The following is a 144,179-nucleotide window of genomic DNA, read 5'->3' on the forward strand; positions in this document are numbered from 1 at the left end:
ATTACAGCTAATTAAAGTAGGGATCAGGATTAAATACGTTTTACATGTACATGGGAATAAAAAAAATATACAGCTTAAGGTAATCTAAACGTTGGTAATACAACAGAGGTGTCTACAATCTAAACACTTACCGAAAATATTCCTATAGAAAGATTAATACTATTAAAAGCATGACTTAATATGTTTTGACAAAACTAGTATTTATTTAAATAGTTTATTTGGCAATGAAACTAAATTATGATGCAGATCTGCATGACAAACAGATCTTGACAAATTTGCACCATGGAAAACCACTTGGAAAAAGGCATTCCACCCAGATAAATGCTATACTATTTCAGTCGCCAGTTTTCGAAAATAATATAAGTAAAATAAAATCACAAACAATCGCATTAACGTACACGTTAAACAACCACTATTATATAACATGTAACAAAAGAAAAATATCTGAGGTTAACAATCAGCTCAAACCTTGAACGGGATGTACTGTGACAATAACTACATATGCAAGAAAGCTAATAGCACCCTATGCTTTCCAAGGAGGAACCTAAACATAGCATGTTCAACATCCATTTAAGAACAAGCATACAACTCCATCACTAGAGTATGCTTGCTCTGTTTTTGACCCCTACTTACAACAAGAAATAAATAGCAGTGAAAGCGTTCAAAGGAGGGCTGCTCGTTTTGTAACGAACAAATACAGAAACCCCTCAACCGTTGGTAACATGTTACAACACCTTGAATGGTGCAGCCTCTCTGAAAGAAGAAAAGATTCGCGATTGGTAATACCATAGATACAATGATAGGTAATGCTATATAAAATAGAACACGAAAAAAGTTGAAATACCTAAACACACAAAAAAAATTCCAAAAATAAAAAGACAAACAAGACATTCAATATCAAACAGCTTCCAAATTCCATCCTGCAAAACACAGTACAGAAAATAAAACCTCGAGAACAATAACCGACTGAAATAAACTACCCGGTCACATCCTAAATTGGACATCTATAGAATCTTTCAAATCTTCAATTTTAACGCATCAATATTAAACTCAACAGTATTTACATCATAATTATTGTAAATTTGTACTTCTAATGTTAAAATTTCCACTTTTTTTAATTTGTAAGTATATATAAACCTATGTCTTGTTGTAATGTCTGTAATATAATCGTTTAATTTGTTGAAGGCTGTCACTATGCAGTAGAAATAAAAGTAAAAGTAGGAGAAACCTGTAGTTTTAGTTGTTGAAGTTTTTTATGTTGATTCTCATTTTACCATATACCACGAATCTCTTAATTTGTTAAATAATTAATATACACTACCAAATGCTTGAATTTACTATTTGATTACCATTGCAATAGTTTATACGTTAAACCTATGTTTAATGAACCTTATTCGGATTAAATAAATAATATATAAAATATAGGTACATGGAATTGTCATGTCCGGTTGTAAACATTAAGCTGAGAGGAGGTGTCCATTTGGCTGTTGCAGGATGAATAAATGCAACGTCCAGTCGAATACGGACGATAAATCCGAAGAATCGCAAAGGGAAACAAGTATTTGAAACTAAAACATGAAGCAGTGTCAGGTGAAAAGATAGACGAAAGAAACCATATAGACACCTAAACTCATAAGTAAAAAACAAAAATGCCATTGCAAACAAAAAATACACAAAGATAAACAACAGTATACAAAACACAGCATAGAAAAATAAATATGGGCAACACGAAACACATCAAAAACTGGGGGTCATTTCAGGTGCTCCGGAGAAGTAAGCAGATCCTACTCAACATTTGAAAACCGTCGTATTGCTAATGAAAGTACTTACCCACTGATAAGTCTAATTCGATAGATGACATTCGAGGAAAAGGGGGAGGGATTGTGGTGTAGAAAATTGGAACATATCTTGCGTCATCTTTTAAACAGATTTTACGTATCAGTCAATTAACTGGTGATAACGTACGTAAACTTTTTGAAGGGATGATTTTGACTTCACAACTTGGGACTCTTAATGTAATCACTTCCTTGTGAGCAGTAACCCCTTCCAATGAAACACAAGCGTAGGAATATCATTAAAACGTGCAGATATATCCTCTATATGCAGGCACTGCTGGAACATTGCTTCATAGAAACGGAAGGTTAACAATTGGTAAGCTGAACTCATCTATTTTTGTCAATAAGTTTTGTTCTTAATCGACCTTCTTTGACAATTTCTAGATGTAAGTCAAGATATGAGGTAGACCTAACTGCATCCGTAAATCCTTTATTTTAAGTTCACTTGAAGATGCTTTCACCAAACTTTGAATTATTTAGTGAGAGGGCATCATCTATTTGGCGGAAAACTCCTGTGTGTATTCAGACTCATTCGAAAAAAGGAAAAAGTCGTCAAGGAGAACAGTTGGTTCCCATTAGAATGTCTATTGTTTAAAGTTACACACATCCTCCAAACGTAACAAATATGTTGGTAATCAAGAAATCAAGCATCTTAATAATGTCAATTTGAGCCAATTTTTTGTTTGAATAAGATTTTTTTTAAAGATCGATTAATCCCTCTCTAAGACAAGGTACATGTACTTGTATCTAAGTTGACCATCTCTTTTTATCACGAAAAAAACAGGACTAACTCTTTCAATTTATCTATAGTTTTGAATGGAGAAATGGTGAAAATTTTTAGGACTAAAAACAATATAATTATGTACATTGTCTGAAATATAAAATTTGTTTGTACTGTTTAGAAGGCAGGAGAAAAGCTTGCTTTTTGTTCTTATTTTGAAATCTCTTTCACATAAATTATTTTCTGACAATGTACATACACTAAATCGATTACAAAAGGAATGTCCTGCATAATCGGGACTCGTATGGTTGCATATAACATATTAGGTTCGCGTAAGATGTTGGTTTTTTTTTCTTTCTCAAAATTATATATACCATTGAGAGAAGGTCTTTTAAAAGTTAGAGCAACACATTTAAGCAAAAGATATAGATGAGCAATAAATGCACTTTTGAGCCTATAGATTACATATTAATCGAACCAAACTTTAAAAAAGTAAAACTTATCCCCAAACAATTGTGTTTACAAACTTAAGAACTGTCTAGAATGGCATATTAAAAAAGACATAGAAAGCTATATCTTAAAAGCATGCTTTCATTCAACGACCGGTAATAAAGAATATGAATTGAACTACAAGAACCTTTTTAAGCAACACGAGAGTGCCACATGTGGAGCAGGATCTGCTTACCCTTTCGGAGCACCCGAGATCACCCCCAGTTTTGGTTGGGTTCGTGTGGCTACGTCTTTAGTTTTCTATACATGTTACATGTCTTCTGTACCTTGATTTGTCTGTTTTACTTTTTATTTTTAGCCATGGCGTTTTCAGTTTATTTTCGATCTATGAGTTTGACTATCTCTTTGGTATCTTTCGTCCCTCCTCTTTCAAATTGGACATTAAACAAACAAATATTCGTTTTGCAAGTTTGACTGCATCAGTAGAAAACTTTTTTCGGAATAACACATCCTAAATTTTACGATGATGTTGTTATTCGAGCCCGGAAACTTAGATACGACCGGGTAAAACTCATGTTATCAATTTTTTTAATAAACTTATTCTTAAAGGTTACATAATGTTCATCACTGTAAATACATCTTATTGGTAAAAACAATGATTTTGTTATCAGTAAATTAAAACCTTACTAAACTTAAATGACGTCTTTGCATTGTATCCATTGAATGTTGGAGGTGTACTGATTGATATTTTAGGCTTAAATACTATAGTCCAGCAGCTAAGTCCAATATTTTGGGACAATTGATCACTTTATGGTAAAAGCATGAAACTTTGCACAGTGTTAGTTATGATGCTTATAAACATTTTTGGATATGGAGCCATCAAAAAAAATTCCACAATGGCCGCCAATTTCAAAATGGCCACCAACAGTTATGAAGCAGAGTCCAATAATATAGTATAATTTATCATTTGAAAACAAACGCACAAAACTATGCATATTGCTAGTTATGATAATTATTAATCTTTTCTGAATATGAAACAATATAAAAAAATCCATAATGGCCGCAAATTTTCAAAATGGCCGCCAACAGTCATGAGGCAGAGTCCCAAAATATGGTATAATTTATCATTTGAAAATAAAAGCATAACACTTTGCATAATGCTAGTTATGGTGCTTATTGATCTTTAATGAATATGGCACAATCAAAAATAATTCCATAATGGCCGACAAATTCAAAATGGCCGCCAACAGTCATAAGGCAGAGTAAAAAAAATGGTACAATTGATCATTTGAAAATAAAAGCACAAAACTTTGCATATTGCTAGTAATGATGCTTATTAATCTTTTCTGAATATTGAACAATCAAAAATAATTCCTTAATGGCTGACAAATTCAAAATGGGCGCCAAAAGTCTTATTATCAGAAACTATGTCGGGTATATCGAGAAAGCTATTAGCGTCACTGATACGTCATTTGTAGACGAAACACGCATCTGGCATACAGAAGTTATCCACAAGGAATATATAAACCAATTTACGATCATAGTTTTTACAACATGGATACTGAAAAGACATTCAGGTTATCAAGCGTAGAATATGACAAACTGACTAAATCAAATAATATTGATTGGGCAAATTGCATCCTATGCCAAGAAATTTTAGATGAAAAACTTATATGCCTATTTGATTCTAAACGTCTACATGATGGTGCTGGTTATCAATCTTTAGCTTACAATATTAAGAAGTTTCATGAATTTCGATTGATGCCTGAAGGCATTAATGTGTGCATTGAAAACTTAGATGAGGGATCTGGAAATTAGCATAATCTTTCATTGACCAAAAGGCATGTTGGCACAAATCTTGCAATTAAAACTGAACAGGACAAAGTTGAATAGAGCAGAAAAACGAACCTGACATGAGAGGATAGATCATAAAGCAACCACATCTAAATGAAAACTATACATAGCTTTTCCTTTCAGTCCACCAGAAACCCGTCTGTGTGCTTTTTCCATAATGAAAATAGCCATGAAGCCCTTCATGAGTCCTCAACGTTTGGATAAGATACACGTGTGAGAGAATGTGCAGTAAAATTAAATGACACATTGTTACTTGCAAAGTTAAGAACTGTTGGTCTAATTGCACAGGAAGCAAAGTACCACTCTGAATGTTTAGTTTCCTTATATAATCGTACATCTCGAATTGAAATGAAAAATGATAATGTTCAATCTAACAAGGAAAGTCAAAACCATGGTATTGTGTTTTCAGAACTAGTCTCTTAAATAAATGAAACAAGATCATGCGATGAAACCATAAGTGTTTACAAGTTGTCAGATCTATGTAAACTTTATACGGAAGGAATAACATGTCTAGGTGCAGATGTTTCATCTCGAGTTAATAGTACACGACTAAAACACAGAATTGTATCTAATTTCCTAACTTAGATGCTTACAAACAAGCCCTTGCAAACATTCTTGCTTTCAAAGATGACATTGATCCTGCATTGAAGAGAGTCTGATTACAAGACTTTGATAATGAGTTTGTCAACATATCAAAAGCAGCTAGGTTCGTAAAGATATTTTAGCATCAAATTCAGAATTTAAAGGAACCTTCCCAAATGGATGTCAGGAAGTTTCTGTATCCCAGTCATTGCTTTCTCTGGTCAGTATGATTCAGTTGGACTTCACATTCATGATCGTTCATATTCTCAGTCGACATTAACAATAGCACAGCTTCTGATGTATAGTTGCACAAAGAAACTATCCAACCGTCACATGAAAGATCATGAACATCCAGTTTGTGCTTATTTGGGAATCATGATCCACTGTCATTACTGTAAGACTAGAAAACGTGATCTAGTTGATACTTTCTTCAAACTTGGACTGTCTGTCTCCTACGACCAAGTGTTAGAAATTTCTACTTCCATGGCCAATGATGCTTGTCGTCGTTATGTCCAAGAAGGTATTGTTTGCCCTACCAATCTACTACGAAATGTGTGTACTTCATCTGCTGTAGGCAACATTGATCACAATCCAAGCAGTATATCGTTAAAAGATTCATTCCATGGTACAGGCATATCTTTATTTCAACATATTTCAGAGGATGTTCAAGGCGTTGTTCAAACATTTGACCAATCTGAACCTATGTTGAAATGCCAGTAAAAGAGAGTGCCTCTTTTACCAGAGAGTTATTCAAATCTTCCACCAGCTGTACTAAGATTCGGCGAACCAGATATCCCATTAGTTGAAGGAGAACTTTCAATTGACATGTTCTTAGTTCCAGCTGCATTAAAAGGGGAATTCAAATGGCTGAACAGATGTGGATAGGAATTAGCACTGGAAAGAACTTCTGATATATTTCAATCCATGGATTGTGTCTTGCTCTATAACCATTGAAATTGAAAGTCTTTCTACTGTTTCATTCATTTATCAGGTGTGACACAGTCTCAGCTTTTTCTAGAAAAGGTAAGAAATCAGCTTGGGACACATGGTCCGTATATGAGGAGTTGTCAGAAGCATTTCTGCAGGTAATCGAGAATCCAAATGAAGTGGAAATTTTAAAAGTGTTAAAAGTTATAGAACGATACATTGTGCTTTTGTATGATCGGTCTAGTACAGCTAATATGGTGAAAGAGTTAAGAAAATAGTTATTCACGCAGAAGACAAGGACAATTGACAATATTACTCTAACACAAGATGCACTTCTTCATTGAACATACGAAAAGTGCAGCTCACCAAGGTAGTGTTATTTGGGGCTATTGTTTAGTGGCAAATAAGTATGCCTTCACCAGATTTATTTGGTTGGCAAAAACTATATGGTATCATTCTGATCTGTGCTTGCTGAAGCTTCAATGTCATGCATGTAAATTCTTGAAAGCAGCATTCATTATGAAACTGCTCACCGGACTGCGAAAGACAAACTGATAAAGACTGTGCTTTCTTTTGATTTTCCTGCATTTGTATCATATTTTGATTAAAATTTTGATCTGTTGTTATGCTAAATAGTTACTTGTGAGGTTTTTTTCTTATCTCATTTCTTAAAAAAGAAATACTCTTAGCACTGATTCAATACTGCATATGTTGGATTTCTTTCATTTCAGGAAAATTGTGAAACCTGTAGCTGTGAAAAGTAAGAACTCGTCAAAGACGCCATTTTGAGTTGTATTGGCCATTTTTATTTCATAGTTAATGTCACCTGTTACATTAAATAATAATATGTTTGTATATACGTGCTTGTAAATAAATAATTGATCCATTATTTTTTAATTATTTTTATACCATATTTAAAAACAAACGTCAAATTTTCACATGTTAAACGGCGCCATTTTGAATATTGTCGCCATTTTGAAAATTTTATCTATGCACCCGGGTATTAATGATATATTGTAGGCCTTTGTTGATATCAAATTATCCAGTTTCACGGATTTGGTAACTTTCTAACACAAAATGATGGTGTATACATACAAATACTGTCAAACTTAGACATTTTGACGCGCCATTTTGAATTTGGACGCCATTTTTATGATTTCTGTATTATAGGGTTTAAAAAAATTATAATTTACATATCTTAATTGTATTTCCTAATGTTTGTGACATCTTCTGAACTCATTAGAATTGGAAGACTCCATCAAATGAATATGTTGTACTTATGTCGGCCATCTTGAATTTGGCGGCCATATTGGATTTTTTTGTCGTGGCTCCATATCTGAATTTTGTCTATACCCCTTAATCTTTCAGTATGCCAAGTTTCATGCTTTTACCATAAAGTGATCAATTATTCTGATATCCGCTGGACTATAGTAAATGATTTTGTTATCAGTTGTCATTGGTTTTTTTTTTTAATTAGCTGTCACTACGAGTTCTCTTATAGCTGTAATGTTTAAAAAAAAAATGAAAACGAGGGACTGATATATACCCTGCTACGTCCTGTCTTTGTTTCTGTTTGTAACGATCTGATGAGTTTATCCTATTTCAAATGATTTAATAGATTGTTCTGATGTTCTGATGTTACGCCACTGCCCTAGATAAGGTGGTGGTTGCACGCTTTCGAACATGGTAACTCCACCATATTCTTTAATTGCCTGTCCGAAGTCAGGAGCATGTAGTTCATTGGTTATCGTTAATTCATGTCTGTCATAATTATTTTTCGAAATTTGGTTTGTTGTAAGTTAGGCTGTTAGATTTCAATTGAATTGTTTCATGTTTTACATGTCGGTGCCTTTTATAGCCGACTAGATGGTATAGGTATTTCTCATTGTTGAAGGCCGTACGGTTGCATTTTAGTATTGCTTATATCCATTTCATTTAAACTTTGGTGGATAGTTGCCTCATTGGCAATTATACCAAATCTACTTAATATTTTTTATGATAAAGAAAAGTTTTTTAAAAATGACATTGTTGGTGAATTGTCGCTGTCTCATTTTTTTTTTTATTATCAAGAACCATTCTACAATCAGAAAACAAATTTGTTCTTTTTTATTCGCACCATTGTATATAAAATTTTAACATCCTTTAACCTAAATTTCAGTGGGAACAAAAGCATTTCAATAGGTGAACTCCTAGAGAATTGCAATCCAACCCTCCAACCACGGAAAGCTGATCATACGTACAGTATACATAAAGCCACTTTCCCCCAACAATGATAAGAAACTTTACTATGTTTATACAATCAACGATCAATATTATCAAAGCTGGTATGCTAATATTAATGCCTGTGAAAAACTGTCTATCTATAAATGTTTCAAACTAGATTTTTGTATGGAAAATTATTTACAATATGATTTTAATACCAATATACTTACAAAACTACGTAGTGGAAGCTTAAAATTATATTTAGAAACGGGTCGCTATGACAATATTCCTAGAGACAATCGTATTTGTAAATGTTCTAAAATGAATAATATTGAAGATGAATATCATTTTGTGTTGATTTGTCCTGCATATAGAACACTAAAATGTAATTTTTTGCCAAAGTATTATTGTTCATGGCCAAATACACGAAAGCTAATTTTTCTGTTACAAGCTGGGTCAAAAAGCTTAACAAAAAATCTTTGTAATTATCTTAAAGCTGCATGGAAACTAAGATTGCAAATTATCAGTTAATATATAATTATTCATATTATTATAAGTTATCTATGCATTATTTAATTTATTTAATTGTTCTCTGTATTCTGTCATATTTGTCATATTTGTATATACCTTGTTTTATGCTAAAGCAATGTTGTTGCTAATGCAATAAAGATTCATTCATTCAATAAACTGTTGAAATTTGTCTTAAAATTGACTATTTTATACTTTTTATAATTTGGATTTTTATAAACGTTTAAGTATGTTTTATAGATCAAAAATGAGAATTTGAGTCAAATCAGGGAACATGAATTTGACAGCCAATGTCCTTTTAAAAAAAAAGATGTTTTTTATTTGCCTTTATTTTGTGTTTCTTCTATGTATGTTCATGTTTTCAATCAAATTTGAATGGGAAAAATTCACAAATATGGAATGAAAATAACTGACATATTTTAGTTAGTATTGTATAAACCTTTATTATGTTGCTCTATACTGGAATGTGAATCTGATGTTACTAAAAACAAAAATACAATAGAATTCTGTAAACTTTACAAGCTTTTATGCGACTGTCATACAAGTGAAAATTTCAGCTAGCTTTGAAACAAGGTTTAATCCACCATTATGCCTGTACCAAGTCAGGAATATGACAATTGTTATCCATTCTTTTGATTTGTTAAAGCCTTTGAATTTGCAATTTGATAAGGGACTTTTCTTTTTGAGTTTTCCTAGGAGTTCAGTATTTTTGTAATTTTACTTTTTAAGAGGATGTAGAGAACAGCAGATAGCGGTTAAATGGATAGAAAGAGAATATTTTTTTAGCTTACAAAATCAATGATGGCACTCTACTACTGGACAGCGTTGTCAAATATTTCCAGGATAAGAAGAGATTGACTAACAGGTACTGGTATTGTATTTTTTAGCCATATTCATGTTATGTTCTTCTTAAATTTTTGTATAGATAACACATGGTTTGATACAATCAAGGGTTCGTCTAGCTACACGGCTGATGTCCATGTAGGCCGTAAGATTTTTTTCTGCTAACTATGTTGTAGAAACTTGAGAGCATATTCATTTTTGTAAAAGTGAGAGGTCAATGCAACATCTGCTGGACAGGAATTAAATATCTTTCTAGAATATGCAACCAGCGGCGTGTTTCCTGCAAACATTCTTACATGACTTGCTTCCAAATTTGTCACGAAAGGTCTATAACGATGTTTCGTGACATTTATTAGTAACAGATAAGAAGAAATCACAAATATACAACCTCAGTATCAGTTTATTGGCAGTGGATACGTGGAAACAAATAAAATAACAGAGTGTACATGTAACACAGTAATACTCACAATCACAGAAATGTCAGTAATTGGAGTATATACTACCTTTTGACAAAGATCTACTTTTAGACTTTCCAAGTAAATGTACAGCCATATTTAGTTTTGCCATTCGTCTGCGTCTTCTCCTAAAACACCTATCGTCTTCTCCTTGAACTGCAGGTTTCCGATAAGATTTAGTCATTTGAGGTTCCCATAGTTCAAAAAGTCTATGAATCATTCCCAGTCCAACAGCTGGTTTAATGTTCTGTTTGATTTCCTTTGGTTCTATAGCAGATGTTGGCCTCACTATTTTCGTTGGTTCTCGCGATATCGAGCGGTAAGTTCCAGCTGTTTGTGGACGACTTAAAGATGTTGTCGTCTGTGCTCTACTGGCAATTGATGATATTGACCGCGCACTTGGAAATCTGTCATCTGAATCTCTCCTCAGATTATTTGTTGGGGTACTCGTAAGAATACGTCCAACTAAACTCGTTCTTTTGATTAAATCCTGCAAGTGTTTGTTTTGCCATTTTGTTTTTGGTGGTGGCGGAATAAATTGTATTTCCGATGGATACTGCTCCTCTACGGTTATTATAATTTTGGGTCCTATATTAGTCATGGTTAATCCACAGTCAATACTATACACTTAAGGTCAGATATTCATGATTTTTGCTTAAAAGAGCTAACAATGTTCCAAAAGAAAATACTTTCCTTTCACAGAATCTGTTGCTATTTTGTGAAACAGAAAAAAGCGTTGTGTCGTCTCTTGACAGAACAGAACCTTTAAAACATCCAATTAGTAAAGTTTTGAACCAATTTAACCGCAAAGCATTAATCCATATGTAAATATCAATATTTATATCAAATGTACACAATTTACATATTTTAAATTATGATTCAATACCGGTTATTGTTTCAGATAAAAAGCTATTTGTCATGATTTTAATTCATTGTCTGATATCGGATAACGCTTAAACTTAAAACAGTGTCGGGTTGCTGATAAGACAAAACTGGTAGCTGCTTCAGAAATATCTATTGTACTGCAGCAATAGCATATCAGTCGGTAATCTTAAAAGTCGTCTGTTATCCGTTCAGTCCACCTCGTTGTTAATCGATGCGGCACGCACCATCTGGGTTACGCACGATCACACCTAAAGACAAAACTTAAGAGAACATTTATTTAAACTAAAATTTAAATGCCGTTTTGAATACAAGTATCAATGCAAGATTTATCCATTTATTTAGTGAAGATTATACGAAGTGCTGATTACTTCACAAGCTGCAAAAATACGAAACAACTTGACAAATTAAAATCGGTCCAGATTTAAACTTCTTTTGAATTAACTTGACGCGCTTATAAAAGTTCATTGATATTTATACTTTATTCGAATTCATGTGAATTATGGACATTTGACCGAAGTTAATTAATACTGAAATAAACGGGTGTCTAGGTTTTAATCCTGTAATTCCACGTTAAATAAATAAGCTTCGTACTGACAATTCAAACTATAATAATCCTAATTGAAAAGGCACAAGTTCAAATTTTGAAATGACACCACTGCACAATGGTGTACAATGTTTCAGTTTTATTAAAACACTTGCGTCATTTATGACCTCCATGGACACTTTTAATTGTGTCGCCATTTAAAATACAGATCATTGTTCTATATATAAAAAAGGCACACATGCTGAAATGTCTCGCCTGCTTTACTTATGATTGAATTTCTGTTACTCTGTAATTTGAAGGAATCCTGTATGTAATACCAATATCGGATACCAGATATTTTTGTTCTATAAAAATGGGGTTACGCTCTCAGATGGACTACTATAGACAAACATGTACACCTTACGATCATTCCATACACCACACAAAGTGGTTATATCGCTTAGACTACCAGAGTAACAGGCCAAACCACAAAATCGTAACATTGAACATTAAACCATGAAAGCGAGGTCAATATAAAAGAACACTTCCTTACAATCATTCAATACACCATAACTATATAGTTGACATATTGCTTATAGTATCTGATAAACAGATAAAACCACGACAGTTTATCATTGACTAAATTAATGAACCATGAAAATAAGAAGTGGTTATATATATAATGAGGGTACTTTTTATATGGCCTTCCAATAACCGTTTCGATCCCTAACATCACTGAAGAGACTTTAATTGTCGAAATCCGGATCTGGTGTACTAAAAAAAAATACTGACACCGTATGTTTGTGGCATAACATCGTGGCCACAAGTTAAAATTGTTTTCTGTTAAGTATTAAATTTATATTAAGATCCATTTTGTTACATCTTGTGATCAATTTTATTTGGCAATCGCCAATGGCAGTCAGCAGGGTTAAAGAAAATCAGCGGTTCGACCTGTTAGTCAAATGAGTTTTGTTTAAATATACTTTTTCACTTTTTTGGTCTTTTGGAAAATGTTGTGTGTGCTGTTTTTATACCCTTCTACAACGAAATTTGTTTTACATGCACACGTATAAAAATTGCGGTTTTTATCCAACGCAATCATAGGTTTGAACGTAGTTTCCAATTTAGACTCGTATATATATATATAAGCGGGACGGCTGCAGTGCAGGCGATTTGGTGTCACGATATCACAGTAGCATGGGTTCGAATCCCGGCGAGGGAAGAACCAAAAATTTGCGAAAGCAAATTTACAGATCTAACATTGTTGGGTTGATGTTTAGACGAGTTGTATATACATTATGTACACAGCCATGTATCACCATCATTGATGGCGATCCGATGGATACATCTGTTGTAGGGTTGTCACTGACTCAGACGTACTTATGAATATAATTATTTTCTGTGACTGTATCTTACATTAATTTGTAGGATCCTTTACTATAGATAATTTAGCTGATCTGTAACAATAACATCTTCATGCCTTATATATCATGTACTGTAGTACGCCGCTAGATTAAAACTGACGAGGAAAGGTAACATATGGCCACCGAAAGCTCTTTTTTTGAGAGCCCAGGTGGTCGTGTGGTCTAGCGGGACGGCTGCAGTGCAGGCGATTTGGTGTCACGATATCACAGTAGCATGGGTTCGAATCCCAGCGAGGGAAGAACCAAAAATTTGCGAAAGCAAATTTACAGATCTAACATTGTTGGGTTGATGTTTAGACGAGTTGTATATACATTATGTACACAGCCATGTATCACCATCATTGATGGCGATCCGATGGATACATCTGTTGTAGGGTTGTCACTGACTCAGACGTACTTATGAATATAATTATTTTCTGTGACTGTATCTTACATTAATTTGTAGGATCCTTTACTATAGATAATTTAGCTGATCTGTAACAATAACATCTTCATGCCTTATATATCATGTACTGTAGTACGCCGCTAGATTAAAACTGACGAGGAAAGGTAACATATGGCCACCGAAAGCTCTTTTTTTGAGAGCCCAGGTGGTCGTGTGGTCTAGCGGGACGGCTGCAGTGCAGGCGATTTGGTGTCACGATATCACAGTAGCATGGGTTCGAATCCCGGCGAGGGAAGAACCAAAAATTTGCGAAAGCAAATTTACAGATCTAACATTGTTGGGTTGATGTTTAGACGAGTTGTATATACATTATGTACACAGCCATGTATCACCATCATTGATGGCGATCCGATGGATACATCTGTTGTAGGGTTGTCACTGACTCAGACGTACTTATGAATATAATTATTTTCTGTGACTGTATCTTACATTAATTTGTAGGATCCTTTACTATAGATTATTTAGCTGATCTGTAACAATAACATCTTCATGCCTTATATATCATGTACTGTAGTACGCCGCTAGATTAAAACTGACGAGGAAAGGTAACATATGGCCACCGAAAGCTCTTTTTTTGAGAGCCCAGGTGGTCGTGTGGTCTAGCGGGACGGCTGCAGTGCAGGCGATTTGGTGTCACGATATCACAGTAGCATGGGTTCGAATCCCGGCGAGGGAAGAACCAAAAATTTGCGAAAGCAAATTTACAGATCTAACATTGTTGGGTTGATGTTTAGACGAGTTGTATATACATTATGTACACAGCCATGTATCACCATCATTGATGGCGATCCGATGGATACATCTGTTGTAGGGTTGTCACTGACTCAGACGTACTTATGAATATAATTATTTTCTGTGACTGTATCTTACATTAATTTGTAGGATCCTTTACTATAGATAATTTAGCTGATCTGTAACAATAACATCTTCATGCCTTATATATCATGTACTGTAGTACGCCGCTAGATTAAAACTGACGAGGAAAGGTAACATATGGCCACCGAAAGCTCTTTTTTTGAGAGCCCAGGTGGTCGTGTGGTCTAGCGGGACGGCTGCAGTGCAGGCGATTTGGTGTCACGATATCACAGTAGCATGGGTTCGAATCCCGGCGAGGGAAGAACCAAAAATTTGCGAAAGCAAATTTACAGATCTAACATTGTTGGGTTGATGTTTAGACGAGTTGTATATACATTATGTACACAGCCATGTATCACCATCATTGATGGCGATCCGATGGATACATCTGTTGTAGGGTTGTCACTGACTCAGACGTACTTATGAATATAATTATTTTCTGTGACTGTATCTTACATTAATTTGTAGGATCCTTTACTATAGATTATTTAGCTGATCTGTAACAATAACATCTTCATGCCTTATATATCATGTACTGTAGTACGCCGCTAGATTAAAACTGACGAGGAAAGGTAACATATGGCCACCGAAAGCTCTTTTTTTGAGAGCCCAGGTGGTCGTGTGGTCTAGCGGGACGGCTGCAGTGCAGGCGATTTGGTGTCACGATATCACAGTAGCATGGGTTCGAATCCCGGCGAGGGAAGAACCAAAAATTTGCGAAAGCAAATTTACAGATCTAACATTGTTGGGTTGATGTTTAGACGAGTTGTATATACATTATGTACACAGCCATGTATCACCATCATTGATGGCGATCCGATGGATACATCTGTTGTAGGGTTGTCACTGACTCAGACGTACTTATGAATATAATTATTTTCTGTGACTGTATCTTACATTAATTTGTAGGATCCTTTACTATAGATAATTTAGCTGATCTGTAACAATAACATCTTCATGCCTTATATATCATGTACTGTAGTACGCCGCTAGATTAAAACTGACGAGGAAAGGTAACATATGGCCACAGAAAGCTCTTTTTTTGAGAGCCCAGGTGGTCGTGTGGTCTAGCGGGACGGCTGCAGTGCAGGCGATTTGGTGTCACGATATCACAGTAGCATGGGTTCGAATCCCGGCGAGGGAAGAACCAAAAATTTGCGAAAGCAAATTTACAGATCTAACATTGTTGGGTTGATGTTTAGACGAGTTGTATATACATTATGTACACAGCCATGTATCACCATCATTGATGGCGATCCGATGGATACATCTGTTGTAGGGTTGTCACTGACTCAGACGTACTTATGAATATAATTATTTTCTGTGACTGTATCTTACATTAATTTGTAGGATCCTTTACTATAGATAATTTAGCTGATCTGTAACAATAACATCTTCATGCCTTATATATCATGTACTGTAGTACGCCGCTAGATTAAAACTGACGAGGAAAGGTAACATATGGCCACCGAAAGCTCTTTTTTTTAGAGCCCAGGTGGTCGTGTGGTCTAGCGGGACGGCTGCAGTGCAGGCGATTTGGTGTCACGATATCACAGTAGCATGGGTTCGAATCCCGGCGAGGGAAGAACCAAAAATTTGCGAAAGCAAATTTACAGATCTAACATTGTTGGGTTGATGTTTAGACGAGTTGTATATACATTATGTACACAGCCATGTATCACCATCATTGATGGCGATCCGATGGATACATCTGTTGTAGGGTTGTCACTGACTCAGACGTACTTATGAATATAATTATTTTCTGTGACTGTATCTTACATTAATTTGTAGGATCCTTTACTATAGATAATTTAGCTGATCTGTAACAATAACATCTTCATGCCTTATATATCATGTACTGTAGTACGCCGCTAGATTAAAACTGACGAGGAAAGGTAACATATGGCCACCGAAAGCTCTTTTTTTGAGAGCCCAGGTGGTCGTGTGGTCTAGCGGGACGGCTGCAGTGCAGGCGATTTGGTGTCACGATATCACAGTAGCATGGGTTCGAATCCCGGCGAGGGAAGAACCAAAAATTTGCGAAAGCAAATTTACAGATCTAACATTGTTGGGTTGATGTTTAGACGAGTTGTATATACATTATGTACACAGCCATGTATCACCATCATTGATGGCGATCCGATGGATACATCTGTTGTAGGGTTGTCACTGACTCAGACGTACTTATGAATATAATTATTTTCTGTGACTGTATCTTACATTAATTTGTAGGATCCTTTACTATAGATAATTTAGCTGATCTGTAACAATAACATCTTCATGCCTTATATATCATGTACTGTAGTACGCCGCTAGATTAAAACTGACGAGGAAAGGTAACATATGGCCACCGAAAGCTCTTTTTTTGAGAGCCCAGGTGGTCGTGTGGTCTAGCGGGACGGCTGCAGTGCAGGCGATTTGGTGTCACGATATCACAGTAGCATGGGTTCGAATCCCGGCGAGGGAAGAACCAAAAATTTGCGAAAGCAAATTTACAGATCTAACATTGTTGGGTTGATGTTTAGACGAGTTGTATATACATTATGTACACAGCCATGTATCACCATCATTGATGGCGATCCGATGGATACATCTGTTGTAGGGTTGTCACTGACTCAGACGTACTTATGAATATAATTATTTTCTGTGACTGTATCTTACATTAATTTGTAGGATCCTTTACTATAGATAATTTAGCTGATCTGTAACAATAACATCTTCATGCCTTATATATCATGTACTGTAGTACGCCGCTAGATTAAAACTGACGAGGAAAGGTAACATATGGCCACCGAAAGCTCTTTTTTTGAGAGCCCAGGTGGTCGTGTGGTCTAGCGGGACGGCTGCAGTGCAGGCGATTTGGTGTCACGATATCACAGTAGCATGGGTTCGAATCCCGGCGAGGGAAGAACCAAAAATTTGCGAAAGCAAATTTACAGATCTAACATTGTTGGGTTGATGTTTAGACGAGTTGTATATACATTATGTACACAGCCATGTATCACCATCATTGATGGCGATCCGATGGATACATCTGTTGTAGGGTTGTCACTGACTCAGACGTACTTATGAATATAATTATTTTCTGTGACTGTATCTTACATTAATTTGTAGGATCCTTTACTATAGATTATTTAGCTGATCTGTAACAATAACATCTTCATGCCTTATATATCATGTACTGTAGTACGCCGCTAGATTAAAACTGACGAGGAAAGGTAACATATGGCCACCGAAAGCTCTTTTTTTGAGAGCCCAGGTGGTCGTGTGGTCTAGCGGGACGGCTGCAGTGCAGGCGATTTGGTGTCACGATATCACAGTAGCATGGGTTCGAATCCCGGCGAGGGAAGAACCAAAAATTTGCGAAAGCAAATTTACAGATCTAACATTGTTGGGTTGATGTTTAGACGAGTTGTATATACATTATGTACACAGCCATGTATCACCATCATTGATGGCGATCCGATGGATACATCTGTTGTAGGGTTGTCACTGACTCAGACGTACTTATGAATATAATTATTTTCTGTGACTGTATCTTACATTAATTTGTAGGATCCTTTACTATAGATAATTTAGCTGATCTGTAACAATAACATCTTCATGCCTTATATATCATGTACTGTAGTACGCCGCTAGATTAAAACTGACGAGGAAAGGTAACATATGGCCACCGAAAGCTCTTTTTTTGAGAGCCCAGGTGGTCGTGTGGTCTAGCGGGACGGCTGCAGTGCAGGCGATTTGGTGTCACGATATCACAGTAGCATGGGTTCGAATCCCGGCGAGGGAAGAACCAAAAATTTGCGAAAGCAAATTTACAGATCTAACATTGTTGGGTTGATGTTTAGACGAGTTGTATATACATTATGTACACAGCCATGTATCACCATCATTGATGGCGATCCGATGGATACATCTGTTGTAGGGTTGTCACTGACTCAGACGTACTTATGAATATAATTATTTTCTGTGACTGTATCTTACATTAATTTGTAGGATCCTTTACTATAGATAATTTAGCTGATCTGTAACAATAACATCTTCATGCCTTATATATCATGTACTGTAGTACGCCGCTAGATTAAAACTGACGAGGAAAGGTAACATATGGCCACCGAAAGCTCTTTTTTTGAGAGCCCAGGTGGTCGTGTGGTCTAGCGGGACGGCTGCAGTGCAGGCGATTTGGTGTCACGATATCACAGTAGCATGGGTTCGAATCCCGGCGAGGGAAGAACCAAAAATTTGCGAAAGCAAATTTACAGATCTAACATTGTTGGGTTGATGTTTAGACGAGTTGTATATACATTATGTACACAGCCATGTATCACCATCATTGATGGCGATCCGATGGATACATCTGTTGTAGGGTTGTCACTGACTCAGACGTACTTATGAATATAATTATTTTCTGTGACTGTATCTTACATTAATTTGTAGGATCCTTTACTATAGATAATTTAGCTGATCTGTAACAATAACATCTTCATGCCTTATATATCATGTACTGTAGTACGCCGCTAGATTAAAACTGACGAGGAAAGGTAACATATGGCCACCGAAAGCTCTTTTTTTGAGAGCCCAGGTGGTCGTGTGGTCTAGCGGGACGGCTGCAGTGCAGGCGATTTGGTGTCACGATATCACAGTAGCATGGGTTCGAATCCCGGCGAGGGAAGAACCAAAAATTTGCGAAAGCAAATTTACAGATCTAACATTGTTGGGTTGATGTTTAGACGAGTTGTATATACATTATGTACACAGCCATGTATCACCATCATTGATGGCGATCCGATGGATACATCTGTTGTAGGGTTGTCACTGACTCAGACGTACTTATGAATATAATTATTTTCTGTGACTGTATCTTACATTAATTTGTAGGATCCTTTACTATAGATAATTTAGCTGATCTGTAACAATAACATCTTCATGCCTTATATATCATGTACTGTAGTACGCCGCTAGATTAAAACTGACGAGGAAAGGTAACATATGGCCACCGAAAGCTCTTTTTTTGAGAGCCCAGGTGGTCGTGTGGTCTAGCGGGACGGCTGCAGTGCAGGCGATTTGGTGTCACGATATCACAGTAGCATGGGTTCGAATCCCGGCGAGGGAAGAACCAAAAATTTGCGAAAGCAAATTTACAGATCTAACATTGTTGGGTTGATGTTTAGACGAGTTGTATATACATTATGTACACAGCCATGTATCACCATCATTGATGGCGATCCGATGGATACATCTGTTGTAGGGTTGTCACTGACTCAGACGTACTTATGAATATAATTATTTTCTGTGACTGTATCTTACATTAATTTGTAGGATCCTTTACTATAGATAATTTAGCTGATCTGTAACAATAACATCTTCATGCCTTATATATCATGTACTGTAGTACGCCGCTAGATTAAAACTGACGAGGAAAGGTAACATATGGCCACCGAAAGCTCTTTTTTTTAGAGCCCAGGTGGTCGTGTGGTCTAGCGGGACGGCTGCAGTGCAGGCGATTTGGTGTCACGATATCACAGTAGCATGGGTTCGAATCCCGGCGAGGGAAGAACCAAAAATTTGCGAAAGCAAATTTACAGATCTAACATTGTTGGGTTGATGTTTAGACGAGTTGTATATACATTATGTACACAGCCATGTATCACCATCATTGATGGCGATCCGATGGATACATCTGTTGTAGGGTTGTCACTGACTCAGACGTACTTATGAATATAATTATTTTCTGTGACTGTATCTTACATTAATTTGTAGGATCCTTTACTATAGATAATTTAGCTGATCTGTAACAATAACATCTTCATGCCTTATATATCATGTACTGTAGTACGCCGCTAGATTAAAACTGACGAGGAAAGGTAACATATGGCCACCGAAAGCTCTTTTTTTGAGAGCCCAGGTGGTCGTGTGGTCTAGCGGGACGGCTGCAGTGCAGGCGATTTGGTGTCACGATATCACAGTAGCATGGGTTCGAATCCCGGCGAGGGAAGAACCAAAAATTTGCGAAAGCAAATTTACAGATCTAACATTGTTGGGTTGATGTTTAGACGAGTTGTATATACATTATGTACACAGCCATGTATCACCATCATTGATGGCGATCCGATGGATACATCTGTTGTAGGGTTGTCACTGACTCAGACGTACTTATGAATATAATTATTTTCTGTGACTGTATCTTACATTAATTTGTAGGATCCTTTACTATAGATAATTTAGCTGATCTGTAACAATAACATCTTCATGCCTTATATATCATGTACTGTAGTACGCCGCTAGATTAAAACTGACGAGGAAAGGTAACATATGGCCACCGAAAGCTCTTTTTTTGAGAGCCCAGGTGGTCGTGTGGTCTAGCGGGACGGCTGCAGTGCAGGCGATTTGGTGTCACGATATCACAGTAGCATGGGTTCGAATCCCGGCGAGGGAAGAACCAAAAATTTGCGAAAGCAAATTTACAGATCTAACATTGTTGGGTTGATGTTTAGACGAGTTGTATATATATATATATATATATATATATAAACGAGTCTAACCTATGACTGCGTTGGATATATATATATATATATGAACCTTCCATACAGACATGTACAACTTACAACCATTCCATACACCAAATATAATTGACATATTGCTTACAGAACCGGAGTGCGAAATAGACAACAATAACTATGAGAAAATGAGGTGAAGGTCAGATGAAACCTTACAGTCGGACTTTCACTATACTGCCATTCCATACACTAAATACAACAAATGGAAGTTTTTAACGACCGACGTAGTGGCCCTCTTGCTTAAATAGTATCCGAGAAATCATACACCAAACCCCAAACATAAAATTGAGGTCAAGGTCAAGTGAAACCTGTTTCTCGGAATTATCTCAGATAATTTTATGTATAATGCATACATTACAATCATTTTATAACTTTAACCTTGATCACTGATCCATGAAATGATGTTTAGATCTGGTGAACACTACCTGACGTACATGTTAACTTTGCAAGGATCCCTTATACAAAATATAGTCATCCTAATACTCATGCCTAATGCAGAGTTCTTCACTTGCCATTTTTCTTAAGTAGTCTCTGAACCAAATGATAAAATTTAGGTCAAGGACAATAGACATATAACAGGGGGATGCTTTGTAACATAAGGTATCTGCATATCAGGTATGAAGCATTACGACCCATGTCTCCGGTATTGTAGGACTTTTGTCGCATGCATACGCAAGGCTCTAAAAACCACATGACCCTCGTCTAAGTATAAATGTGCATGTTCAACATTGGACATCCTCGAACCTTGTAGCCAGAATACAATGCATAACAAAAGTCTTCCTGTTTAGAGAAAGTATGAACAAAAGTTTTGTCTATTCAATAGAACATATTGAAACAAATTAGAAGTTTCAACAATGATGATGTTGGTGTCTTAAGATCGGAAAAATTCTCACACATTTCAACTCACTACTGCAAAGGTGCTATAAACCAAATATGCAGCCATTCAATATTCATTAGTACCGTAGATGATGTGACCGTTGCTGTACGACGTGTGAAGTGTCCTCATTAGTTTTAGCAGAAACATAAATAAACATAACATTATTGTCTCTGTTTTAGCTATTCTACGCTCTTTACCATACAAAAACAATACATAACTATGCTTAATCAGAACGTACTCAAAATATGGAATTATCAATCTAAGTTTTTACAAAATGTAATTTCTGCTTTGAAGAAGATATGAATTTTTTGATTTAATTAAATAATGATTCTTAAAAAAAAGGCAATATGTTCCAGAAATATGTCCATCTATCCTCTGTAAGCTGAAGAAACGTACGACAAAGAAGAAAAATTCAAATGGTCTTGCTATATCATGAAGTTAAAGTGTAAGCTGCTGTTATTGACTTAATTTATTGTACATTAGTTTCAAATACTTGTCATAAGGCTGCAGGAAAACAAAACTATTGGATACACATTTAAACAGATTTATAAACTAACCATATATTATTCCTTTATTGTGCAAACATTTATAGTTGTTGTCTTCACACCTGGTATATAAGTGGTAAAAATAATACCAACATTAAAACAAAATACTTCAAGAGCTTGACTGCTCACCTGGCAAAATGACATTTGAGTGTAAGCAGGTAAACAGCTTATTTTAGACCCAAGCAGATTATTATGCGAACGTGACCGTAGATGCAAATGTACGAACAACTGCTTCGAAGTTAAGTAAATAAATAGAAAACTGTGCTCTGCCTTACATACCAAAAGAAATGCATGCTGTTAAGCAAACTAAAGGGCCATTGAATGTAGCCAACATTCACCCCGTCACGGGCGTAACTTTTTGCATTTTAGTATATCAAAGACCCCTGAGAAGTTTGGGGGGGGGGGGGGGGGGATTTTTCGGTAAGTCGGGATAGGGTGTTTTTAAGCTTGGGACTCAGAATTGATGATTTCGGGGTTCGGAAATTCTTTTTCCAAGTTTCGGGATTTTGAGATTTAACTTCTTTTCTTTAAATTCGGGACCTCGGAATTTCATATTTTTAAGCTAGGGATTTCGGGACCTCGGGATTTCATATTTTTAAACAAGGGATTTCGGGATCAGGACCCCTCCAACCCCCTCATATTAGGCTAAATAAATTGTTTATTTCTTCAGTTTATTTATTTGCTTAAAAATTAAAATCACAAGAATATTTTTTCTCACAAAATCTGTGAATTGAAGATTTCAGTTATTTTGGCATTTGTATAGATCTTGCAAAGGTGATTTTTTTTTGCTGGACCCAGTTTTCAACTATCAAGAATTGTAGCATTTTGAGCATTTTTTCAACTTTCCAATTTTTTTTAAGGGTTGGTGAGCAAAACATGCTAGATTGTTTCTGACAAAACTCAAAGAATAAATGAACTTCCATCCAAAAGACCCTCAAGATAATAGATGAAGTCTCAGTTTATTTAAACATTATTCGTTTATGATAAACAATTCTTAATTTTCAGATAGGTAGACCACCTGTACTTTTGTATCCAGACATAAAATGTTAATTTATGGTACACATTGTTGAGGTATAAACATTAAAAGTATGGAACTCAATTTTTTTGACAAATTTTATTATCATATCTGTAATTAGTGTGGGAACAAAATGGTTTGTGTGTAGCTAATGATCAATACACCAAGCACTGTCAAACAGATGAACATGTTTTAACATGCAAAGCTGTTTAGACCTTATGGTTTTCTCATTAATGAAGGCCATACCATACAATTGCCTTGTAATTGCTTACATCCACTTCATTTGAACTCTGCTGGATAGTTTCATTGGCAATCAGAATCATACCAAACCTCCTTGTTTTTTTCAATACAACTAAGCTTTAATTAGATGCTTTAGCATCTATCCCTGTATTTTATGTCATGGAGCTGTATTAAGCTTACATGTTTTACTATTACTTTCTGGCTTTATATTTCTTATGTATGCATGATTTAAGTCCATCTAATGTCTGTGTTTTATATGTAAAATTCAGTTGTAAGAGCGCCTTAGAGTGCATGCTGTTTTTCTTTAAAATAAAGACCTAAACTTAGATATAACCACTTATTTACTTACTTTAGTGTTAGATCACTGTTATGTACAAAATATTAACTTTAATTGCCATAGTAAAAAATATGCAGAAATATGCAACATAGATGAAAACTTTTTGACTACCGGTACAAATAGGTCAAAATTAAGTTAGGTAGATAGATGGTTCTATACAAACTCTATAACTATTCATTATTATGGAAAACATCAGCTCAATATATCTGCAAGGAGCAACTAAATAAAAAAGCTGACTGGATTTAAAAAATAAAAATGACTGAATTAGAAGTTAAACAATAAATTCCCTTCAAATATATTTTCGTTCTAGTGAGAAATTAATATGATTTTTTTTAATGGCAATAGTGTACAACAGTTAGGAGATTCTGTTAACAATGGTTCTTTCATCTAAATAAGGCTAGGTTAGCAAAATCGTTCAATTTACTCAAATTACATGTAAAAAAATCAACAAAAATGTAATTGTTACTTTTTTGTGTAAAGATATATAAGTAACACTTACACATAGTTGGTATTCTGATTACAAAGTTTGATTAGAAAATATATACAAAAATAAATGTACTACCATATGCTGATTACTTTCATCTTGATTCAAACAAATAATACACATGGATTTATCATGGAATATGATATGCATATCAACAATTCAAGAATTGAAAAAATAAATCTAAAATAAAAAAACAATCTAAAAAGTAATGAAGAATTTGTGTTGTAAACAAATATTGATGTATGTATATATATAACAATGAATAAAATCTATAATACATCTGCAAAAGAAAATATAGATAGACATAAAAAATAATGTTATAATTAAATATTGAAAAACATTAAAGTCGCCATATATTTAAAATTGTGAAAGTTACATATTTATCTTCAATATTCAGCAAATACCAATTTGAATTTTAGTACTTTGGAATTTTGAAGAGTTATTATAAAAGTGCAACTTTTTTTATTCAACTGCCCCACTTAAAAAAAAAACATTTCAAAAGGAGTGAATATGGAATCATATAATTTATATATTTCATCCAATATAAATCTTATCATGCCTAGAGACTCAGGGTACAAAAATAATCAGCAAAAACTGAAACATTTGTTTTCCATTACAATTTTTTTTTATTACACTATTAGTTGTAACTTTATGATATGGTACAAAAAACAACCAACAAAATATATTTGTTTTGGCCCCAGATGACTTTTCAAAAAAGGTTTTATCATTGAAAAAGCTCCAAATTATCTCACTTTCATGAAAAAATGCCAATTTTTTGCATAAAAATTGAAATAACTTTTTTAACTCATCTGTGACCTATGTTTTTTATTAAATTTTTTTCAAATGAACTGAAATTAAACTTAACTATTATACAGTTTAAGCAATTTCTGTTATTAAGTTCTCTTTTTATTTTTATTTTTTACCTTTTTTTCTCCTATTAGTTCAACAGATAAAAAGTATCTGAACAAGAATGCATGCTTCTTTCAAAGGCAGATTAATTTGTGTGCTTAAATGAACGATGAGCCCATATTTTTATTTAATTTTTGCATTAAGTATAGTATAAAGTTTATTTATAGAAATATCTCTTTGGCAATCTTTCCACATCTCCTTATTTTACCTGGTAATGTAAACAACTTTAGTAAAGAATTTAAAACATAATTACTTGTCATCGATTGACTAAAAATTGTCATCTATTGACTAAAAATTAAAAATATTTTTTAAAACCCCTCTGCTTAAAAACAAAAGAAAAAATTGTGTGGTTGCCAGAGCTCTCCTATCAGTTCCATTTTCTATTTGAAACATGATTAACATTTCTAAAACAACAAAAGAACCAGGTATTCACAAATAAAACTTTGGGATTTCCATTTCAAGAGAAAGTTGACAGCTTCTTATTTGCAAATGACATATTTCTTAAGATGTGAGTCAAAGATAATGATCTAAAAGTCAATATGAATATACAAATTTAACTCCACGTAATTGTAAAGTCAAATCGTAAAGGTAAATTTAACATTGTAATGTTAAGCAGTTTGTATTTTTCTCTGTAGAAAAGTTTTATTCCACCAAATCCATTATCAATTTGACTATAATCCACATCATTTATCAATAAAGTAGTTGGTTTCTTCTCCAGACCATAAACAACAACATGATCAAAAGACAGTTCGTTGATAACACTTGTACCATTGTGTCTAACATTGAATGAAAGTACTTTATTTTTTACTGTTGCATCAGATGTGAAGTATTCACCGTTTTCATAAGCATCGATAGATTCCCCATCATCCCAATACTGCTTGCCTGTAGCAGTTCCATTCTCATTCAAAGCCACGAGCAATCCCATTCCTAGCTTCCTGCTAAAAACAGTTGTGTTAGCCGGGGTCTGAGTATGGATTATGGAACCTCCTCTTATAAATATTGGAATGATGTGTTTTGGTGCAAATATAACATGTTTCATTTTAACAGGAGTAATCTCTTTACCATTGTAATAGTCATACCATCTACTTTCAGGGAAGTACACCTCAACATATACTTGTTTAGGTCGCAAAACAGGAGCAAACATAAGAGACGTCCCCCACATAAATTGTGTGTCAATATCCCATGTAAGTTTGTCAGAGGGGAAATTATGAACTATTGACCTGATAACAGTGCCACCTTGTGAATGGGCTTCAAAGAATAAATGATACAAATATGGAAGTAGATAATATCTTATCTCCAAAACCTTTCTGGAAGACGCAGCAACAGCCTTGCCAAAGTAGGCTGGATCTTGTGGTTTTGTGTTGATAGTATTGTGATTTCTTGAAAATGTATAAAATGCTCCAAGCTGCATCCATCTCTGACATAAATCTGCATTTGAATCTCCAAAGAAGCCACAAATATCTGCTCCAATGTAGGGAATGCCAAACAGGTTGAATTCCATAATTCCTATAATGGAGTAATGAAGATCTGGCCATTCACTGTTGTTATCTCCTAACCAGTGACCAGTATATTTACCACTGGACGGGTAGGTAGAACGACTTATCACCATTCCCCTTTTATTCCCACCTACAGCTTGACGAAGCCCATCTAATGTTGGTTTCGTTTGACTCCACCCATACAAGCTATGAACATTGTAATGACGATACTTGCCATCATTTTGAAGAGCTACCATGCATAATGTTTTATCCGATAATCTTGCTCCATAAATCCCTCTTGGTTTGTAAGGTGGATCATCTAACTTAGATTCAGGACATTTCAAACTCCAGTAAGGTTTAGCACTTTCAGGCCAGTTGAAAGGTCTCTCTTTATCTGTGTCAAAGTTAGCTGGTTCATTCATATCAATCCATAATCCATCAAATGATATGTTTTTATGATGGTTGATAATTAGCTGTTTCCAATATTCATGAGTTTTGTTATTGAGAAAATCTGGGAAGACTACTTTACCTTTAGGCCAAACATAGCCTAACATATTGGTATTATTGTATTCACTAAAATCTGGATGTGTATTGTCAGGCCATTTTATAAATATGTCATATTGCAGACCTTTTTCATAAGGTTTATATCCAGTATTGTTTGTAATAAGTGCTGGATCCAGAATAATAATAAAATGCATTCCTCTACCTTGTAACTCTTTCACATAATCTGGAAGACCACCAAAATTGACAGAGTCTATTGTGAAATCTTTCCTTTCATCCATATGATCAATGTCAGCATACTGAACATCAAATGGAATTCCTGCATCAATTGTTCTCTCTGTAGCTTCTTTCAAAGTTTCAATATTATTGTAGCCATATTTACACAGTTGAAAACCTAGTGCCCAGTATGGAGGCATGTATGGCTTCCCAATCAGAACTGATGTATAATCCCTAACTACATCTTCAGGAGTCGGACCCAGAAACAAATAGAAGTCCAGAATTCCACCAGTAGTTCGATAGGCCAGAGTAGGATGTGGCTGTAATACTATTTCCATGGCATTGCTGTTCAACAGTAATACACCATGTGCATTCCCATCATCTTCTACGCACATATAAAATGGATGTACTCCATATAAGTTGGCATGGTCACCCCCATTTACTCCATTATCTCTTGAAAACATTGGCCATCTGTCATAGTCAAAATTATGGCGGAACTTTTTATGACGATTTTCTCCAAATCCGTAAACATTCTTTGAAGGTAGTTTGGTAACAAACTGTAAAAATTGGTCTGCAAATGTTAACCCTCCTACAGAGGTATCCCAGATCACAGCTCCATTACTTTTTCTTGTAACATTAAAGGAAAATATGCCATGATCATCATTACCATACTGTATGTTGTAATCTGTTCCCTCCCTATTAGGTGCTGGAATTTTATTAAAGTTTACTGGAACCTCATATCTCTCATCTGAAGGATCTATAATCTTTACTTGTAGAAGTTTATTTGAATGCTTAGTTACAATCATTCGAATACTTTCAATATCGTCCTGAAACATTTGAGATTTATTTTGCCATTTCAAATCAATTGCAGTTGAAATACCATGACTAGATTCAGAGGTCTGTGTGTAGCCATATATAGAGGTATTGATGTAGCAAAAGGGAACTGACAGTGACTCCACTACAGGAGCCCAAATACACCCACGCCTTTTACATTCTTGAGTGTTAATATCCAATGATTTGCTTTTATCAATGTCGGGAAAACAATCTATTCTCAATGATACATCCTCCTCTGGAATCTTTTCATTTTTCCACTGTACATAAAAACTGTTATGCATTGGTAGCTTTAAGTTTGTTATTCTTACTATGTGAGATTCCTTAGTATAATTAACATACTGTTGTGAGTGCTCTTTACCATTCACATAAATATATACTTTATCCCAATTCTTATCAATGCCAAGAATTTCTATATGATCTATATCCACATCATGAGTTCCAGTGGTTTGGTTTTGAAAAACATCCATATTCAACATGCCATTTCTACATGCAAAAACACCATAAAAATAGTTCCCACTTTCGTAATTATCTTTTCCTTCTCCATCATCCCAGTATAAATTTCCTGAGGCATATGTAAAGTACTGATCACTTGTCAGAGCTACTTTCAACGTTATAGGATTTTTACGACTAAAGTGTGTATTATTAGCTGGTTCCTGTAAGGGTAGAACAAATCCTCCTCTGATGTGCAAAGGAATAGGGGAATCTGGCAGTACATTCATTTCATAATAATTAGAATCAGTATAATTTACTTCTATACCTGTGTACCAATCATACCAAGTCGACTGAGGCAGGTAGTACCTCAAGTTGGTCTGTCCTTCTCTTAAGATTGGTGATATCATCAATGCTGGTCCCCACATAAACTGCTCATCAATATCAAAAGTCTCTTTATCTTCAAATTCATTATGCAATGAGCGAATAACCGTTGATCCAAAGTTAGCAAATCCTGTATGTGCAGCGTAGAAGAGAGAATGTAGATATGGAAGTAGCCAGTATCTTGTTTCTATAGCCTGTCTAGCAGCTCTAGCTACGTCTTCTCCCAGAGCTCCTGGGTCTTGCTCTATATTACCTAATCCATTATGATTCCTACTGAACGTATAAAAAGCTCCAAGTTGCATCCATCTCTTACAAAGTTCAGGTGTTGTATTTCCAAAGAATCCACATATGTCAGCCCCAATGTAAGGTATACCAAACATATTGAATTCTAATATTCCTATAATAGATAACTTCATGTCCTGCCATACTGCAGAATTATCACCAAGCCAATGGCCAGAATATTTCCCGCTACCTGGGAATGTTGAACGTGAGATCACTATTCCTTGTTTTCCTGTAGCTGCCTGAAGAGCATCTAATGTCGGTGGTGTCTGACTCAAACCGTATAAATTATGAACATCATAATGACGAAACCTGTCTTTTTCTCCTTGAGTGGCTACCATACATATTGTCTTATCAGATATACGATTTTTGAAATTACTTTTACGATCATCATATAGATAAGCTGCCATAGTTCTGTAGGGTGGATCTTCATATTTGTCCCCTTTATTACATTTGAGACTCCAATATGGTTTATCATCGACTGGCCAGTTCCAAATTCTGTCTTTATCAGTATCAAAGTTAGCAGGTTCATTCATATCTATCCACAGGCCATCATAACTAAGTGTGTTGTTGTGATGTTTAACAATCAATTGTTTCCAAACATCCTTAGTTACATTTTTGAAGAAATCAGGAAAAACTACCTTGCCTTTGGGCCATACCTGTAAAAGAAAGAAAACATATAGCCATGTAATAAATTTAATTTATTTTTAGTTTCAGATAATTATTTTGGACATCTGATGATGCCAACAAAGAAATAGATGTCTTTTCATTTCTTTTTTTAAAGGTTGCTGTCTCTCTGATATGTACTCCAAAAAACTATAGGATTTTTGCTCATGGCAAACTTAAGGGCATACGATACAGTTACAGGGAAGGTAATGACGTTGCTAACGTAAAATGTTATTTTCGCGACGTCAAACTGTGACATATCGGGAAAAGATGCACTTTTCGACTGATTTTTATCATTCAAACTGATTTAATTTGAAAACGAGTTCATGGAGCCCTATTTTCAAAACAGCAATTTGTTTCATTTTGGAGGGAGATTATGTGACCCAAATTTTATAAAACTGTAAATAGAGAATTATTTTTAATTTTGATAAACATGCAGCAAAAAGTGACGTATTTTCCTCAATTCATGAACATTTAATAAATATGAGTTATTTCTGAATAAAAAATGCATAATTTTTTAGGATACTTATAAAAAACAGAAGTTACCGATTATTTAACAAAAAACAATTTGTATTTATCTTTTATAACAAAAAAGTTATGTATTTCTTTCGAAAAAGAAATTACAGACACAAATCTGAATTTTGAGCAAATCTACAAAATTTCTACCTCAATTTACTCAAAAAGTAGCACATGAAGGTATATTTTTTATTACATATTTGATTTAATCAGGTAAAAAATAGTCTATATGCAAAATTTCACAAACTTTTAAATACAGGATCAAAACTGTATCGGATTCCCTTAATGTTATTATCTAAGCCTTTTTTACACAGTTAATGAACATAACTCCATATTCATCTTGGCAATATTAGGGAAACATCAAACTTAATTAAGTTGTTTTTAATTGCAGGCAGTTAAAAATGTTGCAATCACATAATGTCTAACTCTTAAGAGAACTTGGCAACCATGCCACATTTCCTTATTTAATAATAAGGTATCATTCAAAAAGCATTCTTCATTTTTCTAAACAAATTGAATAATGCATTCTAGAACAATTGTGGGGCTACAGTGAAAATTTCAAATTGAACTGAAATTCACAGTAGGAATGTGAGCCATTTATTCATAACTTGCCAACTACCTCAAAGGTCAATACATACATTAACATATATGGAAACTGTTTGTTTCACAAAAATAAGCAGACATCAAGTTTATAATATGAGTTTTTATCAATTTATCTTCTTAAAATGACGTTGGAAAAAAGATTGAAGTATACCAAGCGCTTTTGGACAAGATTACAGCAGAAAACAACATATTTAAAGTGATTCTAACATTATGAGTGGAACGTTTAAAATTTCATAAATAAACATATCTACATCAACTCACATATCCTAGTAGTGCTCCCTTTTCATTTGAACTGTTCGCTGGAATGTTATAATTCTCTGGCCATTTTATATTAGCATCATTCTGATTCATAAGATCATAGGGCTCGTATCCAGTCACATTGGTGATCAGTGCAGGATCCTGAAAATACCGACAAAATATGTAATACTTTAGTTAATACTAAAATAATTTGGATTTTTTTCCCACCTTTCAAATATAAAATATATGCTCATAATATGTTTTCCTGATAAAATAGTATATAAATATTAAACTTACCTTGTGTTTAAACTCATTATGCTTTTCTCTTACTACCTCTATCAAAAATTGGTAAAAATAGTATTTTAACTCATCTATTTTGATTCTGGTGTTCATAATATCAACCATCAAACTTCAAATGTATACCATAATGCTACATGTTATTAGTGAATTTAAAACAAGATTGTGTCCAAAGTACTTGGATGCCCCACCCGCACTATCATTTTCTATGTTCAATGGACCATGAAGTTGGATAAAAAATGTAATAAGGCATTAAAATTAGAACAATAATATCATAGGGAACATGTGTACTAAGTTTTATGTTGATTGGACTTCAACTTCCTCAAAAACCACCTTGACCAAAAACTTTAACCTGAAACATGCACTTTCATTTTCTATGTTCAGTGGACCGTGAAATTGGGGTCAAAAGTTTAATTTGGCTTTAAAATTAGAAAGATCATATCACAAGGAACATGTGTACTAAGAGTTTCAAGTTGATTGGACTTCAACTTCAACAAAAACTACCTTGACCAAAAACTTTAACCTGAAGAGGGACAGACGGACACACAGACGGACGAACAGACGGACAGTCATACGGACGAACAGACAGACAGTCAGACGGACAGACGAACGAACAGACAGACGGACGAACAGACGCACAGACCAGAAAACATAATGCCCCTCTACTATTGTAGGTGGGGCATAAAAATATAAAGCTTAATAGAAAATATAATAAATAATGTTTTACCAAAATAGTAATAGTTCTCATTCCAGCAGCTTGTAAACTTTTGAAGTAGTTATTCAGACCACTGAAATTGACATCATCAACAGTGAAATCTTTCCTTTCGTCCATATGATCAATGTCAGCATACTGTATGTCCTAGAAATTCACAAAAAAAAATAAAAAATAACATTATAAAATGATTTATTTGTAAAGATTTACAAAATGTATGAAATTTTTAAAAAATTTACTATTAAGACCGTTTTGGTCATGTTGACTTCCCATATGTATAGGTCTTACTTTGCTGTACATTTTGGCTGTTTACAATTTATCTTTGTCTATAATAATATTCAAGATAAAATACCAAAAAGTGCAAAATTGTCTTAAAATTCCCAATATAGGGGCAGCAACTAAACAATGGGTTGTCTGAATGGTCTAAAAATTTCAGGGCAGATAGATGTTAGCCTAATGAACAATTTTATGCTGTCAGATTTGATCTAAATGCTTTGGTTTCAGATATATAATCAAAATAAATGCATTTTACCCCATGTACTATTTTTAGCCATGTCAGCCATCTTGGTTCGCTTAAGGGGGGGAGGGGACAACTAGATTCCCTAATGATGATTGTGGACAAGGTTTGTTAAATATATTTTTTGTAAATAGTAGTTTCATAGGAGAAGATTTTTGTAGAAGATTACAAATATTCAAGACAAGAGTGCACACACTGAAATGTCTCGCCTTCTTTACTAATCCTTGATACTATCTTCATAGACCTAAATATAAAGCTTTATTACAACTGTCACATAAACTCAACATTAACCAATAAAATGATACATTGATCAATGAACCATGAAAATGAGGTCAAGGTCAGATGAACCATGCCAGGCAGACATGTACAGCTAACAATTCTTCAAAACAACAAATATAGTTATATACTTATTGCTTAAAAATAAAGAAAAACAGACCAAAACACAAACACTTAAAACTAAGCAATGGACCGTGAAAATGAGGTAAAGGTCAAATAAAACCTGCGTAACCGACATATAGATCATAAAATATTTCCATACACCAAATATAGTTGACCTAATGCATAAAGTATTAGAAAAATAGACCAAAAGTAAAAAACTTAACTTTGACCACTGAACCATGAAAATGAGGTCAAGGTCAGATGATACCTGTCAACTAATCATGTACACCTTACAATCATTCCATACACCAATTATAGTAGACCTATTGCATATAGTATAAGAAAAACAGACCAAAACACAAAAACTTAACTATAACCACTGAACCATGAAAATGAGGTCAAGGTCACATGACACCTGCCAGTTGGACATGTACACCTTACAGTCCTTCCATACACCAAATATACTAGACCTATTGCTTATAGTATCTGAGATATGGACTTGACCACGAAAACTTAACCTTGTTCACTGATCCATGAAATGAGGTCGAGGTCAAGTGAAAACAGCCTGACAGGCATTAGGACCTTGCAAGGTACGCACATACCAAATATAGTTATCCAATTACTTATAATAAGAGAGAATTTAACATTACAAAAAATCTGAACTTTTTTTTCAAGTAGTCACTGAACCATGAAAATTAGGTCAAGGACATTGGACATGTGACTGACGGAAAGTTCGTAACATGAGGCATCTATATACAAAGTATGAAGCATCCAGGTCTTCTACCTTCTAAAATATAAAGCTTTTAAGAAGTGAGCTAACACCGCCGCCGCCGTAGCCGCCGCCAGATCACTATCCCTATGTCGAGCTTTCTGCAACAAAAGTTGCAGGCTCGACAAAAAATTGATAAAGTTGACTATAAAGGGCCATAACTCCTTTTAAGGGGTCAACTGACCATTTTGGTCATGCTGACTTATTTGTAGATTTTTTTTTTTTTTTTTTTTTTTTTTTATGTTTTTATTACCCCATATAATTTCTTTGCGTATTTCTCTAAAGTTAGTGGTTGATTTAGTTTGACCTCCACCTTTCCGTATCCAACATTTTACAATATCCAGATAAAATTCTGGTAGTTCAGTTGTTATTTTAAGTGGTTTTAAATTTTTAAGTTCTAAATTCATTTTGAAGATAAGGAAGTTTTTCCCGTATTTATCAAAAAAGAATCTCGGAATAATTGACCAATTTTCATGTTTTGACTCCATTAGTCTTGATACCCATTTAATTTTAAGTGTGTTGAAGTAGCTGTCAATATCTATCATATTAAGTCCTCCCGTACTGTAATCTGCTATGAGAGTTGACCTTTTTAATTTATCTTGTTTACCGTTCCAGATGAAATTAAAAATTTCTTTTTCTAGATTGTCGCTATACATTTTATTTATGACTGTCATACTTGCTAAGTATATAAATTGTGGGATGATAAGTGATTTGATAATAAGAATTTTACCGATGATCGTAAGATGTCTTTTTTCCCAAGATTTCATGAGTTTTTTTGCTTTTTCAAACTTATTTTCCCAATTTAGTTTTGCGCATTCTGCTTTATTTGTGCCGGAATACAATCCCAACACTTTAACGGGTTTATCTGTGAATTTCATATTATCTACCTTATCTTTACAATTTTTTAGTTTTCCTATCCAAATTCCTTCTGTTTTGTTTTTATTTAATTTAAGACCAGAAAATGTGCCAAATATTTCAATAACGTTTAATGCTGCTATAATTTCATTTTTTGATTTAAGAAAAAGAGTGGTATCATCTGCTAACTGGGAAATTTTTAAATTATGTTTTGAATGGTCAAGTTTGATTTCAAAACCTTTAATGTTATAATCATTCCTTAATTTACATGCCATAATTTCAACTGCGATCACGAAGATCATGGAAGAGCAGGGGCATCCTTGACGCACCCCCCTTTTTAGACTAATTGGTGCAGAAATCCATCCATTATTGAACACTGAGCTATTTATATCAGAATATAACGTCTTGATCCAGTTAATAAATGAACTATTAAAGTCGAAATGTTCGAGAGTTTGGTACATAAAGGTCCATTTTAAAGTATCAAATGCTTTTGAAAAGTCTAGAAACAAAATTGCACCTTCAACATTAAATTTGTCGGCGTAATCTATGATGTCTTGTATTTGTCTGAGATTGAAGCCAATATATCGTTTTTTTATATATCCTGTTTGGTCTGCATTTATTATTAAATTTAGTACATTTCTTATTCTTTGAGCTAATGTGTAAGATAGTATTTTATAGTCCGAGTTTAATAAGGAGATTGGCCTATAATTTGAAAGATCTAGTGGATCATTCTTTTTGTATATAAGATTAAGAATACTTTGTCTTTGAGAAAATGGTAGCTTTTGCCTGTCGTAACTTGTATTAAAGATGTTAACAAGGATTGGACCTAATGATTGCCAAAACTTTTTATAGAAATTTGTTGAGATACCATCTTTACCTGGGCTTTTTATTGGGTTTTAAATTGTTTACTGCTAGTGTTAGTTCATCTATTGTAACATATCCATCGCACGTCTGACTTTCATTTTTGATAATTTATTTTTTACTTCAGTACTGTTAATATATTCCCATGATTGGGCTATGTTTTCTTTTTCTTTTGAATACAGTTTTTCGTAAAATTTCTTTTCAATTTGAAGTATTTCACTTTGATCTGTAACAATATTTCCTTGGTCGTCTTTTAGTTTTATTATTGTTTTTTTTGTTTGTTTATTTTTTTCTAGGCCTAAAAAGTAAGCTGTATTTTTTTCGCCTTTTTCTACCCAATCTTGTTTAGACCATAATTGGGCGCCCTTAGCTTTATATTCATAATGTGTTTCTAGCTGATTTTCAATTTGATTTATTTTTTGCAAAATATCATTATTTTCATTTTTTTGGTATTTTTCAGTTAAGAGTGTTAATTTTTTTTCCATTTGCTTTATTTCGTTATTTTTATTGTAAGCTCTACTTTTGCAATAATTTATTGTAAATAATTTAATATCAAGTTTAATCGCGTCCCAAAGAAGATGCACATCCGTAATTGTGTCTTGCATGATATATATTTTGCAATTATTGTTTCTATTTCTTTACAATATTCATTTTCTTTTTCTTCTAAAATAGAATTATTTAATTTCCAGTATCCTGGACCTTTACTTTCGGCCGTTACGCTTTGTAATTTAAGAGATACACCTTGGTGGTCTGTGCTTTTTATTAATGCGGGTCTTATATCGCTTGATTTTGTATTGAGCACAAAATCTTTATTAATTAAAAAGTAATCAATTCGACTGGCTTGACTGAAGTTTTGTCTTTTCCAGGTAAACTGTACTTTTTTCGGATTTAAATATCTCCATATATCGATTAGATTGTGTGTTTTAATTAAAGATTTTAAACTGTTTACTGGTTTTATATTTTTTCGTTTTCCATTAGTAAGTTTTCTATCTAAGTTTGACAATGCATTGTTCATGTCGCCGCCTAGTATTACTGTTCCAATTGCATAATTACTTATGAAATCAGACAGATTTTTAAAGAACTTGTTTCTTTCCGTTTCTATGTTTGGTGCATATATGTTAATGAGCGAATAAATTATGTTTTCTATTTCTATATTTAACATTAGTATTCTACCGTCTTTGTCTTTGTTTTCATTAATTACTTTACATTCTAACTTATTATCAATTATAATGGCTACCCCTCTACTTTGGGTTGTACCATGACTAAAATAGATAACGTTACTAGTTTCAGTATATAATTTTTTTTCAAGATTTTCATCAAAGTGACTCTCTTGTATAAAAGTTATAAGACTTTTTTGATTTTTTATCCATTGATAAAATCTTGTCCTTTTCTCTTTATCTCTGAGTCCTTTAACATTTAGCGTATATATATGGATGTCTTTTATCATATTGATTGATTTTAAATTTGTTATTTATTTTATTCAAAGTACGCTTGACTGACTCGTAACTACTTTCTTTGTTGGTAAATTCTAAGGGTGTAACACGTGACAGCCTGGTGGTAAAGTTGTTTAAAACTGTTGGGTTACTTTTAGTACCATTCATTAAAATTTCAAAGTTGTTTATTATTTTGATTCTAATCATAGGTGGTTTGTGCATTCTTTCTTTTTTAAGTGCACTTTTAATTTTAAAAAGTGAAGATAAAAATAGGCATTGTTTTGTCTTCACACATAAACATTTGTTGTTTATATAAATATATTTTTCTGGGACTTTCAATTTTTTATTTTTTATTATATTAGCTTTTTTCCCAAAAGTGCCTAGTTTAGTTAAAGTTTCCGCTAGCCGTATGTGATCGTTTGGCATGTTTGTTCTAGCTTTAAATATAAGCTTTAAGATGTTTTCTGATCTTATGCATGTTATAAGGTGTTTACATATTATACAATGAATACAATAAAGAAATACGAGTACATGACAGTAGCGCAAGCATGCAAACCATGCGCGCACAATGATGGTAACATACAAACTGTAACACATGTATGATAAAAACAGAGAATACCTATACGTTGTTAGACAGTCTTTTGGTATCTCTGTTGTGTTCTCGTAACAAATAGTATAATACAACAAATTACATATTAACCAATGTATATATAGCTGTAAGTCTTTACATTGCGTTATTGTAATATAACAAGTTCTATAACACAAAGTCATTCGTTTACTACATGATTTCCTTGCTGTATTACGTAACTTGTGTTTGTGTATCTGAAAACATCTATTTACAAACAGTATCATCATGTACGAATAATATGAAATTTTATTTATGTAAATATGTATTACTTTATTTAATTTTATTGATTTATTTTTAGGTTTATTAGATAAGATTTGACAGTCGGTACTTGTCAGAACAGATAATGTAAGTATTACTGTTGTTATCTTTTCTTTTAATATTTTTTGATGCGATCTTGTTGCATTATATCTGTTGTTAATAAAGTTTGAATTGTTACTAAAAATAGAAATGGGAAAGCCCATTTTTGAAAATGTATTTGATTTTATACATTTCTTACAAGTAAGTTTGTTGATAAAATACAAATGTACTAGCATCATCATCACTGTTGAATACTTCAGATAGCATTTGACTTTATGTTGATACTGAATGTATGACATATAGATTTCATTTGTTATATCACTCTTTTGTAATAAAGGAAAACTAAGTATGGAAAAGATTATATACATTATATACAATGACATCATTTTTAAAAAAAAAAATTTGTATTAAGATAAAAGATATAATTAAAGTTTTCGATTAAGTCTTTGCAGCCTTGTTTTCTTTGTCTTGGCTTGGTGGAGTTGGTGGTGTTCTTCCTTTTAGATTTTCTTGTCTTCTATTTGGAGTGGTAAATCTGTTTATGTCCAATTGTTTCTGACTTGTTTGTTTACCTGAATTGTTGGTTTTTGAGACTGCACTATGCGAAAGGCTTTCATTTTTTTCTGGTATGTTTTTCTTTTTCCTTTCTTTTTTCTTCTCTGGGGTAAGATTTTGTTTGTCATCTGTGGTAACTGTTATGTTCTGTTCCAAATTAGCACTTAATTGAATTGAAAGATCTGTACATCCATCTGTTTTGTCCACTTCTTGATTGTGTTGATGTGTGATATCTTCTATGTGTTCTTTTTGTGTTGTTTCTTGCATTATATTGTCAGGTTCTGTTATTTTATTTTCCTTCTCTTGTTGGTCTTTTGTTTCTTTTTGTCTCATATTTTCAAAAAATGTTGGACAGTTTATTAATTTGTGACCTGACTTGTTGCAGCCTCTACACATCCATTCATTGGGACAGTCACTTGTAAAGTGGCCATGTTGGAGGCATTTACTGCAGATGAAATGAGTGTTTATGTCTATTTGACCAAAGTGTGAGACTCTAGCAAGATATTTTCCAAATTGCATAGTTTTTGGCAGTTGTTCCTCAAATTTCTCACAGAAAACCACTCTGTCTCCTGTTTCACAATCTGTCATTTGATTATCTACTCTTAATCTGTCTCTGTTTATGGATATAACTTTGATATTTCTCTTCTCTAATTCTCTTTGTATCTGTCCATCATCTGCAGATAATGGCACATTCTTTACTCTAACTTTTTTTAAATTGCTTTTATAGTTGGGGTTGTTTGGGTTATGTGGAAGGAGAGGGATGGTCTTTCCTCTGAGGACTACTCCTTCACTTAGGAGTTTAAGCCTGTCTTCTTCTGCGTCTAAATATAACCTCCACATTCTTCCTATTCTCTGAATTCCTTTTATATGTTCTCTTTTTATTGACATTGACATTCCTTTGAATATTTCTAAGTGGGTGAGCCAAAGTTCTTTGGGTGGGTTTGAGGCTCCAAAAACGTCTGTTTCTTTGATAAATATAGGTTTGACACCGTTTGTATCATTTGTTTTTGTTCCGTTTGTATCTGTATTGATTGTAAGGTTACCAGCAGTTACTTTTGCATATGTTGGCGCCATATTGTTTACGTTTTCTGTAGAGTCAGATACATTTCGACTCGGTTTTCAGTGTTTATCATCGTAATATGGGTTGGTTTGCATTGATTGTCTGCTGCCTATGTCACTTTCCCATTCATTTTCCCAGTCTTTAGACATTTTGTTGTTTTTTTTAGCATAAAAATTCAATATTTATATGAGAGTTCTCACCACGAGAGACCTTGGTATCAGGGGCGATAATTCTTCCTTATTTGTAGATTTTACTTTGCTGAACCTTATTGCTGTTTACATTCAAGATAATAACCAAAAACAGCAAAATTTCCTTAAAATTACCAATTAAGGGGAAGCAACCAAACAACCAGTTGTCCGATTCATCGGAAAATTTCAGGGCAGATAGATCTTGACTTGATAAACAATTTTACCCAATGTCAGATTTGGTCTAAATGCTTTGGTTTCAGAGTTATCATCCAAAGTTTTGGTTGGCTGGACAGGTCACCAGACACATTTTTAAAACTACATAATCCCAATGATGATTACCAATGACTTGGTAAAATTTGACCCAGTAGTTTTCGAGGAGAAGAATTTTTTTTTAAAGTTAACAGACAGCGCCAGACAACGGACACCAAGTGATGAGAAAAGCTCACTTGGCCTTTCGGGCAGGTGAGCTAAAAAAGAAAAATTAATAAATATTCTGTCATTAAATAATGAATAACTAGTAACTTAAACTTACCAGGGGTATTTTGGCAGCAATTGTCCTATCCACAGCAGTCTTTAAATTAGTTATGTTGTTATAACCATAGCGACACAATTGAAATCCTAAACTCCAGTAAGGTGGCATGAATGGAAGACCAATTGCCTGAAAATATGCATGTTGTACATAAACATATTTGGATAACAAAGAACTTTCAAGTATCAGCAAAAAGTTTTTATATTCCATCAGCCGATATCATCAGCTATGGTTTTTTTCCACATCAGCTTATATCATAAATAAACTCATCTAAAATACTAGGGTTGCAATTTTATATTTGTGCCAAACACATGTACAAAAGACTCATCAGTGTTGCTTGAATAAAAAAAGTTACAAAGGCATAAAAAGTATGAAGCTGAAGAGCATTGTTTTTAACTTCATCTAGCCTATAGCTTGCTAAAGAATTAAATTGTTTCAAATTTTATACGACTTTACTACTTATTTTCAATATTAAGTAAAATTTCATAATAATTTTATGAATTTCAATTCTCTACATGAACATGTTAGAGCTATTTGTAATCTGTACATATAAAAGACCTACAATATTCCCAGTGTAAGTGTTAGAATGAAATGAAAACATTAAACAAAATTACAAAATAAAACAATGCTAGTTTAGTAGAAGAATGAAACTCAAAAATAGATACATTTAGCCTGGTAAATGCACATACTGCTTCACCCCATCTAACTGTAAGAATATTTGTCTTTATCACAGGATCCCTAAAAGAAACTCTCACATTTCCATATTCAGTAAACCACAAATGCTAGATTGAAACCTTGTTTTTGTATATATTTTGAAAAGTTTACATCATATGAACCATTGTACTAAGGTTCATTTAATGTGATCACAAATGCATGTTAAACTACCTTGAAATGTGAAAATCTGGATCAAAATCTTAATTTTTCCTACATTTAAAAGTTCATATCATTATCAGAATGAGTACTAAAGCAATTCAAGTATATGTGTCAATAATACCAGATACAGGATGGTGGACAGATGGTAGGTTGGGTATAAAACGAAGTATTTGAATGATCATCCTTTATTAATATTCAGTGGTTTCTATGTATCATTAGGTTGCTGGTTTGTTGACAGTTACAGACTCATAATATTATTCATTTCATACAGACATACCTTTGTGTAGTCATATACAACTCCCTCTGGTGTCAGTCCTATAAACAGATAGAAGTCTAATACTCCACCAATAGTTCTGTATATCAACATAGGCAGGGGTGTAAAAGAATATTCTGCAATATGCACAGTATATATTATTGATTGTCATTTATTCAATTCAAAACTAACTGCTGCAAAAAGTAAATTCACAAAAATACTGAACTCTGAGGAAAATTCAAAACAGAAAGTCTCTATCTAATCAAATGGCAAAACCAAAAACTCAAACACATCAAACAAATGGATAACAACTGTCATAAACCTGAATTGCTACAGGGATTTTCTTATGTAGAAAAATGGTGGATTGAACCTGGTTTTATAGATAGCTTAACCTATCACTTGTATGACAATCACATTTCATTATATTGACAACAATGTGTGAACAAAACAGATAGACATAATCGATTAAAATGTCAATGAAAGCAGTCTATATTGTGCTAGAATACTAATCACTCAAAAAAACTGTATAAACATGTTCCAATTTTTTTTCTCCAGAAAAGGGCAGCCCAGGTCCCCTGGGCCTTCCCCCTAAATTGGCCTCAGCTATTGGACGTGGTTTAGATGTGATAAATATATTGCCAAATTCAAACTGATTTCAAGTGCTAAATCAAATATGTATGTAGGTGTATTCTAGTCTGGATAAACAAAGCCCTTGCAACTGCTCTTGTCAAACACAGTTTCTGTTGTACAGTTGTGTGTGTGATAAAATAACATTTAGTTATGAGGACAAGCACATTAATCATAGAGGCCAAAAAATTATTTCTATCATACCTCCTCCTAAACATATGTTAAAACCTTTATATATTTGATATATACATATAATACCATACCTTGTGAGTTACTGTTGACAATCAGTATACCATATGCAGTCCCTTCATCATCATAATAGGTATAAAACGGATGTACTCCATAGTGGTTTTGGAAGTTCTGGGTAAAAAATATACAAATTTAATAAAGTTACTGTACATTCTTATATTATAGTTCCTCTAAATCATTATCTTCTATAAAACAAAAACAAGAATGTGTTCACAGTACACAGATGAACATGTGTACTAAGTTTGAAGTTGATTGGACTTCCAACTTCATCATAAACTACCTTGACCAAAAACTTTAACTTCAAACGTGACAGAGGGACGGACGGACAGACAAACAAACGAACGGACGCACAGACCGGAAAACATTATGCCCCTCTACTATTGTAGGTGGGGCATAAAAAAATAGGTGCCCAAAGGACTGTTAACAACTTGTCACTTTTAATCCTCAAATAACAAACTCTAATAAACTCACCACGATTAAAACAACAAATTTACTAGACATATTGCGTAATACAATCCTATCAAAAGTCATGTTGGACAATGATAATCTGAATAAGTGTATTTTCCTTGAGTTGACTATAAGTATCAAATATAGATCTAAACAAATCTTAATCATAACCTTTTTCCCCAGTTTTTGATGAAACATCCTTGTCTCATGGATTTATAAATTCATAGATTACAAGCAGCCTAGGCAATAAATTATATACATTATTTTGGGTGTGAATATGATTTTGACTAGAAATAAATCCATGATTTCCCCTCCATCATTCTTTTAACTGATTACCAACATCATGAAGTTACTTTGCCAAAACTATGTACCCATTTTTTTAAGAAATATTTTCAAATTCTAAAAACATTGTTTAAAGTCATAAGAAACATTGAACACTTTTGGAGATAGACTTGTCTAAAAGGGCCTCATATATATGTCACAATGATACAGGTATAATGCTATCAATTTATATTAAAAATATTTTATAATATATTCTACCTGATCGCCTGTTGGTTGATCTCTGGCAAACATTGGCCATGTTTTCCAGTTTAAATCATGTCTTAAAGACCCATGCACATTTTCTCCAAATCCATACACCTTATCTGAAGGTAGCTTTGTAGCTATTTGAAGGAACTGGTCCTCAAATATCAAACCTCCAACTGTTGTGTCATATCTATATATAGAAAGATCAAGTAAACAAACTCAATGATGTTCATAGGTGGAGGTAAGTCAGGAGATACAATCTGAATAATGACAAGAAATAATATCTGATTTGATTTTTGTAAAGTTATGAATCTTCTATGATCTAATAAATAATATGGTCAACAATTTTTCCATTCTGTTTGTTTTTAATGTCATAATTCACTTTTAATATATTATTCATATCTTCACTTTATATTTTTTTTTCCAGTAAAATATGTTTTTTTCACAGGCGCTGTTTAGTTTTTTTCCTATTCCATTTAAAGTCCTTATGAAATGTTTTTTTTTTTCCAACCGGAAAATTGAAGACATGCTTGGAGACCTATATTAAAATTTTTATTTTTTCAAATAGCATAATAATTTTGCAAAAATATGAAACCATTTTGTAATTGGTTTTAAAAAAACCCTCATAGATTTTTTGAATATAGAAAGACTTGATGCTAATAAACTATCTTCTGATAAAAGCAGAAAAAAAATGTAGTTTCATTCTTTTTTTAAAAATCACCAAGTTATAGTGCATTTAACCAAACAAATGATGCGAGGAGATCTACAATTAGCCAGACTTATTTTCTTTTCATACTTACATGACTTTCTTTGGAGGCATATCTATTCTTAACACCTGGAAATGGAATGGATCCTCACTGACAACCTTTAGTTCATACCATGGATGCATTGTTCTGTCATTGGAAACATCAAGTTTGATAGGTACTTCATAACGTTCTTTTTCTGCATCAAATAGCTACAAGAGAGGGAAATTTAATTAGCATGATATTGTCAATTCAACTTAACAAGACACTTCATCTTGCATCTTCAAAAAAAATCTTTTCAATAAATCAATACATATCTAAAAGAAATTAAAACCTACCTTAAATCTCAAAACATTATTTTCTCTCATCTCCACTCTAAAAATAGCATTCCTGATAGGATTACCAAAGGGAGATAACCCTTCCCATGTCAAGTTGTAATCCATTCCTAGTTCTGTTTCATATGATCCTGCCAGTTTATACCCCATGTTACTTGGAAAGTAACAATCTGGACTCAATGAGTTTGTGGGATCATAAATGCAATGGCGACTTTCACATTTCTCCTTAGTTACTAAATCAACATTGCCAAGACGTTCAGGATAGCAGTCAATTCTTGTATTTTCTACATCTGTACTCTCTCTAAAATCACAATTAAAACTAGGGTTAGTATTCTTTCAAGAAAATGTCCCAAATGATACAAATTTTAATTTTTGTTTCAAATTTTAGAAGAGAAAGGGCAATTATTTTTTCAACCTAAAAATCTTTTCCCTGAACTTTGATATGGTCTTCACTGGAACTTTTTCTTTCAGTTAATGCATATTTTTTCTTCTTAAATCTTTTAATGCAAAATGCATCATTCTTTAGGGAGTATATTATGCTGGGAAGAACTATCAAAAGTTTACACATACCTTGTCCAAGAAATACTAAACCAATCTTTCAACTTTCTGTTAAAACCTGTAACTGTCAACACCTGAAACATGTTGAAATCTTAAAATAAGTAATTTTTCCTATATATTAAATCATAAAAACATTTTAATGTGTAATAAATCGTAAAATAAAAAGTCTGCCATGCAATACAATTTGTCATCTCTTTGCAAACATTGCATCTTTTCTTCTTTTTATTTGTATAAACATTAATGATTTTATTAAGCTAAGAGTAAATGTATTTAGATTATTGATTGATTGATTGTTGGTGTTTTAACACAACTTTTAAGCACCACTTTTGGGCTATTTCATGAAGACCAGTTTTTATTGGTGAGAAAACCACAAACCTTCGATAAGAAAATCCTAGTCTATCAAGATTAGAGTCATTTCCACCTGCATGAGCAGGGTACGAACTCACAGCCTAGATGTTGACCGGCTAGTGATTACAGTAGGAGAACTACATAGACTACTGGGCCACTGAGGCTCCTTTAAATTAATGAAGTTTACCTTTATTTATTTTAACAATATAACATCAGTACTTACCTTTTTATGACTATCATATGTAAAGGTATTGATTGGTTTCAAATTGTCAAGGTCAGTAACTATGGAAACGTTTGTCTGCACACCATAAACCTTGATGGTATCAACAATCAAATTTTCTACTTCATCATCTGAACCACTCAATTTTTCAGACCACACTTTATTCTACAATAAGAAAAATAATAGCAAAACTTATTGTTATGAATTGGCAGCAAGCTACTTTTATATTCCTGAAAATGTCAAAAAGGGTTTCATTGAGGGGTACATCTTCACCAAGTAATTAACAGAATATTAGAATTGCAAATGTATTCACAAAAGGATATTCCACATCCTATAAATTCTGATCCTATATATTCCCTCCCCAAAGTCCAAAATCAATGACACAATCTTCTCATTTATTTATCCATTTTAGTCAAGATCAGTGTCAAACACATTATGACTATGCAATTATAATTTTTAATTCTGATTATTGTACATAACACGAAATGGTACACTCATATAACTGGTCAAATATTTAATATATGATCAAAAATGTTGATTCCTTGAAATTACTGTTATTTTTAATGTCTTTTTTTGTTATATAGGAATTATGAACAAATGCAAAGGAGATTAGGTTCAATAAGATCTCTTTTTGGCCCCAAAATATAGCAGTTTTAGAAAATTGTGAAAATGTAACCTTTAAGCTATATTTTGGAAAGTAAAATGCTTCTGCTACATAAATATGAGCTGTTTTTGACATTACAATGCACAAATATCGCGTACTAGCATCATAAAGTCATGCTAAATTACTGAAATCTTAAAAATTTTAGCATTTTGGTTAATTTTTAGACAGTTTCCGTCTAAAATAAAAGTGGCCTTTTTCGTGTTCATTCATAATATTGAAATGTAAATTGTATTTGATGATACTACAAAACATATATAAAGGTTGAGGATGAACACGGACGTGGCCACTTTCATTTTTGACAAATAACATCTGAAAAGTGACGTTTTTTTAGCATATTTGATAGATTTTTCATATTTAAGCTTGAATCAGAGCGTTTTTAATGACTTAATCAGATAAAGTCTTTCACATCAACTTATCGAATCAATTGAAATAGACATTTAAGTGTTTAAAAAGTGTCTAAAAACTTTTGTTAGATGAACCTGAAATTTGAGGCCAAAATCGACCCTTACCGGACCTTTCTATATTATAAGAAAACAGTTGCATACAGTAACTAATGAAAGTTATGTTATGATACTATCACTTACCCCTACTGCTTTAAATCTCGCTAAGTAATAATTTCCATTTTCATAGGTATCTGAAAATATATGTTTATGTCTTATCTTATTTAAATATTTCCTGTGGAATCAGTTATGCACAAATTCAGTCAACCAACATTGTAAAATACTGCCAAACAGATAATTATGCATATTATCAAAACATTTTTTTAAGCACAGTTCTTTGAAACTTTTTATATTTTTTTCCATCAAAGCAATTTTATTTGACAAGAAAGATCACTAAATAATATAATATTGAAATAAAATATGGCACATTAGCTCCAGAAAAAATAAATGATAGAATACAGAAAAAAAACATGGGATGTTAGCTCTAGAAAAATGCTGTCATAATATGAAAGATAAATAAGGTGACTGTCTTCAATTTCTTTACTACAAGGTCCATTAAAACATAACTTTTTACAGAATATTCCTAAAAAAGAAAATTATCAGAGTTATCTCCACTTATAAAAACAAAGTTGTTAAAAGTTTGAACAAACATAAAAAAATGTTTAAAAGCTTTAACCTAGAACAAAATTTTATAAATGCATTTAAATGAAAGGTAATTGCATTTGTTTGTCAAAATTTGCTAGTTTCTGCTGCCCAATTTGTAACCTTAAGTTTGTGGAGGACTCTCATACCATTTTAAACATAATTTTGTAAGTTTACAAAAACTGTATCCAAGTACAACTTTTAAAACTTAATGTCTCATTTAGTCTCCTGGTATAAAGATAGGATTGTAAGTTTTACTGTTTAAACAATTCTAAGAATATTATTATTAAAATTTGGTAAACTGTTCACTTTTCCATCCAGGAAAATAAAAAAAAAGATAACAATACCAATTGAGTCTCCATCATCCCAGAAAAGCTCTCCTTCTGCCTGGCCACCTTTATCATCATCATTGTCTAAGGCTACTGAAATATGTAGTGGATTCTTACGACTAAAAAATAAAACCAGTAAACATTAATATCTTAAAGATTTACTGTTGATAAATGGTTCTAAAACTATTTCCCTATCTCACCACATTCTGAAATTCAGAATTTTAAGGAAATACACTTTTATAATGGGATAAATTGTAAGGTGTAATACCACCAAATCATAGTACATCACATCCAGTATCCTACAAAAAGGATTGAATCAAATATTCCCTTGAAATTTGGAAATTTGTTCTCAAATTTTAATTCTAGGGGGAGATAATCCTAGTTTTTTTTTAATCCAATTACTGAAGTATTACCAATTGATAGTTTGTAGGTTGTGACCCTGCATTGAAGTGGAGAAAAAAAAATGAACTGCCTCCTGAGGTTATATTGGATAGGGACAGAAACTTTGCCTTGCAACAGGCCACCTACGGACCCCTCAAAAGTTTATGCAAGCACTCTCAAGAGGCATTGGATTTAACGTCACCATTCTGACTCGACCTTGCTGCATACTTGATACATCCCGCACAGCCAAATGGATGCCCAACTTTGGCAAGCATTTTACTAATGGTCGGAAGAAGACCTGTGATGACCATATCTCTATTTCCCAGTCACCCCTAGGGGCCTTATAAACAGAACAAAGGGGTGAAAATTTAATTGGTTAACTCCCAGAGATGGTTATTACCTTATATGCAATGAAATGTTATGTGAAATTTTGTCTGTACTAATGAACAGGATAAAGCATGCCGAGTGATTCTTTATTTGAAACAAAGATTATTTTTAAAGTGCCATTTAAAGAAAAACTTATAAGTTAAATACAATGGTGGTGTTACTTCTTAACAAGATCCCTTTCAAATTACATATTATATTTTGTTATATTGCTTTGATCATTATTTGTTATGTTTAAATAAAAAAAAAGAAAATCAAAAGGCATCTCTGTAATTGAAATGAATAAAGCTTGTACTGACCTGTATGTAGTGTTTCTGGCTGGTTCTTGCATGGGAAGTATACTGCCACCACGTACATCTAACTGAATATTGGTATCTGGACCAACTGGCATCTTTACAGGTGTTGGACCGTCTGTATACCAACCCTGTAAATCATGCAATAAATAAAATAATTTCATTTTTCCTTGCTGGAAGTCACTTACATGGATAAAAGATGGACCATAAAGGTTCCTTAGCATGGAATTTCAAATGTTCTCTCCTCATATAATAAGAACCCAGCTATGTTGTGTTTGTAACTCAAAAAATGTTTAATGAACTTATTAAAATAAAATGTTGATGAAGATTTGCCAATTGCATTTTAGTTTGAATGGATAAGTAGAGAAATATTACTGCAGACACAGTTCCTCCACAATTTTTCTCTACCCTGGCTTCATCATAAGGGGATTACAATGTAAAGGTCAAACAATGAATTTACCTACAGCAACAAAATGTAATTCGTGGAGGCCTTATGCGTGTGGAGGCCTTATGCGCGTGGAGGCCTTATGCGACTTCTGGCGCGGAGAGAATTAAGGTTAAGGTAAGGAATAAAATTTAATTGTTTGAATATCATAATTCTATTTACTCATAATTCTACTGTGAAAGTACTATTGTAGTGCTCAATTTTCATGGTTTTTGTGGTTCAATTAAACAACAAATTTAAATTCCACATGATATGTGAAATTTCCATTTAGAACTCAGATGCTCTTAGTAAATCCATGAATTAAATACCCCATGAACTAATTTAATTTTGACAAACCACAAAATTAATACCCAAGAATAAAAGTACCTTCACAGTATATGTCAGTACATACCGTGTGTAAATCATACCATCTTCCTGCTGGATAATAATAACTTAGTTCTGTTTGATTCTGAAAATCATAAAAAAAAAAAGCATTTACTTTTCAGTCTATATGGTATTCTTTATTACTATACATAAATCGTTTTGTTATGAAAAAATACCAACTGCTTCCTGCACATCAGATAAATTTTTTCCCCCCTGTTTTCCTTAGCAAAATGATGAAGTCCGTACTGTATATGAGTCTCCCTTATGACTGTGGTAATAAAAAAAAGCAATAATACAAATGGATAAAATTGAAAAAAAATCCTGAAGATTTTCTGAAATAAACAAAATCTCAAATATTACAGGATATTTATAAAGATAGACAATAAAAGCATATGATTTATAGGTGAACCTACCTGATGTACAAACTATTCAAAATGTACATGGCTTTATAGTTATGGTTTTACATTAATTGGTTTCAGTATGGCATACCTGTCAACTCATCCGTTTTTTTGCGGGTGACACCCGTTATTTTCACCTCTCACCCGGGAGTTTTTCTTTACCCGGCGGGTCCCGGGAATTTCTAACATTACCCGTATCACCCGGATTTCTGACCGGAATTGTTTCCGGTATTTAGAAGTAATACGACCTTCGGTTTTATCGGTCTTTTTCAATGTAACCAAAAGTCAAAATGTAGGACTGTTTACCTGAGCTACGTAACGAATGATGAAGAGACAACACAGCTACAAGATGAGTTCAGTGACTATCAGTTGACCCCATTAGATGAACTTCCACTTTGCACTTCCCCTGACACTGACATTGGTACATTTTGGGGAGAAATGTCCAAGTTGCATGACATTTTTCTTAACAAGCCAAGATTTTTTGTTTTGTCAAAACTTGCTAAAACATTACTGGTTTTGCCAAACAGCAATGCAGACAGTGAGAGGGCATTTTCTTTAGTAAAGAAAATAGCTACAGAGTTTAGGGCTGATCTTAATAAGGATACACTGTGTGCTCTTCTTTCTTGTAAAATGAATACACATTTGCATTGCTATGAACTGAAACCAAGTGCAGTTCTTTAAAAGAATGCCAAGTCTGCTACTATGGAATATAACAATAGTCTGAAATAAACTTGTATACATGTTCTAACTGTTTCATATACATATTGACTATATAAATTATATGTCAACATATTTTTGTTCTTCAATTGAGCCCGCAAAATGTCGTACGCGTTATGACCTGAGATTTTTTTTCTCAATGCAGGTCATGACCTGACTTTTCATTTTCAGAGGTTGACAGGTATGGTATGGCCTTGGTGTTCTCTGTTTTTATGGGAAATATCATTTATGATTCCCATTTTGGCACCTTCTCTCTCTTATTTGTAATAGTGTTTCTACATATCTATACCACTCTTTTCATCTTACCTCATATAATATTGGTGAAATCAACAATGAGGAACCCCATAGGAACTGCTCATCAATAGATAAGGCTTTGGAGTCGTTGGGAAATCTACAATAAGGGAAGACACCTCATAAGATATAAGTAAACAAATAGACTGTTATGACATTTGAGGCTGTATCTCACATTACTTTTGCCAATTTAATCCTATCAAATGAAAATCTTAATGATTTTTTATGCAAGTGTTGTAATAAATGACAACCTGTCTTGTCCGACTGCAAAATCTAAATACTAAGCAACAATATATTTAAAATACACCACTCAGCCAGATTTATTATTAATATATTTTTATAGAAGTTTCATGTTGCAGTAAGCTTTACTAGTATGTGTATAGATTTAACAAATAATGCATGATACTAAGGACCAAAAGCCAATGTATTGACCAAGATGTTCATTTCCCAAAGAGGTCTACAGAACTAAGTTTCATTTCTTTTCATAAACTTTTTGTGAGATGACCATACAAATTTTATATTTTATCCATTTGTAATGTTCAAATAAATTCCCTGCTATATGCATGTCGTCCTTTAGCTGATTCTCAAATCAGGTTTGGAATAAATCATAGAAATACCTACTCATGATGAACTGGTCTGGCTACAGTATGACCATCAACATGAGCTCTGTGGAATAAGGTATAAAGATATGGCAGTAACCAGTATCTATCTTCTAGGGCAATTCTAGAGGCATTGGCCACCTCCTCACCAAATACCCCTGGATCTTGTGGCTACAAATAAACAAACCTTTTGAAGAAAAAATATCATGTGAATAATTACATTGATTAGCCTAATTTTCTAGTTTTCTTTTATATTTTTCTGTTAAACTATGACATATATGTAATGAAACCTTATCCTTATAAAAATGTGTATATTTTTATGATATAAATATAATCTGAAATATTGTTTTCTAATTAGTAAAAAAAATCTGTTATTAAAATTAACATAATTAAATAGGAGCCAGTGGAAATGTTTCAAAGCATTGCAGTAAGCTTTCATTTTACTGACTTTATAATAACAATTTTCAAAGCAAATTTAAAAAAAAGGACATAATGAATTAGCAGTATTCTATGTCAAAAAATTTCTTGTGTTTGATAAATACAGGCATAATTGCACCATACTAGAGTTAATATAAGACCAAAATACAACTTTAGAGTATTGTGCTTTGAGAATAAATAAGTCGTAACAAACATACAATATTCCCTATTCCATTGTGGTTTCTAGAGAATGGATAAAAAGCTCCAAGCTGCATCCATCTCTTACACAACTGGGGTTCTGTATTGCCAAAAAATCCACATATATCTGCTCCAATCTAAAAAAGACATAAACATTTTAACACCATGACAGAGAAAATCAATAAAACTTTCTCTCTTTACATTTAATTAAAACAAAACTCAAAAAATTCTGTAGATGTTCTTTCTCAACAAGTTTTTGCAGCTTCTTTATAAAACTGTTTCCAATGTTTTTTTTCTAAAATCTACTGTACAGTAAAAATTATTGTTTTTGTTTAATTTCCTTTGCAATACTTACATACGGTATTCCAAATAAATTGAACTCCAGCATCCCTATAAATGAAATGAATGATATAATTAGGTTTTATTCATAGAATTATTGTCAAAATGTAATAGAATTATTGTCAAAATGTAAACACTCTGAAATAAATAATAATAAAAAATTTTAAACAAAGTGATACACCAACACACTCCCCTCTGAAGTAACTGTATTCTAACAAAGTCAATAAACATGATAAAGGGCTTTCTTTGAGATAATATTGAGTCTGGGAGACACAATGATGCCCACGCAGATGCAAAATGTTATTTTAAAATACACAAAGTTTACCATTGGAGCACATAAGTCTATGGTTCACTATAGGAGGAGTTATCTTGAAACACTACGCCCCTCTTATACAAGCATTTACTTCAAAAATGTCCAGCTATCTCCCAAAAAAGCAAATATCAATAAAAAAAAATAATCCCTAACCACATGCATACCTTCAATATGTGTACAAACAGTCAGCAAAGTGAAAACGTTTTAACATTCAAACTGTGGGATAAGTTATCTGGAATAACTATATACCCATAAATGGGAAGGATGGACAGGGGTTAAGGGGAATAAAAAGTTCAGAACTACAAAATCATGTTGATGTATGAAGGGTTATAATAAGTACACACAATCTGTAAACTATGAAGTTCCAACTTTACGCAGTAAGAGCAGTTAGAGGCAACCTAAAGTCTCTGTATCAAAGTGGATGGATAAACAGAATTAGCCACAAACTTACAGTGTTTGAGGTATAATTGATGTAGAAATAATTTTACTCACCAATAATTGATTCTCTCAGATGTGACCATTTACTGTCATTATCTCCTAGCCAATGACCTATATACTTCCCACTTCCAGGAAATGTTGACCTAGATAACACCATACTTCTCTTGCCAGTTGCTTTTCTTGTAGCTCTGTAAACAAATAAAAAGCTCTGACAACTTTAAATACTTATTTCTCTCTCTAAACATGCAAGACTCACATAGGTACTCAAGGTCCTTAAACATACATAAGTACAACTAATTTCTTCTGTACTGACTTAATGACTGAGTGTATGTTCAGTTGTTTTGCAGACTATGAATATCATTGATTGATTTACATTTGGTACTTAATGCTACTTTCAACACAGCTGTTATTTCTTGGTGGCAAGTTTTATTGTTGGAGGAAGTGCCTGGAAAGAACCACAACTTTTGCTAGGAAAACTGACATTCCTTTATGTATGTAATTTTATTTTATTGTCTCTGTGTGTAAAATATTTATATGGCTCTAGAAAAAGAGACTGCATACATTATATTATATTTCAAAATAACTTACTGAAGTGTAGGTAGTGACTGACTCCATCCATACAGACTGTGTACATTGTATTGTAGAAGGTCACTATTGTCACCTTGTCTTGTCACCATACAAAGTGACTGTGTACATTGTAATATAGTTATGACTTACTGAAGTGTCGGTAGTGACTGACTCCATCCATACAGACTGTTTACATTGTATTGTAGAAGGTCACTATTGTCACCTTGTCTTGTCACCATACAAAGTGACTGTGTACATTGTAATATAGTTATGACTTACTGAAGTGTCGATAGTGACTGACTCCATCCATACAGACTGTTTACATTGTATTGTAGAAGGTCACTATTGTCACCTTGTCTTGTCACCATACAAAGTGACTGTGTACATTGTAATATAGTTATGACTTACTGAAGTGTCGATAGTGACTGACTCCATCCATACAAACTGTGTACATTGTATTGTAGAAGGTCATTATTGTGACCTTGTCTTGCCACCATACAAAGTGTCTTGTCAGAAATCTTAGCTTTCTCACCAAATACATATGCTGCCTCTGAAAAAAATGTTTTAAATACTGTACTAATGTAAATTCTTGTCAATTTCTAATGGCTTGTCCGAAATGTTCTATTCTAACATTTTTCTTTCTTTTTAACATTCACTTTCAAAGGTTTTACTTTTATAAAGGTTTTACTTTTATAACTACTTCCATAAATACTTTAAAATAATAGGCTATATTTGGAGAGGCTCTTAAAAAGTAGAAAACAGAATTCCCCTTTTTTTTGCACAATATGTTGATTGAAAATATTCAATGATGGATAAAACTACCCTATGTCAATTAATTAGAAAATGTTTGTAAAAGAGACTCATACTTTCTCAAGGATTTATCTATGATCATCTAAATACTTGGCTACATGATCGGATCATGCAAAATGACTGACAATCGGTTCAAGGCTGTAATAACTATTAAAAATGAAACTTACATCTAATATAACCTGTATGTCATAAGCAGATTTTAAAAATATTTATAAATTTTAAGGGACATAACTCTTGCAATTCAGTTCTTGTCTGTTATGTGACAAGTAACGTTTTATTCAAATACAAATAATCCAACAATTATATAATCATCATCCACATACTGTGAAACCAAATTTCACAATACTGAAAGTTTTCCCTATAGTGAATACAAATGAGATGCATGGATACTATAGTAGCTGTGTGCACCAAATTAGGAGTCTTGGAAAAAAATTAATCAGAAAACATTTCTTTAGGTGTTTACAACAACAATTATGCCTTCAATGAAATGGCAAAACTTTTGCTTCACTTCGTAATATTCATTGCAGGTGAGGCAATAAAACTTAACAATCAATTAAAAAAGTAAGACATAGATTTTAATGTCAATGATATTTAATTGTTTTTACTGAATGTCCAATGGCAAATATTTCAAGCATGATCAGAATGAATGTTTCAATGATGAAATGCTTCATTAATTTTTTTTTTAATTATTAACCAGTTAAATGTTATATTTACTTGTTTTGTAAGGTGGATCATCATAATTGCTCTGAGGACATTTCAGACTCCATTCATAAGTGGCATTCTTTGGCCAGTTCCAGGGTTTATCCTCATTAGTGCCAAAATTTGCAGGTTCATTCATATCCTAAAAAAATATTGTGCATTTACGGTAATCAAATTTTAAATGCATGTATTTGAATAACATATCTTACTACAAAGCAAATATACTACTTCATATTAACTGATCAATTATTGAATATTCCCAATAAGATAAATTTGTTTTATAGGATTGATGTCTTTCTTTTTTTTTTCTTCTTCATTGAAATGGAATTGATTAAGTAGTTATTTATTTCAATATAAAAAATTTCACTTACTATCCATATGGCATCAAAAGTAAGATTTTGTCTGTGTTTTACAATCAAGTCTATCCATAACTCCTTTGTCTGGTTCTTAAAGAAATCTGGGAATACAACTTTTCCTTCTGGCCAAACCTAAAATAAAGATAAAATGAGTATACAGCAAGGAGACTCTTAGTCATCTATTTACATTTACAGTCATCCATAACAGAGGTTGAGACATATATCAAAAGCATTTTAAAAAAAAAAAAAACTTTTAGCTCTGATGTGATCATTACAGATGTCAAAGTTGAGGTTGAGATCTGAAGTCAATCTTATAATATATGCAACATTGTCTTGAGGTAATGTGGTCATGACATACATGTTTATCAAAAATAATTTAAAAAAATATGACCAGACAAATTTAAATGAATTAACCTTGAGGTCAAAAGGTCATGCCCAACATTATGTGACATATTGTCTTGAAGTAATGTACCCTTATGATAAACATCAACAGAATGTGGAATAAGATTTGAGTGTCATATATTGACGTCACAACTGCATGAGAAAAGCTAGAACAACATCAACAACAACTCAATGATATTGTTAAGAAAGATGATGCAAAAGACTTTTGGTTTAACACTGAATCAGAGAGCACTCTGTTGATCTTACATATCCTAGCATAGCCCCATCTCCATCTTTATAGTCCTCTACACCTTGTAATTCTTGTGGCCACATCACAGCACCAGATATAGCCTTTAATCTATCGTATGGCTCATATCCTGAGGTGTTTGTTGTAAAACAAGGATCCTGTCAATAGAAGACAATATAATGAATTACTGTATATTCACAAATTATTACAAGGTTTTTATTACTACAATTTGGATAATGCATCTGGGTGAGTATCACAATATTAAGAACAATTATTCTGATATATGTATGCAGATTCTCCTGAAATCGCAATAATTGCTCTCAGAATTTTGTTCTTTCTTTAAAAATCCCAATGCACATAATTATTTCTGAGTTTACTATAATATTTGCCAATGTATTTATATATTTTCCATCTATCTGAAACAATAATTTATTTAAATATGTTGCAAAGTTTTGCTGGTTTCTTTATTTTTTCATCTTATTTGTTTTTTTACTTTGTTTCTTCTATTTTTATAGGATTTCACCATATTTTATCAAAATAAGGTTTCTATTAAACAAATGCTCCTATACATTTGTACTAAAATTTGAAAAGCTTTGGCGGAACAGTTAATGAGAAAATGCACAGACACGACTGGAAACGCCATTTTTCAATCTTTCAAGCACCATAACTCCTGAACGGTAGAGGTCAAAATCTTAATTATTGAACTTGACCTCCACCCCTGACTGCTATAAACATCCTCAAATCAATAACCAATATTTTTGTCACAAAAATCCAGTTAAAAATATCAGAGGTTACTTTTTAATGCAAAATTATATAGCCGCATTCAATTTTCATTACTGCATAAAATAATGACATTGTGTAAATCATGTTTTTGGCTTCTAACTTGCAATACTTTTTTTTTGCTAAACAATTATATTGTACTAAATCCAAACTAACCAGTATGATAATTGTATGCATTCCTTCTGCTTGTAGTTGTTTAAAGTAGGTATTAAGACCTCCAAACTTTTCTTGGTCAATTGTAAAATCCATCTGTTTGTCCATGTGGTCAATATCTGCATATTGGACATCCTGTAGGAATATTTCAAAACTACATAAACAAGATACCATGCAATTTTATTTTTTTTACAAAAATTATAAGTTCCCAGATTTTTGATCACCTTGTAAAGCTTATAACCATTGCTGATCAGATTTCTTTTACAAGCATACTCATTACTATCTAAAATGTCTCAGATGAAACCACATCATTTCTTTAAATCTTACTTTTGCATAGTTGCTTAGATGTAAAGATCATTCAATGCAAAACTGAATATGATTTCTTTTTCAGAACATAGGAACACCATTGGACAATATGGTAAAGCCTAACAGTGGACACTGATTCAAGTATGTTGATATATAAGATATGAAGGGTTGATGAATATATCTCATGTACCATATGAAAGCATACATTGCATTCTACAAAGTGTTGTTGCTGAATGGTCGCATATGTAGTAATACATGATTTACTTTTGAATAAATTATTTAGGGCAATGTGATCCAAATATTGCATAACCTACATTTACATAAAATACTTATCTATCAACTAGAACACATTACAGAACTCTAATGGACATAAAACAGATGGATTGGAACTTGAAACCAAACATTAAAATGGAACATATAAGCCAAAAAGAGGTTAAACAGAAGTTACTACTGACTGATCTAAATAATTTTTTGTATTAGTTATACTTACATGTGGAATGTTATATTTTTTTGTATTTTCCACAGCTGTTTCTATATCTTTTAAATTTGTGTATCCATAACGACAAAGTTGGAAACCAAGGGCCCAGTATGGAGGCATAAATGGTCTTCCAATTAGCTATCAAATACAAATATCCTTATAGATACAATTATCCAGTACTGAAATTAGTTTTTAAATAGTAAATGCAGAGTATAATCATGACAATTGTCATTAAGTTGTACATGTTATGTCATTACTATCTTCATGATCTTATCATTAGTTCCAAAATATGCAACAATTAGCTCCCCTGCAGGTGTGTAACTTTTTAACATTTTTTTGCAAATTGTTTTCCCCAAAAACTTTCATCACACATAGAAATAAAATAATTAGATATAAGAAGATTTGGTATGTCAGTGCCAATGAGACAACTCTCCATCCAAGTCATAATTTGTAAAAGAAAAAGTCTATAATAAATATTAAACCTGAAAAATAACTACAGATATTTACAGTTAAAACATTTCCCAAGTCCAATCATATGTCTTTACTACTTTTGATAATACCTCTGTATATTGCTGTATAACATTTTCAGGTGATGGTCCCAGGAAAATATATACATCTAGAATTCCTCCAATAGTTCTGTAAGTTAACATTGGTAATGGTGTCAAGGAATACTCTGTTTAATGGAAACAAATATTAAAACATTATGGCTTTTAAAGAGCTTTATTCACCTTACAATAAAATTTTAATGGTTCTCTGTGTAGAGTAATTAATTACCACCAGACTGGTCTCCAATCTAACAGTGAAACTCATCCTAAAAAGGGGCATATATATATACATGTATTTACCATAGCAGGATGTATAAATTAGCAGTCACATTCTGTCCAAATGTGCATCTTAAAATTTGTGTACAGTGAGTGTGACATTCTTTACACATTACAAAACCCATTCAACCACTTTTTGAGGGGTACAGAAGAAGTCTGTTATATTTGATTTAAATATTGTAGTTAAATCCAACTTATCATCTTTTTCATCCAAATCATTGCCTTTCATCCCAGACAACCTACTTATTAGATTTGTTGTTCATTTTTATTTCTACTCCAGAATATGCATGAAATATTTGCCCCTGGACTGATGAGTGTTTTTAATTCTACAAGGGCTAAAGGTATAGGGAAAGGATTGAAATCTCATTTATAAAACATGTTTAACTCAATCATGTGCCTATCCCTGGTTATTATCTGTTAATCTTGTATGTTTTTTTATTATAGTTAATTTATATGTTTTGGAAATTAGTACAATGCCTATTTTCACTGAGTTAGTACACATTTTCATTTAGAGGCCAGCTGAGGTCCAACACCAGGTGCAGGATTTTCTTGCTGCGTTAAAGACTCATTGGTGGCCTTCAGCTGTTATTTGCTCTTTGATTGGGTTATTGACTATTGTCTCCTTTCTCCTTGACATATTCTCCATTTTCATTCTAAATTTCATTTTAACAATTTATTGATCACTTAATAGTTAAAGAAACTTTAAAAAAATATTATATTATCATGTGTATAGGGGGAGGGTTGAGATCTCACAAACATGTTTAACCCCGCCGCATTTTTGCGCCTGTCCCAAGTCAGGGGCCTCTGGCCTTTGTTAGTCTTGTATTATTTAAATTTTAGTTTCTTGTGTACAATTTGGAAATTAGTATGGCGTTCATTATCAATGAACCAGTATATATTTGTTTAGGGGCCAGCTGAAGGACGCCTCAGGGTGCTGGAATTTCTCGCTACATTGAAGACCTGTTGGTGACCTTCTGCTGTTGTTTTTTTATTTGGTCGAGTTGTTGTCTCTTTGACACATTCCCCATTTCCATTCTCAATTTTATAAGACGCTTCTGTCAGTGCAAACTCATTTCAAATGACCTCTCAAGTGCAAACAGATATCTGTAAACTAACTGAAAGAAATAAATCCTCCAAATATTAATAAAACTGTCAAGTAATGTTTTGGGTGGTAAATCAATATGGCATTGTAAATATTTCGTAATACATGAATAAGGAAACAAAATTACATAACAAGCACCCCTACATAAGCTGCAGGATCATTAGACAGATTTGATCTACACTTGTGTGTATCCTTTAGCACAGCAAATTATTCTGTCATGCCATTTTAATTCAATCCATGTTATCAACATATCTTACATAATAACTTTCTGAGGTTATCTTTTCTCTGTGACTTATATCTAAGACAAAAAAATATAGTTTTGTTTCCTTCCTTCCTATATTTGTACCTGCTCTTTATTTTCATGGCTCTCTTAACATGGACAGTTTAGTTAAGCATTGTAAAACTCCAGAATATTTCCTTATACCTTATAGTCTTTGTAAATTCTTATGAAAAGTAAAATCACATAATATTACCTATCTAACTAACATATCTTGATCTACCATGAGGAATAGGAAACAAGTATATACTTTTTTGGGCCTTATCACTCTATAAAGGGTAGTTTTACGATAACCATTGTCAATAAATCATCTATACTTGTACTTTAATTTTTGGACTTGTATAGACAAATCCTTTAATCCAAAATTCAAACTGTCTCATATATTCAAGATTAAACTGATTTATACTCGGACACATATTATCAGCCAAATAGATTTTGAGCTTATGATAAGCATCAACTACAAGGTATAATCATCAATAGTAATATTTCACATGGGAACTTGCCCTTTAGATCTTAAAAATAAAAGAAGAATGTGTCTGAGGACATGTATGCCCCCAATGCTTAGCATGTACATTTTCTAAGTTAAAAAAGGGGGAATAACTTTAAATGACTCTGACACAACCAAAATTTGAACTCTGTATACATGTTTTGATTCCTAGTACATGTATAGTCATATAGTGTATGAGTTTCACAAAATTTGAATGAGGCAAATGAGAGTGTTGGAAAAACAAAACTATTTTTTTTCAGATGATGTGACACCAACTTCATGGTAAGCTACCTTTAGCCGTGCACATTGTAGCTTGATACTGACTGACAGACAAACAGACAGAAGCATGCACACAATGGAAAAAATTATTTATAGTCAAGTTATAGGATATATATTCACATTTAGGATTACCTTGAGCATTACTGTTTAAGAAGAAGACGCCATGTGTATTTCCTACTCCATTCTCCACACACGTGTAGAAGGGATGAACACCATATAAATTGGCCATTTCCTACAAAGCAAGAACATAGATTACAGGTTTTTTTCCTAAAAGTATTTTTCAATTGAATAATGTTTAGAATTATGGGGGAGGGGGGGGGGGGGGGGGGGAGGGGAGAGTTATACTGATATTAAATATATATGTAAATGATTACTTTACCATTAACAGGTTGGGAACAAACCCTCTATATGGTGATTATACCTGTATAGAGGGATAATCCTTCTATAGAGGTATAACATTATTGTTTTAATTGTTAATTGATTAATGTTCCTTTTTGACTCTGAGACTATTACAGAGGCAGATTTAGGTCCCTCCCCCCCACCCCATTTTGGGATGGCAGTCAGTTGGCCCCCACTTATGAAAATTTCTTTATCATATCAGGACATAGTTACAAGATATTTAGTCTCAGCTCTTATAGCTAGGCTATAGCACACTTTAGGGCACTCCTTATAGCTAGGCATTGGAAGGAGTGCCCCCTTTCCCCTCCTCTGTTTGGTAAGACAAATTTGTTTGAACATGTAGGGAATCACTGAAACATGACTGAAGTCCTCCCCCTTTAGGTGTCCCCACTAATTATAAAAAGTTCTGCATGGTGGTTCTGCCGCTTCAGACTGACCTTGGATAATATATATATAGATATAGACTATAAATTTAGTATACAGCTCTATAACATGTATTATTAATATAGGTACTCAGACCTAACAAAAAATGCGCACCACACAGTAATATTATCATAATTTTCATCGTAAATGGAATATGCAATGGCTTGGGCCAACGACTGAAGCATCGTTTAGCTTGCATTTCTGTCAATATCCATAAAGTTTGTTTTTTTGGCTTTCCCGCTATATTTACAGATTACTTCCCCTTACAATCAAATACCAAAAAACAAACAGATCACAACAACGGGCGCTTTAAAAGATTGGTATAAACAAGGACTTGAACATTGCAAGATTGGTTTGAAAGGACTTGAAAGTGTGAATGATCGTGTGAAATTTTGTTATGCATGAAAGGGCCATGTGATAGGAAATAAAGAATTTGAATTTGAATGTTTTACCGTCGCAAGAAACGAAATATTCTCAGTGCCCCCCCCCCCCCCAAATCATGTAACTTCCAAATAATTACGAACTTTATATATTTATGATTATTGTATATAATTATGTTTCTTACTGTCCATCCTGGAGCTTGGTCTCTTGAAAACATGGGCCATGTTTTATAGTTCAGATCGTGTTTAAAACTTTTGTGAATATTTTCACCAAATCCATACACGTTGGTGGATGGTAGCTGAGTAGAAATTTGAAGAAACTGGTTGGTTAGTGTAAGTCCACCGACTCTGGAATCGAATCTATAAATAAAAATTAAGACAAACTCAGTAAAATAACATGTATATATATGTGTGTAGCAAAATCTCAACGGTTTCTTAATAATACAACTGCCTTGATCGGGCAGCGCTTATTTATAATGTTGATGTAAATAAGAAGCTACAGGGGTAGCATAAAACAAAAGATGATCAGAAAGACTGCAGACAACAGGGCGGATCCTGTCATTTTAAAAAGGGGGGTTTCCAATTACATGTCCCCATTCAAATGCATTGATCGTCCAAAAAAAGGGGGTTTTAATCCCCGGACCCCCCCCCCCCCCCCCCCCCCCTTTCTGGATCCGCGCCTGGACAACGTTTCTGTTTCACTTTACAATATATATAAACGGCAGAATTGAGATACCCGAAAACAATAACCGAGCGAGTAAAAATAATAAAAATCCTAATATCTCCACGATTCTATAGCAAAATTTCCCTTATCTTTTATCATTTCATTCCCTATTGTTGTCAGTCTTATGTGACGCTCTTCATATACCTAGTTAGCTATTATTATAGAATCTATACCATGCAGGAACACTTACATGACACATGCATGAACTTACATGACAGTGCCCGTTGTACGCCGCTTTATTTCAAAAGCGAAATCATCTCTGTTGACAATATTGACTTCATAATTTATCTTAGAAGCTTCCGCTCGAGTTTTGGGGACATCCAATGGTACTGGCACCTCGTATCTTGCATTTGCTTTGTCGTAAAGCTATAGACAAAAAAAGAACAATATAAGTTTACTTGTAGGGAAAAAATAAACGCCAAGCTGACAAAAAATACAACAATTGCATGCATGTATATACATTGCAAAATTAGAGCCGAAGAAGAACTGGCAGAGTATGTGTTACTTTAGGTAAGAGTGTATTTTTTTAATAAGGGGAACTTATGACAGATACATAGGGACAAATTAAAGATAGACAGTTTTTAGTTTTGAAATAAGCTTCACAGTAATTCCGTAACAAAGTATTTCTTTCATACCCACCATTCCCCTTTTGTCTTTACAACATAATCTGGACCTTTAGGCAAACAGCAATCAACGCATGTCACAAAAATAGTTTTCAGAACAGAACAAGTACTATCTTTAAAAACATACAATTAAGATAGTCCATGAACGTTAAAATGAAGAGCAGCAACGATAAAATTGAGAATGGAAATGAGGAATGTGTTAAAGAGACAACCTGACCATAGAAAAAACAACAGCAGAAGGTCACGAACATATTCGTTTGCTTTTAGTTTTGCCAAGCGCACGTGTAATGTTTTGTGTCATTATTTCATCATATATTTTCTTTTCAAACTCCTTCCTTATACCTTCTTATAAAATGATGAATCCATCATCGAGAAAACATTACGGTATGAATACTTTAGTGTTCAGTTGAATATATAAAAAAAGAATATTAGGAATGAACAAAATATAAATTCTGATGAATAGTTGTCACATCATCAATCACATCAATTCACTTTCTGTGCTTTATACTAACCACTTTTAAACTCCTCCGAAAAAAGAAAACAAACAAAAACAACGAACAACTAATAGATGGTATAGATACGTTGACTTTGTACAAGCACACAAATTGGTGATGTTAAACCATTACATACACTATGGTGATGTTAAACCATTACTCACACTATAGTGATGTTAAACCATTACATACACTATAGTGATGTTTACCCAGTGTACACATACACAGTCTGGTGATGTTAAACCAGTACACATATTGTGGTGATGTTAAACCAGTATACATGATGTGGTGATGCTAAATCAGTACACACACTATGGTGATGTTGACCCATTACACACAATGTGGTGATCTTACACCAATACACACAATGCAGACATGTTAAACCAGTACCCAGTGACATAGTGTGTTGATGTTAAACCAGTATACAATATATATGTTCAAACTCTTTTAGGTCATTTTTTAGTAGCAATAAACAAAAAAACTATGTTAATTGGACATGCTTTGATACTATATATGCCCTTGAATTTTTACTAGATAACATTTTTGTTCGCTTTGGGGATTCCGTATATCGTCAGATTATCGGAATTCCAATGGGAACTAACTGTGCACCACTTATTGCGGACCTCTGTTTGTATTGTTATGAGTTACAATTTATGACAAAAATAAGCAAAGACCCATCAAAACAACATTTGATAAACAAATTTAATAATACTTTTAGATATTTGGATGATATTTTGGCTCTCAATAATGACGACTTCAGTATGTATATTAATGAAATTTATCCTGCTGAACTTACTTTAAATAAAGCTAATACTAATAATGACCACTGCCCTTTCCTCGATCTTGATATCTATATCACTAACGGAAAGCTGAATACTAAAATTTATGATAAAAGGGATGATTTTTCATTTCCTATCGTTAATTATCCGTTTGACGTTCCCTTGTCACCATCTTACGGTGTTTATATATCTCAACTTGTACGATTCGCTCGTGTTTGTAACAATGTTTTAGATTTTAACGAGAGAAATTTATGTATTACTGAAAAATTATTACACCAGGGTTTTCGATATCACAAACTAGTCAAAACTTTTACTAAATTTTATCATCGGTATAAAGACATCATTCGTAAATATAGCTCAACATGCAGACTTTTTATACGTTCAGGTATTTCACATCCAATTTTTTATGGAAATATTCTGTATAAAGCACAAAGGTGTCAGTATTCACCTCAGAAACTTACAAAACCTTTAAATAGACTAATTAAGAAGGGATATAATTACGATACTGTTGTCAAGTCATTAAAGATTGCATATTTTGGCGTTAATATTGAGTCACTGATAAGGTCTTTGCGTCGGAACTAAAAACATTTATTCTAAAAACAGTTGTTGGCATGACACGGGTTATGTTCTTCTCATATTTGTTATGATGGTATGATACTAAACCCCTAACGGGAAGAATTGTGCCTGAGGTTCATATGATGAAATCATTATCTTTCAGTCAGTTTAATTGAAGTCTGGAGCTGGCATGTCAGTTAACTGCTAGTAGTCTGTTGTTATTTATGTATTATTGTCATTTTGTTTATTTTCTTTGGTTACATCTTCTGACATCAGACTAGGACTTCTCTTGAACTGAATTTTAATGTGCGTATTGTTATGCGTTTATTTTTCTACATTGGTTAGAGGTATAGGGGGAGGGTTGAGATCTCACAAACATGTTTAACCCCGCCGCATTTTTGGGCCTGTCCCAAGTCAGGAGCCTCTGGCCTTTGTTAGTCTTGTATTATTTTTATATTAGTTTCTTGTGTACAATTAGTAAATTAGTATGGCATTCATTATCACTGAACTAGTATATATTTGTTTAGGGGCCAGCTGAAGGACGCCTCCGGGTGCGGGAATTTCTCGCTACATTGAAGACCTGTTGGTGACCTTCTGCTGTTGTTTTTTATTTTGGTGGGGTTGTTGTCTCTTTGACACATTCCCCATTTCCATTCTCAATTTTATAATGTGGTGATGTTACACCATAACACACAATATGGTGATGTTTACCCAGTGTAGACAGTTCGATGATGTAAAACTAGTACACATAATGTGGTGATGGTAAACCAGTAAACATAGAGTGGTGATGCTTAATCAGTACTGTACATACACTACGATGATATTAAACCATTACACACAATGTGGTGATGTTAAACCAGTACACATAATGTGGTGATGTTACACCATAACACACACTAAGGTGATGTTTACCCAGTGTACACAGTGTGTTGATGTTAAACCAGTACACATAATGTGGTGATGTTAAACCAGTACACATAGTGTGGTGATGCTAAATCAGTACACACACTACGATGATGTAAAACCATTACACACAATGTGGTGATGCTTAATCAGTACACACACTCCGATGATGTGAAACAATAACACACAATGTGGTGATGTTAAACCAGTACACATAATGTGATGATGCTAAATCAGTACATACAATACGATGATGTTAACCCATGACACACAATGCGTTGATGTTAAACCAAAACACAATGCAGTAATGTTAAACCAGTACACAGTGTGGTGATGTTAAACCAGTACACATAGTGTGGTGATGTTACACCATAAAACACAATATGGTTATGTTTATCCAGTGTTCACAGTGTGATGATGTTAAACCAGTACACATAATGTGGTGATGTTAAACCAGTACATATAGTGAGGTGATGCTAAATCAGTACACACACTACGATGATGTTAAACCATTACACACATTGTGGTGATGTTAAACCAGTACACATAATGTGGTAATGCTAAATCAGTACACACAATATGGTGATGTTAACCCATTACACACAATGTGGTGATCTTAAACCAATACACACAATACAGTAATGTTAAACCAGTACCCAGTGCGTTGATGTAAACCAGTACACATAATGTGGTGCTTAACAAGTACACACATTGTAGTGATGTTAAACCAGTACACATAATGTGGTGATGTTAAACCTTAAACACAATATGGTGATGTTAAACAATTACACACAATGTTGTGATTTTGAACCAATACACAGATTGTGGTGAGGTTAAACCAGTACACACAATGTCGTGATGCTAAATCAGTACACACACTATGGTGATGTTAAACCAATACACACAATGGGGTGATGTAATACTAGTACACAGTGACGCAATGTGGTGCTGTTAAACCAGTACACACCATGTGGTGATATTACACCATTACACACAGTGGTGTTAAACAAGTACAAACAATGTAGTGATGTTAAACCAGTATATTTTAAACCAGTGAACACAATGTAGCGATATTAAACCAAAACGCACATTATGGTGATGGTAAACCATTAAACACAGAGTGGATATATTAAACCAGTACACACAAGGCGGTAATGTTAAACCAGTACACACAATGTGGTGATGTTAAACCAGTACACACATAGTGGTGATGTCAAACCATTGCACGCAATGTGGTGATGTTCACTGTAAACATTAAATTAAACGCACTGTGCATGCAGATGTAAAACCAGTACACATAATGTGAATGGTAATGTTAACCCAGTCAAGTCTTCTAGCGCATGACCCAAATCTTTTGGATCTTCCGTTTTGCCAATGGTAACAGTGTTAAACAAACAATACAAATGTTACGTGAATGAGCCAAAAATTAAATATGGATAATAATTTTGCGATATTTTATATGAAAATCACCCTCCTTTTTAATGACATCTTATATTATTTGAAAACTGTATATCGATTTTGGGTATGATCTATATAAATACTCTATTGAGAATCTTGCATGATGAATGGTCAATTATTATATTAAAGTAAATCAATAAAATATATGTTCACTAAGCGATGTCTATTCATAAATAAAAACTTGAGGGAAGCTGTAGTATAGCTGTTATAATGAATTATGAATGATGATAAAGATTTACTGCATATATAAATATGGGTCATATTTTTAATATTGTATATATAGGTATAATAGGTTATTCTTTCTTTGATATTTATATAACTATAGGTACTGAATTTCAATGAATGTATTTATCAAAAATGGGTACCTGTTTTAAGGCAAAAATGGCACACCCCTATCAACATATTTAACTGAGTTACCCCAGGGGTTTTAAGAAGGACGGAGTTGTAAAGTACAGAATACAGTTATATTTTATCTGCACATTCCGTAGGGTGGACAGAGAAACGAAAAAACTTGACCGCATTATAGCTATTTATAAACCGAACTAGTACTGGTTAAATAACTTTGGATCCAAGGACTTCCGTATATAGATTAACGTTAAATGACACTTCTCATAGATCGGACGGTTAAGAAAGCATCTGGGCAAACATACCTATCTATGGCAGTCTGACTGACACTATTTTGTTATCTGGATTTAATTAAGATTGTTACAAAGTGTCTTTTCAACATTCACATTTCATGATGTAAATTTGCTTAAATAATGGCTGTATTAACACAATTTGAAGCTAGTTCTTAACTTCAGAGACAGCTACAAACCAATAAAAGTTTATGAAGTTTATCGTATTTTGATTTGTTTGTCAACAATATTTTTTCTCATTACAATACATGCACATGTAAGTGAAAAAATTACCAACCTTAAAACGGGCTAAGTTTTCACTAAGGAATTGGACTTCAAAAGTAGGCTCTTTAAATCTCGGACTACTCGATTCGAACGGAGAATTTCCCTTCTGCTGAAGATTTACTTTATACCCAAGTGGTGTATTCGTACTTCCCTTTTCTGCTGAAAATCCATAGTCTTTATTGGCAGGAAAGAAACAAGAAGGAACACCAGAAACGGTCACTGATTTGTCATAGATACAATTTCGTTCCTTGCATTTATCTTCTGTTAATCCTACATTTTCGGGAAAACAGTCAATTCTTTGGGTTTGCTTTTCTGGTGCTTGTGGTGTATTTATGCCACCATCATTGTTTTTACTCTCCGTATCCTTCCTTTTATCTTTTCTAGTCGCTTCATATGCCACCGGAACCAGAATTGCCGCGAACACAGCGATCACTAAACAAATTATTCCTATCCGTTTCCGACTACAATTCTTGCTCATATTGGAAGAAATGGGTCACTTTTTGTTATTTGTGTTTATATATTACTTGGTTTAAAACATATTAGTTTCCTTAAAGAAAGATATACATACGGTAATCCTGAACTTGAAAACAATAAATAAATTAAGTCATTGAAGTCCATATGTGATCATGTCTAATATCTTCCACTAATTAGTACCTAAAAACAGATAAAAACTTTGTGATATAGTTGTTATCTCTGGGTCTTTGGCGGTCATCGAAGGACTCGCAGCATAAATCTCCCGGAACAACGGAAATATTCAGTGTGATAACACAATTTACCAGTGGGGAAGTGAAAAATATCTTTTAGAACAAACTGTTGTATCTGAGATAGTTTTATTAACGGAGAGGACAACAAAAACATTTTGATGGGGAATTATTTAGCATTGGATGGACAAATTTAAAAATTAAAATACATTTACGATGCCTTAAAGCTTGTAAAGAGAAAACACATGTTGCTCATAACTTTATATAGTTAAAAAGTATTAAAAATTTTATATTTATTTGGAAATTCACATGCACTTGCAAATCCTGTTCAACCTTACAATGACGTGTTTGGAACTCCTTTAACTTGAAAAAGTTATAATCATTAGTACATATGTCTATCAAAAAGTACATTTACTAGCATGACTATACATATATATATAGCTTAATCAAGGTCAGTACTAGTAGTCGTTCGCAGCACTTTATCACACACGTGCAATCTATTATCAAATTATATTCATTCATAAAAATTGTATTTTAAAAATAGGATGCAATATTTACACGTTTCGTCGTAAAAGAAATGTCACATTACTTTTCCAAAGCAGACTTACCGTATGCACATGCATAAGTGTGTCATTTTTGCAATTAAGGCATTTTTCACCTCTGCGTGGTTGTATCCTCAGTAGTCTCCTTGAACTTGTAGACTTTAAGTGACTTACCGTTGCATTAGTACAATGGATGAGTCTGTTTCCAATATACAGGGTGTTTGTTTTACATTTAAAAGCACATGTATTCTATGTACCATCACTATTCAAAAAGTATAAAAGGTATATAAATACATTACCTGTTATTTTATTTACAGATCACTTCACATTCTGTCAAAACCACGGATATAAAATGCGATGTAAATAAATAATACTCATAAACCTTTATGTAGGAAGGACAATAGGAAAGTGTATTTGCGGTATTATGACCCCTAAAAGTAGCTATTCAAACATGTATACTAATTAATTTTTCCGCATATGTAAGATATTACAATTTTGTAGATTACATTTCCGTCTTAGATGTGCCTTCTGCGTCTGATCCAATCCAGATTAGATCTTTGTATGATAGTATGTGACAAACACTCAACTCACCGATATCATACCGGCTATCGGTTCGGCAGATGGCCATCATGCAATACAACACAAATTAAAATCTTGTATGACACGAAGTGACGATTGAAAATCAATTGTATTGTATTGACAATCGAAAACGCAGACAGAAATCTGATGTACCCGATATCCTAACAAAAAATGTTTAAAAGGCAATCGAAAACACAAATCACATTGTATCTGCCAAACCGATAACTGATAAAAGGGTATGCTCAAATCCTTATCGCTCGCCTGGTGTCTACCAAGCAGACCTCCAAAATGTGATCCAATCGATCCTACGACACGAAGAGGCACATATCACATGACCATATACTAATATCGACAAGTTTATCAGCGATGTTATTTATAATGACGAATTGAATGTCTAAATCGCAAGATCAATACTATATATTAAGAGACATTCCTTGAAAAGCTATAACATTTTAGCTATATTTTGTTTCCTGAAGTTTTAATATACTATTAATGTCTAGGATAGCTGTATCGATGTCATGGAAACATGTATTTCCAGTATAGTTAAACAATCTAATTCAAGTATAGATAGCATAACCAGATTGTATTATATGTCTCTGGTATAACAAAATCAGACATCTTTATTTTAATTACTAGTAGATTGATTAGTTTAAAAAAGACAAACTTTTCTCAATTTAACCAAACTTTGTGATGGTGACTGTATTGCATGTCAGCCATAACACTGTCTAAGCAGCCACATAGGACCAAATAAACAATAACTGGTCTCCCTTCGTATGGAGATGCTTTTCTTTCGCTTCCTTGTACCAAATATAGTTGTCGCCATGACAATGAAAAACTGATCTACTCCTTTAACAATTACCTCTGAAAATGGGATCAATGACTATTGAGCCTGTCCATGAGATAGAAGTGTGCATCTTTCTATATACCAAATATAGTTTACCTAAGTGCTTTTACTTATAGTAACTAGAACATGATTTATGCATGTATACATAGCTTTGATCAATGATGTACTATGAATATGGTCATGGTAAGGTAACCATTTAGACCTTAAAATGATCCCATAGAAAAGACACACTTATCTAGTTCCTTACAGTATACAGACCTAATCACTAAAGCCTTAAACTGATTAATACACCATGAAAATACAGCCAAGGTCATACCTGGTGGTCAATGCTAAAACATGTGCACCTTTCATTGATTATTTAGAACCAATGGTGTTGACAAATTACTTACACTTAAATGAAAAACACTCATATTTTATCCATGATAATGTGGTGATGATTTGTTTACTCATTTTAACTAACTACAAATTATTGATCCATGAAAATGGGGTCAAGGTATGTTCTCTCATGCCAACAGATACAAATCAGTGATCCATGAAAATGAGGTCATGGTCTGTTCTCTCATGCCAACATATCACAAACCAGTGATCCATGAAAATGAGGTCATGGTCTGTTCCCTCATGTCAACATATCACAAATTATTGTTTCATGAAAACGGGGTCAAGGTATGTTCTCTCATGTCAACACATCACAAATCATTGATCCATGCAAATGAGGTCAAGGTATGTTCTCTCATGTCAACATATCACAAATCAGTGATCCATGCAAATGAGGTCAAGGTATGTTCTCTCATGTCAACATATCACAAATCATTGATCCATGCAAATGAGGTCAAGGTATGTTCTCTCATGTCAACATATCACAAATCATTGATCCATGCAAATGAGGTCAAGGTATGTTCTCTCATGTCAACATATCACAAATCAGTGATCCATACAAATGAGGTCATGGTTTGTTCTATAATGTCAACATATCACAAATGATTGTTCCATAAAAAATGGGGTCATGGTATGTTCTCTCATGTCAACATATCACAAATCATTGATCCATGAAAATGGAGTGAAGGTAATGTTCTCTCATGTCAACATATCACAAATCATTGATCCATAAAAAATGGGGTCATGGTATGTTCTCTCATGTCAAAATATCACAAATCATTGATCCATGAAAATGGAGTGAAGGTAATGATCTCTCATGTCAACACATCACAAATCATTGATCCATGGAAATAGGTTAGCTCCTCTGTGCAGGTTTTCTTAACGTGTGTTTATGTTTTACTACAGAACAGTCTAGATATGTTAAGGGGAGGGCTAGTTGCATGTAAAACTGCTTCACCACTAAACATTAGATGCCTGTTTCTAGTAAGGCTATCAGGACCACATGTTGTTCATTGTCTCAATGTCTGTTGTATTTTTTGCAGGTGGTAGTGGTTTGTGCATTGTTTTTGTGATGTTCAACATATTTTCCTGATATATATCCTTGTATGTGACATTTAACAAATCATACAAGAAACTATTTCAATATTAATTCATTTTATTCCAACAAAAACAAATTTGACAAAAACAAAAGTAGGCTCAGGATTTTAAATTGAATTCATTTTTAAAGTTTTTATGCCAAAAAAAAAAAAAAAAGTAATCATGGTAGCTTGAAATTTACTGAACTTTTCTTTGGATTGAATCATTGACAGCAAATATTAAATATACATGTATGATTTATCTAATATATTAATTGACTCTTTACAAAATTTTATTTCTGAACTTTTGGTAACATTTTCTATAAATATATATGGCATATTTGACGGTGATTGTGTAAGCGATAAATTTGTCCTTGTAAAATATGTCCGGGCGGACCCAAATTCCTAGTATAAAATGTCCATGGTTACAAATTTTACTAGTAAATATAGTCTGATGTTAGTAAATTTTGTCCCCTGACTAATTTTCCTAGGAATTTAAGTCCATGTCATTAATAATTCTAGGTAAAAATGTCCATGTCCTTTTTTTTTTTTTTTTTTTAATCTGAAACATATAATTCATTCACATAATTGAACATTTTTTTAAGAGTTGTTATTTTTGATAAAATGTAAGTAACCAGACTAACTTTCCTAGGAAATCATGTCCGTGGTATTAATATTAATAGGGCAAAACGTACATGATTTTTTTAATTTATATTAAAGGTTAAAACTTATTTTTAACCAAACTAACTTTTTCCAGTACCTTTCATGTTTGATTTTGTTAAAGAGTTATGTAATAATATATATGGAAAAAAAATGTACCCAGACAAATTTTCGTAGGAATTCATGTCCATGTTATAATTATTCCTAGATAAAAACATCCATATCATTTAATTTGAAATGTTTATTTACATAAATGGTTTTAATATTGTTTTAGAGTTATGTATCAATATTTTTTTAATTTATGTCCCCAGACTAATTTTCCTAGGAAATCATGTTAATGTCATTTTTATCCATTTATCCGGTAAAAAGTGTTCATTTTCTTTTGCTTCCAGAATGTAATTTGCTTACAGACATTTTTTCTAGGTAAACAAGTCCATGATCATAATTTTACTAGAAAAACATGTATTAGGACAAATTTTCCTAGGAAAATAAATGCCAGACTTATTTTACTAGCTATGGACTTATTTTCCTAGGAGAATTTGTCCTAGGACTTATTTTCCTAGTAAAATTATGGCCATGGACTTGATTACCTAGGGAAAAATGTCCGGCGGACAAATTTTCCTACCGGACCAAATTTACTGTTACAACAATAACAGAGATGTATCATTTCAATTTTGTTCATTATGCTTCCTATTTTTCCAATGTTCTGTTTTTAGTAATAGTTGGTTGGTCAGCTTGACCTAAACATAGCTTTTTGAAGTTAGAAAATATTGGTTCAAAATTGGTTTTAATTAGAACAGTGGTTATAACATAAGATAAAATTAGTAGATGGTTCTTTGACAGTAAAATAAAAGGTGAGATTCATATATATATATATCACAGTCTTGAGAAGCACTATCAAGTAGTTGATTAAAACAACAAATATATTTATGATAATTTCTATTGTAAATATAAATGGGAGATAAGTTAAATGGTAAACATTACAAAAATAGTTTATATAACAAACATTTATGATGGTGGAATCTGTCAAGGTCAAGTGATGTCACAGATTTTTTGGGCATTTTACACTTGATCTATAAATAAATGCATTTATCTCTCTTATTTTGAAAAAAAAATCTTATTCATGAATATTCTTATAACAGGTCAACATTCATGAAGAATCCAGTACTAGTAAAATTGGCAATAGTACATGTACATCGAATTATCATATTTCAATAAAAATTGATATATATTTTTGATAGTTTTTTTTTATTGAAGTATTTTTTTTTAATTGAGCCCCTGTTTTGTATGAAATGCATACACTGTCTTCCAATATTCAATCAACATAGGGTATGGACCAGTTTGGATGGAGTAAAGCTAACAAATAATTAAATTCATCAGTAAAATCATTTTAAATCAAGGCTTTCTGATCTATCTGTCTGTAATCTAAAAATTCAAACAAATAGTTGCTCCAAAATAAGCTTTTCAGATTACACGAAATCAGATAATTTGTAGGTGAATATCCCATAATAGGTATGGGTTTCATCTGACATCCATAAGAAACTGACAAGGTCTGTTTTCTTAACATGAAATTGTTTTCTGGTTAAAGCAAACAATTTTTTTTCTTGTTTACTACAAATTTTTAAAAGTCATCAAATTCCTCTATGTCATATTCTTCCTCTTCTTCCTGTGAAGTATTGATTTTTGATTGGCTATTGGTTATGACATCATCATTATCGTTGGTTATTGTGTTTGCTGAGAAAGGGACCACTGAAGAAGCAGCCTCATCATCTGTGTCCAGTTCAACATCTTTCTCATCTAATTTTTCAGATCTACAATAGAGCAGTTAATAATATCATTGCTGGACTCTACCTTGATCAGACCTTCTGCTGTTGTTTTTTCTATGGTTGGGTTGTTGTCTCTTTGACACATTCCCCATTTCCATACTCAATTTTATCTTTCACTTGTGTTTATACCAAGCAAGGATTTGTATAAAAGTAAGAATTTGTTCATTAGGACCTAATTTTAGGCTCAATAGGTCTGACCACATTACACCATGGAAATGTACAGTTGCTCAATTAAACTGCTGGATAAAAACAACTAATGTTTATTCATAAAGGTTAAAGACACACTAAATAAACAAAGAATAAGTCCCACAGTCACCATTATAATTACTCATATGGCACTTCAAAATTACTGTATCAAAATCAAAATTGCAGGACTACTTGGCAAATATATTTCACAATTTCAGATCAATACAGACAATCCATGCAGGTACTATGTACACATTTAGTGATTTACCAAGTGAATATTCCTTCTTAGATGTAAATGATTGTCAGGTTTATTGTTTTCAAAAGTATGCAAGTAAAAAAGTCCTTTAAACTTCAAAGTGATTACAATAAAACATTAAATGTATGTAGAGTATAAAGTTCAGTGTTATCTCCATACAAATTCTAGCTGATGGTGATGAAAGGTCATTTACAAGTAAGATGACAGTTCACAAGAATTCTAGGTACTATTTTCAGATTTTCATTAGAATACATATATCATATATAATATGTTTCTGTGTCATCGGGCTGCTTTCACTTTCCACTATGTCTAACAATCTTCTTTTATTAATTTGTCATTAATTACAATGACTTAAAGCAATTAATATTTTCTCTGACATTTTTATGTCTATACAATACTATTTGATATTTTTGTTTAACAAAAAACAAAAATGTTTCGATAAATCTTAAGTAAAAATTATCACATTACAAGAAACAATTTTTGTTTTGTTTTTAAATTATCTTGGCCATGACATTTATTTATTTCTATCTATCAATATTCCTTTATTATTGTTTTACAATACCAAAGTTGGCAATTGAAGGTTGTGCTTTTATAGTAGATTGTTAAAGTAAATTTCAAATAGCTCCATAACTAAACATGTAATGTTTGTAGCTACTTATCATAACATTAGAATTTGTCTTTCCAGAAATATCAACACAAATCAAATTGTAACCAAACAAGAATGTGTCGTCAGTTCACGATGCCCACTATCATTTTCTATGTTCAGTGGACCGTGAAAATGGGGTAATAACTCTTATTTGGCATTAAAATTAGAAAGATCATATCATTAGGAACATGTATACTAAGTTTCAAGTTGATTGAACTTCAACTTCATAAAAAACTCACGGGGGGGGGGGGGGGGGGGGGGGGGGGGCAATTATGTAATTCTTTTGGAAGGGGTGTGCCATTTTTGCCTAAAAAAACATACCTTTTAATATAAAATTCACTGAAATTCAATACCTATAGTTATATAAAAAATTAAGAAAGAATGACCTATACTTATATACAATATTTGAAATATGATCCATGCTTATATAAACACTAACTCATCATCACTCATAATTCATAAATATACCAGCTACCCTTAAGTTTTTATATATGACTTGACATCGTTTGGTGCAGATATAATTTAAAATGCAAGATTCTCAATTAAGCATAAATATATATGATATGTAGATCATACCCCAAATCAATATACAGTAATCAAACGTAAATGCATTTAAATATAGGATGTCATTAAAAAGGAGGGTCATTCTTATATAAAATCTCGCATAATTATGACCCATATTTTTGGCACATCCCTGTATACCCAATAATAGGAAGTTGACCCCCATGAAAAAACTAGACCAAAAACTTTAACCTGAAGCAGGACAGACAGATGGACGAACGTATGAACAGACAAACAACAGACCCAAGCACAGACCAGAAAACATAATGCCCATAAATGGGACATGAAAATAAAAATAATGACCATCCAGAGAAATTAATGTTGTGAAAAGGTCGTTAAGAAATGTCTCTTTCAAACTATATTTTTAATTAATCATTATGTTTTCAAAATGTTTAATAAACTTTTATCTTAAATCTGGCGATCGTTTTTGCAATTTGCGAAAAAATAATAATTGTGGCGATTAAAATTCATCATTGGAGAAAGAATTTGACGAAAGAAATATATGTAAGGAGTTATTTTCAGCCATCTTGTTTATTTACTTTTTTTCGGGTTTCTCGAACTTTATCCGATCAGACAATACTGGGAATTCACCTTGAACTCGTTAAGATTTTGACAGAAAATAAATAATCAGCTGAATGCATTTATAGCTATCTACATCAAAGGACTAATTAATGAAGGTGTTGATTGTATTTTATGACAAAACGATATGGTTAAATGGCATCCGTCATTTGTCACAAAAGGGATTTTACCACTGTGCAATGCACGTATTTCAAATAAAATTTTGACGCTTCTTCTCCATCTTTCTTTTAATGATAGTCCAGAAAAGAAAATTGTTGTTATGACGAAAAATCTTCAAAAGCAAGAAAGGTTTCTGATTTAAAACTTTATCATTTAACTTTGATATAGATAATTAATTTGAATGGCTACTTTAAAGTCGTTTCAGTGTGTTTCAAGCATAGTTTTACCTATTTACGATGGTCTAGAAAAGAAAACTCGTTAAGAATTAAATCTATTCAAACAGTCTATGTGTGTTACTTGGCGAAAAAATAATAATAAAGTGCCGAAAAATATATTGTTTTGGCGAAAGAGGTGGCGAAAAAAATAGTTGACCCAGGGACAACCCTGTTGCTGTAGTTTAACATTCAGGAACCATCTAATTCACTGAAAGTTTCCATACCAGTTTCAAGAGACACTGATTGAATCAAGTCTGTAATAGACAAAAAGGGTGTCTAGCATACAAAATTTTGATCAGTAACTCATTATGAGTAAAGTCCAAAACCCATAATTTCGGAACAATTAGCAGAGCAGAATGAAACTTAAACGTGATCTGTAACTCATCATAGTAAACTCACAAACCAAAAATCAGACAAATATCTGAAGGCATTTAGAAAACAAGAGGCTCTCAAGAGCCTGAATCGCTCACCTTAATTCTTTTGGTTAAATCTCTCATCAATGATTATTTTGGCTTTTCAATTTATCTAAATGTTTTTTGGATCGTCCTATTTTCTTCAAAAGCCAAAAAAAATAATCATTTTCTCCTATGTTCTATTTTAGCCATAGGAGCTATGTTTCTTGACATACAAGGAAATAAAATATAAAATTTATACTAGATACTCTGAAACTCATTTAGACTAAGTTTGGCTGAAATTGATTAAGCAGTTTCAAAGGAGAAGATTTTTTAAAGTAAGTCAACATGATGAACAAATTGTGAAAAAAGTCTTTAAAGGGCAATAACTCCTTAAGGGGTCAATTAACAATTTTGGTCAAATTGACTTAATTGAAGATCTTACTTTGCTGAACATTATTGTTGTTTACAGTTTATTTCTATCTATAATTATATTCAAGATAATAAACAAAAACAGCAAAATTTCCTTAAAATTATCAATTCAGGGGCAGCAACCCAACAACAGGTTGTCTGATTCATCTGAAAATTTCAGGGCAGATAGAAATTGACCTGATAAACAATATTATCCCAGGTCAGATTTGCTCTAAATGCTTTGTTTTTGAGTTATAAGCCAAAAACTGCATTTGACCCCTATGTTCTATTTTTAGCAATGGCGACCATGTTTGTTGATAGATCACAACTTCAGATACAATTTACAAACTAGATACCCTAAGGAACATTCAGTTAAATTTGGAAGTATTTGGCCCAGTAGTTTCAGAGGAGAAGATTTTTGTAAAAGATTACTAAGATTTACGAAAAATGGTTAAAAATTGACTATAAAGGGCAATAACTCCTAAAGGGGTCAACTGACCATTTCCGTCATGTTGACTTATTTGTAAATCTTACTTTGCTGAACATTATTCCTGTTTACAGTTTATCTCTATCTATAATATTATTCAAGATAATAACCAAAAACAGCAAAATTTCCTTAAAATTACCAATTCAAGGGCAGCAACCCAACAACGTGTTTTCTGATTCATCTGAAAATTTCAGGGCAGATAGATCTAGAACTGATAAACAATAATATCCTTATGTCAGATTTGCTCTAAATGCTTTGGTTTTTGAGTTATAAGCCAAAAACTGCATTTGACCCCTATGATCTATTTTTAGCAATGGCGACCATGTTTGTTGATAGATCATAACTTCGGATACAATTTACAAACTAGATACCCTAAGGAACATTCAGTTAAAGTTTGGAAGTATTTGGCCCAGTAGTTTCAGAGGAGAAGATTTTTGTAAAAGATTACTAAGATTTACGAAAAATGGTTAAAAATTGACTATAAAGGGCAATAACTCCTAAAGGTGTCAACTGACCATTTCCGTCATGTTGACTTATTTGTAATTCTTACTTTGCTGAACATTATTCCTGTTTACAGTTTATCTCTATCTATAATAATATTCAAGATAATAACCAAAAACAGCAAAATTTCCTGAAAATTACCAATTCAGGGGCAGCAACCCAACAACGGGTTGTCAGATTTATCTGAAAATTTCAGGGCAGATAGATCTTGACCTGATAAACAATATTACCCCATGTCAGATTGCTCTAAATGCTTTGGTTTTTGAGTTATAAGCCAAAAACTGCATTTTCTATGTTCTATTTTTAGCAATGGCGACCATGTTTGTTGATGGATCAAAACTTCGGATACAATTTATAAATTAGATACCCTAAGAAACATTCAGTTAAAGTTTGAAAGTATTTGGCCCAGTAGTTTCAGAGGAGAAGATTCTTGAAATAGTTTACGATGACAGACGACGACAGACGACGACAGACGACGTACGACGACGGACGCCAAGTGATGGCATAATAAAAACTCTGTATATTATTTGTTGTGGAACAACAGAATTTCAGAATTACAGAATTTCGGAATTACAGACAAGGGTAAAACTATATAGCACAGACAACTTCGTTGCGGGGCCATAAAAAAGATTATGGACACTTTAGTAAAGAGTGGCAGTCTGGTGTCAGAGGAGAAGATTCTTCAGGACAAAATAGTGACAATGAAATTCAAATAGCCTATATGTGAAAAATTGCCTTAAGAGTAAACATTAAAAGTTCCATAACTTTGGAATAAACACAAGAAAATTAAAAACATAACAAGGGATCTTTCTTTCATCAATCCCCACAATAACTTTCAGTTTTGAAGAAATCAATTCAGTAATATTGGAGTTAGTGAGTGTTTTATGAAAAAAAGCTTTAATTCTAAGGATCAAAGTTCTGCAACTCTGGAATGACTAATCCTAGAAGAAAAGAAATAAGGCAGCTTCCTCTATCAATTCAAATGTGTTTTTACAGATATATGATTATTTGAGTTAGTTTGAGTTATCTTATAAGGTGTTGGGGAAGGAGGGACATTGGTATACCATAATACTTTCCGTCTTTGACTGGTATATAAAAGTTACTTGAAATGAACAACTTACCTCAGAGACAGTCGGACTTTTGAGAATCTGCATATTTCTTGTAAACATGAAAACTGACCTGTAAAAGAACACAACCAGTTATGTGTGTCACTCAACTGTTTACTCTGTAAAATTGAATTTTGTTTTAAGTTTTATGTGATCAAATTTTATATTGACCTTAATTCCCAAAAAGTTTAATTGTGACTGTTTCCAAACCCTTGCAATAATGTTTTTTTTTGTATTTATCATTACCCGGTATGAGAAATTGTTTGCAATCATTAATGCAAATAGTTAAAACAACACATCAATATATCCATGCCTCTATGCTTAAGGATGTACACCTCTGAGGAGCCAAAAATTTCTAGAATTAAACATTTTTTCTTAACCTGATTTTTGGGTTTATAAGACTGTAACAATAATTGGTGAAGAAAAATTCATATGGTGGTGCACTTCTTTTTTTGCTACGACCCTTTGAAAATGCCCAATTTTGATTGTTTTACCATTTTTCATCGATTTTTATCTATTTCTGGGCTATTATTGTGAAAAAAATCACAGTTCCACAATTAAAACTTTTTTCATACTTTCTATAAAGATGAAGTGGACCAATCTGAATAAATTTTCCTTAAAAAAACTATAGGTAGGGGTTAATATAAGAAAGTTTTATCATATTTTGACGGTTTTTTTTGTAAAATTTACCATGCTGTCAATTTTGTATTTTTGTGATTTTTCTCAGTTTTAAGAACAAAATGTATATTATTTCAACTTTTTTGTTACAGATGATTAAAAAAACACATATCTAAAAATTTGAAAGGACCAAAATGATATGGGATGTACATGATTCTTGTAAAATCATTTTTTGCATCCCTCACCCATTTTATTCAAATTTTGGCTAAAAATACTGACTTGATGGTCATAAAATTTGAAAACTGGATTAATCAAAAACCGTTCATTGTAAATACACAATTTTTTCACAGTTTTGTTTAATTATAATATTTTCCACTTGTATCACATGTTTTGGAAACAATTCAAGAACGAGATTTCAAGGAGATTGAAGGAGACTGAAAAGTCAGAAGAATACATCCTTAAGGTTGATAGGGTGTCTTCCTCCATCTTGGATTTGGAAATACAGAAAACAAGGACTAGATCTTTGATAGAATGGGCAAATTTTGAGAGAAGTATGTAATTCATGTGTAAGAACTTTCATTTTAATATAGAAAATGACATGTTTTATAATATTTATGGTTTTATTTTCTAAAAAACAGTAAACTTTTGTTTGATTAAATTTTTCCCAACTTTGCCTCATAATGGGAGGCAACTCAAATGCAAGGGCAGATAATTCGGATACTTTTACAATAGAATGTGTTGGGAATTTACCTATTTTATAATGTAGCAAGAAAATGGGTCCGGTGGCCCCATTTTTCTTTTTCTTAACTGAAAGCAGACTATTAAAGCTATCTTCTCATATGTTATCTCAAAATCCTATGGTGTAATTTATGCTTTAATGCAGAAAATTGGGTTTTCCATGCATAATCTATACAAAATCTGTCAATTTTAAGCACCATGTAATGTGAAAATAAACCGTGTGACCCATTCTTTTTATTACTATTTTTTAAAAAGCATGATACAAACTTCATTTTGGCAAATTATTAAAAAGTTCTACTGACTATAATTTAGACACCCAATCTACCTTAAGGATAATTATTATTACAAATACTGATATTAAAATCACCAATTTCCAAATAAATTAAGTAATTGAAAGGATTTTGATTATGAAAGTGTATGTTTTTTCAGATTCCTTTCTCTAACATCTATTTTTACCCAGTTGAATGCTTAATCTATTTGGAAATTACAGATTTTATATCATATCCACAAACTAGAAATATGTATGTCAGTTCCTTGTTTATTTCTTGTTTATGAATATATTTCTGAAAGATATATTTTACAGTTTATTACAGACTTTTACAGTCATTGTATTATTAAGCATCACTGTTAATAAAACTTACCAGGATTATGTAAAGGTATATTTATTTGTGCTAGGAAAGGAAGAATCTCTGTTTGTAACACTACAGGAGGACAACCATGACCTGAAAATAAACAATACAGTCTAAATCACAGTGACCTATTTCTACAATCTATCTAATTTGAACCTGGGTTAGTTTACTGAAATCTTAAGGCTATCAAATGAATTATTGCAATACTTATCAAATCTTGACAATCAAAGTATATTTTATGTGTAGCAGAAGAAAGTCAGTAATTTTGGCAGATGTGGCAGAGATGTGCATGAGACAAACTTAATAACAGGAATATATATTTTTAAATAAAATTGTACTTTATAACTAATAATTATAAAATATACTGCAACATCTTGGTCAATGACCTTATGAAATCACATAAAGATCAAGACGGTATTATAAATGAATTAAATGAATATCTTGTGATGTCTTTCAAAAAGTACTGTCACACGTTACCAGACATTAGTACAACAGTTTTGACTAAGCTAAACAAAATTAGAGGAGTTATCCAGAAATGATTCGTAAATTTAATTTCACAAATATACTTACAAGTACTTTTAAAAAGACTTCTGCATGACTCTGAATTCTGTCTTGCCTTGAAATAAAAGAAAACTAAAAGTCAGAATATAATAATGTTGTTTGCAAAATATCTGATATATTACACTCAGTACTGAGTATAAAATTTGTCCTTGAGATTTTTTTTAAGAAATTTTGATTGATTATTTTTTAAGTCTAAGTATGGTTGATTGTAAGCCTAGATAATACAGTATAGATATCAACTGTCAAATTTATTTGAAGTTTGTATTCTTCTCTTGATGTTAATTCCATAATCCTTTTACTGCTAACTTCTATTTGTTATTTTTGAGATAAATAAATTTTGGCTTTAAAGTTTAGGACAAATACTTTCAGTTTAGGACAAGACTAGCAAATATGACCATAACTGTACCCTTACTTCAAACATAACAATAGATATTGGCAAAGAAGGACATACAGTAAGGGCATATTTCGGCCAAAAAGTACAATTAATGAAAGATTTTTGACATTTTTAAAACATTAGGAACACTTAAATATCTACTTCATTCGATTCAATTGGTTGTAGTGTAAAAGATTTTGTGTTCATTCTTAATATTTTTGTTTATTATGTATTTAAATATTGAGAATGAACACAAGTGTGACCACTTTCATTTTAAACAAAAATAGGTCTTAAATTTAGCACATCTGTTTTTATCAATATCTTTGCATGAAATAATGATGCTATTACCTGATGCATGTTTACTGTATTATTAAAAGCAGCCCATATTTGTGTAGCAACAGCATATTAATTGCCAATAAAAAGTAAAAGTTAACAGTTTAACAACTTTCTAAACCACTATATTTTGGGGTCAAAAAAGGGTCTTACTGGGCTTTCTTCTATTACCGGTAAACGCAAAGAGACTAAGCAATCAACATTTTTGATTCCTGAAAACCAAGATTACCATGGCCAAATGAAAACAGACACATAGACAACACCAGTTTACAAAACCCTTTATTAAAAGCTAAAGATGGAGCAGAATAAACCCTTATAAATATCTAGGGAGAAATAAGGTGAACCACAAAGGTCAGAAGTTCCTACTCTGACATACCTGCCAACTTTTGAAAGTGCCCATTGGGGTTTTAGTGCGCGACTACAATTTCAAAGGTTACAATTCTTTGCAACGACTATTTTGCGCGTGCTGTTTTGTGGTCTAGAAAAAGTGTCATATTTGTAAGATGAGCTTACATGCCTTTTCCTAAAGTTTATTTGCATGATTCTAGTTATTATATCAGCAGAAAAGATGAACATGTAGCTGTAACACCAGGAATTATTTTCATGTGTAAGGATACTAAATAGTTGTTGACTTTTCCAATTTAAAATTATAAAAAGAAGGACCTTTATTAGGTTGGAAACACCACCTAAGGATACCCCCTCAATGTTTAAGACATTAAAACCCACTTTTTAAGTACAAATGAGCACATATTCATATTATTTGACTTTTCCCCACAGAACTATAAATCAGACTTAAGCTTATGATCTATCTGGTATTATATGGTCAACACATGTCCAAGAATTTTGATATGTTCTTCTTTCTTTATTATTCAAAATAATTGGACCCTTCATTTGGAAATGCTGTTCCAAATATAATGTCAGAATTTCCCATTTTTATATTTTATTTTTTACAAGAGTAAAATGACCCCTTGACTAAGGGTAGTCCCTCATTGAAGGGATTCCTCATGATGATGTGGAGGGGGTGTTTGTCCATGTGAAAAATAAAGAATAGTACATCATACTTAAAATGATTTGGTAATTTAATTGAATAAAATTATGTTACAGCAAGTGTAATGTCAATAAACTAGTGAATAAACTACTATTCATTATCTTTTTGGTAGTACTGCATCATTGAAGTTTGTCAATCAGCCATGCTTTTATTCTTATTCTGTGTAAGAACCTTCTTGCAGGTGAAAAATCATTTGCCATGTTCACGATTTTACAATTAATTCTGACCAACAAACAGAGAAATACAACACAAGTTCAATATCTAGCATGTTAAAATAATCTTTAAAGAAAACGTTTTTGATTGGCTGATTAATTTGATCATGAGTAACATACAATTTGATTGGCTGAACACTATTGTCATCCATTGTACTCAGTTCAAAATCGGGAACAATAATATTTTTTCGTGTAGATTTTCACCAAATCGTGTTTTAGAGGGTTTTTCAGGAACACGATCGTGCAATCGTGACAAAGGGTCAAAATCGTGTAGTACACGCCTAAATCGTGAAAGTTGGCAGGTATGCTCTGATGAAAAATATTTCAATTTATTTACTTACCGTTTTATTTGCTGTGTACCACTGAGGTTTATTAAGTGGCCGCCATCCAAGCCCTGAGCTAACAGCATCATGTTTACTGCGAGATGAATTACAATGGATTATCCCCCTTGTAGCTACTGATGCTGCATACTCTTGTAGCACTGATCTGGACTATAAATCATATTGGAATATTACAAACAGCATTAATTATTGTAATTTAATGGAAACAGAATTCAAAGCATTGAATTGAATAATCTCCATAGCACTTGGTGTAAGCATATATGTATAAGTGTTTACAAACTGTATATTCATTCATAATTATTCTTGATTATTTTTTTCTTATCTTTTTGTGGGAATAGGTAAATCCATGAATTTAAATGGTTAACAAAATGTTATTTTTCATAAAAAAGCAAATACTAAGCTGTTCCATTATCAGGAAATGACCATATCATCTGTTATCATCATTTTGTAAAATTATACCTAAAAAACTTGACATTACTGTGGATTCATTTTGTTTTTGTTGGTATTAATTTTTGTGGATTGAGAAAAACCAGCATTTTTGTGTGTGTGTGATTACCTGGCTTTGCCAATCTCTGCATACAAAGCCTATATAAAAAACATTTGAATTCGTGGTTCACCTATACCCAAGAAAACCCTGAAAAATTGGTATCCAAAGAGTAATAATGAATCCACAGCATTCAACAAAAATTGAGTTCGTGATTTTTAGATTTTAGATAATGGTAACTCACTGCCCAGTCTATAGTAAGATAATCTGCATCACTGAGGTATTCTGTAGATCTGACCAAGTCATCAATGTTTGTATAAAATTCTAAATAATTTTGGTGTAGATATGCTGTGAAGTATTCTCCAGACAGATGGGACTTCTCAACTACATCCTGCAAAGGGAAGAAATTCTAAACAAATCAAAGCCAAATCAAACAGGTATTACAGAGTGAAGTCCCTTTTTAACTGAATTTTACTGAATAATGTCCAGTATTACTGAATGACATTAAAAGTGGAAAAGTAAAATGCCAATACATGTGCATAACTAATTTTACAACACCATGTTCATATTTTCAAGCTTAGAACCTAGTCAGTGGATGCCTCCAATTTAATCTGGATCAGTTGAATCTTACTGTATTTTGTTATCTTAAAATCTAAATCTGAATGTTTTAGCAGTAGTCATTAGGGAATCAGATATTAAAGGTAGATTTTCATAGTTTCTGTTGAATTTATGCTTGTCTAGACTGTTGGGAACTTAGAAATTCACTTGAATAGTACTGGTATCTGGTTCAAAAAGCAACAATATGTTCTGTGAGTTATCGTAGGTGGGGCATAAAAATATGGGGTCACTGTTTATTTAAGCTCACAATCTGCCTTTGAAAGAAGCTTCATTTTTGTTAATGTCCTTTTTTTCTTTTAAATTAATAGGAGAAATATTGGTAATATCGAAATAAAAAAAGAACTTAATTACAGAAATCGCTTAAATTTTACAATTTTTTAGATTATGTACAGCTTGGTTGGAAACAATTTTAAAAAATATAGGCCACTGAAGAGTTAAAAAAGAGATTCAATTTAAACGTCAAAAAATGACATTTTGCACCAAAGGGAGATAATTTGGAGCTTTTTCAATGATATAAACATTTTTAACGTCATCTGTGGCCAAACCAAATTGATTTGTCTGAGTGATTTTTGTACCATATCATAAAGTAATAACTAATAGTGTAATAAACAAAATTTGTAATGAAAAAACAAATGTTTATATTTTTGCTGATTTTTTTTTATCTGCCAGCCTCCTTAAAAGAAGGGTCAATCAATCAAATTCATCCATCAATCCATCCATCAGGGCAAACATCAATCGTACATCATACAGAGATCATATCCAAAGGTATTCATCTAATTAATTCATATCAAATATGTATAGCATCATTTAATATGTAATTTCCAATTAAAGCTTTTTATTCAGCTACGGGATCCCACAAGCCTATACATAGTTCCTTGTTTAATTTACCAAAATGATTTACTAGGGTAACATTTACCAGATATTTGTATTTACTTTCATGCAACATAAAATAGGAATACTTTCAATAAATAATAGTTAACTGATCCAACTGAGAAAACAATACAAACCTCAGGATTAATTATTAAAGGATCTCTTTCATGTTCTGATAGATGGGATGGTAATCGTGGTAAATCAGAATGGTTTGATGGATCATCTCCTGTTAAAGTAGAATATATATTTACATTTTAGCTATTGAAATGCAAGACTAAACAATGGGAATAATTTACACAGAAAAGGTGACGGCTCTCAAAATAATTTTAGCAGAAATGGTGATGTCCATGTCTTTTAAAGTGAAACCCAAAATTTCACTCAAAATAAATTAAAATAGCAAGAGGACAACTTCATATGTAATAGTAAAAAAATCTGTGCTAGTTTAGTGGAATTTTGCCAAGCTGTTTTCAAGAAATCTCAGATTTTGTTAATTGATATTTCTGAAGAGGCCATGTAACTTTTTGGGTGATGTAACATATTTTCTGGGTCTGTAAAATATAACATTTTATTACATCATTAATTAATGTTTTCTAATATCTAAAGAAATTTGAAGGTTAAAATTGTGCAACTTGAAAAAAACACAAACAAAATGTCTTTTTTTTTTTGAATTCATTGGCCCAATATAGATTCCTCTACTGCAACAGGTGTGTTACGATATATTTCTCCACTTGAAAAAGTTAAATTTATAAATAAGTATAATTTCACTGTTGAGTATTTGACATTGAGAGTGGAGAAATATGGTGATACACAAGTTATAGTGTTAGAAATTCTGTTTCTATAATGATTTATTATCCTTTCTCTTCAAAGATTTACAGAATGTTGTGCTCTTTATATGTGATGTGATGTGATGTCATTGGACATGGTCACCATTTTTTCATGACCTCATAATAGAAAATTCAGAAGAAACCAAACAAATTTGAGGTTAGAATTAAATTTCGACCAATCATTTGCTGAAAACAGAAATTTCACTAATAGGAGAAATATTTTTCTCACACCAATAATGAAATTTGAAAATATCACAAAAAATAGAGAACACATGTTTATACATAAAACTTACTTTTGCAGTAAAGAATTTTGCCCAGGGCTCTGAACAAGAATAATGAGGTATCTCTTCCTCCTATAGACGCTAACTCAGAATCAGGGTTAGCTGAGTTTTCAGACTTTGTCTTAGACTTTGTTTTATTTGAGCGACTACTTGACTGTTTCTTCAAACTTGCTTTTCCTTTCAATCTCCCGCCAGACATAAGGTCACCAGTATCTAAAATAAATCAATTATATATGTTATACTGAAATACAATGGTGTCATTTGGTCCCTCTGTTTTATGAAATGAAAGAAAAAAAAATGGATTTTCAAATCAATATGCATCATTTTCCAATAGTGACTTAATTTTTTAATAAATTTTGTGGATTAATCAACATGAAATTTGGACAGCATACAAATGAATGAGAAATTTAGATACAAATTAATTTGTTTCTTATCATATGCTTAATTTTACCTTTCTCACAAGCAAACTGTAAGGCATTGATAGCTCCTCTTATATCACCAGCACTGGACATTGCTATAGATTCTAATACAGTCTTGGAGGGAATACTAAACTTATGGCAACCCTAAAAATTATAATAGCAATATTTAAACATGTTAAAACAGGACATAAACCTTAGACGTTTCTAGCAATTCAAATAATGAAACAAAGGTACACATGCTGAAAAGTCTAGTCTACTTCACTGATCAAAGTTGAGTTTAATATCAAAACCTTATAGATCATGGTCAAATGACCTTGCTTAACAGACATCTTGTAAACCATGAAAATGAGTTATGGTCATTTGACAAATGTCAGATGCATACCTGAGATCATCAGACACATGCATATCTGGTATGGATTAGCAAGCTGGTTCACTTTCTAAAACATTTAAAAGTTTTATACAAAGAGCTTCTACTATTACTTGAGGGAGGAAAGCATTCCTATGCCTCACATTCTATGACATTCGTTTCTGACAAGACAATAACTTAACCCAAATCATATCAATGCTGTAGTTTGATATTTAAACTAAGCCATATCATCTAGAGTAATATTTTTTATCACAGCACTTATACTTGAGTGGGAACAAAAATCAACGAAGAAAAGTTTGTCAGTTTGAAAGGTGGGACACTGATACCTTTACATGCATATATTAAATTAGCTTTGAGGTAAAAAAAACCAACCAAAATACAACCTTTAACTTTCACAGTTACCTAAGACAATCATACCTGATTTGATTCCTGGGTAGCAATCTTTGTTAGTACTTTAACCATACTTGTTGGTGCTACTGCATTAAAACTGTCAAATAAAAACACTCATAGCATAATTAAATTTGATTCATTGCACTTTATTTAATATTTTCCATTAAAAAAACCCAATAAACATTGATTGTGGAAAGTACTTTGACAATCAGGGGCATCAATTGAAACCATTTAAAAAGAAATCATGAAAAATTCATAATATTGGCATTTTCTATGTACAAATCTATACATTATACTATTTATTTAATACATTTATTTACTTGTATATATGGAGAGATGCTTTATGTATTCTTTATTCTATAAATTCCCTTGTAGTTGGATGAGTTTTAAATGCATAAACAATTTCATAAAATTATAAAATTTTACAAATAATGAGCAAAAGTCTGAAATTTTACTACATTTCAAGCATTATAAAAGATCTTGATTTTTTTTTATTTACATTTGATATTCCAAAAGTAAATTCTATGTAAATTCTATATCAACATTGTTTGTTATTCTCATCGGATTTTGTCTAATGCTTAGTCAGTTTCTGTGTGTGTGTTACATTTTAATGTTGTGTCGTTGTTCTCTTCTGATATTTAATGCCTTTCCCTCAGTTTTAGTTTGTTACCCTGATTTTGTTTTTACCCGTAGATTTACGAGTTTTGAACAGCGCTATACTACTGTTGCCTTTATTTTTTTAATACTAAAAAAAATCAAATTTGAAAAAGTCTTTTTACTTGATTAACTGCTTACCTTTATAAATTCAAAAGGAAAAGAAATAGAGTAATAAATCTGTTATATTGGAGATTTAAAAAAATGAAGGTTTAACCAGGAAGAAAAGGGAGATGAACAATCTATATTTACCTGATGTTTTCAATATCCAGTTCATGCTGCAAATCTTTGGGAAATAAAAGTCTTTCATTAGAATCTCCTTTAGTAGAATCACTGACTATAAACACTAAAGGACATTTACCAATCTTTCTATATTTCCTAAAATAAAAGGAAAATTAACGGTATATATATATATATATAATTAATACAAATCTAGTTAGCAGACAATATTAGCAGGTCTATTTAATTGACACTGAATATAAACCGGTCAAGCATCGACTTATCATTTGCTTATCAAGAATCATATCCGATGGTTTAACCAGGCTTTTCTCAAGCAAGAATTAAGAAAAATGTTCTTTATTGTTTGTCTTGTAGTGTTACAAAATACTGACATATATGTTGAGGCAATACACTTTTAGAAGATAAGAAGATATACTTATTCCTAGCCTGTAACCAAACTTGTATTTGCATATGAGAAAAAAGACTTGATAATTTTTATCAAATTCATAGTTCATACTATCAGTGAGATATCTAAATAAAATGAAAATGAAAGGTCCTAAAACCAATTATCACAAAAATGTCTTACAGATTATAGGTTAATAGGGTCAGTACTTTCCTTTTACACTGACCTACTGGCACAGTTATCCCAGATCTTACCTTACTATATCATGAAAAGTAGATGCATCTCTATAAAATACATTGGGAAACTCCTGAAATAAAGATAATTTTTTTACAAATTGATATATCTAGATCAAGATGCTTTGGTTTGTAGAAAAATACAACACTTAGAAGCATAGAAACTTAACTGCATACCAAATTTTAAATCTCATCTATTAAGAAAACGTTGAATAATGAAACTATTTCACAAAAGTTAAGATGATTTAGACCTAAGGCCCACAATCTTTTTGAAATTCAGATATAAAAATCTTTATTTTATTAACAACTGGCCCTTTATTATGTATTCTTCCTATACATGCCAAATCTTAATCAGAACACTTTACATTTCAACAATTTTAATAATTTCCCAAACCATTAAAATCATAACTGAAGGACAATCAATGTATAATACCTAGCTCTTAAAGCCTGATCTGATAGCATTTTAAATATGAAAAGACTACTGTTAACACAGAATGTAAGAAACAACAAAATACAAGAAATCTGAACAATTTGTACATGAGGGTCTGGATGGGGGGTGTCTGTTATTTTGTAAACATTTAATTTTCACCCCTTTTTTCTCTAATCTTCAAAAAATTAGACCACACATTTCTCTCATCTTAATTTGTTTGCCCGTTATTCTCTAATCTTCAGTTTTTAAGGGCATTATTCTTAAATCATTTAACCCCATCCAAACCTTCGTACATAATTTTTGATATAAATTATTATTTATATAAACATGATGAAGTACTAAATAGACCGAATGATACACATTAAAATACATTTTTGGTTTTATTTTCAATGTCACCAAAGAATATTAAAAAAACAAGAGTAAATCATGATGAAATTTCTATAAAATGTGTCAGCAATTAAAATTCTGCAGAATACATTTAATCATAATTATTTATCCAAAATCTTTTTATCTGAGTGTAACAGAATGTACATATATATTTACCTCCACAAGAATGACTTTCTTCGATGATACATCATCACCAAATATTCCGAGAGAATTATACTTATTTGCTCTCAATAGAAACTGCTGGAACAATGACATCTGTGATTCAGAAGACACATATCTGTGGAAGGGTTTGTCATCTAAAAAACAAGAGTAAACATGTCTAACACACTACATAAAGCTGAACTGAACATGGTGTTCAAGAAATACTGTATTATATAATATTTTGGAGGATTTTCTCTGTGATAGTATGAATATGATCTCTCTCTTAATTACTACAGATAAATGTTCACAAACAACATTCCTAAAAACTTTTATCACAAATCAAATAATTATGCAAAATAAAAATAAACATTTTGACTGTGCACAAAAGGTGAACTTTCCAGTATTAACTATAAATAAAGTTAAGTATTTAGAGAGGAGGATTGGTTTACTATTTAATTATTTTCGGGGGTTAGCGCGAACGCAGTCCCCCACACTAAAAAATTGCGTACCCGAGATGCCCACATTTGGGGCATTCGCAAGCTTCAGCCTATCCGAAGTGCAATGGAAAGGCCTCGACCTGGGGAGACCGCCTTTTTGATCACGGTGCTCCCTGTACCAGGTAAGTATGCTAGACAAGAAATTTTCTAATCTTTTGAATCAGATAATTATTCTATCACACAAGGTGACTAATGAAAATTAAGAAACTGCAATTATTTTTTAATTGACTAATTAATCATTGAATATAAAATTATATATGTATTTTATATAAACTCTTAATTTTAATGATTAATTTTATTCCTAAAATAATTTATTATTATTGCTATAATATTGATTTTATCTAGAGGAAATGTTTAAATGAGATAATAAGTAACGACAACTCTACTTGTACAATACTTTCAATGACTTTGTGTTTGCTTTCACAGTTTCACCTGAACGATTTAACAACGGAGATATTTTGATAAATGACATGTCATAAAAATTAATAACTGTTATGTGAAATAAAGGTAGAACTAATTATATAAGTTGAACTACTTTCTTGTACAGTTTTCCCGAAACAGATTCACACAAGTTGTTTTAATCATGGAAGTATTATATCAATTATATCAATATAATACTTCCATGTTTTAATCATGTTAATTTCAGAGTGTTAATTACACTTAAAGACTGTAAACTTCATAGCTTACTTGAGAACTAACATTTCAGCAAAGATATTGGTAACACATCTTTGTGTGAGACATGGTGATTGATGGACACAAAGCAATTAATGTTCATGAGTTATCAATTTTCATTAAATTTGACGCTAGCAATTAATTTAGAATATTTTCTTGATAAGTTTTCCTAAAGTGGAGGGACAAGACCTTTTAGAAAGCATTTTAAATTTGTAAATAAATGATGGTCAACAAATAATGTTTGACACTTTGAATCACTTTCAAATTGCAAATTATATCTACCTACTTTGTAAATAACAATTTTACATAAATCTTAGCATAAAACAATATAATCATGTTTCTAAAAATGCATATTTTTTAAACGAAATCAAGACATTTCTCAAAATTTGTGATTTTTAACAAAACATTAGTTATCAACACAACTATCCCAATTTTTTTAATAAAAGCAAACTAATTTTATTCCTACATAAATGAATTTTTATTGAAATGTTAGCACAGTAACATGAGTCAGCATGGTAACATTTTTCTATAAATTTGTGATTTTTTTTAACAAAGAGAAGTTTTTATCACATGTAAATAAAAATATACAGGCCTGTATACCTCTGTTTCTATATCATATAAAGCTAGTTTTAAGGGACATAACTGAAGAATCATAAAAATTGCAAAATTTATCTGTGTTTGGAGGTAAAAAGTATTGTGTATAAGTTTCATAACATTTGGTTGAGGCAAACTAAAGTTTGAAAATGCAAACTAATAATTGCTGAATTTTTCCATTTGTAATTATAAAGTGGCATAACTCTAGAAAGGTTAAAGTGACACCACCAGAGTTAAAACTTGATCTGTGTTTTGTAGTAATAAACATTTTGTATAAGTTTTATAAAATTTGGTTGAGACAAACTCAAGTTTGATAAAGAAAACCAACTTTGGGATGTACGGGACATACAAACATACAGACAAGGGTAGAACTTTTAATGCCTCCACTGCTGCATCATGCATTATGTGTTTTGCTCATTGTTGAAGACTGGAGTGCCCTTTACTTGTTTACTTCTCTGTCATTTGGTCTGTAGTGAAGTGTGGTATTATTGAAAATTATACCACATATATATTCTTATTTTTTAACAGTAAAATCATGAAAATATTTTGTCATTAAATAACAGATCAAGTTAATATATCAAGTCTCTTTCCTAAGTTCTAATACTTTTTGTCCAGCTTGTCTCAAAAGTGAGACATATAGTGATCCTTCATTTCTTCTTCATTGGAACTCTTTTATAAATCTATTGCTTTGATTGTATACCTTTTTTATACATTTGAATCGTTTTTATTTTATTAACCATTTTAACTGTAGATCTATAATGTGCATTCCCCAATCAAACTGAAGACATAGACGACAGAAAAAGTAGACAAGACGCTGGGTTCCGTGGAACCCTTACAAATTTTGTTATAAAGGAACCAAACTATTTACTTCAGATGATGTTGACTTGTTTACTGTAAAGATAATTTTTTTCACTTTCCGATTAATTAATATAATTTATGTTGAAGTTATGTATTTCATTAAAATAAATAAATATCGCTTAGGTCAAGGTTAGGCTACACCTATTTGATTTGTAGTTCTTTTGACAAAAAATCAAAAAGATATTGGGCAATTGAGTGCTATACAAGTGGGGTGAGCAGTATTACTTTTTTTTCATTTTGCGATTTAGAATTTATGTACATATAGGAAGATGTGGTGTGAGTGCCAATGAGACAACTCTCCATCCAAATAACAATTTAAAAATTAAACCATTATAGGTTAAAGTACGGCCTTCAACACGGAGCCTTGGCTCACACCGAACAACAAGCTATAAAGGGCCCCAAAATTACTAGTGTAAAACCATTCAAACGGGAAAACCAACAGTCTAATCTATATAAACAAAACGAGAAACGAGAAACACGTATATATCATGTACTTGTTAAAATTGCTTATTTCATAGAAACACAAGGAAGAATATGCTATACTGTATGTAATTTTATTTATTAAGGCCTGTATCATAACAAATTTTCTTGTTTCAATGTGCTTTAGTTAATTTTGTTCATTTTCATCAAATAAGCTTTGTTTGCATGAATTTTCATTTCAATCCATACATGTATATATATTAAGGAAGCATAGCAGATGCAGTTTAACAAGAGAAATCATGTTAGTAAGATAAATGAAATGTGTTGAATAAAACTAAAATAATGTATACATGTATTCCAAAAAAAGCCCCTTAAATATTAAATATCTTTTGATATAGTTGTTTTCATTATATGGTAAATTAAATAATTGTTTATTGGCTGCCTGACATCCAGTTGGAACTATTTATCCATACTAAGGATCAACATATTGAGTGAGGTGAATAATATTTCATCAACATCCTGAGTAAGATGGTTAAATTGCTATAAAATTGAGAATGGAAATGGGGAATGTGTCAAAGAGACAACAACCCGACCATATATAGAAACAAGAATGTGTCCCCAATATACGAATGCCCCACTTGCACTATCATTTTCTATGTTCAATGGACCATAAAATTGGGGTAAAAACTCTAATTTGGTATTAAAATTTGAAAGATCATATCATCATGTATCATAGGGAACATGTGTACAAAGTTTGAAGTCGATTAGACTTCAACTTCATCAAAAACTACCTTGACCAAAAACTTTAACCTGAAGCGGGACAGACGGACGAACGCACAGACCAGAAAACATTATGCCCCTCTACTATCGTAGGTGGGGCATGAAAACAACAGTAGGTCACCAACAGGTCTTCAATGTAGTGAGAAAATTTCCTGCACCCGGGATGTAGATGCATGTAGATCTCAATCAATTAAATAAACTCGTCAAAGTTACCAGGACTAAATTTTGTCTATAAGCCAGACGCGCATATTGTCTACTAAAGACTCATCAGTGACGCTCGAATCATAAAAAAGTTACATAGGCCAAATAAAGTACGAAGTTGAAGAGCATTGAGGACCAAAATTCCTAAGTTTTGCCAAATTCAGCTAAGGTAATCTATGCCTGAGGTAGAAACTTTCCTTTTAACTACCTGTCACCCAATTCACATGCATTATTCTGACTGAGCAAAATACTCTTTCATTTTGCTTCTAAAAGCTGCATTGCATTTAAAAAAATCAATGACTAATTGTCAACAGTGATGCACTGACACAACAATCAACTCCTTGTTGGCATCCCTTTTTTGTGACCTTTTATTTACAAATCTATTTATCCCTTATGCACCTTTGGGTGCTGGATTTTCTCGCTGCATTTAAGACCTATTGGTGATTTTCTGTTGTTGTCTGTTCTATGGTCTGGGTTGATTTCTCTTTGACTCATTCCCCATTTCATTTTCAATTTTATTCATTGGATCAATATATGCATAAATAAAATGTCTATGTGAAAAACAAATTTTAAAGAGAAACTTATTTTGGAGCGGCAGCATTGATAATTTTTTTTATTGAAAGGTAAGTTTCTCAAAAACACAAGTGGGGAAATTCAAAGAACTATTAATCAACTTGGTATGGCCTTAATCATACAATTTATTGACCTTTTACACCATTTCTTTCAAATTAAGCATAAAAAGGTTCACATTGTTGTTTATATTTCACAAATATGAATGTGCTGAAAATTTGATAATCTATAATATGCATGCCTGAAAATGGGTCTGTAAAACTTTTGTCTGTTGTATTGGTCAACGGATTAATCCATTCTTGGATGGTATATCTGAGATCCTTAGATAAAGCTTGTATTGTAGCTGTCTTTCCAACTCCAGCTGGTCCTGTTAACAACAATATTGGTGGCAGCTGAAAAATGGGAAAGTAGAGATAAAATACAATGTTGAAAATATTGTGGGTGCATATATGACACAAAATCAGTACATGTTGAATCTACATTTGATTTTTATGGCAGAGGTTTTCTTTGCCGCTTACTAATTCTTAAATGAAGTTTGCATATACATGTACAATCATATAGTCCATGAAAAATAACAGTTTGTCATCTTCCAAAGCATGTGTTCAATTAGCCAAATAATTTCAATTCTTGTGTTTTGATTTGCTTAAATTTTTTTTATATTGATTATTGACACAAAAATTTATATTGCCAAATCAGAGGTCTACCAAACACTAAGTATGCTCACCAAATTATTTCGTACATAAATGAAGAGACAACAAAAGAAATTAGAATTTTGTCAGATATCAAAAGTAAGGACACACTAGTGTGATGTTAACTTTTCTTTTATCATGTGATTCATGTCAGAGTAAAACAGTATAATAATGAGCTCACCTTGCTTTGTGCTGACAAATGTTTCTGTATCCAACATTCCACTTCACCTATCTTCTTTTTGTGCACTGCTAGATCTGACTAAATAAATAAATGGATTTTGTTTATGCAGTGCCATAACTTATATAATGTTAAACATACATGACATAAGAAATAAATGATTCTGTAAGAAATACATTTCGGCAATAGTTTTTAGTTTACTATATAGTGTTCTATGAATTCTTGTGTGACCTTTTGTTAAATTCTATAGGTCTTTTGGATACCGGTAATTTTCTCATTGGCTATCATTACAAATCTACATTTTAAAATTATACAAACTTTTAAGACTACAATACCATGCCAAAAGTGTATATAAAATATTTATTTTCAATTAGACATTTTTTTTTAATTTCTATTCCTTAATAATAAATGTAATATCCTATCATCTCATCATAAATTATTACTTTACAAATTGCACATCAAATGGATGATTTAACAAAGAACATGCAGATATGCATATACAAATTGTTTTTATCTTCTGTCATAATTAAAGTGGTTATGCATTTTTTTCATCTCATTGTTTAAATTAACAGCTTCTTCGTGGGTACCAATTTAAGTGAATTATGTTGGTACACTAAGAAATTAAATGTTCAAAAAATTTCAATTTGTATATGCTTGAATGCTTAATTTGTCAAAACCTCAAAATCAAATATCCACAATAATGTGATTTTTCTTAATCCACCACAAGAAAGTGTACACAGTACACGGATGCCCCACTTGCACTATCATTTTCTATGTTTAGCTGACCGTGAAATTGGAATAAATTCTCTAATTTGGCATTAAAATTAGAATGATCTCATCAAAGGGAACATTTGTACTAAGTTTAAAGTTGATTGGACTTCAACTTCATCAAAAACTACCTTGACCAAAAACTTTAACCTGAAGCGGCACTGATGGGCGAACAAACGGACGGATGGACAAACGAATGAACTGACGGACGAACAGACGAAAGGACGCACAGACCAGAAAACATAATGCCCCTCTTCTATCGTAGGTGGGGCATTAAAAAATGATATCCTCTGACAGTAAATGTATCCATAATACAAGCATTCATTAAACATGTGGTTTCTGAAATTAACTTTTATAAAAACCTACCTGAGATTTTGGTGCATATTTGTCTGACCAAAGCTCCGTTTCAAAGGCAGGTCTATTCTTCTTAGTGGTGGTAAATTTTTGGACTGGAACATTAGAACTACTGAAATATTTGTCTACAGGTAAGGTTCCTCGGTTTGATGTTTGACTACTGCCTAAATCATTTGATGACTTTTTCCGTGACCAAGTTGGCTTTGAAGAAGTTTTTTTAGTTGACTTTTGAGATTCAACACCAAAGAAATCACCAAATGCTGATGTTACCCACGGACTTGTATTCTGTAAATAAAATAGGCTATTGATTTATCACTGAAAAATGTCAATGTGACTGAATCTAAAAAACCCAACTGCTTCCATTTCAATGGATATGAGGGACTACGGGTGTAAATACTTTCTAAAGGTGGCTTAATGAGCTACTCTTGAAACAATGTTTTTTATGCCTGAATAAATATCAAAATAAACAGTGTCTGAGTATGTTCAGTCCATGATCTTGGTATTAACAGGAGCCCAATAGGTAATCAGTAGACACCTGACCAAGACCCCACCCACTAACCCCGTTCTAAAATGATAGATATTCATATTTATATGTCTTTTTTGTTTCCATAGTATCTTGTTCAATTCTTACAAACAGATTTTTTCAGAAGTTTTGAGAAAAGGACTGATATGTGAACAATTTATTTTGTTTAATAGTGTCTGTGTGAATTTGAGGTCATGGTGACTTAGTTTTTTTGTTGTATTATTTTAAAAAAATCAACTTGTTCGATTTTTGCAAGAAAGGCTATTAATATATATTTTTTTTTCTTAAGGTGTAATACATGAATACCACCATAGCTTTTCCCCTATTAGTCTTTGTTAAATTTGCACTTTTCAAAAAAATGTACAGAATGTATCCTTGTTTCAAATATAGAAATACTTGGCATGAGAAAAGTTTTATCCTGTCCAGTACACTATACTAAAGACAAAATTGCATATAACATTCCATTTCATTATAAGAAAAAAGCCATCACTGGAAATTATCCCATCGAATGTTCATCTCTTTTTATCTGAGTACAAGCTTTAGTAACCATGTAATGGTTATGATTATTTATTATTAATATTGTAACTTCAAGTTTTCAAAATATTCTATAGAACGTACACCAAATAAAAAAAAATTATGCTTTGAAACCCATAATTGTTAATGACATAGATACATTTTACTGCAATTCAATGAAATGTAGGATCAATTTCCTACAACTGTCAAGGGAATATTTTTTCAACCTTTTTTCCTAGGCAACCAGAGGTGACTTAATATGATCTGGTGGTATTACACCTTAAAATGTTTCACTTTGTCATTTCATGGCTTTTATATCTGACTATACGGTATGGGCTTTGCTCATTGTTGAATGCTGTACGGTGACCTATAGTTGTTACTTTCTGTGTCATTTGGTCTCATTAGCAATCATACCACATCTTCTTTTTCATAATCATAATCAAATCTTTTAATTTCCAGTGAATTAAAACTTAAACTTTTAAAAACAATATAGTACCTTGTTTACACTGTTGATTTCTGATCTTTTCCTCTTCCTGTCTGAAGATTGTGGTGGGGAATCAGTCAAGTCAATAACAGAATCATCCATTGAACAACAAACCTTTATTTATCTATAAAATATAAAACATATAGTTTTGTAAACATACCAATAAAGTATTCTGTTTCATAATAGCAAGCTGTTTTAAAAGACTGTTATAAATTATTGTAAATTGATAGAATATAAATAAAGGAACTAAATATGCAGTGAAAAATGAAGTGTTTCATGTTCTTGTTTTTTCTCTCGAGATTTAAAAGCGATTGAAAATTTGGCGTGAAATAATTCTATCTGGGATATAATTACGATACTGTTGTCAAGTCATTAAAGATTGCATATTTTGGCGTTAATATTGAGTCACTGATAAGGTCTTTGCGTCAGAACTAAACACATTTATTCTAAAAACAGTTGTTGGCATGACACGGGTTATGTTGTTCTCATATATGTTATGATGGTATGATACTAAACCCCTAACGGGAAGGATTGTGCCTGATATTCATATGATGAAATCATAATCTTTCAGTCAGTTTAATTGAAGTCTGGAGCTGGCATGTCAGTTAACTGCTAGTAGTCTGTTGTTATTTACCGGTATGTATTATTGTCATTTTGTTTATTTTCTTTGGTTACATCTTCTGACATCAGACTCAGACTTCTCTTGAACTGAATTTTAATGTGCGTATTGTTATGCGTTTACTTTTCTACATTGGTTAGAGGTATAGGGGGAGGGTTGAGATCTCACAAACATGTTTAACCCCGCCGCATTTTTGCGCCTGTCCCAAGTCAGGAGCCTCTGGCCTTTATTAGTCTTGTATTATTCTAAATTTAGTTTCTTGTGTACAATTTGGAAATTAGTATGGCGTTCATTATCAATGAACTAGTATATATTTGTTAAGGGGCCAGCTGAAGGACGCCTCCGGGTGCGGGAATTTCTCGCTACATTGAAGACCTGTTGGTGACCTTCTGCTGTTGTTTTTTATTTGGTCGGGTTGTTGTCTCTTTGACACATTCCCCACACTTTCACTTAAATCAATTTGGCCCGTTTAATTTTCATAAAATTTTGAAAAAAGTACTTACTTTGACCCTTTGACAAAAATATAAAAATTTCAAATATTTGAACTTACCAATTTATCAGAAAAATTACACTGGTTATCATTGGTTATATAGCAGTTTGACTAACACTAATTTTGATCATTGAGAAGCATAATATTCCCTTAAAAACACAACGTAAATAAACGTTTAGCTGATTTTACCGAGTTATCTCCCTGCAGTGTTAGGTACATGTACCACCCTTTGGCAACATTTATCTTTTAAAAAAAATGAAAAATTAACAAGGATTTTAAAACATTTTCATAATGATTTTCAAATTCAGCTTTTAAAACTGACATTCTGTATGCAATAAAATTATGAAAAGAAAAGTAGAGGTTAGTGAAGAAAAATATTTAATGGCACTACATTGATAATACCAGATGATTCCAAATACCTGGGGAAAATTCATATAACAAGATTCATGCAAATATCTTTAATAAACAATAGTATCCTTCTGTTTATGGTGTTTGACAATGTTAATACATGGTTATTTAGTGTCCATTATAAAATTTTACAAAGATCTCTTTGCTAAATTTGGCTCTTATTTATGGTTAAAATTGTATGTTCGATAATGGATTTGAACAGGTTATTACTTGATATCAACTCAAATCAATAATTTCAATATAACTAGAACACACCCATGACATCGCAGGTGTCTGTGAGAACATTACAGTACCCATGTCTTATTTTTGTACTGGATTGTCATCCGATAAAGTCATACTGATTGTAAGGTGCACAGTTAAACTAATTTCAAACTATTTCTGTTTGAACTCAACATGTACCAAAACTAAACTCAATTCTATAACTAATTAACCAAAATTAGTAGCGGTATTGAGAAGGAAGAAAACAGGTAAATAATGTACTTTAGTTTACATAGATATAAAACAACTACTGGAAGTATTCCAGGTTCTTCTGATAGAGGATCGGAGGAATTTACAGAAAATAACCATGGTTACAGGTAGAAAATCGTCCTGGTTTTTATTATGTTGAATAATATGAAATATTTACGATTAGCAATACATTGTTAAAAATCGTATTTTTTCCATTTGTATAACAACTTCACATACATGTACATATAAAATTATATATCTTATTCAATTTTCATAAGTTTATTGAAGTTTTATTCAATATTTAACATTTATTTATCCTCTATTAATAATAAAATATATGTACAGGTAAAATTCAATTCTTATCAAGGTGGGACATATTTACGACCCTCTACTGATATTGCACGGGTAATATCACAGCAGGTGTTTATTACACAGGGACTACTGTCCGACTAGTCTGACATCTAGACGGATTAAGGCTTCCATAAAAATAAGTCCCTACCTGTACTGTACATGTAACTACAACTGGAAACTACATGTGACATTTACTTTTGGTATCCGTCTGTATAAATTTCAGGTAAGTTTCAACCTGGAGTTTCTTATTGACAACATATTTGTTGAATTTGGAGGTAGACTTTTTCAACAAATTGTCGGCAATCCTATGGGAACGAACTGTGCGCCTCTCCTTGCTGACCTCTTCTTATTTTCATATGAATCGGAGTTCCTTCAGACACTTGTCAAAAACAAGAAGATCAAAGAAGCCAGGTTATTTAATTTCACTTTCAGATATATTGATGATGTTCTTTCCATTAACAATCCGAACTTTTCTGATTGGATTCCATTAATATACCCACCAGAACTAGAAATTAAAGAGACCACAGACACGGCTTCCTCCGCCTCATTTTTTGACTTATACCTCGAATTTGACATACACAGTCATCTCAGTACCAGAATCTATGACAAACGAGACGATTTTAATTTTGAAATTATCAATTTCCCCCACCTTAGTAGTAATATACCAACTTCACCTGCGTATGGAATATACATTTCCCAACTTATTAGGTATTCAAGAGCTTGCAGCTCCTATTCAGACTTTGTAAAACGTCACCAGTGTCTGAGCAGAAAGTTGATGAACCAGGGGTATGTCAAAGAACGTCTCGTCCTTTTTCTAAAAAAGTTCATCGGAAGATACCAAGAACTTGTTGATAAATATTCCGTATCAACTTCACAAATAATACAAGATGGTCTTGAAGGATAGATTTTGCGTACTGACGTTTGTTATCATCTTAATTGTATTATAGAATTCTTTTATAAGTCTTTTTTAGATAATCATTTGAAGTGACTCAGTGGTTATGTAAAACCACATACTTTGGACGGCAAAATTATTTCATTGATTGATATTACTTTTACTTAAGGATCTTGAATACTATGAATGACAAAACTATTTTATTCAATAACACTACTTTTTCTGTTTAGTCTGTTTTTCATGATATACATTTGACGTGAAACTGTACTTATGTATCCCGTCATACTTTGAACCACACCATTATTTTATTAATTATTATTACTTTTACTGTTAAGTCTGGTTTTTGGTATATCTACTTTACGTGAGTCTGTATTTATGTATGCCGACATACGACAAAATTATTTTTATGTCTACCTGTGCGAATTTCAAACGCGCTATTTTACACCAGTAATGAAAACCTTCTATCATTTATGGGTAGACTTTACATAGATAAATTCAGCCGTATTTGACGTGAAACTGTTGTTATGTATCCCGTCATACTTTGAACCACACCATTATTTTATTTATTATTATTACTTTTACTGTTAAGTCTGTTTTTGTTATATCAACTTTACGTAAGTCTTCATTTATGTATGCCGTCATACGACAAAATTATTTTTATGTCTACCTGTGCGAATTTCAAACGCGCATTTTTAAACCAGTAATGAAACCTCCTATCATTATGGGTAGACTTTACATAGATAAATTCAGCCGTATAAGAAAAGCAAAATGAGAATGTTAAATTAATGTATGGCTTTTTGTGCTTCTTTGTTACATTTGTTGTTTATGTAGAGATATTAAGATGATAACACAATATTGACTGTTGTACCCCTATTTTTGACATTTTTACTCTTTGAGTATGTTTGTTTTGTTCATGCATCGTTGACAATTTAATGGAATTTGATGCGACTGTCATATAAGTGAGAGGTTTAGCTAGCTATAAAACCAGGTTCAATCCACCATTTTCTACATTAGAAAATGCCTGTACCAAGTCAGGAATATGACAGTTGTTACCCATTCGTTTGATGTGTTTGGACTTTTGATTTTGCCTTTTGATTTTTGATTTTGATTTTTGATTTTCCTCGGAGTTCGGTATTTTTGTGTTTTTACTTTTTATCAGTTATATAATTATACAAAAAACAAGAGGACCAGAAATGATGGAATTTTTAAACAACACCATTGTCCTATATATCAGTTATATAAAGTTGAATTCTTTGACCTCATGCCACTTTATAAGTTGGACCTCCTTATTTTAAAAGTATAGACAATAAACAATTATTACATCTGCGAAACTATGTTATTGTGACAAAAACATGATAATTTACATGTATATTTTTAGTCTCAGGTGTTGAGATTGGCAAAAAGAATGGATTCAAACTATTTTGTCATTGTGTTACATTTTGTACATCCTTATTGCATGTCTATATAATTAATTAGATTGAATAACTGGTAAAGTCAGTGGGGCGCACTACGTTTGTGCGCATTTGGGGAATAAAATGTTTTACGTTTGCGCTCAGCTTTTGATTACAATTGCGCGCATTTATTTTACAGGTTATCTTAGGTAAAATATAAATAAAAATTATATTAAATTATGTATACATGACTATATTTTTTTGTATCTAATAACGATATATATATGAGTATCAATTATTAATTTTGAAAATAGTTTGTTAATCCAAATAATATATTGTTCATATTGAATTCTAAAATCAAGTATAAACTCCGTTATAGCTTAAGGTCAAGTTACAATAGATGGGCTACAAATGTATGTCAAAGATTTTCTTAAAATTTTGATTACACCTTTGACTTGTTGAATTGTGTTCGAAAATCGAAAAAAGTATACGGCTTTATTTCTTTTTTCCCCTGGCTTATCATGGAGACTTATACTAACGGAAGGGATATTAATACATGTAAATAATTGAACAAATTAATAAATAAATAAGTATTACCACCAGTATTTTACCTGAGTTTACCTGTCAAAAAAATGCGTGCAAATGTAATTTAAAGCTGCGCGCAAACGTAATGATTTTTGCACGCAAATGTAATGGTAATGCGCACAAGCGTAATGCACCGAGTCAGTGAACTATTTGTACTTAATGATAGTCTATTAAAAATGGACCACTAGAGATTCACAAGAGAATTGTTTTTTTCAAAGGTTGTTGATCTTTCCACACAACTTCATTTAATATGTCATGAATATCTCAAGAGGGGTGGTCAATAAAACAAACAATAAGTAAAATTGTCAATAAAAGAAACTCTTATTCATAGTAATGTATTTATCTATGGTGTTTACATCCAAATAAATGTCTTAGGAGTCACTAAAAATAATTAAACCTTAAATATGACTCTCTTAGGACAAAATCAATTCAACCTCATTTTCTATTTGCTAATTTTTAGCTTCCAAAATTTGATTATTTTTTGTTCCTTGTCAATAATTAGTCAAAAATTAGATGTAATCGGTCAAAAAGGAGATATTAAATACAATGTTTATTGAAAGTAATGTATTTCACTTAAAAAAGTGCCAATATTTTATTGACTCACAACAACTTCACATATATACTCTTGAAGGAAAAGTTCATTTAGACAATATTTATAATATTATTATTGATGCCTTGACTTTTGACTGGATTATCGTATGCTCTTTCACTTTTCTTGAAACAATGAAACAAAATAAAACACAAGGAAAGGTTTAACCACTTTGTACCTTTAAAGAATTATGAGAATAAAATATGAACATGAATAAGTGAATGAAGTGAGCTTCCCTAACAGCTTCACAATCTAACAGAAGAAAGAACCATCCGGCGCTATCTGAAAAGATGTATGAAGTCATGCATTTTAAGTGTTATGGTATGATTATAAGGAATCAATTCTATTTTAAATTGCTATTTTTAAACTCTGGGGAGAACACTGGAATGAACTTCACAACACAAATCAGTATACAATGTAATCAATTCTTCATTAAAATTTATTATCTTTACTATAAAATTAGAATCTTCGACCACATTTTGTGTGTCACTTCTCTTTCTTCCACAATAAACTAATCATCAATGATCATGCCTTTGAGTCCTATGATAGGTGCCATGCATAGTCATATTATTCATCCTTTCATATAATTAATCACTATTGTTTATTTTATGAAGAAAACAAAAATAAAGGGACCTTGATATTGTTTCCGTCATAGGACAAAATTATATGTCGTGTTATAAGTCAAAGACCAGATTTCCATTTAGAACGGTTTTAAAATGACATATATAATTTTCATAGCTAGTTACTTCAAAACAGAGAATTATTTTCGCCTTTTCTGTATATCATGAACATACATATAAACTATAAAAAAAGTATATTTGCTATTAACTACAATTTTTTTTATTAATCAATTCTAATATAAAAAAGAAGAGGTGGTATGATTGCCAATGAGACAACTATCCACAAAAGACCCCAATGACACAAACATTAACAACTATAGGTCACCGTACGGCCTTCAACAATGAGCAAAGCCAATATTGCATAGTCAGCTATAAAAGGCTCCGATAAGACAATGTAAAACAATTCAAACGAGAAAACTAACGGTCTTATTTATGTAAAAAAATGAACAAAAAACAAATATGTAACACATAAACAAACAAATACCACTGACTTACAGGCTCCTGACTTGGGACAGGCACATACATAAATAATGTGGCGGGGTTAAACATGTTAGCGGGATCCCAACCCTACCCCTAACCTGGGACAGTGGTATAACAGTACAACATAAGAACGAACTATAACTAAGTATGCATTGTACTATCAACTGAGGTCATCTATTATTTAGAGATTACATATATATTTAGACAATATACGTATGGTGTCTTGAAATATGAAATTTATTTGTATGAGGCTTAGAAACGGGAAAATGCGAGGTTCTACCGAGCATTTTCCCGTTTCGTGCCGAATACAAATAAATTTCATATTTCAAGACACTATACGTATATTGTTTTTATACTGAAATCGAAAAAAAAATGAAAAATGAAAAAAACATGTAACAAAAATTGTTAAAAAACGTGTTTGGAATTTCCCTCTTGAGGTACCATTTTGGGGTATTTCCCTATGAGCGTAGTCCAGGTGGTAAGACATTGGCGTATTAAGGAATTAGAAAGGGAAAATGAACTTAATTAATAACATTTGATAAACATGATATATAAATAACCAATTTGAAGACATAAAAGTTTAAATTGAAAAAAGTTTGACCATTGTTACTTTACGTTGTCATGGTCGTGACGTGATGTTGTTGATGAAATACAATAAGGAGGCGGGGCTTATAGGTCAGTTGGGGTCATTGACGTATAAAGCTAACGTTTATACGTATAGCTTTATCTGTACAGTAAACTAGCTGATTGCAGTATAAATACTATATGACAGGGTCTAAATTGAAAACTACGTTCAAACCTATGATCGCGTTGGATAAAAACCGCAATTTTGTACGTGTACATGTAAAACAAATTTCGTTGTAGAAGGGTCTAAATACGGCACAAACAACATTTACATTTTCCAAAAGACCAAAAAAGTGAAAAGGTATTTAAACAAAACGCATTTTGTATGTTCATAGAATACAGATCTAGAAAATATTGAAAATAACACATAACTTTCATAAGCACATGTACTTGGGGACAAATAATTATTAGTGTTCATTGAACTGTAAATTCAGAAATTAATGCAAGTTTTTTTTTATTGTGAAAAATGCGACAGATTTGTAAACGTGATAATTTAAACTCGCATTTTGAAACATTTCATATGACAGGATTTTTCTCAAAATCGTAAAAATTGAAATCACATTTAACATGTTTAAGTCTAAACTGACAAAATCGCAATAATAAATGCATGCAATAATTTCTGAATTCATCATAGTATACAGAAAAGGTGAAAATAATTGTTCTGTGTTAATTTCTTTATGTGCTGGCATTTGCCGGGTATAAGGACATGAACAGTCAGAGCTCAGACATAAACAAGTCGATATTTGTTTTTGACTTAAATAAGTCAAAACATGTATTTATTATAAAAATGAAGTTTCAATTTTAGACTTATCTAAGTCAGAAAATGACAGACTTGTTTAGGTCTATTTATGTTGGTGAAAAAACTTAATGTTACTTTGTGGCCAAACTACACCACCTATGACAGCAAAAACCTGTATGAGAGTTCAGAAGGACTTGAGCTATCTATATTTAATTATCTAATTGAACATCCTTACTAAACACAGATGTTTTACCTCATTAAGTGTGATTCCAGGCCTAGGTGGTTGCATTGTAAGGTTAATTAACATCATCTCCGATTTTTTAGACTCTCATTCATATTTTTCTTAAGAAGACAAAGCATTGGCTTTCAATGTTGTCATTATTTGATTTAAATGCATGACCTCCTTATAAATATGCGTGGGTCTTGAAGTTAACCAATTTTGATCACTCATCAACTTGTAGGAGTCGATATTTGTAACTTTTTGATTCTGGTCAATTATTTCTTGTTTAACAATATTGGACTTATTCAAGTCGTATTTTGTCTTACATTAAAGGGAGACAAATCCTAAAACTTACAAATTTAGACCTCTTTGCATATGAGTCAAAAGCAGGTTCAGACTTATTTATGTCTGAGCTCTGACAGATGAAGGATGGAATGCAAGCAGGGTCAACATGGTCAAATTAAAGACTTTTAATTTGGTATTTGCTGCATCTCACCTACAGGTAGCAATACACAGTAAGAAGTTTGGTTTCACATTTTAGCCATGGTGATTTTTTTCAAATATGAAAAATTTTGTACAATTAATTTAATTTTCAGATACAATCATGACAATGTAGCCACGATCATGATGATAGCTTAAGAATAATATAGCCTTCCTGGTGGATTTATATGAACATCAAGATTGTTTTTACAGGGTACTCATTTTAATAGGCAAGTTCATGAGTCTTGGACTCATTAAAATCTGTCTGGACTCATAATTTTCAAAACTTGAGAGTCAAACATGTCAAATTTTAAAAGATTCAACAAAATTGTAAAAATGAACACATGCATTTCTCATCAATTTTTCAACAAAATTTGATGTCATTTCCTTGCTTGATAGTAAATGTTTGACATGGAGATCACTAAGGCTGCATTTCTTTCTAACAAAAATTGTGTAAACGTTGCATCCCGTTTGTTGGTGTTTTATAAACGCTACAAAAGTAGAAACAAATACATCGTTGAATAAGTCTTTACTGACCCTGTTTGAACTTTCAATAATGCATGCACATTTTGTTAGTAAACACTTTTTACAAAAGTAGAAACAAATACTTCATTTAATCAGGTTGAAGTAAGAAACAAATGTAGTGTTTGCACAAACAAACGACAAACTGCAGATGCATTTTCATCGTTTGCATAGTTTGTCAAAGTTTATGTAAATTTTGCAAATGTATGTTTGAAAAAAATAATCAAAACATGTGCGCTTAGCCGTTTGCATTGTTTGTATAAGAAGAAATGCACCCTAAAATTTTATGACATATATTAATAAAATTTCATTTTCTAACTGCTACACTCGCCATGACTTAACATGATGAGTCCTTAATTGCCTTTAAAATTCCTTGGTGAGAACCCTGGTTTAAGATACATTGTACATTTATTAAGGACCTTTTTTCATTTTGACAGTCTGTATTTTCACATCAGTACCGATTATACATGTCATAGGTCCATAAATATGATAAATTAATGTAGTATTTTCCAAAAGATTTGATCCTCAAACCTTTGAGTTTCATTTCTATTTTAAAGGAAAATGTTCTGAAATTTAATGCATATGATTTTTTTTGGGACCTAATAATAGATACATGTACATTTTAATTATCTACATTTACATGGTCTATGGTTCAGAAAAGACATAGTGACTCTAAGTGTTGAGTTTCTCCTTTGAACTGTGTCAAACTAAATTTTGTGGTCTTTTGTGACATTTTTATGTTTTTGCTGAGTATCAAATAAATGTAGACGGTTGCCATGGTTATAGAAAACAGAGAATATATTTCACCATGTTATCCACTTTTACTATTGAACATCAAATCTTTTGAAGATGCTGTTTCAATATATATACATGTATGCATAACACTTAATACATTTGTAGATATAGGAAGATGTAATGTGAGTGCCAATGAGACAACTCTCCATCCAAATAACAATTTAAAAAGTAAACCATTATAGGTTAAAGTACGGCCTTCAACACGGAGCCTTGGCTCACACCGAACAACAAGCTATAAAGGGCCACAAAATTACTAGTGTAAAACCATTCAAACGGGAAAACCAACGGCCTAATCTATATAAACAAAACGAGAAAAGAGAAACAAATATATATTACATAAACAAACGACAACTACTGTACATCAGATTCCTGACTTAGGACAGGTGCAAAAGCCATACATTTTCTAGAAATCAGGCAAAAAACAGTGTCAGTGGTTAAAAATTATTATTTTATGATAATGAAATGTCAAGGAGTAAACTACAACTTGTGCAAATGCCATGAGTCCTGGTCATCTTGTTTGGTACATGTATTTTCTCAATAATAATTTGACAAAAGCCTTAAAAACATGGTTATGTTTGAAATTAAGTATTTGACATTTGGTTAAAACTTGGATTAAAGTTGTCAATCAAATATTCTAATTAATCTTCCGGCATTTGCATTTTTGGTTTAATTTGTATAACGTTAACCCTCTTGCTGGAGGGACACAAGTGTCCATTCCGGCTGTGCTGGAGGGACACAAGTGTTGGTACCGGCTGGGCTGGAGGGACAAATATGTTCATGTTTTAAACAATTAAACAGGATACGATTTTTCTTCAATAATTACCAAATGTTACGGCCAGTAAGGTGTGACGTCATATATTGAATGACTTCATTGTTTGGCATATAATGTCACAAATGCCGAGGTGGAGCTGTCATATTTTTTGGCATATGAAATGCAACAATGAATAGCTGCCAGCAGCAAGAAGATTAAACTGTTTATGTCATTATCCAACAACGGGCAGACCATCGGCATCATACTTAAGTGTCCCAATCACACTTAAGAGTACTACATACATGACATATTTATATCTAAGAAACTTTACAAAGGAATAGCAGAAATGGCAGTATGCATGGCTGAAACTACTGTGGCCAGTACGACAACAGTAAAACTTTCAGATGATGCACAGTTACATCCTGCAACATTGCTTTTAGTCCCAGATTAATCTGACGTCCAATGGCTGTTTTTTCCAGACAAGCTGGGCTGCTGGGGCTGTGGGACTTGTCTGACAAAACAGTGGTTGGACATCAGAGGAATCTCGTTCTTCATGATGTGTGTCTTCATGCAGATGGTTGTGAACTAGTACAAAGTAGTGTGCGTATTCGTATATTCTCATCATCTTATCTTGATAAGTATTTAATTTTTCGTTCGACGTTAACAGCCATTCATCCATTAAGGTACAGTATTCGACAATCGATTGATTCGACAAGAGTTGATTTTTCCTTCAGGTTTTAATTCAATGCAATTAAAAAGAATGAATTGAATAGACACATTAACGATCGATTTATTCAACAAAACTTTAATGATAGATACGATCGATAACGATTGAACATTGTTTGTCGATTCAATCAACTTAATGTATTAATGATGGATACTCGATTGTAACGATTGATACGATCGATAACGATTGAACATAGTTTGTCGATTCAATCAACTCAATGCATACCTGTTATGACGAAGACTCGATCGTAACGATCGATAACGATTGAACGTCATATGTCGAATCAATCAACTCAATGTATTTTGATGAAGACGTCACTCGATCATAACTATCGGTACGATCGATATCGATTGAACGTCAAATGTCGAATCAATCAACTCAATGTATTTTGATGAAGACGTCACTCGATCGTAACGATCGATACGATCGATATCGATTGAACGTCAAATGTCGAATCAATCAACTCAATGTATTTTGATGAAGACGTCACTTGATCGTAACGATCGATACGATCGATATCGATTGAACGTTATATGTCGAATCAATCAACTCAACGTGTTTCATGAAGACTCGATTGAACGCCATATATGGAATCAATCGACTTAATTTGTTAATGGTATAAACTACTTAATACATTTTATTAATAAAGATTTAACAAAATAAGTTGTATTACTGTATTTCCCACTTCAGCACTGATGGAGATAAACTCTATGGTAATAATATATGTCAGATTGGGTACGGAGATATTAGTATAGTGAACATAAAATGTACACACAATTGAAACAGATACAAAAGTTGAAGCATAGGAATTTGCTGTTTCAAATACTTTTTACACTGATAAAACATTTTTAACATTAATTCAAATTTGAAGAAGGTTCATAGCAACAGTTTCAGGAGAGAAAAATATGAATGTCACAAAAATGAGTAATGTAGTAGCCAGTTTATGACAGTAGTATATATAGATCATTAAAATGAAGAAAATGAAGTGAGTAAACAAACATGAAAATTATTATCAAATGAATATTAGAGGAAAGATCGTTCAATGTGCCTGCTTGTGCTTTATGTGCCTTTTAGCGCCGTAGGCTGTGTCAATATGCCGCATAGCGCCGTCGGCTGTGTCAATATGCCTCCTAGCGCCATAGGCTATGTTATTGTATCAGACGTAGGTTATGGTTAAAGTAAGAGTAATAGTAAGACTGTATTAAATATACTTCTACCGCCATAGACTGTGTCTATATGTCACCGGCTATGTTATTGTGTTAGATCTAGGTTAGGGTTCTATTTAGGGTTATATTAAGACTGTAATGAATATGCCTTCTAGCGACGTAGGCTGTGTAAAGATGACACTTAGGAGCGTATACTATTTTATTGATCAACTGTGGCACAACCGTAACGATTGAATACGATCGATACGATTGTGCAACGTTAAAAAAAAAGGGTTGACTGAGTTGATTCAATTGATCAACTGTGGCACAATCGTAATGATTGAATACGATCGATACGATCCTGCAACGTTTAAAATATAAAAAAATAGAGTTGACTGAGTTGAATAAATTGTTCAACTGAGGCACAATCGTAACGATTGAATACGATCGATACGATCGTGCAACGTTTAAAATATAAAAAAAATAGAGTTGACTGAGTTGATTAAATTGATCAACTGTGACACAATCGTAACGATTGAATACGATCGATACGATCGTGCAACGTTTGAAATATGAAAATAGAGTTGACTGAGTTGATTGAATTAATCAACTGTTGCACAATCGTAACGATTGAATACGATCGATACGATCGTGCAACGTTTAAAATATAAAAAAAATTAGAGTTGACTGAGTTGATTAAATTGATCAACTGTGGCACAATCGTAACGATTGAATACGATCGATACGATCGTGCAACGTTTAAAATGTAAAAAAAATAGAGTTGTCTGAGTTGATTATATTGATCGTACAGTTGACTGAGTTGATTAATCCAGACACTAAGAAAGTTTGTAAATTTGGTACAACAATTGATTGAATCGACACATTGACACGATCGAATACAGTTGACAAGATAATTATACTATAAAAAAGATATTGTCGAATCAATCGATTGTCGAATACTGTACCATACTCCATTCATCATCTTAGTCTTCATCTTACACCTGAACCACCTGCAGTCAACGGAGGAAATTACCAGCTTTGCAGCTGAGCAACAACAACAAAGATGACTGACTGGATACATTGTCACATCTATGGTAGTTCATCTGTCATTTCATATGAAAGAAATGTGAAAAATATGCATATGAGTACAATAAAAGATAGTTTCTTACTTTTGAAGTTTTTGAACTTTCCACAAATTTACAAAACTGTTTACCGGAAGTTGGAAGAATGAAGTAATGTTCGAAAAACGTTACCGTGAGTATTCCGGTTTTTTTTTTAAATCACTGATTAGGTGTTAGACTTAAAATATTTAATATTGTTAACGTTAGAACTTACCAGATAAAATGAACATTTAGTTTTCAATATTTAATAAAATACAACAAAACATCTTTTATTCGGTTTGTGGATGTAAAATTATATAATATATGCGGATTCAAAATTAGACTGAAGGAACCATATAGGATATCAGGATTAAGATTTTGTAAATGTATACTAAGGCTTATTTTACTATATATTATCCTATATGGTTCCTTCAGTTTAATTTTGAATCCGCATATATTATAAGGATGCAAAACTGATCATTGTAGTAAGCCCCATTTTTTGTCTCGAATTGTTTCCCAAAGTTTAATTACTAGCATGGTTTTTGGTGTTTCCTTGGCTCGATTTCTTTGTGTGGAATAAGCTCTTTCTAGTTTTCAAAAATAAATAAAACATACTTACAGCAGTTCTCATGAAACGTTGGTGCATTGTTTATATAGATTGACTCAAGCTCCCTTTGTTGCTAATAAAAAAATGACCTAAAAGAGTTTGAATATCAGTCTGATTTTTTCTAAATGACCATGTAATGAGGTGTGTGAAATTTTCTTACAAGTTAATGAGACTATGAGGCAAAGTGGTTTATAGGGTAGAAATATCAAAAGCACCAATTATAAACAGGCATTTTATCAAGTACTTCGAACGAATTCTGACACTCCAAAAGCAAAATTTATTCCATTTTTTTTCAAAGGCCTTATTTGAATATTTTTTTATTAGGTTCCAACCGAAGCTGCACATAACTCATTACAAACAAGGATTTATTTCGTTTCAAGCCATTGTTTCCCTACTAAACTATGTATTCTACTTACCAGTGCACTTGGTACAATCAAAAACCTAATAAAAAAATATTCAAATAAGGCCTTTGAAAAAAATGGAATAAATTGCTTTTGGAGTGTCAAAATTCGTTCGAAATACTTGATAAATTGCCTGTTTATAATTGGTGCTTTTGATTTTTCTACCCTATATACCACATATATTATAGAAAATGGGTGTATTAATTTGAACAGACCTCCAAACGATCCATGATTCTGTAACACAGGCACTTGTTTCTATCCATTGGAAGACCAACTATCATTGTGTATTGAAAACTCTTAAATATATGTTGATAGCTGGTCGTTCCGTGGATAGAAACAAGTGCCGAGTGCAGGCTGTATTCCCACGGTAATTGGCCGGAATGCCCAACTTGCGTCCATGCTAATTTTACATCCTTTAAAACCGAATAAAAGATGTTTTGTTTTATTTTATTAAATATTGAAAACTAAATGTTCATTTTATCTGGTATAACATTATTTTGGAAAACAACTCGAAGTGTGTAGACGTATTGAAACGAACATATATAACCGCAAAGATAATGAATCAATAGCAATCATCATACCAACAGACATAGGGATTAAATTATCACTTCTCTGTCAAAACATACCACCAAATAGACATGACCAGATAGAGATACCCTGCTCAAAAATAGGAAATGTAAGAAGGAATATATTCCTTGCAATTACAGGAGACGGAAAAAGTCAAGAATGGAAGAACAGCAAGTACAATAAGGCAGGTGAATTATTAGAAAACATGTTAACAAAATAGGTAATGATTTGTATAAATGATGGCCAACCAACTAGAAGAAATTATGACTCAGTAATAGACCTAATACTGATGAATCAAAGATTCTGATGAAATCTAATAAGCTATGACACACTAACGCATGAACACATAAGATCAGGGTTGAGTTCAATATCGTAGCAGCTACGTAGTGCTACGTAGATTTTGACTATTGAACGTGTAGCTACAGACTAGTTGTTACATACATTTTTGTAGATATTGATAGCGGCTACGTAGCTGCTACGATATTGACCTCAACCCTTATCATATAAGCGTCTTAACAAATTTGAGCGTCTGTACAGACGACAATCGGGGGGGGGGGGGGGGGGGGGGGGATTTTATGGCATCTGGACAAGGTAAACTGAGAAGAGTGGAAGCGTTTAACCGAAGAAAAAGGAGAATGGCTTAAGAACATACCAGATGACACATCCAATTGACAATATATACCAAACATTCACATTAACCATCAGTTTATGTATACTCTCTTTAGAGCTTGTGTTGTATGTTTAATATATGCCGAATCAAAATATTGTTTTCTAATATTATGGACTGTTTAAAATATTCATTCGTATACCAAATACTTCAAATACTTCTATATATTCGATCTTCCACGTCAGTGAAACATTTTCGACACGCTTTTTAAACTGCTGCGTTTTGATATTACTCCACAATATATTAATACAAGCTAACATTTAAACTGTTAAAACATATTTCGTTATGACTGTTCATAGTTTTAGTTGTTTATCACGCTGGTGCTTTTACACACCAAACGAGTCCACTCCTGGGTTGGAAGAAAGACGACAACAACCGGTACGACAACACACGTTATATAGTGTTAAGTAAAACATAAACAATTTCTCGTATTGGTAGTTTGTTACCTGTAATCCGTAATTTCCGCAGAATGATGAATGATAAAGCCGACTATCAACAAATATATCTAGAATGGTGTGAAATATATCGTTGTGAAAGAAGATACTTCATCATTATTTAACAAGTGACAGCAAATCTTATGGTAGAAAACGTGTGATACCAGGAGCTTAGGAGCCGGGGTAATTCCAAAGCTCAAAGTTGGAAGGTCTTAACCGGTCATTTTGATCTAAACATCATATACAATAAAATTGAGAAGGTGTACAAATGTCGTTTTTCTCTAAAAAATTCAGGCATAGAAAAAATATTTAAAATACAAATGAAAATAAAAGAGGACGCGGACTTACTCCTATTATATCAGACTATAGTATAGACTTTACTTGTCCATTCCTACGCTTTTTTGATTCATGCTTATAACAAACATAGGAAATATTAGAAATGAAGGTAATTTACGAGAGAAAAACGCCCAACCTATAGCATTTAATGATATACAAAACCAAACAAAATTTTAATCGATATTTTTTTCTAAATCTAATGAAATCTTAACAGTATCCACTTGAAATCACTTGGAAATACCATTGAAATAACTTACTTTTGCCTTTAAATGCTAACACCTATTTCATTTGAACTTCATTGGATAATTTTCTCCTTGGCAATCGTACCACATCTCCTTATCTTCATAATAATTATAGGATTTAGCTCAGCTTATGTTGTACCCGACCGGCCATCATAGAAGATTCTTGTCGATATAGACTAAACGAGTTGTCACTGTCCATAGATATGAACATACTTAATAGATATTTATTAATTTATGTTAGGCTTCATACAATTACAATGGCTAATTATGAGTTATATGACATATCTAGGTAAAATAAACAAACACATCTGCTAATCAACTACTGACCATTCTTAAAATCATGTCTGAAATAGTCAAGATTTTTTTCAGCATTTTCTTTTTTGAGGCCCTGTGAATATTCTAAATAATTAATGTTAACGGATGAACCAACACAATATAAATTGTGCCTTCTTAAGGTTATGAACTAAGCGTTAATTGAATATTGTCTTATTCTGGTTTGTCATTGTCACCCATTCATATTTCACCTATAACAGATTTTCGGCCTTGTTTAGTTCACATGTAGTACATATACAACAGGATATATTTTTTTAAATCGTTCTTTCGATAGGTAATAAATGAATTGTTTCTGCAACACACTGTCTGTCGATGAATTACGGACACCAATAATTATTCGTAACTGAGCAGCGTGTTATCAATTTTTTTTTCTTTGTCACGAACTTCTATTGGAATATTGATACTATATATGTCTTCATGATGCTAAGTTCGTGGCATGTAATTAAAAAAAAACCAGTATGTTGTAGGAAACAAATGATGGAAAAAAGATACTGTTCCTTATATCACATATACTTATAGTATATGCTATCATGATATATTAATAATTTTATAATTATAATAAATATCAGATCATATATACAAATAGGATATACTATCATAGATTAATATGTTTAAATGGTACACATATGATATCATAGATACTTATAGTAAATGCAGGGACGTCAATTAGATTTATTTCAAGTGTCGTTATATTTTTTGCGTTGTTAATGTATCTACATGATACTGTTGAATAAATTCTTCGTGTTAATATCAAAACTTCAAGTAGAAAATATTGATCTCCTTCAGTTTGAGAACCTAACATATAAATAAAGGCAACAGTAGTATACCGCTGTTCGAAATCCATAAATCGTTAAAGAAAAAAAAAATCCGAGTTACAAACTAAAACTGAGGAAAACGCATCAAATATAAGAGAATTACGACACAACAGACACAACCATTAAATTGTAACACACACTGAAACGAACTATAATATAACAATGACAATTTCCCTGACTTGGTACAAGGCATTTTAAGATGGAAATGGTGGGTTGAACCTGGTTTTGTGGCATGCCAAACCTCCCGCTTTAATGGCAATGTTAGTTATGCCATTAAAATGACAACATTACATGACAAGACTACAACACATATAAATGGGAGAAAATATAGGACAGAGAAACAAGAGAAACAAACGATTTATAGCCAACAAAAGTTCCTTTGTTAAAAATTAATACACCAGACGTGCGCCACGTACACACATGACTAACCAGCGACGCCCAGATGAAAAAAAGTTTGAAAGCCAAAATAAGTACAAAGCTAAAAAGCATCGAGGACCAAAAGTTTGAAAAGTCTCGACCAAGACAGCCAGGGTTATCCACCTGGAACAACAACATCCTTTAATATTATTTAGAATTTAGAATAAAACATACCTTTGCAAACAGTAAATCTTATAAAATGACTACACAAATAAACTCATCATAGATACCAGGACTAAATTTTGTATATAGGCCAGAAGCGCGTTTCGTCTACAAAAGACTCATCAGTGACGCTCTAATCCAAAAAAGTGAAAAAAAGGCCAAATAAAGTATGAAGTTGAAGAGCATTGAGGACCAAAATTCCTAAAAGTTATGACAAATATAGCTAAGGTAATCTATGTCTGAGGTAGAAAAGCCTTAGTATTTGAAAAAAATAAAATTTTTATGAACAGTTAATAGATATACATGGTAAAACTGAAGTGGTGACTAGCTACAGAACAAAAACGGATAAAATACAAAAAATAACTGTCGTGTTAACCATTACCAGTGTTATGCTCAAAGTGACGTCACATTTGAATTAAAAAAACGAGTTTGAAAAAATTAAGAAAGAAATTAGATGAAATTCAAGATTATGACTTATATAACGCTTATTACTAATAGTGAAAATTACAATACTTATTGATATCAAATTGTAGTAGCAATTAGACAACCCATTGTATTATCTAGCTATGTCTGTGTTCCTCTGAATCAAACTGTAAACCAAGTTTATAGTGTAAATTTCGTTGATCCAGACTAAAATATATCAAACGAACTGGATGATCAATTATCTTTACCATAACACACGAATACAACAAAAAAAAATAATAAGATGTACAACTTCAACCGTTAAGACATCCGAAAAAAATCGATGACAATAACACATATAACATGAAAACTAAATAAATGAATTATAAAATTGAGAAAGGAGCTCATATATATAATGTTTACTAAACATAATAAAATCTTGAACAATTCTTGAATTTTCCGTTACTAGTAGTCTTATCAATACTATGTAAATGGTGTGTTGAACTTGGTTTGATGGTGGCTTGCCAAACCTCCCACTTTATGACAATGTTAGATAAACTCATTATAAATACCAATTTAAGATAAAACATATCGCGAATATTATGAAATCAATTCGAAATAAGTATAATCACAAAAATACTGAACTCCGAGGAAAATTAAAACAGAAAGTCCCGAATCAAATGGCAAAATTAAAAGCTCACACACATCAAACGAATGGATAACTGTGATATTTTTGACTTGGTACGATACAGTTTCAGAATCATGTTCATCACCACTTATTAAAATAACATCTTCATCAGTCTTAATTATATTGTTGTAAAACTGTTATTTCATATCGGGCGATTAAATGCCTTCAAAAAAGAATGTTCATTTCTTCAAGTGTACATCTTTATCACTGGAAAGAAAATATCTACATAAAAAATTTCACCAATGTCACTAATATCACCTTGGTGTTGGGCTAATTCAAGCGTTGTGTCATCTGCAATATAATTTTCATAGTATTGAAATTGAAATTTCAAGAATATTGCTGCTTTGTTCAATTCCACTTAAAAACAATCAAACAAACACTTAATCATTATTAATATATTACCCGGTCCTTGTAAATGTTAGGATAATGATTTCGTCATTTGTTTGCTTATTTAATTTGGAATGTCAGTATTTTCTTTTTCATCCTCACTTGTGAAAATAACATCCTATAGTTGATGTGTTTCCCTCGGATTTAGTTTGTAACCGGGAGATGTTTTCTCTCAACTGGTGTATGACCTTTGGTCATCGGTATACTACTGTTGCCTTTATTCATCAATGTTTTATTTTTATTTTCGTGAAACCATTTTTCTATTTGTGAAATACCTTTACAAGGAAAAGTAATTGCTTTCAAGTGTACACCTATCTAACTGGATGGTAAAACATCTACAAAATTCTTCCTTTCAAACTTTCACAAAGAAAGTTGCCCTTAGCAAAAACGCCTTTCATCAAATTTTATACTAGTACCTTTTTGCAAACTAAATCTATAGGGTGTCACGTCCTAATTTGAACAAGGCTGCATTACTGCTCACTACTATGAGTATATTGTACGGAACACATCTAATAACTATGAAATTCTACATCCGTGCAAGTGTACAAAGCAGGCGAATAATGAAACGCATACTTTCTTGTTCCACCAAAACCATCATAATTCAGTCCTAGATAACTTCAACCATTACCTGTAGGAGATTAAGATAAGCTAGATCTTAGATATTGGGACATCTACGACATTTGGCGTTGACAACCTGCAAAGCAAATGTTTAAGACCATTGATATGTCCAATTTAACTTATATTTTGTGAAACATCATTTAAAGATGTTTATTTCCTTTCTGAATTTTGATTCCTCAATGCTTACTTATCTCGCACTCAACTTTTTATTTTATTTGCTTTTTATTTAATGTTATTCGAGCATCACTGTAGATAAAACGAGGGTCTGTCGTTCACAATATAGTCCTGGCATCTTTGATACTGTACTAGTACGTGTGTGTGTCTGTGTCATCGACCCAGTGGTGTAAATAGTTATCAAAGGTACCAGTTGTTTAATTTGATAAGCCAATCGCACGTTTCGTGTACATAAGACTCATCAATGACGCTCACATCAAAACAACTAGAAAGCCAAAACAAGTTCACAGTTGAATAGCTTTGAGGACCTCAAAAAAGTTGTGCGAAATACGGTCAATGCGTGTGAGAAGAGTATATGAAGTTTCTAATAAAACGAAAATAAAAATTAAAAAGTATTTTTTCGAGGAATAGTTATTCCCCGAAATATTTGCGGAAAGTTAATAAGATTCAAGCTTTACAGAATAATCCTATTTACCGATATTTAATGTTTCGTAGATGTTTTTTTGCAATTCGAGTTTCATATTTGGCGATTGAGAAGTAATAATTGATACAGAATATTGGTCCGTGTATATCTGCGTCCATTCGTTTTTCGTTTTGAAATATAAAAAAAAACCCAAAAAAAACGAAAGTGTTTTCATTTTTCGTTTTTGATTTCTTAAAAACCAAAATGAAAAACGAAAGTGTTTTCATTTTTCGTTTTTGATTTCTTAAAAACCAATTCGAAAAACGAAAGAGTTTTCATTTTTCGTTTTTGATTTCACAAAACAAAAAAACGAAAAACAAAACTTTTTTTTCATTTTTCATTTTTGATTTCACAAAAACAAAAAACGAAAAACGAAAGCGCATTTGTTTTATCTTTCCAACACTGTTTAATTGTCATTCAAAAAATGAAAACACTTTCGTTTTTTGTTTTTTGTTTTTGATATTTCAAAACGAAAAACGAATGGACGCAGATATACACGGACCTATATCTAGTCAATTCCTTTCTTCAGCTACCATTTGAAGTCGTCTTTAGAAGTATTATATACCAAAATGCCGTGAAAGTCGGTGGACAAAACAATGAGATTTTTTGTACAATCTTATTACCAGTGCAAATACCGTTACGGAGGCTTTGATTCATTAATAAGAAGCAAAACACATGGTCATTGATGCTTCCTCGAATCTCCGAGAGTGGATTTCAAATATACAGTCATCAAATAAATTCTTTCCATTTAATGACGCAAGCCACTGTTCATCCTAATTTTGAAGCGAACAAATTTACTTCCGGTTGTATTTCTTTACTTTGAAGCAAGATACAATCCAATTAGCAATCATTGCAAATGAAAGCATGTTCTATAGAAGATTCACCCACACAGAAAAAATCCCACAAGCCATATATATTTACGAAATGCTTCCACAGTTTTATTTTTTCGACCCTTTCATATAAGGTATATTTAAGGCAATTTTAGATATAAGGAACATTTAGATTACATTACCAAAATAAGGACATTTTTTTCATTACGAAACTATGGAATCTATTCAAATCGCGATTTGTGACACATTCGAAGACTTGTAATTTTTCGTGTTTCTCTGTGAATGTTTTTTCTATTCAGAGTATTAGTTTTTCGCGTAATCGATTTATGACCATTGAAGAGCGATACACTACTGTTGCCTTAAATTAACTATATGCACGTCTTAACCGTATCTGTCAACATGGACCTAAATGTTGTGTAGGCTGGTTATACAAGAATTCTGTTCGATATTTCCACGCTAAGATCTAGAAGACAGTTTCATCGATATATGTTGCCAATAAATATGTTATAATGATCATTTAGTATGTGCTCGTTATTAACTGCTTTGTGTCTTTGTTCTGCTATTATCCTGTTGTTTTGAATAGTTTCTATCAGAGGTTTCATATACTCTTCTACAATTGGTTTGATATGTGCCTCAACTAAACTTCACATCAACATAACTTAATGTACAACATTCGTGATGGTTTTGATTTACTTATTTCGCAAGTAGTCTAATGTCCGATTTCAAATTTATAATCATTATCTAGGAAAATTGATTAATATGATATAAGTGAGACGTTAAAGCTTGACAATTGTAACTCTATGTTGATTCCGAAATGTGTTTTATGTTTTTTGGTCGTTGCGGGCATTTATTTTTATTATAAGTTTTATAAGTCATATAAATCCTTTCCAGTTTTATACGCGTCTGGCGTACTAAATTATAATCCTGGTACTTTTGATAACCAATTAGAGACTAAACATATTAACAGGGTATAACGTATGTGATTGTAAATGATTAACGTCTGATAAATCAACCCATTTGTAATGAAATAAGTAAGTCCGATTTGCTAGTCACGAGGCGTTGAACTTTGAGAAAAGAGCCTAATAGACATTTTGACTCTTATTTTTGAGATAAGACATAATTAGAGTATCAGTAACATGATATATGATGATCATGTTCTGTAAAATGATTTGATAAATGGTGAAGTAAATTATTTGAAATACTAGTAAAAAGATTTCCAATAAACCCATCAATAAACAATATCGTAAAATGAATGATTATGTTTAGTTTATTGAACATATATGAAATAAATGATCAATGTAAATCAATATTAATTCATCTAGATGAAGTCGAAACAGTGTACTTGTCCTTAAAACATCAATCGTATTAAAGTTATTTTATAATAAAAAAAAAACATTATTGAAAGAGTAATGAAAATGGTAACTACCAAATCCATAGTACAAATGTACATAATAGTTCATAAATAAAGTCATTCTTATACAATTTCTTATTAAAGGCCTCTCTTCACAAATATTGACTGTTGTAAGATAAAGGAAATTAAAAGAGTAGTATCATAAATAATAAAAAACATTTTCTTAATTAATCAGGCGGCGGGATTTTCTACATTGAAGAACTATTGGTGGCCTTCGACTGTTATCTGCTCTTTGGTCAGGTTGTTGTCTTTTTAATACATTCCATTCTCCATTTTAATCTATGCCTTGGATAAGAAAATTCTTAGTGTTTAAAAAAAAAATCAAAGTTTTGTTGACAGGAAATTTATAAAAATGACCACATTATTGATATTCATGTCAACACCGGAGTGTTGACTACTGGGCTGATGATACCCTCGGGGACGAAACGTCCACCAGCAGTGGCATCAACCCAGTGCTGTAAATAGTTATCAAAAGTACCAGGATTATAATTTAGTACGCCAGACGCGCGTTTCGTCTACATAAGAATCATCAGTGACGCTCATATCAAAAAGTAAAATTACAAAAATACTGAACATAGAGTAAAATCAATTCGGAAAGTCCATAATTACATGGCAAAATCAAATAACATAACGCATCAAAAACGAATGGACAAGAACTGTCTTATTCCTGACTTGGTACATGCATTTTAAAATGTAGAAAATGGTGGATTAAATCTGGTTCTATAGCGCTAACCCTCTCACTTTAATGACAGTCTCATCAAATTCCGTTATATTTACATTGATGCGTTAAATAAGCAGACACAATAAATAAAATATTTATAAAGCCAAACAAGAACAAAGTTGTAGAGCATTGAGGACCAAAAATTTCAAAAAGTGGTGCCAAATACGGCTAAGGTAATTTATGCCTGGGATAAGGAAATTCTGAGGTTTTTTTTCGAAAAATTCAAAGTTTTGTTGACAGGAAATTTATAAAAATGACCACATTATTGATATTCATGTCAACAACGGAGTGTTGACTACTGGGCTGCTGATACCCTCGCGCGTTTTGTCTACAAAAGACTCATCAGTGACACTCGAATCCAAAAAAGTTTAAAAGGCCAAATATAGTACGAAGTTGAAGAGCATTGAGGACCAAAATTCTTAAAAGTTTTGCAAAATACAGCTTAGGTAATCTATACAATAGGTAGAAAAGCCTTAGTTTTTCAAAAAAAATCTAAAATTTGTAAACAGTAAATTTATAAATATAACCATATCAATTACAATTCATGTCAGCACAAAAAGTGCTGACTATTGGGTTTGTGATCTCCTCGGGGAAATAAATCTCCACAAGCACTGGTATCGACACAGTGGTTGTAAAAAGTAAAATCCCAAAAATACTGAACTCAGAGGAAAATCAATTTGGAAAGTCCATAATCACATGGTAAAATCAAATAACAAAACGCATCAAAAACGAATGGACAAGAACTGTCATATTCCTGGCTTGGTACAGGCATTTTCAAATGTAGAAAATGGTGGATTTAACTCATGATAGATACCAGGACTAAATTTAGCATATACGCCAGACGCGCGTTTCGTCTACAAAAGACTCATCAGTGACGCTCGAATCCAAAAAGGTTAAAAAGGCCAAATAAAGTACGAAGTTGAGGAGCATTGAGGACCAAAATTCCTAAAAGTTTTGCCAAATACAGCTAAAGTAATCTATGCCTGAGGTAGAAAAGCCTTAGTTTTTTCAAAAAAATCAAATATTTGTAAACTGTAAATTTATAAATATAAAAGTGCTGACTTTTTGGTTTGTGATACCCTCGGGAAAAAAATCTCCACCAGCACTGGTATCGACACAGTGGTTGTAAATAAACTCATCATATATACTAGGACTAAATTTAGCATATACGCCAGGCGCGCGTTTCGTCTACAAAAGACTCATCAGTGAAGCTCGAATCCAAAAAAGTTAAAAAGGCCAAATAAAGTACGAAGTTGCAGAGCATTGAGGACCAAAATTCCTCAAAGTTTTGCCAAATACAGCTAAGGTAGCAATACACAGTTAGGAGTTTAGTTTCGCATTATGGCCCCTGTGGATTTGTCAAATAGGAAAGTTATTGTGTAATAAAATTAATTTTTAGACAGATTAGTGCTAATTTAGCCTTCAAAGATGGTTTATAAGAGCATCAAGATTATTTTTTTACATGTTTTATGGGCTGTTTTCTGTTTGACCATCCGTATTTTCATAGCTAGACCGGCCATCGGTCCAGAAATTAATGTACTGTTTACAAACACTCTATTTATACACGAAGTTTTTGACGCAATTTTACAAAAAAATGAGATGAAAGACATATGATTTTCATTGGATTTGCTGAAAGATATATGTACACAGTTTCAGAAAAGTTATTACTTCAAACGATTGAAATTCTACTTTTAGCCAAATTTTGGGGAAACATGTGACATCTTTCCCCCCTTTTTGCAATATTTTATAACAAATAAATGCAGATTGTTGCCATGGATACACCAAAATGAAATTATATTTTACCATTTTATATACTAGATATAAAATCTATGGAAGATTCTGATTACATACATATGCCCATATATGACAAAAACAGTAAGCTTGATATTGCAAGAAATCAATGAAAAAGGGTTGGTAAAATTTATAAGGGCAAATTTTTGTATTTTTTCCTAACTGTTTATTGCTACCTAAGGTAATCTATGCCTGAGGTAGAAAAGCCTTAGTTTTTCAAAAATTCAACAATTTGTAAACAGTAAATTTATAAATATAACCATATCAATGACAATTTATGTCAGAACAAAAAGTGCTGACTATTGGGTTTTGTGATACCCTCGGGGAAATAAATCTCAACCAGCACTGGCATCGACCCAGTGGTTGTAAATAAACTCCTCATAGATACCAGGACTAAATTTAGCATATACGCCAGACACGCGTTTCGTGTAGAAAAGACTCATCAGTGACGCTCGAATCCAAAAAAGTTAAAAAGGCCAAATAAAGTACGAAGTTGAAGAGCATTGATGACCAAAATTCCTAAAGGTTTTGCCAAATACTTAGATAATATATGCCTGGGATAAGAAAATTCTTAGTTTTTCGAAAAATTGAAAGTTTGGTTGACAGGAAATTTATAAAAATGACCACATTATTGATAAACATGTCAACACCGGAGTTTTGACTACTGGGCTAGTGTTACCCTCGGGGACGAAACGTCCACCAGCAGCGGTGTAAATAGTTATCAAAAGTACCAGGATTATACATTAGTACGCCAGACGCACGTTTCGTCTACATGAGACTCATCAAATGTAATAACTAGTGCAAATAATGAAAATATATGGAACTCCTGTACTAAAGAATGGTGAATATGTCTTTGCTAATAAAGTATATACCAATCTGCGACAGTTAGGTTTGATTTTATGTGAGGAAATGCGTTCCAATTGGTTGAAATATTTCCGATATATAATGATATCTTTAATGATATTTTCCTTCAGTTAAAAGTCTTAATACATCTATGGAAGACAAATTGTAAGGATAACATCAGTGGAATACATTTGCAATAGTAACCATAGTAAGTTTATGTTAAAATAAGGGTCTTAAATTAAAACATAACGTTATTTTAAATGTGGTTTTTCTAAACTCTCATTTGATTATTTTCTTTGAAACTTGTATTTAACATTATTGAGGTTATAATGGGTTAAAAGTTCTGAAATGTATTGTTTGCATAATTCTGTATACTTGTTTGTTTGAACTTTTATGTAAATTGCTACGAAAATTGTTTCAAAGGAAAACTAGAGTATGTGCTTTTGGGTCCTGTTTACTTAATGTCGAGATTAATAAACATTAAAATAAAAATAAAGTATGCTGTATAAAAGGATTGCAAAGTTTTGCATAGATAAATAACTATTACGAAACAATGTGAACAGATCTTATTTGACCGCTAGCGATCATCTTCCCGCTAAAATTATTCGGAACCTTTCTCACCCTATCCCGAAAATTAAAAAGAGGTAGTCCGAAAACTGTACACAAAAATGTTAGACATAAAAACGACTGAACGGCATACAAATTACGAGCCAAAGGACTGTGAATTTCATGAACCGCCATTGTTTGTTATCTTCAAACGAATAAGTAATAAGCGCTGCACGTAAAAAAACTATGCTCATACCACAAGTTCCTGTTAACTTGAAATGGTTGCTCGACAGATAAAAAACAGGCGCCTTTTGAACGGTATGTTAAGATTATTTTTGCCTATGATAAACAAAAAGCTTTGTGTGTCGAAAGAAGTAATATGAAATAGATTTTATTTTAATAACAGTTCTATTCTATGTATACTTAAACATGTTAAACGTGCTGACTACTAGATCAGTGATACCTTCGAGGAAATCTGCAATTGATTCGACACAGTGGTTTTAATAATTCATGAAATATACCGATTAGCGGGTTATTTTCGCGGGTGTAAACATCGCGATTTTCATTGAATAAGGTTTACGAAATATTTTGGCGATTTTTATTTTGGAGGATTCAAAACTTTTATCAATAACTTTTTTAATGTGCACTTTTAAATTGGCGGAACTTATTTTGGCGATTTATAATATCCGTGAAATAAGCGAAAATTTATACCTCGCGGAAATAACCTGCTATGCGGTACCAGGTAAATAATTTCGTGCACTAGACGCGTATTCCGAATAATCAAATAAGTAGGCAAATAATGTTGACAAAACTATTGTTACTCTGATACATATAAAACAAATATACCAATACCAATCTTAATGATTAAAAAAATCATCGTGATGAAACGATCAGATATCCAATGAGACAACTCTCTACCTGAGTCAAATTAATTACTATTATTATACCTTACATATATACAATTACAAACAATTCTATTGGGTTACACCTTATTACGTGACATGGAGTAATTCAGTTGATTTTCATGTAATTGTAAGGGAGGACGAATAACCCTCAAAATCCACACCCGCGGTGAATAACCCCATTATTCACCGGCGAATAACCTTTTGAGTGTCTAGCTTTGCTCTTGAGTTATCTCCTATGAAAATTACGTCACAGACGTAAATAAACAAAATGTTAGCGTTCACGTTGCACTGGTAGCCCATCGAGAGACGAGGAAAGGCTTTGCACATAATTAGAGTGCTAGCAGCCGATGATATCTCTTAAAAACGATCCTTTTCAGGGCAATCAATATTTTGCAAAAAAGATTCTACCTTTGTTGTACACTCGGGAAATTCTTAAAAGGCCCTTCCACTATTTGTTCGGTATAATAAAACAATTCTGGCCAATAAGAATTTATGAATATCCAAAATTAAAAAAAGTTATTTCACTTCGGGCTGCGCTCTCATTGAAATAATCTTCTCGTCTTGACAATTTTGGATATTCACCCTTTCAACGGGACATACTTGTATATTATTCCACTGCATGTTGATTTTGATAGCAATATCAACATTTGATTGGTTGCAACTATAACACGTGACGTCGAACAATTTGTTTTATTCCATATTGATAAAATTTTAGTAGGTTTTTCTTTATGAATGTGATTTTGAATAAATAAGCATATTCACCTGCGTAAAAAGGATATTCACCGCGCAAAACGTCGCGTGCTTTTACGTGTATAAGTTTAGTGAAAAACGTTTGATGTACATTTGGTTTTGGTAAATATTTTCCATAATATTCATTTTTCTCGGAATATGGAATGAAACATTTACTGTCTTTTATTTCGGTAAATATGTGGTTTAATTGACTTTTGAAAAAACTGATATTCACTTCGGCCGTTGGCCTCAGTGAATATCAAAAGTCAATAAAACCACACATTTACCTCATCAAAAGACAGTAATTGTATATTATTCCCCTCTGAGTATCATATTCCCCTCTGAACGTCGGGGTTGCCTTGTGCGACGTTACCCGTGGTAAATGTTTAAATTAGATAAAACATTCAGATACGGTTTGTTTAAGAAAATATTTCAAATCGTAAAAACAATTAGAAAAGAAAAAATAATAAATAACTTTAAATCGGTACTGATTATCATGCGTATGTTGTTTTTAGTTATAAAACAAAACGGATTAGAAAACAATTATGTAAATTTTATATTCAGAAGTTAAAAAAGTATTGGCAGTGGAATAAAGCATTCATTTCCCCTAGCTTCGTGAGATATGAAGATTTGTTCTCCCTCGAAAAGTCATTTGTTCCTCGGGCAATGCCCTCGTGAAATATGATTTTTCTTGGGTGAACAAATCTTCATATTTCCCTCAGGCACGGGAAATAAATGTATAATATCATACAATACTTATCTTATTAAAACTATCCTTTATGAACGTCAATCGGAAAGAAACAGGATTCTTCAACAACATATCTGGACAAGCTTAGCTGACTTTTTTTTATTAATTATCAGTCACCCGAATACAGTCATGAATAAGACTATTTACCGGATTTGTAATAACATAATCAACATGAGGGGTGTTACGTGTGAAGCAGGATCTGCTTACCCTTCTGGAGCACCTGAGATCACCCACCAGACTGTCCTTCTGGTATCGTTCGTCCCTCTTTTAAGAATATGACACAATCATTGTTTTCCATTTGTTTAATGTATTTGAGCTATTGATTTTGCTATTTGTTAAAGGACTTTTGATTTTAATTTTCCTGGAGTTCGGTATTTCTATTATTTTCTTTTCAGAAAATGGCATTAAAGTGACTTACTTTAAATGATTAAAAAAACTCCACAAAACATCACACAGAAACCTCATAATACCTAACACAACAGGTAAAAACAATTTTTGGAAATCGAAACATCATCGGCAGCATATGATTTGTAAAAATAAACCATTTTAAATGTATGCCTTTAAGAAGAGAAACCAATACGCCGCCTATTATTTATTCAACGCCTAGTTCAGGCGACTTAATGTAGGAGCATATGATGAATAAAAGTTAAATAACAAAAATACAGAACTCCGGGAAAATTGAAATCGGAAAGTCCATTATCAAATGGCAAAATAAAAAGGTCAAAAACATTAACCGGTTGGAAAACAACTGCCATATTCCTGAAATGGTCCATGCATTTCCTTATGTAGATAATGGCGGAATAAATCTGGTTTTATACCTAGATAAACCTCTCACTTGTATGCAAGTAGCATACTATTCTACTTTACAATTCTTTGCAAATTTGAGCTAGCAAGCATATTAAGCGTGTTCCTGGGACGCTTTCCAAATCTCTAAATTTCATTATTAAAGCAACAGAAAATGTGAATTCAAGAATTTTTAAAATATCAACTTTACGTATAAAAATCTGCATGGTAAAGCAATCTTGCAAACCATTGTAAACAATTTCATATGCAACAACTTTTAACCAAAGCGACTTGTTCTTAGTTTACACGTTTTGTTATTATCAAACACCCATGGCACTAAATGTTTGATTGTACATGTCAAAGGCACGTAGCTAAGAGAATCACTAAACAAAGACACGTAGCTAAGAGAACCACTAAACAAAGGCACGTCGTTTTGATAGAAATGCTAAAAAGCCCAAAAATTCCGATAATCTATACTATTAAACGAGAAGACCTCATTTTTGGTGTCGCTTCTCTTCCTTCCACAATAAATCAATCGTCATGCCTCTGTGTCCTATAGGTAACATGCATAGTCGCATTTGTCATCCATTCTTATGATTATTCAGATTGAGTTATTTTGGGAGAAAAATGACAAAAAAGGAGTCTGGATATGATTCCGTCATCGGACTAACTTTTAGTCATAGATTAGATTTCCGGTTTGAAAAATGCACAAATACAACCAATCGTATGATAGATAACTAAATATGAAAAATATATAAACCAATCAGAGCGTTCTCCATAGCATGGGGCTTAGATCGCATGAATTATTTTTCGCGTTTATCTATATGTTAACTACGATGATTTTTTAAGATATAGAGACTCTCTGTATTATGTCTACTGTTTTCTTTGAAATGTTTACTATTTAAGGGGTCATACCAGTTATATAATATATATCAAAATAAGTAAAATATTTGACACAAGTACAACCAATCGTATGATGGATAACAAAAATTGAGAAAAAAATAAGCCATTCAGAGCGTTCTCCATATCACCATATCATACCTCCTTAGAGAGGACAATTATTTTTCGCGTTTCATATCACGGTGTTTAGATCGCAAGAACCACAACTATAATACCTCCTTAGTGAAGATAATTATTTTTCGCGTTTATCAACATGTTAACAACGATTATATATTACTTTAAATTTATAGAGACTATCTGTATTCTGTCAGGGATTTTCTATGTTAGTATTGAAAGTCGGTCCTGATTCTGTCTACTGTTTTCTTTAAAATGTTTACTACTTTTAAAAGGGGTCATACCACTTGCATATATATTAAAATAAGTAAAACATGCTTAACTTCATCCAAAACTACCTCCACCAGAAAACTTAACCAGAAGCGGGACAGACATGGACGGACGGTCGAACGAGCGAACGGACGGCGGACAGACTAGCCTGAAAACATAATGCCCATAAATGGGGCATAAAAATTTATTACTACGATTATATACTACTTTAATTTATAGAGACTATCTGTATTCTGTCATGAACTTTCTATGTTAGTATATTAGTATAGAAAGTCGGCCCTGATTCTGTCTAATATTTTCTTTAAAATGTTTACTACTTAAGGGGTCATACCACTTGTATATATATTAGAATAAGTAAAACATGCTTAACTTCATCCAAAACTACCTAAACCAAAAACTTTAACCAAAGCGGGACAGACATGGACGGACGGACGAACGAGCGAACGGACGGACGGACAGACTAGCCTGAAAACATAATGCCCATAAATGGGGCATAAAAATTTATTACTACGATTATATACTACTTTAATTTATAGAGACTATCTGTATTCTGTCATGGACTTTCTATGTTAGTATATTAGTATAGAAAGTCGGCCCTGATTCTGTCTACAGTTTTCTTTAAAATGTTTACTACTTAAGGGGTCATACCACTTGCATATATATTAAAATAAGTAAAACATGCTTACACATGTAACTTCATTTAAAACTACCTCCATCAAAAACTTTAACCAGAAGCGGGACAGACATGGACGGACGAACGAACGAACGAACAAACGTACTAGCCTGAAAACAGAATGCCAATAAATGGGGCATTACAATTTTTTGTTGAAAGGGAAAATAGTGATTTAGCAAAAATGAAAGTAAGGTAAAGATTAAAAGTAGGCAAGCATTTTTCGGGGCGTCGGGGTCATGTCGTTTTAAGCTCGGGATTTGGGGATTGATCCTTACTGGGTCCGGGAATATATTTTTCGATTACGTGATTTCGGGATATGCATTTCTTTTAATTCTGCATCTCTGGATTTCATGGTTTTAAGCGCGGGATTTCGGGATCAGGACCCCTCCGACCACCCCTCAAATTTGCCTTAGTCATTTATACATAATGCATATCCTACCATTGACATCTTAATAATGCTCTCAAAAGAAAAAAAAAGACACTGACGGATTGTCCTAGAAGCATATTTTTTTAGACTAATAATGATCTATATATAAGCAGTTAGATTTATTTCATGTTTGAAACGGTGCAAATTGTTATTTTTTTTTGACATTTACCAAACGCAGCATTGTAGCAAAGGAGAAGAATAGTTGTGGTCTGAGGCCAGACACACGGCGAAAATATTTGAATTTAACAGATAGGAAACAAATATCGGACCTTTGAACAAGGAAGAAGGCTGTTGCTACCTTTTATGAAATTTCCCATACATACTATCTTTTACAAAAAAAATCATCCTACAACAGTCCACAAGCTGTATATACCCGCGATTTCGCGGGTGTGTTCTAGTACAATATAAAAGAACGAAATGAATATAATATGCAGCGAAAATCATGTTATCAAATTAATCTATCAAAACACAAATTATCAAACCACAAATATATTCTATTGGTTGGAAATATATACCAACGCAATCTGGCAAACATACAAAAAAATGTCTTTACTTGAAGACAAAAATGAATTTGCTAGATCTCTACGATGTCGGTATATGTTCAGACAAGAAACAAAACGATCCTATTCGTAGCAATACAGAATATAAACTTGCTTCTACGTGCCATACATTAGAAAATCATATCGATTAAATAAAGCTGGAATAATCTTTTCTACCAACAGAAAAATATAAAAAAAAACCAATCTTATTGGCAAGAGAAAAGCAGTACACAATTTGAAAAATGATGGAACAAAAGTAACAAAAAGACTGATACAAATTCAAATTGTGTTAGACTACATAACAGAAGTCTCAATGCATCTAAATACTCTGCATTACTGCCAATAAGATTCATTTAACATGACAGAATTGAAAAACCAGTGCATTGAGTATGTTTTTCATTGAATTTGTTAAATCATTAATCGACAAAATATCAAATAAATTTGATGAACTAGATGCATGACTAGGCTGAATTTATATTCTTCCGAAAAATTTACTGTCTTGCAGCGCATACGGCCAAACATATACAAGTGACCATAACAAACTAACAAACAATCTAGCTAATTCGTAAAATTAAGAACGTACCACGAAACACTTGCATTTATTACAGTTTGACGAGGATTGTGTACAAATATTTTTAGATGCTGCACCGATAGTAGCGTATAGCAAACATAAAGGTGTTTTAAATATGCTTAGTATAGATCAAAGTTGAAGACTTTAACATAAAATTGACAGTTTGACCCCGGAAGATGGTAGATATGTCATACCAAATAGAACTATCGAGAAAGAATTTAAATATTAAAAGACATCAATACATTATTTACATTAATAATACTATATATTTATTTACATTGAAAAAATGCATATCAAATCACCATTGCAAGCTTAAACCTTCGAAAAACTAAAATAGTGTCGGGTCTTATCGTGCAATACGAGTTGCGTGGTAGCATGTATGTTTAGAATAACACAACATACGGTTTCGGGTATACATTCATGGCTCTGGTGGCAGGATTTCTATAACAATCTTCATCGTGTCAGTAATATACTGTTGATTCATTATTATTCGTTGGATACCAATTTTCGTTGATTTCGTGGGTGCATGGTAATCAGGAATTCAAATGTTAAAAGAACTGCTTATTTTCCAGTTGGTTGTATGTTCAGCTTGGCAAAACCACGAAATCAAATATCCTCGGAATTGCAGACTTTCATCAATCTATGAAGATTGATACCCACGAAAATATTAATGAATCCACAGTAATCACAATAGCATATTGGTTGTTAATATGAACTTTGTTTTTGCAGAAAGCCATGTTGTCAAATGGAACGACACTGGAAGAAATCAGTGGCATTTCAGTACCACTTAGAATAGTTTTTGTTGTCATGACAACTGTTCCAGTACTCGTCAATATATTTTATGTCGTCGTATGCTTTACTATAATAAAAAAGAAATTTCACAATCTGTTAATACTGATGTTATGTATTGGAGACAGCATATTGTCATTATCATTAACGATGTTTCTACTAATGAAATTTATTGATACGGCAAGTACAAGTGTACATATGTGTGTTGTACAAACATTTTTTGTATGTTACGGCTTAGTTTTTACATACACAATGGTATTTTGGATATGTTGTGAGCGATATGTTGTAGTGAAGAATTACAATTTTGGAGTACAGAATTTCTTTGAACGATTTAAATTAGTTATCATTGGTGGCAGTAATGCACTTGGTTTTTTATTTACTTTCGAACTGGTTGCATTTGTTCCTCACGAACAAACAATCGAATTCTGCACTGTGCCAAATTTGTATGGAAAAAATTTAAAGGTGTTCATTCAGTTTATAGGGTTTTCGTTAACTCTTTTTGCTGCAAGCATTATATTTTTATGCATAATGACAAGTATTCGAATATGGATTTTTTTCTTCAAAGCATCAAACGTTAACATTATTACTCCAGATCACCAATTCAAACACGAAGATATGGAATTGACTGATAAGGATGATGACATACCTTGTGAGTGTAAAAACTGCACGATTATGAATACTTCCGTTAAAAGTTCTCAGAAAGAAGACAGTACTGTTGTAGATTTAAACAGCATTGATCAATCGGATTTGAAGTCAAATGATCTAAACCCGGAAGAAATGTCGACACGAATAAGTCAGATCGTTTCACTATGGAAAAAAGAACGTGAAGGCGAAAACGGAATAGGGTTGTTTCCACCAAAAAGTAGGGTAACTCGGAGAAAGTTTAGGCCTGGTTCTTGGGAGAAAAGAGCATTTGTAACGAGCCTTATTATCGCATCAACCACAATATGTCTAACATTTCCATTTGTATTTTCATTTTGGTTAGACTTTATACATGGCGCTAGATATACATCACAGAAAACAAGACTATTTTTATTTATCCCTCTTATTTTGAATAGTTTAATCAACCCATTCATATATGCTTGGCGTATTCCAGAAATAAAACAAACGATAAAGAAATGCTTATGTTGCAGGGAATAATTTTATTTGTTTTAGAATAACGTATTAATTCATAAGTTGTTTTTTTTATTAGACTAGTTCATATATAGCCATTGTGTAACTGTATTCTTGTCTTATTTTGTATTCTTGTCTTTCGTTTTAGATTATTATGTGCTTTGTTGGTATACTATTTTGCTTTTCTTTGTTAACACTGTTGTTTGTTTTATATTGATTAAGATTCTAACACAATGTTGACTGCTATAGTCCTAGTTTTTTACATTTAGATTATGTCTTTTTTTTCATATATTGTTATTACATTTTATAAATAATGAAATTGAGAATAAAAATGAGGAATGTGTCGAAAAGACACCACACTTCCAAAAAGAAAGAAAAAAAAACAAAAAACAGCCGAAGTGTCTTTAATACAGTGAGTAAATACCGCACTCGGAGTCGGACAAAAATGTGTGCAAGTTGAGTTGAAATGGACGCCATACTGTACTGCAAAACATATAATTGAACTAAAATAAAAAAATAAAAGAACATACAAGACTATAACAATGCCAGAGGCTCATGACTTGGGACAGCCACAAACACTGCGGCGGGGTTAAACATGTTTTATGAGGTCTCACACCTCCCCTAAACCTCTAGCCAATGTAGATATAAAATCGAAAATAAACTGACAACGCCATGGCTAAAAATGAAAAAGAGAAACAGACAAGCAATATTACCCATGACACAACATGGAAAACTAAAGAATAAACCACACAAACACGAATTTGTACACAACATTACACACATAAATAAACCAAATTTGAAAGACGTCCGAGTCCAAAGTTACAAATAGAATAGGTTACAAATGAAACTAAGCAAAATGACAATGATATATAAATTAACAAAAGACTACAAACAGTTACTCACATGCCAGCTCCAGACCCCAATTTAACTGATTGAAAGAGAATGTCGTTATTGCATAAAAATCAAGTAGAATCGCTGCCTTTAGGGTTTAGTAACATATTAGAAGAACACTACCTGTATAATCCAATCAACTGGTTTAAGAATAATGTCCGATGCAAAGACCCTATTAGTGAATCAATATCAATACCAAAATATGCCATCTTTAATGACCTGACAACATAAGAATGCCTGTACCAAGTCAAGAATATGACAGTTGTTTTCAATTCGTTTGATATGTTTGATCTTTTAATTTTGTCATTTCATAAAGGACTTTCCGTTTTTAATTTCCCTTGAATTTTGGTATGTTTGCTTTTTTTTTTGTCGATCAAATTGAATTTAATGCAACTGTTATAATTTGACTATTTACCGGATTTGTTTTAACATGAGCAACACGACGTTTGACACATGTAGAGCAGGATCTGTTCACCCTTCCGGAGCACCTGAGATCACCCCTCGTTTTTTGTGGGGTTCGTGTTGCTTATTCCTTAGTTTTCTATGTTGTGTCATGTGTACTATGGTTTGTCTGTTCGTCTTTTTTTTTCATTTTTGGCCATGGCGTTGTCAGTTTATTTTCGATATATGAGTTTGACTGTCCCTCTGGTATCTTTCGTCCCAATTTTATACAAGAGTGAGATTAAACTGCTTTAAATCCAGGTTCAATATATAACTGCCTTCACAAGGAAAACCCCATACAAAGTTAGAAATATGACTTGTTCTCCAATCGTTTCATGTGTTTGAGCTACTGATTTTGCTGTTTGATAATGTACTCTTGGAGTTCGGTATCTTTGTTATAATACTTTTTTCATATTATGGTAAAAACGACTTCCAGTTAGATGAGTCCTAAATTGGTATAAAGTTAAAACATCATTATTTCTCAAATAAGATAATATTGCCTATGATGAGATAAATACTAGAAACAAATCCTTTGGCTCCTGCCGAGTCCTTCTTCTAACACTTTTCAAACTGGATGACCGTTGAACAGAGAATAACATATCACAAGTTTGTGATGACATATTAGTGCATCAAACATGATGCCCCATCATATCGTTATAACAATTTCATTATGTTTCAGACAGAAATCCATACCTCTTTAGAAATGATGTTCAAGATAACCTCATACCCCCTAAACCCAAAATAGAATTGTTCAAAAAAATCTTTTCTGTATTCTGGACCATTCTTGTAGAATTATTTGCCAATACCGCTTAGAAAGATTACAAATGTTAATTATTTCAAAAACAAAATAACAGATCATTTATTGAAACCATCTAATTATGTCATTATTTTTATGTGTTCCTAACATTATTATCATACTTGACTTTTATACTGTTGTATGCAATGTGTATGTTTGTATTTTGTTTATGATGTTTTATGATAAGGGCCGCAGGGAAGATAAGTTATATCAGCTAACTGTGTAATCCTCTTAAAATAAAGTATTGTTGTTGTTGTTGTTGTTTGTTGTTATCCTGATTAAGTCTTACGCATGTGAATGAATAAAAAAAGTCACAAAAACATTAACTAGGCAGTAATTGCTTTTACAGTCTTTACGGATTTGATTTCATCTTGTTTTCAATATATTTCAATGATATTTTAAGAATTGTGCATCCGTGTAGAAATGATTTGATCACTTTGTGTTAATATAAATAGCAACAAAGTAACCAACTCTCTGCAAATATTTTCACCTCTTAAATAACATTATTTGTATTCATCCGATAACTGTTGTTAACAATATCAATTTGCCATATCAGAAATGACATGAGAAAACTTCTTCAGTATTACATATGTTGTAGACTAATACTAGGAGCCATTTAATGACAGCGACCATCCATGAGAGGCAGAAGCTACCAAAGGGATATTCAAACAGTCAAAAACAATCTGAAAATGAATTAAAAAAAAAAACAACGAAAAACGACGAACAGCACAAATCACAACAGAGAAAACTAAAGACTGAACAGCAAAATCAAGCACAAACCCTGGCATATGGGGTAAAACTAGTTTTACGACCGAGCAAATCTACGCCTCAATTTAGTAATGTTTAACTAACAAAACTTCATCCTACAGATACCAACAGAATGACCACTAACTTGAAAAAGTGATGAGACGGCACAAAGTTTGGTAATTAGTTATCAAAAGTACCAGGATTATAATTCAGTACGCCAGACGCGCGTTTCGTCTACATAAGACTCATCAGTGTAAAAACACTCAAATTGTGCTCGCTACTACTTGATGTTATCTTATTAAAGGATTTGTCTAAAATACTGTTCGGAGCACAGAATGAAATATGGAGTTGAAATGGAAAATGTGTCAAAGAGTCAACAACATTGACAGAAAACAGAAAACAGCCCAATGCCACCAATGTGTTTTCTACACAGCGAGAAATACCGCACCCGGAGTCGGACATCAGCTGACCACGTAACAAAAACATCTACTAGTTCAGTAAACATGGACCTCACACTAAACTCTGAAATATATAAATGAACTTGAAAAAAAACATGTGGTCGATTCCACATTAGTTTAGCTTTTGAAGTAATCGATTGGTAGAATAATACCGACCAAAACACAGAAACAATAATACATACAAGCATATTATAATATTTATCAAATGGGCAATATTTGTGAGAGATCAGTGACCATCAGGAAGAAAGAACTATTACATGTATAAACAAATTATATATTTTGACATTACTATCAATTCAGTAAAGAAAACTATGCTATATACAAATGGCTTTTTAAAGAAACAAACAAGTCAGTCCTGGTTTATAGGGTATATATGTCTAAACTAGTAAGATAATAAAGAGCTTGTAGCGTCGACTCATACTTAAATGTAATCGGTGTCTCATCAATAAATTAATAAGCCCGTGTGTTGTCAAAAAGATCATCGGAAAGTGTCTAGTCCTAATAGATAAATATTCAGTGTCCACTAAACAAATAATAAAAGATGCTCTAGATTTATAGGGGCTAAAATAGTGTGTCATTTTTTAGATTAACAGTGTTCCCTTTTATTGATTTTAGCTATTGTGTTTTTGTGGTCTAATAAATTTTGACGTGCCTTGGTATATATTCATTCCGCTATCGAGTTCTTGGCTTTTGGCTTTCCTAGTGCATCTGGGCTCTGAGGAGCCATTTTGACGCAATATGTTTACAATATCGAGAAGGTGTGTGCTATATACGATATGAACTATCAACTACACATGTTTTATCGACGTATTTGTCAATATATTATCAATTGCAAAAATGTTTTTGTTGGCGTCTTTGTTAGATTTATATATGTTTTGTTGATTTTTTAAAAGTCAAATGTGGTGTGTTTAAACAATTTTGATTGTTGCATTCCTATCATTGTCATATTTTACATTATATGTCTATTTTGGGTGGGTTATTCAATTTTTTTTAAATCCTTATTGAAAACCATTGTCCTACATGCGGGAAGCTTGGCTAGCAGTTAAAATAAAACACAAAAAAAAAAAAAGTCTGATTAAAAAATTCCATTTAAACTGACAAAATCAAAAGCTATCAATCAATGGAACAAATAAAAAAGCATGCAATGAACATCTTATACAAATAGAAATAAATTTTGTGTATTTACTGTCTTCTGATTGGTTAAAATTATTAGTTTTATTTTCAATGTTGTCAATTTTGATGGCGACACGCCCACTCTGACGTTGTGTATTCATACGCCAACATGTGTGTACGTTGTTATTGTCAAGATAAATGATATAAAAAGTTCTTGGAGCCTTATTTTTGATAGAAATTTATTTATAATGAATGGCAATATTTTATTTAGATTTTATTGAATTATAAATCTAATTTTTGACTCTTCACATTTTACATAATCCGCTTCGCGGATTATTCAATGTGAAGAGTCAAAAATTAGTTTTATGGTTCAATAAATTCAAAATAAATAATAGCCATTCATTAAATGTTTGATGAACAATAAAGATTTTCAAAGCAAGTCTAAAAAAACATTTCGACAGTAAGTAGTGGGGTAAGAATGCTACCACATATAACATGAAATGTAGTTTGACTTAAAGCACACTGCATCTACATTTAAAACATATAGCATTTACAATAAAATAAATAGCTTTTATTCATTGCTTCAAAGGAAAAGCGTAGAAGTACATTTTTTTACATGCACTTTTACCATTGAATATAATTCAAAACTTAAGGTGATATACCACTAAATCATAGTACGTCGTATCCGGTTACATACGAAAAAAATATTCCCTTGAATTTGACAGTCGTAGGAAAATAATCCTACATTTGATTGCATTAAAAGTCAATAATCTTATGTGTTTCAAAGCACCATCATTTCTTTATGTGGTGTTTCTATAGCATTTTTTGGAAACTTATGGTTACTAAAGCTTTTACACAGATAAAAAAGAGCTGAAAATCTGATTGGTTAACTTCCAGTGATAGTTATTTTCTTATATGCAAATAAATGTAATTTTAAAGTTTGTCATTAGTCCTGGACAAGATGAAACTTTGCTCATGCTAAGTATATCATTATTTGAAAACATGAGAAATCTAAGACTTTTAGTATTTCACCTTAATTTTCGTTTAAATTCTAATAAGAGGTTGTACATAAAGAATTTTACCATGCTGCTCGCTTAAAGGGTGAATTTAAATGTTTCCCTGTAGAAAGACCTTGAAAGGCTAAAAATAATCAATTTCACACTCTGTTAAGTAATGGTAAAACATAAAACTCTTCTGTTTGTCGTGTTAAATAATTTAGGATTGAACGTATCTATATGTTTAAATGCAATATGTTTTGTATTGCAAAAAACATGTTTTCCCAGATGAAGTGTCTGCATATTTAAAACTTCATATCAGAAAATATCGATTCTCCACATGAGCACCACTTTTCTCGATTCGAACTTTTTATAGACTGGTAACTCTTAGTTTTGTGTTAAAAAATGGTTTGACATCATTTGAATACTCATGGAAAATACCATAAAAACATTCTCTGGTTTTATCCATGTATTAACAATAACAAAATTTGACCACTTACCCTTACTTTTCTTTTCATATTTTTATAACATATTATTTAAAAAGCCATATTTCAAAATCTTATAAAATCCTTGTTATTTTTCATAGTATTCAAAACAAACAGGTGTCAATGTAAAGTGAAAGAAAAATCTAGAGAGAATAATTTCCCGCCAAAGAGGTAGGGACAATTTGCCGGCAATTTGTTTCATTCGATAAGGTTTTAAATAGCCCGATAGATGCTATTTATAGTACATAAAAATACGTCACATCATTTATTTTCATACCTTGAACAGGTATTCCTACAAAAACAAGGCCATGACTATTGATTTTTTAATATTGATTTTATTTTATTATAAACATCCTTTATGCAAGGTGCCATACCATGTAACTTGTCAAGGAGCCAAATAATATCGAACTAATTCAAATCGTGATTTTCTCATTCTGAACATGTATGTCTGTTACACAGTATTTGTCCTGGTCTTTTAAGGTTTTATCGTCTATAAGATTTGAGAAGCAAATACATGTACAGGTATATATTTTAACCGGAGAACATCTTACATCAGTTGGTCATAGATCACCCTGTGTTACTACTTCATGTTGTATTGCCTTTTCTGTAATTTTAACAAATCGGCCCTTCGTTGTGATACAGATGCAACAGCTTCTTGATGTTTTACCGACAATCACGATTTGTAGTGTAATTGATTTGTTCTGTTTTGTTGTTTTATTTTTCTGATGAGTTATGTACCCGTGTATAGACGGTGGTAAAAATTTCAGTACTAGTATCTTTGCAGTTTGTGATTTGGCGACAAAATTGTTGTTGACTGCATTTGTTGCATATAATACCATGTTCAAAAAAGGTTTCGACGAAATGTGTTTTGTTGTTATGAAAATTGTATACAATGGCCTTATTTTAAGTTATGTGTATATTACACCCGCAACATGTAGGCTTAATTTCTGTAGAATTAATTCTCGTGTTATTGGTTATGTACAGGCACCTACATCAGTTTGACGGCAGTTGTCCCTTGGATATATGTAATAACGTAAACACATGAATAGAAAGTAATTCAAGAGTATGGACAGTCATAGGATTGCACACATTAAGCGATACAGTGTTTTTTTCTTTGATACACGTAAAATTATTTACTAGTACACTAACTGAATAGTCAAAATGA

The 144,179-nt window shown here is 32.4% G+C and overlaps 2 protein-coding genes and 1 non-coding gene across 5 annotated transcripts; all 3 read right to left on the bottom strand.

Annotated features, from left to right (window-relative positions):
* Nucleotides 1-22,521: 22,521 nt before the first annotated feature.
* On the bottom strand, nt 22,522-70,497 carry LOC134687456 (maltase-glucoamylase-like). 3 transcript variants are annotated; one of them, XM_063547775.1, is made up of 32 exons: nt 70,464-70,497; nt 68,935-69,575; nt 63,422-63,576; nt 62,672-62,846; nt 61,417-61,516; nt 58,879-58,991; nt 58,331-58,456; nt 57,538-57,669; nt 56,622-56,759; nt 55,989-56,105; nt 55,633-55,759; nt 54,517-54,658; nt 53,596-53,729; nt 52,807-52,841; nt 52,472-52,588; nt 51,859-52,007; nt 51,253-51,337; nt 49,860-49,916; nt 49,030-49,154; nt 47,984-48,084; nt 47,139-47,188; nt 45,894-46,055; nt 45,335-45,396; nt 44,768-45,065; nt 44,487-44,641; nt 43,702-43,876; nt 42,729-42,825; nt 41,863-41,975; nt 40,716-40,841; nt 32,658-32,789; nt 31,658-31,795; nt 22,522-30,270 (listed from the first exon to the last, which is right to left on the bottom strand). In XM_063547775.1, the coding sequence occupies exons 2-32, from the start codon at nt 69,397-69,399 to the stop codon at nt 26,047-26,049; spliced, it is 8,325 nt and encodes a 2,774-aa protein (XP_063403845.1). In that variant the 5' UTR covers nt 69,400-69,575; nt 70,464-70,497; the 3' UTR covers nt 22,522-26,046. The 3 variants fall into 3 exon arrangements, with proteins under 3 accessions (XP_063403845.1, XP_063403862.1, XP_063403854.1); XM_063547792.1 differs by lacking the exon at nt 70,464-70,497 and adding an exon at nt 70,339-70,421; XM_063547784.1 differs by lacking the exon at nt 70,464-70,497 and adding an exon at nt 70,231-70,316.
* A 3,852-nt stretch (nt 70,498-74,349) lies between these two features.
* LOC134687473 (cell cycle checkpoint protein RAD17-like) lies at nt 74,350-114,806 on the bottom strand. Its single transcript, XM_063547806.1, has 18 exons — nt 114,742-114,806; nt 100,710-100,821; nt 99,190-99,462; nt 98,059-98,136; nt 97,430-97,580; nt 92,612-92,751; nt 91,660-91,712; nt 91,036-91,161; nt 90,157-90,226; nt 89,405-89,516; nt 88,966-89,166; nt 87,986-88,074; nt 86,605-86,751; nt 85,877-86,026; nt 83,579-83,624; nt 83,021-83,101; nt 81,039-81,096; nt 74,350-75,509 (listed from the first exon to the last, which is right to left on the bottom strand). Exons 2-18 carry the CDS (start codon nt 100,797-100,799, stop codon nt 75,320-75,322), a joined length of 2,055 nt encoding a protein of 684 aa, XP_063403876.1. The 5' UTR covers nt 100,800-100,821; nt 114,742-114,806; the 3' UTR covers nt 74,350-75,319.
* On the bottom strand, nt 93,060-93,223 carry LOC134702891 (U1 spliceosomal RNA). Its single transcript, XR_010104587.1, has one exon. It is a non-coding gene; the product is annotated as a U1 spliceosomal RNA (small nuclear RNA).
* Nucleotides 114,807-144,179: the final 29,373 nt, after the last annotated feature.

The sequence above is a fragment of the Mytilus trossulus genome, chromosome 1, assembly GCF_036588685.1.
Source record: "Mytilus trossulus isolate FHL-02 chromosome 1, PNRI_Mtr1.1.1.hap1, whole genome shotgun sequence".
NCBI lineage: Eukaryota > Metazoa > Mollusca > Bivalvia > Mytilida > Mytilidae > Mytilus > Mytilus trossulus.

What these genes read in the sequence shown, in the direction of transcription:
- LOC134687456 (XM_063547775.1), bottom strand. Translation starts at nt 69,399, where the DNA reads ATGAGCAAGAATTGTAGTCGGAAACGGATAGGAATAATTTGTTTAGTG. An exon ending in AAAAATATAACATTCCACAT is followed by an intron (nt 57,670 to 58,330) that starts GTAAGTATAACT and finishes ATATTCCTACAG; the next exon opens with GATGTCCAATATGCAGATAT. An exon ending in TGTCAACAGTAACTCACAAG is followed by an intron (nt 41,976 to 42,728) that starts GTATGGTATTAT and finishes TGCATATTGCAG; the next exon opens with AATATTCTTTTACACCCCTG.
- LOC134687473 (XM_063547806.1), bottom strand. Translation starts at nt 100,799, where the DNA reads ATGGATGATTCTGTTATTGACTTGACTGATTCCCCACCACAATCTTCA. An exon ending in GGTACACAGCAAATAAAACG is followed by an intron (nt 83,625 to 85,876) that starts GTAAGTAAATAA and finishes TTTTATTTCAAG; the next exon opens with GCAAGACAGAATTCAGAGTC. An exon ending in AAGTCTTTTTAAAAGTACTT is followed by an intron (nt 83,102 to 83,578) that starts GTAAGTATATTT and finishes GTTTATTTTCAG; the next exon opens with GTCATGGTTGTCCTCCTGTA.